This window comes from Sciurus vulgaris (genome assembly GCF_902686455.1).
Source record: "Sciurus vulgaris genome assembly, chromosome: 11".
In the NCBI taxonomy this organism is placed as follows: Eukaryota; Metazoa; Chordata; class Mammalia; order Rodentia; family Sciuridae; genus Sciurus; species Sciurus vulgaris.
This window is the reverse complement of record NC_136472.1, coordinates 85,218,401-85,362,579: the sequence shown is the minus strand read 5'-3', so window position 1 is coordinate 85,362,579 and position 144,179 is coordinate 85,218,401. Positions and strand designations below refer to the sequence as shown.

Sequence of the window (144,179 nt, the reverse complement as noted above, 5' to 3'; positions counted from 1 at the left end):
CCTCTCTCTTCAAAACCCTCAGATCTCATCCTACCACTGCATTAGCTCAAAGCCCAGGATTTTACCATCTTAATTAGGTCCAGATATGACTAAAACTCCAGAGGTGTGGGCCCTCAGCTACAGTTCCTTGAATGATGTTGCTTTTGATTTGAAAACCAGCGATACAAAAAGACATGTCAGACGCCCTTGCACCCAACATCCTGTGGAAGAATAGGCACAGGATAATGTTATAGATATTCTCATTTAAAAAGGGGAAAACAAAAAGAATACAATGGTTACTACTCCACAGTAATTCTAATTCACACATTGCTGGTTTCTTTTAGGGCTTCAGTTATACTACTTGGGAAATGTTTTCAGTGGTTCTTGGTTTGGCTTCTGAGTCTTCTTTCTTTTTCCATAATATATAGCCTGTGTTTGTAACTGAAGAATCTCCTCAATCTACCCTCTGGATATTGACTGGAATTTGAAATTTCACAAGCCTTTTTTCACTTTGTACTCTTTCTTTTTCTGTCTAAAATGACTTATCTTGCCCAGCACCGTGGTGCACGCCTGTAATCCCAGCAATTTAGGAGGAGAACATAAGTAAGTTCAAAGCCAGCCTCAGCAACTTAGTGAGGCACTAAGCAACTCAGCAAGACACCTGCCTCTACATAAAATATTTAAAAGATCTGGGGATGTAGCATATTGGTTAAACGCCTTGGGTTCAATCCCTAGTACTAAAAAAAATTAATCTTGTGGGTTTTTTCTGTATCAATTTATAAGTCACATCATTAGACAAAAGCAACACCTCAAAATCTCTTTGACATAAGAGGTTTTCTACCTTAGCACCCCAAGAAATTCCTGTAGGAAGATGCCTTTAAAATTCTTAGAAATGGCCGAGTGCAGTAACGCTCTTTAGCCAGTACTCCTAGTGACTCAGGAGGCTGGGACAGTAGGATCACAAGTTGAAGGTCAGCCTCAGTAACTTAGCAAGATCCTGTTACAAAAAAAAAAAAAAAAAAAAAAAAATTACAGAAAGAAAGGGGGCTGGGGTTAAGCATCCCTATGTTAAATCCCCAGTTCCAAAAAAAGAAAATAAAAAATTAGAATTGTTGTTGTGGTGGAAGATCTTCCATCAGAGGTTCTTTTATCTATCTGGAAATTTCTATAGGACATCACTTTATGCATTTTGGGGATTTTTTTTTGCGGTGCTGGGGATAGAACTCAGGGACTTGTGCTTGCAATGCAAGCACTCTACCGACTGAGCTATCTCCTCAGCCCCATTTTGGGGATCTTAATAAAGGATCCCATAGTCCTACCCTAATTTTGAGCTATGATTGGAGTTCATGTCTTTAAATTGGAAATGTTTGACATCTGCAGAAGATGGGAATGAGGCTTGTGGGGATTTCAATTGTTTGCAGTACTGGGATTGAACCCAGAGGTGCTCTACTCCAGACCTTTTTATGTTTTATTTTGAGACAGGGTCTCACTAAATTTCTGATGCTGGCCTTGAACTTGTAATCTGCCTGCCTTAGCTTCCTGAGTATCCGGAATTGCAGGTGTCTGCCACTGTTCCTGGCAAGATTCAGTTTTATTTTCGAACCTATACAGTTCTGTCTCTTTAAGATCTAACATTTTCTTTCTTTAGCTCATCTCTCGTCTCTCGAGTTATCATGAGAGAGAAAGCAAGATGTTAGTTTCAATAGTCTTCATAGAAATCTCCTGTTATAGATAATGATAAAGTTTATTAGGTATGGCTGTTATGTTCCACATTGCCACAGGTGTCAATGTTGCTAACTTTCTGCTACTAGTAGCAAGGATTCCCCATTCTCCCAGCTGCCAATAAAATATTTCTTTATTCCATGCCCACGCTGTTGCTTCCTCAAAACTCTCTTGTCTTCACTAACACTATTTTTGAAGTCCTTTTGGCCTTTACACACTGCTCTCTCCCAAAATCAGTAATGATTTTAGTTTTTTGTTATGTTGCACCCAACTTCTGTTGCCCAAATTCTTCCACTTATTCCTTTGCTACATAACGAATGACTCTAAATTTAGTAACTCAAAACAACGACCATTTTATTATCCTCATGGATTCTGTAGGTTCACGATTCAGAAAAGTCACCATTAGGATAGGCTATCTCTACTCTAGGATGCCTGAAGCTTCAGATCATAAGACTAGGGATGACTCAATTGCTGACAAGTTTGGAAACTGTGTATTCACTCATGCACTTGTCTGGTGCTCTTACTGGCAAGCAGCTGGGATCTCAAATCTATAAATGAATTGACCCCCTGGGTATGGATGATTCAGGTTTTCTCCTACACGGTGACTGAGGTCTAAGAGTGAGAGACCCGGAAGAATGAGGATGAAGATATACCAAGATTTAGAAGTCAAATGGCATCACACAGTTGTCATAAGCCCAACCAGTTTCAGGAAATGTCATGTTTTAAGAAGAGCATGAATGATGGGAAGTATTTTTCTGACTATCTTTAGAAAATATACTTATGAACAATAATGTTTTCAAATTAAAGATACCATAATTCCAAGGGTTAAATTTGTAGGAATCTCCAGAAAGAGGTGCCACATACAAATTACAAAATTTGAGATGAGCTTACTAGAGATTGTTGACAAATATTTGATAAGTGTTTAGGGAAATTATGAAAAATAGGGCATGACTGACTCTTACTGCTCTTAACTTGGAAAGAGTACACCTGGTTTTGAATCATACTACAGACATTGTTTTATGCCTTGCTCCTTTGTTTGATAGGATATTTGTGAGATTCATCTGTGTTACATGTAGCTCAAGTTCATTTATTTTCAATATTGTATAGAATTCTTTTTTATGTATACAATTAATTTCTCTATTTCCCTGTTGATAGACAATTGGTCTAGGTTTGTCCATGGTTTGCATATGTACATGAATTTTCTGGGTCATATATCAGGAGCAGAATGACTGAACACAGATCATGTGTGTCTTCAGTTTTACTGGATGATAGCAAGACATTTTCCAGCATAATTGAAACAATTTATAGTCCCACCAAATAAAATAAGAGTGTATTTTGGTTGGTCCACATCCTTGACAACAGTATTGTTTGTCTTTTCTATTTTTGCTTATCACTCTGGTAAAGTGATTTGGTTTAATTTTTTTTCCTGGTAACTCATGAGATCGTATATTTTTAAATGTGCATTGGTCATTTGATCTTCCTGTTTAGACAGTTCAAGTCTTCTGTTTAATATTCTATTTTTCCATCTTACTCTTCTTACTTTGTCAGATGTCATTATGTATTCTGGGTACAAGTCCTCTTCCAGTTTTATGCATTGCAAATATATTTTTCTGTCTTTTTTATTTCCTTAAGATATTAGTCCTTAACTTTATGGTTAGTTTTGTTCTCCCTTTTTTTTTTTTTTTTTTCCTTTTTCAATTTGCTCTAATTAGTTATACATGACAGTATAGTGCATTTTGACACATCATACACATTATAACTTCTTATTCGGGTTGTACATGGTATAGAGTTACACAGGTCGTGCAGTCATATATGCACATAAGGTAATAATGTTGGATTCATTCTACTATTATTCTTTTTTTATTGTAAACAAATGGGATACATGTTGTTTCTCTGTTTGTACATGGAGTAAAGGCATACCATTTGTGTAATCATGTATTTACATAGGGTAATGTTGTTTGATTCATTCTGGTTTTTTTTTTTTTTCACTTCCCCCCCCACCCCTCTCATCCCTCTTTTCCCTCTATACAGTCCTTCCTTCTTCCATTCTTGCCCCCCCTCCCTAACCCTAAACCTATCCTAACCCTAACACTAACCCCTCCCACCCCCCATTATGTGTCATCATCCGCTTATCAGCGAGATCATTCTTCCTTTGGTTTTTTGAGATTGGCTTATCTCAGTTAGCATGATATTCTCCAATTCCATCCATTTGCCTGCAAATGGCAAAATTTTATCATTTTTTTATTGTAAACAAATGGGATACATGTTGTTTCTCTGTACATGGAGTAAAGGCATACCATTTGGGTAATCATAAAGTTACATAGGGTAATGTTGTTTGATTCATTCTGTTATTTTTTCCCTTCCCCCACACCTCCCACCCCTCTTTTCCCTCTATACAGTCCTTCCTCCAATCTTGCCCCCCTCCCTAACCCTAACTCTAACCCTAACACTAACCCTTCCCAGCCCCCATTATGTATCATCATCCACTTATGAGCGAGATCATTCTTCCTTTAGTTTTTTGAGATTGGCTTATCTCACTTAGCATGATATTCTCCAATTTCATCCATTTACCTGCAAATGCCATAATTTTATCATTCTTTATGGCTGAGTAATATTCCATTGTATATATATAACACAGTTTCTTTATCCATTCATCAATTGAAGGGCATCTAGGTCAGTTCCGCAATCTGGCTATTGTGAATAGAGCAGCTTTGAACATTGATGTGGCTGTATCTCTGTAGTATGCTGATTTTAAGTCCTTTAGGTATAGGCCAAGGAGTGGGATGGCTGGGTCAAATGGTGGTTCCATTCCAAGTTTTCTGAGGAATCTCCATACTGCTTTCCAGAATGGCTACACTAATTTGCAACCCCACCAGCAATGTATGAGTGTACCTTTTTCCCCACATCCTTGCCAACAACTATTGTTGCTTGTGTTCTTGATAATCACCATTCTAATTGGGGTGAGATGGAATCTTAGGGTAGTTTTGATTTGCATTTCTCTTATTATTAGAGATGGTGAACAGTTTTTCATATATCTGTTGATTGCTTGTACATCTTCTGTGAAGTGTCTGTTCGTTTCCTTAGCCCATTTGTTGATTGGATTATTTGTATTCTTGGTGTAGAGTTTTTTGAGTTCTTTATATATTCTGGGAAATCAGTGCTCTATCTGAAGTATGAGTGGCAAAGATTTTCTCCCGCTCTGTAGGCTCTCTATTCACATTGAAAGATTTTAGTTTGAATCTATCCCAGTTGTTTATTCTTGCATTTATTTCTTGTGCTATGGGAGTCCTGTTAAGGAAGTCTGGTCCTAAGCCGACATGTTGAAGAATCAGACCTACTTTTTCTTCTATAAGATGCAGGGTCTCTGGTATGATTTCAAGGTCCCTGATCCATTTTGAGTTGACTTTTGTGCAGGGTGAGATGTAGGGGATTAGTTTCATTCTGTTACATATGGATTTCCAGTTTTCCCAGCACCATTTGTTGAACAGGCTGTTGTTTCTCCATTGCATGTTTTTGGCACCTTTGTCTAGTATGAGAAAATTGTATTTATTTGGGTTTGTGTCCGTGTCCTCTATTCTGTACCATTGATCTACCTGTCTATTTTGGTGCCAATACCATGCTGTTTTTGTTACTATTGCTTTGTAGTATAGTTGATGCTCTGGTATTGCTGTACCCCCTGTTTCACTCTTCCTGCTAAGAATTACTTTAGCTATTCTGGACTTCTTGTTCTTCCAGATGAATTTCATGATTGCTTGCTCTATTTCTGTAAGGTACGTCATTGGGATTTTAATTGGAATTGCCTTGAATCTGAATAGCACTTTTGGTAGTATGGTCATTTTGACAATATTAATTCTGCCTCTCGAAGAACATGGAAGATCTTTCCATCTTCTAAGATTTTCTTTAATTTCTTTCTTTAGTGTTCTGTAGTTCTCATTATAGAGGTCTTTCACCTCTTTTGTTAGATTGATTCCTAAGTATTTAATTTTCTTCAAGATTATTGTGAATGGGGTAGTTTTCCTAACTTCCCTTTCTGAGGATTCATCACTTATGTATAAAAATGCATTAGATATATAAGCATTGATCTTGTAACCTGCTACTTTACTGAATTCACTTATGAGTTCTAAAAGTTTTTTTGGTGGAATTTCCTGGTTCCTCTAAGTATATAATCATGTCATCAGCAAATAGGGATAGTTTGAGTTCTTCTTTTCCTATTCATATCCCTTTAATTTTCTTAAAATAGGTCTGTCTGATTGCTCTGGCTAGAGTTTCAAGGACAATGTTGAATACAAGTGGTGAAAGAGGCCATCCCTGCCTTATTCCAGTTTTTAGGGGGAATGCTTTCAGTTTTTCATCATTTAGAATGATATTGGCTATGGACTTAGCATAGATAGCCTTTACAATGTTTAGGAATGATCCTACTGTCCCTGTTTTTCCTAGTGTTTTGAGCATGAAGGGATGCTGTATTTTATCAAATGCTTTCTCTGCATCTATCGCAATAATCATGTGATTCTCGACTTTAAGTCTGTTGATATGGTGAATGACATTTATTGATTTCTGAATGTTGAACCAAACTTGCATCCCTGGGATAAAACCCACTTGATCGTGGTGCACTATCTTTTTAATATATTTTTGTATGCAATTTGCTAAGATTTTTTTGAGAATTTTTGGGTCAATATTCATTAAGGATATTGGTCTGAAACTTTCTTTCCTCGATGTGTACCTGTCTGGTTTAGGTATCAGGGTATTAATGGCTTCATAGAATGAGTTTGGGAGGGTTCCCTCCTCTTCTATTTCATGGAATACTTTGAAAAGTATTGAAATGAGCTCTTCTTTAAAGGTTTTGTAGAACTCTGCTGAGAACCCATCTGTTCCTGGACTTCTCTTTGTTGATAGGCTTTTGATGACTTCTTCTATTTCATTACTTGAAATTGGTTTATTTAAATTGTGTATGTCCTCCTCATTCAGTTTAGGCAATTCATATGTCTCTAGAAAGCTGTTGATGTCTTCTCGATTTTCTATTTTATTGGAGTAGAGATTTTCAAAATAGCTTCTAATTATGTTTTGTATTTCACTCGTGTCTGTTGTGATATTTCCTTGTTCATTCGAATTTTAGTGATTTGAGTTTTCTCTCTCCTTCTCTGTGTTAGTGTGGCTAAGGGTTTATCAATTTTGTTTATTTTTTCAAAGAACCAACTTTTTATTTTGTCAATTTTTTCGATTGTTTCTTTTGTTTCAATTTCATTGATTTCAGCTTTGATTTTAACTATTTTCTATCTTCTATTACTTTGGGTATTGATCTATTCTTCTTTTTCTAGGGCTTTGAGCTGTAGTGTTAGGTCATTTATTTGTTGATTTTTTTCTTCTTTTATTGAATGCGCGCCATTAAATATATTTTCCTCTAAGTTTTGCTTTCATAGTGTCTCAGTGTTTTTGATATGATGTATCTTTGTTCTTGTTTACCTCTACAAATTTTTTTATTTCCCCTTGATGTCTTCTGCTATTCATTTATCAATCAATAGTGTATTATTTAATCTCCAGTTGTTGGAGTAGTTTCTGTTTTTTATTTTTATTAATTTGGTTTATTTCTAATTTCAATCCATTATGATCTGATAGAATACAAGGTAGTATCTTTATCTTCTTGTATTTGCTATCATTTGCTTTGTGGCATAATACATGATCTGTTTTACAGAAGAATCCATGTGCTGCTGAGAAGAAAGTGTATTCACTCTTTGTTGGATGGTATATTCTATGTATGTCCATTAAGTCTAAGTTATTGTTTGTTTTGAGATCTATGGTTTCCCCTTTCAATTTTTGTCTGGAAGATTTTGTCCAGTGGTGAGAAAAGTATGTTATAGTCACCTAGTATTATTGTGTTGTTGTCTATTTGATTCCTGGAATTGAGAAGGATTTGTTTGACGTTCATGGATGAGCTACTGTTTGGGGGCATAGATATTTGTGATTGTTATGTCTTGCTGATTTATGCTTCCCTTAAGCAGTATGAAATGTCCTTCTTTTTCCCTTCTGACTAACTTTGGCTTTAAGTCCACATTGTATAATATGAAGATGGATACTCTGGCTTTTTGCTGAGTCCATGTGCATGGTATGTTTTTTCCCATCCCTTCACCTTTAGTCTGTGGGTATCTCTTTCTATGAGATGAGTCTCTTGCAGGCAACGTATTGTTGGATCTTTCTTTTTAATCCAATCTGCCAATCTATGTCTTTTGATTGATGAATTCAGGTCATTAACACTCAGGGTTAGTATTGAGATAGGATATGTATTCCCGGTCATTTGTCTCATTTTTGTTTTTTAACATGACTTGGTTTCTCCTTTATTTGTCTATTCCTTTAAGCTAGTTCCTCCCATTGCTGATATGCATTGTTGTTTTTCATCTCTTCCTCATGGAATATTTTGCTGAGAATGTTCTACACTGCTAGCTTTCTTTTTGTAAATTCTTTTAGCTTTTGTTTATCATGGAAGGATTTTATTTTGTCATCAAACGTGAAGGTAAGTTTTGCTGGGTGTAAGATTCTTGGTTGGCATCCATTTTCTTTCAGAGCTTTAAAAAATGTTGTTCCAGGCCCTTCTAGCTTTTACTGTCTGGGATGAAAAATCTCTGATATTCTTATTGGTTTCCCCCTTAGTGTAATTTGATTTTTTTCCGTCGCAGCCTTTAAAATTCTGTCTTTATCTTGTATGTTAGGTATTTTCATTATAATGTGTCTTGGTGTGAGTCTGTTGTAATTTTGTATATTTGGAGTCCTATAAGCCTCTTGTACTTGGTTTTCCATTTCATTTTGCAGTTGTGGAAAATTTTCTGATATTATTTCATTGAATATATTGTTCATTCCTTTGGTTTGTTTCTCTGTGCCTTCCTCAATCCCAATAATTCTTAAATTTGGCCTTTTCATGATATCCCATAATTCTTGTAGATTCTGTTCATGATTTCTTACCATCTTCTCTGTTTGGTCAATTTTGTTTTCAAGATTAAATATTTTGTCTTCAATGTCTGAGGTTCTGTCTTTAGGTGTTCTATCCTATTTGTTGTGCTTTCTATAGAGTTTTTAATTTGGTTTATTGTTTCCTTCATTTCAAGGATTTCTGTTTGTTTGTTTTCAGTATCTCTAACTCTTTATTGAAATGATCTTTACTTCCTGTATTTGCTCTTTTAACTGTTGATTGGTGTGATCATTCAAAGCCTGCATTTGCTCTTTCATCTCATCGTTTCCTTCTCTGATCATTTTAATTTTGTACATTCTAAACTCTCTTTCTGACATTTCTTCTGCCATCCTGTCATTGGATTTTATTGATGTAGCTTTTAGGTTTGTTTGGGACATTTTCTTCCCTTGTTTTCTCATATTGCTTAGGTATCTTACCCTTGGTAGTGAACCTCTGAGATATTGCAGATTTCCCTTATTGACTTATAGTGTCCCTGTAGATTTTCAATAACTTACCTCCTAGCCTTCAGTAGCCTGAAGTCTTGGCAAACTTGATAAGGCAGTGATCCACAGGGAAGCTGCCCCTCTAGGGGTGGTGGCCTTCAGGTGGATACATTCCCTGCTAGTGGGTAGAGGTGCCTCCACTTGTTGACCGATGGTCAGCCAAAGGGGAACTAGACTGTGGACTGGGGCACTGCTGGTCCGGGCCTGGGTCAGTGGTACTACTGCCCCAGTGGGAAAGCCTCGCCTGGCCAGGAAGACTCACCAGGTGGGGAAGTCTCACTAGGCAGCTCTCCTCTGAGAAGTTCCCTTTGGTCCAGAACTACTGCATGGGCCAGGGAGCCTTACCCTGTAAGGAAGTCTCTCACTGGGCAGTCCTCCTCTGTGATGTTCCCTGGGGTCTGGACCTGCCACCCATGCCAGGGAGCTTTGCCCAGTGGGAGAGACTCACCTGGTATCTCTGAGTTGGTCCCAAGTCTCTCAATACCTCCTGTTCTTGAATCTTGAGTCCTGGAGCGAAATGAAATGCAGTCACACTCTAGTCTGCCATCTTGAAAACCCCTCCCTATTTTGTATTTTATTTAGAGACAGGATCTCACTGAGTTGCTTAGTACCTCACTTTTGCTGAGTCTGGCTTTGAACTCACGATCTTGCTGCCTCAGCCTTCCAAGTTGCTGGGATTACAGGTGTGCACCACTGTACCCAGCTTGAGTTGACTTTTGTGTATGGTATAAGAATCTAATTTCATTCTGCATGTGGATAATCATTTTCCCCAGGGTCATTTGTTTAATAAGTCATCATTTTTGTGTATTCTTGGCACCTTTGTCAAAAATAAATTGGCCATAAATTTGTGGGTTTATTCCTAGGATTTCTATTCTACTCAATGAGTCAATGAGTTTTTTTTTTTTTTTATGCCAGTACCATGTTGATTTGATTACAACATTTTTATATATTTTGAAATCAGTGAGTGTGATGCCTGCCTCCAGCTTTGTTCTTTTCATGCAAGATTGTTTTGGCTATTTGTGATCTTTTGTGGCTCCATATGAATATAAGAATTGTTTTTTCCTAATTCTGTGAAAAATAACATTGGAATTTTAATAGTGATGGCATTAAAATTTTAGGGTAGTAAATCCGGGTGACATGACATGTCCATATTTATATTAAGTCTATTAAAGGCAGTCTAGTCTCTTCATATCATTCCCTTCAAAATTCTTTAATTTTCTGCCTACCGCTCAATTCTAAAACCACTTTCATGTTTGAAGTATTCACATAATCTGACATTGCTTCCAGGTATGAGAATCTGCATTCATTTCTTTTTACTGCTCGAACAAATTATAAACTTTGTGACAGCACAAACTTACTATCTTACAGCCCCAAAGTTCAGAAATCTGAAATGATTATCTTTGCTAAAATCAGTGTCAGAAATTTCTTCTGGAAACTCTAGGAGAGAGTGTTTCCTTGTGTTCTGCAATTTCTAGAGGCCATCTGCTTCCTTAGCTTGTGGCCCCACCTCAATCTTCAAAACCAAGTGGGATAGTGTCTTCAAAGCTCTCTTTTGGTCCTGAATTTCTTGCTTCAGGCCTATGCACTCTCAGGTATTCTGTTACTCTCAGGTTGCAACAGAGAGTGAACTAGAGAGCAAGGAAATAATGAGATGACCACTGTACTTGAGAAAAACACTCTGGTACCTGTGTTTATGCCTCACTCTCATGAAGAACCACTATGGCTAAGCAAAAAATGAACAGTAACTGAACCAGCTCGGTAGATATGAGACTAAAGGAAAGGAGTTCAAAACATACATAATGTGATTTTATGATTGATTAAAGACAATAAATCAGTAAAAACATGTCTACCAATCATTTGAATGATTAAGTTCATATCTAAGACAAAAATATGATTACAAGGACAATTGAGTACATTATTAGAATACAATGTGAGCATCTGGCAATGTTTTGAGTAATGATAGTTGATTATATTGCAAGAAAATGTCATGGTTGATTAGTAAGAAATGATGGAAGTTTTTCATTACTAAAGCATCTCAAGGGAATTTCAAAGATTCTGAGTTAAGATTGCTTTTTTTTTGTGGCAATATAAGGCCTGAGTAGAAAGAAGGGTTTAATGAAGATCCTAAGAATGAAGTGGAGGTAACAGAAGAGATGAAATGAGAGGAAACTCAGTTATTTAGTGCCTACTCTTTGCTTGACACTGAATTTTGCAAAAATTACATACAATTTTTAAAATCTCAATAATGGTTATTCAACTTTTATTGAGCATGGTGTTTGTCTTCAAAAAATTGTGTATGCATTTATTATTTAATCTTCATACATACCTGGTATGGTCTGTATTCACTGTTAAAATCGCCATATTGAGCAGGAAGTAATTAAAACTTTGAAAATTGACATCTTACCCAAAGTCACACAATTGAGAAAGAAAACTGGAAATTCAAATTCTCAGATTCTAACAAAGATTCTCTTATGGAAATAAAAGCAAGTTCCAACTCTCATTACTGATAAACTGTTAACTTCTTGTGAGCAGTGGGATAATTAGCAGCTAAGGTGTAATACACAAAGAACCAAAGCAGGAGACACAGAGTTGCATTCCCAAATAGCCACTTTCCAACTATATGACACTGAGCTACCACTCTCACTGTGTCCTATTTTCCTCACCTGAAATTAGATCCATAATTCCCATTCAGTGGCCCATGAAGAAGTCAAATTACTCTTGCTTCTGTGATTATTTCTTATACCATTTCCCTCTGTGAGAGTCTTGCATTGCAATTACTCTTCTTTCTGTGCCATATCCCCCATAATAGATGGTGACCGCCAAGGCTGAAGTATGATTTGGTTCGCAAAAACTCAGATTGTAGGTTCTGAAGCAACTTCTAGATCTTAAAGTCCATTAATGTACTGCAGCTGATGGTGTACACTATTTTTTGCCCAAACTATAAGTGTATTCAGCTATGAAAGAGAAATTCTATTTGCTGAGCCACTGTTGAAGGTGCATTTTACTTTGTACAAAGGAGAAATTACACTGAAAAAAAGGCAATAGAATTTTTTCTCTGTGAGTGAGATTTAAAAAATGCTAACGTGTGTGAAAGACAATGAAAAGTAGATCATTCCAGGATTTTGGGACAGCTTCATATTCTGCAATTAGTTATAGAAATTAGAAGAAGAAAAAAAAAAAAAAAAGACAGGAAGTTTTCCTGGAGTGAACCCAAAGTAATTCAACATTCAAAAACTTTTTTCTTCCTGAATTTCCCCAAAATGAATTGTTTATCTTACTTAGAAACTTAATTTAATTTAACAACAGCTGCTAGAGACATGGAAGTAGCAGGTGGAGTTTTAAAGGTAAACACTAAGGCACAGAAAGCTTTTCTGTGGGAGAATCACACTCTGTGACAAGCTTTGAAAAGCAATATCTTTCTTCAGTTGAAGTGTATGACAGAGTTTGTGGCTGTTAAAACGACTGAAGTTCCCCATAATTGGGAAATTGCCTCTCACACAGTCCATCAGACACTCACTTGGCTGTACTTAATGGAAGACGCTGATGGAATGCCACAGAGGTGTCACTGGGGTGACATTCCATTTAAAGTCACTCCCAAGCAGGCATTGTGAGCTTTCCACGGGGAGGCATAACTATCAGGCTGGAAGCAGGCAGGATTGGAGAGCAGAACCTAACAACACAGGAGAGAGTTGTACATCCTCATGACTCAGGGATGGGCCTCAGCAGGTAAGCAGTGTCCTCAATGCTCACAGATGGGGTTTGTGTCCCTTTCCCAACACCTCTCTAAGCCTTGCCTGCTCCCTGGAGAAAGAGTGCACAATGTGGAAAGAATGTTCACTTCTATTTGAGAATTTATGCAAGTGAAAATAAGGAGTACAGAGAAAATTAAAAGTGTTTGTGTAATGAAGTGAAAATTGAATTAAAAAGCTGAACAACTTTGTGTGTGGCCTCTCACAATTCTGATTTCTAGCTTGTCATCAATTAGGGAATTGACCTAGATGATTCAAAATCAACCCTTCAAGTTTATTTATATTACTTAATAATGCCTGCTTATTTAAGTTGGGAAGATTAAGAAAACCAGAGTAGATATATACAAATTGCCAGGTGGTTTTAAGAAATTAAAAAAGGAAACTAGCCTGATTGATTATGGTGACTATTGATGATAACATGGCACTCTATCTACTTGACCCACTTGAATCCACTTTCCTATTTCCACTATCAGCTTCCCATCATTATTTGTTGTTTCAATCATTACAAAATTTCCTCATGGATTCCCCTAACTCTATTCTCACCATCTTCCCATTCTTTACACACCTCAACATAGAGATATTTTCCAAAATACAAATTTGTACATCTAGCACTCCCCTGCTTACAAATCATATGTTGTTCCTTGGTTTAAAGCAAAATCCAGACTCCTTAGCAGTTGCACAGAACTTTTCTTCAATAAAGTGCCCCTAACAGTGGCAGCACTGGGGAAGAAGAACCCTAGGATAGGGAGCTATGTATCTCTGAGATGCTCTCAGGAAATGCTTAGGTCAGAGAACCCAAGTCATGTTTGAAAAGAGGACAGAGTAGCTATCGGATATCTTTAACATCACATTTGATGGGTTGTAGACAAAAGTCTGAGGCCCAGGAACAGGTTAGGGAAATCTGAAGAAGAGCAAGTGGAACCCAAGAAAGGGTGGGTAGTGGGGCACTTCAGGAGGAAGGCACAGGTATGGTGCTTCATAAGCAGGCTGCCCTGGTGTCAGCTATGGGGCAGGAGTGATGAGGCAAAGGGGCCAGGAGGACTGAGCACTGTACCCCTTCCCAGCCCATCTGCAGCTGTCTGTCCTTATCTGCAGTGTCCTCTGCCATGCTGACCTATGCTGTGCTCTCTGACAGATATTCCAAGCTTCTCCCCATGCCTTTGTCCCTCTTTTCCAACTCTGGAATAGACTGGTTTTTCTTTTCTTTCTTTGTGTGTGTGTGTGTGTGTGTGTGTGTGTGTGTGTGTGTGTGCACGTGTGCCTGAAAAACTCTTACTCAATGTTCAAGACTTGGCATAGGTTTCTGTATTTGAATGAGCTCTTACAGGCCCAGAAACAGGTTCCTTCTCTATGTCTCCTTAAGACCTTGGACATACCTGAGGGATGTTGCATATTGCATAGCATTATTAATTGTTGATGTGGCTGTCGTACGCCAGAAAGTGAGTTTCTAGAGGACAGAGATATTCCTTATTCCATAGGAGAAAGACTGATTGAGAGAAAGGCCAAGACTCAGTAAAGTTTCCTTTCTCTTAAATTGAACTCAAAGGACTAAAATAGAGCTCTTCATTAGGTAGTAGTATTTTTCTAACTTCCAGTGACTGCAGGGAATGTTTCTTTTGATTTAAATAGCTATACCAAAAATGTTCTTTTTATCTGCCATAAGAAGAACTGGATGAGGAAGCTACAGAAGAGAAGATCAAAATAAGAGAGATGTAGCATAGATGGTAACTTGATTCTCACATCATATCGTTTTAAAAAATGGTTTGGGACTGTCTTCCAGAGCAAGATGACTTAACCTGTCTGGTCTATGTCCCTATGGATTGCCTATCTGAGGGCAGCAGGGCAGGGCGGGTGGTAGAGTGAACACAGCAGGGAGAGCTGAAATTGAATTGGGTCCTCTCAGAGTCACAAAAATACTTTCCTTTGGATAACAGGTTACATATCTAGAATGCTGGATTTGTGGAGGGAAAATATCAGAAAAGATAAAGACATCCAAAATCTCAAAGTTGATAGATGTTTCATTGTTCCATTATCTTTCTGGATAAGAAGTATAGTTTACTCTGAAGAAAGATTCAATTTAAGTAAATTCGTCTCTGCAACCACAGGTTAGGTTCCTACTGGGGTAAAAGTTACTATGCTAAGTTGGAATTGTAAAGCGGGGTGGAACCATATGTGAATGACCAGGACACAATATAACAGGATAATTAAATACCTTAGTGTTGGAGCCAGATAGATCTGGGTTTATAACCTGAGTCTTTATTAGTCTATATAACCTATTATTTATTATTATAAATATTCAAAGACTAAAATATACATTAATTAGGATGATTCCACCCCTAAGTAACAGAATATTATAAAAACTAGTTTTACCATATGGTAACAGAATACTTCACATAACAGAGAAATCACAAGAAAATTCTGTGCTAGAATTACTGCGATGATCCAGTGATTTCAGCAAGGACTGTAGCTCTCCACTTGGTTGTAGGTCTGTGTCCCCTCCAAAAAAGGTATACTGAAGTACTATTCCCCAGGAACTAAAAAGGCAACGGCACATGGCAATAGAATCTTAACAGAGGTAATTAACTTAGAGTGAAGTAATTATTGTGACCCTAGTGCAATATGGCTGGTGTCTTTATAAAAAAGAAAAGAAAAATTTTACACGTACAGACTGACAGAGGGGAGATGATGTGAGCTTACACAGGAAGAATACCTGCCGAGACAGAGGATGCTGGCTGAAGAATGCCAAGGAATGCTGATAAGTCATGAAATCTAGGAAGAAGCAAGGAAGGATTAACTTATTGATTTTACCTTGATTTCAAATCTCTGGCCTCTAGAACTATAAGACAATAAATCTGTTTTTCAAACCACATAAATAGTGGTACATTTTTACTGCAGCCCATAACTAGGAAACAAATACACACTCTCTCTGCTCTGCCACCTCCAGCTGTCATTCTTCTGCCAATCTCTTCACATGATCACAAGATGATGCCTACTGCTGTAGGCACTATATCCTGCCACATCCAAAGAGAAAGAAGCAACTTCTTCCTGTATACTACTTTTTAGTGGAAAAATGTATTTCCTTTCCCAGTAGGAAAACATCTTTAGGTGTCAATAAATTCATTTTCAGATCACTTTGGTTAGGAATAGATCACGTGCCCAGGTTCCATCTACAGGGAGACTGGCAATTGAAAGACTGGTATACCTTTACCTTCAAAGGAAAAGGAAGAGGAAGATAGGCAATGCCATCTGCAAGAGCACATGAATGCATTAGATGGGGGATGACAGCTCAAAGTTTTAGTTTTATTCCATTATTGTATTTTGATAGACTCTAGGTAGAATGAAATTTTATATTAAAATAACAGCCAGCTAATGTCTACTTGGCCATATACTGTGTGATAGGCACTGTAAAAGCATTTGTATGCATTTTCTAATTTTATTTTAATAAGCACCCTATATGTTAATGTGAATGTCAACATTTAACAGATGAAAAACTTCAGACACAGAGCCTAAGTAGATTGCCTAACATCACACAACTAGCGAATGGTGGAACCAAGAATTGATCTTGAGTAGTGTAATTGGAAAGACCAATGGATATAATTCCTAATGTAAGAAATAGAAAAACGTGTTCCTTAATAACAAGTTTTCTCCTTGGAAGCAAAGTTGAAATTTTCATAAAATTAACAAATATCCTAAGAAATTTATACAATTACCTTTTTAGCACAAAGTCCCATGAATATACCTCTTATACATAAAAGTCCATATTCCTCAGAAGAAAACATTTCCAGACTAATTCAAGCAAGAATATTTAGAAAGTAAATGTAAATTGTTTTCTAATCTGAGAAGTAGCCTAGGATAGAGGCTCAGTCATTTTAGAGTAATTGAATCTATGATTTGAATCTCATATCAGTCACATAGAACATATAGAAGCCTGTGCCTGTTATTCTAATTTCTAAAAATGTCATTTTATTCATCTGTAAAATAGGCAAATTAATAATTTTAAATGGATAATATAAAATGAATTGCTATTCATTATACCATAATGAATAAACTATGGTTGTTTAAGGATAAATGGAGAAAATGTATGTAAGATACATAGTAGGCCATATATTTCAGAGTAGCCATGCAATAATTATAAGCTTTTATAATTATTCTACATGGAATTTACTGTCTTAGGTCTCTTTCTTAAGCACTATCATTGACATTAGCATAATCCTAAGAATATTTTAAAGGTATCTACATTGGCTAATTTATTTGAGCATCATGAATCATGTTCACATGCAAACTGGAAAAAAATCCAAAAATGGAATTGGCTTATGCACTGGAATAGCCCCAAGGAAATGTCATCTTTGCTAAGTGACCATATTTTCAAAGTAACCAAAGTTATTGCTTTTTAAAATCAGCAATGCTAATTAACATTGCCATGTAGCAATAGCCTGTGAAAGGTAATGAAAACTAATTGATTAATCTTCTACTTAGCAACATAGAAACATTGACCATGTATTAAATAATACTGATATTCCTATTTAAAGTCCATCTGTGGATTTGGTTATTTGGTCATTTGAATTTCTTGGTGTGTTTTAGACATATAGTTCTTTTTTCATTTCAAATTTATTCCTTCCAAATGCTTTTAGTATTTACCTCTACATAAGATTATGATTTGGTCTGTAATTGATGATGTGCCCATTTGAGGGGTTAGTAATACCTCAGAATATGTTTTATAAAGAATAGATGTGTTTGCATGTACAAGGGGCTTAAAATGGTATCTAGCACACAGTGGGCATCCCACAAGAATCAGTTAGCATCATTGTTATTATTGACTATTGCTATCATTTTTAATATACTCTTGAGACATGAAAGTAATTTATGATGTAACTTTTTACAAAGACAGGAAATAAGAAGCACAGAAATTTAGAGAGGTCTATGTGACTTCCTTCATGGGAGATGGTAAGAAATTATAACTTTTAGATTCAGTCACTTAAGAGATCTCTTGATTGTTAGACTGACCACATTTACTAATTGTTCTACTTTCTTATCCGTTATTGTTGGTGGTCTCTTACTAGGCTTAATTTATAAATTCAACTCCATTGTTAGCATATGTGTGTAAGAAAAAAAAATAAGAAATATGTAGGATTTGGTACTGTCCATTGTTTCAATGGGTTTTCTTAGAACATATCCCCTACAGATAAAAAAAACTATTGTAATTAAAAAAAAAATTGATCAACTGAGCAAGTTCTCTAACATAACACCTCTGAGTTTTACAACTATGTCCCTTGGAGTGTTTTTGATGTTGTTGAAGCTGCTTGCAGCTATACAATATGAACTGCTTTTTTTTTTTTTTTTTTTTTTTTTTTTCTGAGAGCTTTGCAATCATTCTAGTAGACTTCCCTTCCAGATGTTTCATGTTGCTGTGTCATGACTATTTTCTCTCTGAACTTCCTCAAATCTCCTTCCTAAAGCAAACTTCAGACTATGCTTTGTCTTTCCTTCCCTAGTTATTCTAAACTAACAATTGTGGAAGCTTTCTGCCCAAAGGCCAATCATTTCCATTTCACTGTGTTTAGGCCCCAAGTATCGTTCCCCTGGACACTTTCCTTATCTCAAGAATGAAAGTCAGAATACAGGTAAGAATTTCTTTCTGCTGAAGGAGTATTTCTGCAGATGTTGTGGAGTTGACTTTATGTCCTCTCTTGATAGAGACATACTGTTTATTTCTGTCATTGGTCATTTCTGTTGTCATGTACATTCACTGTGATGTCACCTCTGTCCTGCTACCTTCATGAAAAGGAGTCTAAAATATAATTTGCAGATTTCCACAGTACTTACACTCTTGATATGCAGTAGAACTCTCGTTCCAAACAGACATTCTCTTTCTAAATGTAGTTCACCCTTAAGTCACCATTTTCCAATCATGCATTTCAACCTAGAAAGTCTTAGTAAATCTTACAGGATTAGTTTAAGTATTTGATGTGGTAATTTTAATTTCACATGTTAGCATATAGGTATGTATATATTTTCCTCCTCTATTACTATTTCATTTTTAAGAATTACAAATACTTGGCATGTTTTTCTTTCTTCACTTTACAACTTTAGTTTCTCTCACCTCCTTAGTTCTATACCATTTAATTGACACATTAACTATCTCATAGTCCATAAATTCTCTCAAAGTTCACAGTATATAAGGAGCATCTATAAAATTAATTTAGAGATGGGATGCAAATGCAATTACTTCCAACTCCCTTTTTCCCATTGGGTCAGTAAGTTAGTGGTAGGTCCCAAGAGTTGGTATTATGGACAGTAATTCTGATGCAAAGTGCCTTTGAAAAGTACTCTACCAGACAAGCAAATGTTCTGTCTTTAGTGAGATAGGTCACATCATCCAAGATACATCATTTCCATTTCTTGGGCCATTGTCCAGAAATCTAAATGATTGCCAATACCATCTGGATAGCCAAATGTTCAACTCTGAAACCATTTTTCTTTTCTAAATTCTTGTGCATTGGTAGAAATACTGAAAACACCACCTGGGATCTGTAGCCCCTTTACTTTCTACCCAAAGCTCAAGAAAGAATTCTATTTTCAAAAGTCATTAATTCTGATATGTCACTTAGAGTGAGAAGTAGTTAGCTATCTTCCTAAAGCTTCTCTTAAGATACATGCTTTGGAGAAACAGACGTCTCCTGAATGATAGGGATACTTATGTTAATCTGCATCTAAATGAATTAGTCAAAAGTTACCAACTACTATGACAGTTCTTCCCTGACTTCCAGAATCAATAGCAAGTTTTACCCAAAAGAACTTGAAATTTATGCTTACTGGATTATTTTCTGTTCTAGAAGGTCTCAAGTCTCTATTTAAGTGATTCTAAATCCAGGTGCAATTTTGACCCAGGGGGACATAAATGAGTGCCTGAGTAGACAGTAGGATAGCTACTGGAATGTAGTAGGTAGAAGTCAAGGATGTTGCTAAACAACTCACAATGCAAAGTACACCTTCCCCATCAAAAAAGCATAAATGTAAACAGTACCAAAACTGACAAATTTTGCTCTATGTAAGACTAGTCTCATATCTGTCATGAATTCACAAGAGCTTCCATCTGCTCTCTAAATATTTTTGTTGTTTATTAAATAACATCACTCGGAATTAGTGTCATAACTTTAAAACTTCATTTTCATGACTCCCCTTTTGGCTTCCTTATATAACCTTCTCTTCTGCATATTTCTATTTTCCCTTCTTTTCTCTATTAGAAGCATTATGATGGATACCTGTGTTTTTGCATGTCTAGCAATTCTTCCTTTGGGGAACTGCATCTCACCTGCTCCATGTGATTTTTTATGATCCTGCGGATCATGAACTGTGGGCAATTCTGAACACATGGTGATAATGGGCTCAATGCTAGATCAATCTGTCTTTTTCTACTGCGAATGACATGCTTGAGTAAAGACACACCAGAATGCCAGCTGGTTGTAACTGCCTCATTCAAGGGTGGTACTCCAAAGGGAAGGGTCAAGCTTTTTGCTGCCAGCTGTGTTGCTTCCTCTGTTTGTCAACTACTTAGAATCCTTCCACTAAATATCTTTTCCTTATGTAAAATCATCAGAGATGGATACTACTGCAAATAGCACCATAGGATCAACTTTTCTTTCCCACTGCTCTGCTGATACAGAGAAGAAATAGTCCCTTGGCTGCTTTGTCTCTTACTTCTGGGGAAAAAATAAAAACAAAACAAAACAAAACAAAAAAAAACCTTGATAGTTCACAATTAGCTGGGTCTTACTTCTATGAGCATCCCTTCAAGTTCTGAAGCCTTTGCTTTAGAATCCACTCAATAAACAGATTTGTAGCAGTGCACCTCAAAAGATGGCCTGCCTTCCAGTTGCATAAGCAATGCCTATGGCTTATTAGAAATGCAAATGATAGGACTCACAAGATAGCAATGGTTTTAACTTTTTATCATGCATAAAAATCACCTGGAAATCTTGTCTAAATGAAGGTCCTGGGTTACATCCCAGAGATTCAGGTCTAGAATGGTACACAAGAATTCCTATTCTATCAAATTCCAAGGTGATGCCGCTGTTGCTGCTGTTCTGGGCACAGTTAGAGCCACACTGTGACAACATGCTACTTTTTCTGCCTTTTAAACTGTATTTGGCACAAAGCTCAGCTTCTTTAGTTGTAAATAAAGAAACCTGCCTCAAACTGGCTTGAGTAACATGAAATTCATTTCCCCATATAAATGAGTAGCTTAGAGGTTTGAGGACTTTAGCTCTTCATTTGTTGCTCAATTATATTGCCAAATACCTGGTTCTTTCCCAGTAAATGACTATTTATTGTTGGTGCCTTTCTTTTTGGTAGTGCTGGGGATCAAACCAAGGTCCTCACAATATTAGGCAAGCACTCTACCACTGACCTATATCCCTAACCCTAAATGACCTCTTTTGTGTTACTGAAAACTATGAAGCCATCACATTTGGTGAGGATGTACTTACTAACAGATCCCTATTTCGCAAATTTATCTTTAACCATATCCTACAGCATTTTAGCACATTTTAGAACCTCAATAAATAATAAAGATTAATCTCTTTCCCTCTTCCTTGAAGACGTGTTTCCACCTAAAAAGAAATTATTTTTTCTACCTACACATCCCTTCCCTAGGCCCAAAACTCCTATTTAGTTGGTGGAGAATGGAGAATGAAACGGACATTGTCCCTGCTTTAGAAAGCTGTAAATCCTACTCCTATGAATTTCTAAGAAGCATTCCTAAGCTCCTTCCTCTACCCTCATGCCCTAAACCAATTTAGGAAGGCTGTTACTCCTGTCCTTCTAACACATCATAGCACACTATGTATACATAATAAATAGAAAAATGTTAGTAAGTATAAACTAGTTTCAGTCAAATTGAAAGAAATGACTGGAAGAACATGTCAATGTAAATAGAACTTGGATTGGGATCCATTTAAGAGATCTTATTAGGGACTGGTGTTGTGGCTCAGTGGTAGAGCACTTACTTAGCATATGTGAGGCACTGGGTTCAATCCCCAGCACCACACACAAAAAAACCTAAATAAACAAAATAAAGGCATTGTGTCCATCTACAGCTAAAAATTTTTTAAAAAGATCTTATTAGGATACTCTCATTTTGGAATGTGATACACACAAGATAATAAAGATTTAGAAAACATAAAATCCCACAGAAAAATTGTATTATATTTTATTAAATTCAAATCTTAAAAAAATCTGATGGTATCTTGAGAAATTGATAACATTGTAAAGTACTCTTTTTTAATAATCCTTTTCTGCCTTGGGATAGTTAACTATATTAACTGTTATTCGATTAGATAAGGAAATAAATAAATAAAGTCACAAGGGCTCAAATTGGAGATATCTTCAGTTGAATAAATCCTCTGAAAAGTGCAGAGTTGATTTATAACTCCATTTGAGCTATTTGCTTTACCAATGGTCTTTTCTTCCTCAATCCAGAATGGTTAAGCACTGTCAAAGAAAACAAATGACTCAGACTCTGTGTGTTCTGTCAGTGTAGTTTATCGGGAGTCTTTTCATGTTCTTCCCTTGTATATATCTAGCAATGTCCTCTCAAGGGCAGTAAAGAGGTGAGTACACACTGCTGAGAAAATTGGGAATAAACCAGGAAAGTTTTGTTGTTGTTGTTGTTGTTTGTTTGATTTTGCATTGTTTGCTTTCCTTCTGCAGTGCTAAGGATCAAACCCAAGGCCTCACACATTCTAGGTAAGTGCTCTACCTGTGAACCACCTCATCCACCTAAAAGTTTTGAAGGAAGGACAAGAAAGAAAGACCCTCCTCTGCCCAACTTTATACTGTCTTTAGGTTTATTCTTTTGTCCTTTTCTTCTTTCAACTCATTAACTCAGGCACCACCATTGCCAAGATCACTTTGTGTGGTTGAATTTTAATCGATTGCTATAAATAATAATGATGGTGATTATGATCTAGTGACTTTGTCAAAGGCAATTGCTAATGCTGGATAGAAATAAAGAATTAGAAATGAAGCCTGGTCTTCTCTATTGTTTGGATCCTTTGCAGCTGTCTTGGGAACAAACTGTATGCAAAGATAATTGTAAGTCCCCTGCATGGGTATCCTACACAAGAGAGGATCAATATTGTGTAAGAATAAAAGTTTTTACAATTTTGGGCACCTCTCTAATAAAAGCAATGCAAAATAACAAGTAAAATTGTGTAAAAATATTTAGAAAATGATACAAATGACAGAAATATATTACAAGTGTAAAAGTGCTGGTAGATGCCGCAAACGTCACAGCATCCAAGAATGTAATCATAACTCTTATTAACAACCAATCTCACTTACCTCTATGAGGCTTTCTTTTTCTATATATACTTCCAATTCCAGATGCCACTGAGCACTTTTGAATAGCAAAATAATCCTGAACCTTCAAGTTTATATCATGACACCTCAGTGAATTGTCACAGTTCATAGGCATAGAACTGAAAACTACTGGTGCCCTTGATTTTAACTAAGCTCTTTACAGAAGGGACTGCAAACTACCTCTCAAAAACAACCAGTAAAAATTCATTCCCATTTCATTTTCTCTTTGGCCCTACCTTAAAGTTACCCAGGCCATTCTAATGCCACCTCACAGACAATGAAACCTGGCAAGGGCAGTTGGAGTGGGAAGATCCAACAGACTTACCTGGTAGTGTTGAAATGTATTGTGATGGGACATTTTACAAAAGCATATGAACAAATTGATGGTGATTTTGGAAGAGGAGCTGGAAGGAACCCAAGCAAGTGAGAAGATCTGAGACTTCAGGTTAGTTAGCTTCACAAGAAATCTAATCCTCATGCTGTGTACTCAGCTAGTAACTTGACTACTAAAATTTAGTGAATCTTTTGAGAACCTATAGTAGGCAGATTGGTGGAATTTATGAGTCATGTTATAAAGTGGAAGGAAGTCTATTCATTTATGTATTTTCAGCTTGAATTTGTGATCTATGTAAATATATTGCTTATTCAAAATACGTTATTTTTAAATAGTTATTTAAAAGGAAACTGTGAGACATGGTTCCTCCTCTGCTTTTATAAACTTCAAATTATGCCATGATGGAAGAAGAAAAAAAAAAAATGAGAGGTTCAAGAACACCCAGGAGACTAACTGAGGTCTTTTGGAGAATATCAACTCAGACTCACTTAGGAGCTGAAGAGAAGAAGGAGGAGACCAAACAGGATATAAGGATAAGCAGAAGGGGCCATTGTGGTCAGAAAGTCAGTGCATCCACAAAAGCCCATTTATAAACTCTTGAGTAGAATGAGGGCAAAGGGTTCAGCCAAACCATCTCTTGTGCTGAAAAGGAGTCCAGTAACTGCAAGGCCATGCAAATCTCAGTGAGAGGGTTGAACCAAGGCAAACAGAGGGGAAAGCACTCTTACATGTGCCCAGTTCACACCTTACTCACCACACAGTCTAGGTGGACCACCATGAAACAGATTTGCATCCTATAGGAGGGAGTCTTGGGCTACAGATGTGTTGCAGGCTTTTTCCTTCAGCTCTTAATGAGCCCCTGATCTACTCAATCTGTCAACATAATAACATGTTTTGTCATTTTTAGCCACAGCATTTGGTAGTTTGTTACACAGAATAGTAACAAGAACACTATTGTCCATCCATTTAATTCTGAAGTAAGATACTATTCTTTTTGAGCCTATAGTATTTTTTAAGCCTACTGGAACTTTTTCATTCAAATGCATGAAGGAACTCCCTCATTGTGCAAGGACATGTAGATGAATGACTGAATGGAGAACCAGTTGCTGCTCTAACCTCCAAGAGGCAGAGCATGCTACAGACCCCTGCACAGCTGCATGCCAGGCAGAATAAGCCCCAAGCCTCTCCAGCCTGGCTGGGATCTTTCATGTATAGCCTATATGTTTGCTGCTCCTTTTTCTAGAATCACTTTCCCTATGTCTCATTCTTTCAATTACTTCCTACTCTGCACTACTACCACCTCCTTTGTCAAAATTACTCGGCACCACTTTCTCCAGTCAACCTTCCCCACCAGCTCCATACAGGGTGAATGGTCTTACCTTCCCTGATTGCACAGCCTCCTGCTTTCTTCTTTGTAGGCAACCCCACAATGCAGGATGGCTGACTGTCATGTAGATCTTTCACAAGATTATACAATCCCTGAGGGTATGGATAAATTTTTGTTCATCACTGTACCCACCAAAGCTCTAATAACATGCATGTAGAAGTTGGCTTTTCCTGTGTGCTCAACATTTACTGACTAAAAGGATGAATGAACTATAATGTGTCCTTCAAGTACTAGGGGAATCTAGTTGAGGGACTCCTTACCACATTTCAATGTGTATGTTATAAATTGAGTATCTATCTCCCCCAAAATCCACACACTGAAATATTTACCCTCAATGTGATGATATGAGAAGGTGGGACTTTGGGAGATGATCACATGGTGAAGGTGGGGGCTTTATGATGGGGTTAGTGCCCTTACAAAAGAGACCACTAAAAGCGTTTGTTCTCACCCCCTCTTGCTCCTTCTCTTTCTCTTTGCACTATGGAAAGATTCAGTCTGCTGCCAAAAAGACCACCCTTTCAATAGTCTAACCATACTGAAACTCTGATCTTGGACTTCCAGACCTGTGACAAATTTCAATTGTTTAAACTTTTTGTTATAGCATCCTGAGCTCACTAAGATGATGTATATTGCCCAAATGGTACTCGACCTTTATTCTATTCTCAATGAAAAGGAGGAACCATTCTATGAAATAATACCAAGGTGGGTCAGTGAATACCAATAAATAATCTTCCTAGTGACTTGGCTCCTTTATTCTGTGATCTACTATAATGACCAATACAAAGTGATAACAAACAATATTTTTGGATGTAATTCAACCTTAGGAAGATCTACATAACCTCTTTAATGCAGTTTTTAGGTTAATCCTGGGGTGATAAAGGCCATGTTCCTGCCCCATCTTCACCACAAGGACCTTCAGGTAGCCATGATGGAGAGGAAGGTCTACCCCTGAATCAGGTTAGGTAAGGTAGCTCAGTAGCACAGGAAGATGAAATCCATATCAAATCACCAGGACTAAGTTTGGCTCTACAATGTAATTTATATGAGGTACAGGAAGTCACACTCATTGATTGCTTTGGTCTGAATGTTTGCATCCCCTCAAAATTTATATAATATATTGAAACAATCCCTGAAGTGTCAGTGTAAGGAAGTGAAGGACTGATTCAGGAGCTGATTAGGTTATGAGGGCAAAGCCCTCATGAATGGGATAGTGACTTCACAAAGATATGAAAGTGAGCTCTTGCTGCTTCCCCTTTTTCAAGCTGGAAGGCATTATCTGTGAACCAGGAAACTGGCCTCGCCAGATATTGGGTCTGCTAGCACCTTAATCATGAACTTTCTGACCTCTAGAACTGTGAGAATAACTTCTTGTTGTGTATAGGCTACACAGCTTATGAAATTTTGCTATGGCAGTCCAAATTAACTACAACTTTGATTAAATGAGGAAATCAGCAATGACCACATCATAGTGTGTGCTTGACAGTAATGAGCTAACAAGTAAGTAGAACCCTCTACACATGCTAATTAATTTTGGCAAAAATATCAGTAAAAGATGAAGAATACAACTGTACCCATGCAGTAAATAAGTGGCTCTACCATTTACCAGTGGCCTTCAGAAAGTCACCCAATCATTTCTGCATCTTGTTCTTCACAAACAAAATGGTGATAAAAGTGATATGTACCAACATATGTTAATGCACATAAAATGCTTAAACCAGAACCATTTCACACTAAATTTTTATGGAATAAGGAAACACTGCTCTTTATTCTTAAATGCCCTTGGAAGTTTAGGAGAGGAAGAACTGTTTATAAGAATTAATGGGGGGGCTTCATGATAAAGGATACATGTAGTCTGTGATTTAAAAGATAGTAGCATTTAGCAGGACTCGGGGTGCATACCTGTAACCCCAGAAGTTCAGGAGACAGAGACAAGAGGATCACAAAGTCAAAGCCAGCCTCACTAACTTAGTGAGGATCTAAGCAACGTAGAGAAAATCTGTCTCAAACTAAAATAAAAAAGGAAGGGCTGTGGCTTAGTGGTTAAGCACCTCTGGATTCAGTCACTATCCAAAAAAATAAATAAATACACAAAAGATAGTAGCACTAAGACATAGATAAGAAGAAAGATCTAAGAATTTTCTTCTTAACTGTAAAGAGATACATTGCCAGCTGACAACATGGAATGTGATTGGTAAGAGGCAATGGGAGAGGAGGGCCTGGGGAGGCAATCCAGGACTCCCCATCAGTCTAGAATTCCACTGGGACCCACAAGGCTATATAAAAACTGAACCCTTTGTTCAAGGGAAATTTCAAAGAGAATCAAAATTCAATTTTAAAATTGTTCTTTGAGCGATCTGCTCTGCTTTAACAACTAGAAAGATAACTACCTTTCCCAAATCAAGGTCATACATACATATGTACACACACACATACATGCACAGTTCTAGTTGGTAATTTGTGCAGAAATCCTACCTTATCTCTCTTTCTTACTCCCCCACATCCCTTTCCCAGAACAATTTAGTCACTCCCAGGGAAAAGAACTAGCTGATACAGGTATAAAACAAATTCTCAACAAAACAAGAAAATATTTGTTTTGTTGTGTATTCCCTTATTCAATATCATTGTCAGCAATTCTGTTTTAAAAAATAAAATCTCTTAAAGGTAAAGGACTAGAAAAAATATCAATAAACAGAAAGGAGTCGGGGAAAGAAAGCAAGCAAGAAAAGAAAGTCCCTTGAAGTGTCTTACAGTATTTACCACATGGAAAGAACTGTCCTCTGAAGAGCAGAAGTAACTGGGTGCCTACTCTGAGTCTCACTAAAGGGTGGTGGGAAGGGATCCAGACAAGCCTCTTGTCTTGCACACAGTGAACTCCAGGCAGACTAACTGCTGAGAGGAAGCTGTGGGTGGTAGAACTCTTCTCACAAAGTGGTTCTTCAAGTCTTCAGTTTCCTGGAGGTCATATGATCACTTTTTTTTTCTAGTGCACTCTGAAGACTTTGAAGCCAAGTACAGCAATCTACCCCACTGCCCACACCCTCCTCATGTTGTTGTGGGGTGCAATTTAAGACTGATCACCCTGAGAAGTACAAATTTGAGAGTCTTTATTAAGCTAGCCAGCTGACTATCTCACACAATGCCCCCAAAATGGCTTTTGGGAGAACAGCCCTCACCATAGGGTTGCAGGGGTTCTTATACCAAAAATCACATTAATCATAAGTGTCTGCTATGATTTGAAAACTAACATCATGAAATCATTAGCAGAGGGGGAAGTGGGTCAAAATGACCCTTACCTAGGTACAAACTAAAGAATAGTTACTAATATTCACACAATCATTGTTGACATCATCGTTCACATGGTGCATTGTTTAAGAGAAATTGGAATCAAAAGAGAACAATTTTTCATCACATAAGAATTGCCATTTTGTATTGTTAAACATGTCATGCTAAGTAACTGATGATGGGTATAGAGGCAAGGTGTTTCAATGGGAGAAGCTAAGCTATTGTTGGTGAGTACCAGGTGAGGCAATCCCATAGGAGAAGCTCATTTCCTACATAACATGGAGTCTTAAAGCAAAATGGAGTCATTGCCCATATAGCCTGGCCTGTAACATTTCCACGGAGCCATATCTGTCAAGCCCATCACAATATTTACTATGTTTGACTGTTTTGTTTTTTTTTTTCAAAAGAAAGAATTTCCACTTGAGTAAGAACACACAAAGGTACCACACTCCCAAATGCCAATATACTTTAGTGAAGAACTAGTATGGGGAATAACCATCTCTTTGAAACTTAGAACAGGCCTCACTGAAAAGTAGTACATTCTTATGATTTTAGCCTCTAGTCATCTATGCCAGTGCAGTTTCAACCCCCTGTAATCTCAGTTTTGTAGGTTCATCTAAGTTTATGAGAGTCAAATAAACTCAGTCTCCCTAGCCCATGGAATCTAAATGTGAAAATTGTCTTCAGGATTATCTAAGTTGTCTGAATTCTCAGATCCAATCAGAGATTTGATATCCCCAAGCAGTAGAGCTCAGAGAGTTTTTCAAAGAAGTCATGCTGTGACCTTCTGTAAATACCAGCCCAGGAGGTGAATGTCACAGGTGCTTTGAATCTCCAAACCCAGGCTGTCTACTACAAAACCTTATTGTCCCCCAGTCCCCTTTCCTCCTGGTGGGAGAGTTTCTCTTGTCTCTGCTTGCACCCCACCTCCTTCATATGTCCATCAAGACTTGTGAGGAGGAAGGCTGAGATAACTCACCTAAGACATGGTTTGAACTTGAATATTCTCTCTCTATGTCAGATGAAGATTTGTTTTTGTATTAGAAACATTTAGACACATCTTACTTATTTGATCAGGAATAAATATGTACTCTCTATGTCAGATAAAGATTTGCTTTTATATTAGAAAAATTTAGACACATCTTATTTATTTGATCAGGAAGAGAAGTTTAAGGGGAATACTCAAAATCATACCAAGAAAGCATTTTCTTACTTGGCCTAAACTAAAGCATATTTCAAACTAGGTAAAACACAAGCCAAAGAAAGCGTGAGAATTTCTTCCTCCCTAGGCCCCATGTCCCTCCTTGGCACGCATAGTCAAGTAGCCAAGTTGTTTCCAGTTGCCAGTAAACTTGTCTTGACGTCATGTTCTCCTGACACTCTCATGCTTTGCTTTCTCTGTTAATTTCTGACTCTTTTCATGCCAGTTGGAAATCCAGCTGCCACAAAAACTGAGAATTACTCAGAAAGAACTTTGTCTTTCCCTTCCCAAATCTCATCTCTGCACAGCCTGCCTGTGACTGTCTGCATCACTCCATATTTGCTGGTCTCTTCTTATCTGCCATCAGGGCCTGCAGAGTCTTCTGTGGAATCTTTCTCAGACTTGTTGCTCTTTCTCATCTCTCCAGGGCCTAGTTTGGAGCTAGAGAACAGCAATTTCTAAACTCAAAAATACTTCCTTAGAGCTTTAAGAAGTTAGTACTAAGTCAAGTTATAAAATCTTCAAGGTCATTTGGATCCTGACTTTTCCATTAACTTTGAGATACTTCTTCCAGCTGGAAAATCATGCAAGTACATTAATGTAGGCACCCTAATGGTTACTCTTTTATGAGTTTTAGTTACCAATTTAGTAAGACAGTGTGATATAGACAGAACAGAAATAAGTTTGAAATATTTCTAAATGATCTCTAAAACCTTTTTGCCATATTCCTTATATATTGTCCTGCTCTAGGCCTTTGTCATTTCTTTTTCTGGACCCTGGCTTCCTGAGCTGACACCATATTTCCTGTCTGCTCTTTCTTCTGCATGTTTCACACTGCCACCACTGTAACCTACCAAAAACACAAGCCTAACTGTAAGTGAAGTCTCTGATGAAATGCCTTAGTTCCTATAGCATAAAATCTAAGATCCATAGTATCACATAAAGTTCCCTTGTAACTCATCTCCTGTTCTACCCTAAGTCACACTTCAGGTGACAGAAACCACACACATCATATTGTTTTATTTTTGAGTGACACATAATGCATATTTATATGGGTATAATGTAATACTCTGATGCATTTGTGCATGTGTAAAGATCACATCAGTGTAATTAGCATATCCATCATTTAAACATTTGTCATTCCAATATGTTTCTTGACTATGCTATTCTGAACCTCAACTCTGTCTGGGTCCTTCTCCTAGAATGGCATTCCCTAGGTTTTTTCTTTGAAAATCTATTCATTCCTGAAGGCTAAGCATAGATATTTCATTCGGGCAACACTTAATTCAGAATTTTTTTACATACCCATAACATCCTATATATAAAACTTCTTCATAGCACTTGTTACTTTATATATTTATTTAAATGGGTTGGCTTGGGTTTGTTTTTTTTTTTTTCTTATTGTTGTTGTCTTATTATAAAGTGCATTTCTGGCAGAAAATTCGAAAAGCAGAAAAATATGAAAAAAATTATCTGGATAAATCTACTATTATTTTGAGGTTGTTTTCTAAGTTTTGATTCTATGCACATATTCACACTTTTCTCTTTTGCTACTTTTAACATACCACCTCAGTATAAACACAAACACATGCATACCAAATATAATGTTTGTTGTAACTATTGCTTTTTTTTACTTAAAATATACTGTGAATATTGTCATTTATCTTTACTATTCAGAGAGTAATCTTCTTTAGGGACAGGAAAGAGAGAGAGAGAGAGAGTACGACAAAGACAATCTGAGTGAATAGTAGATGATAGGCTGTGAATAATTATTTCTTAAACTAATTTATTAAGGGAAATTAAAGAAGAATAATAAAGAATATAAATAAGGATAAAAAGGATATAATAAGGAAAAATAAGGATATAAAGAAAAGACAGTACATGAAAAGTGCATTATTTTTTAACTTTTAAAATTTGTAGATACTCTATATTTGAATCTCACAAGAGCCTTCTGAAGTGGCTATTGGAGTTATTTAAAAATTGGGAAAGTGAATGTCAGAAAGGTGTAATGGTTTGGCCCTTTAATGTCCCCACAAAGTTCATGTGTTAAAAACATGGTCTTAAACTCAGCAAAGTTCAGAGGTGGGGTATTTAGGTAATGATTAAATCATAAGGTTTCTAATCTCATCAATAGAATAATTCACTTGAGGGATTAATAATTTGCAATGGTATCTTTCCAGGAAGGGAAAAGTTTTTAAAAAAAATGAAAACAGGCAGGTCTGACACAGGTATATATTTACTAAAATTGTTTTCTTAAGAAATAGTTATGCTTCATTGTTTTATTCTTATGCTGTCATTGATATTCTAATCAATACTAATTTATCAATATAGATGTCTCTAGGAGTTGCAGGTTATGTAAGTTACAGTAAGTATTAACATATTATAGAAAGCTTTCTTAATAATATTTTTGTAAAAATTAGATTTAATTGTGATTAACTGAAAATTGTCAGAATATTTAAACAATAACCTCTTGGGATTTCAGTCCTCATATAGACCCTATCAGTTGTCTAAGTTTGAAGCTAAGTAAATACAATGTGTTTTATATTCAATGCTTGATCTTCTATAAGAATGAAGATGATTTGGTAGGAGTAATTGTTAATTTCTAGATGTTTACATCATAATGATTTTTAAACAATTAAATAACTTTCATGTATAACTGTAAAAATAATAATCTGAATGGACTACTGGGGGGTAACTGTAGGCATGTCTATAGCATGACCCTCTGCTTCCCTGCTGCCATGAGCTGATAGCTTTCATTTATCACTTTACGCCCTCCTGCCATGATGTTCTTCCTCACCTCAGGCCCAAAGCAATGCAGTTGCTCAACCATGGACTGAATCTTCTAAGCCAAAAATAAATCTTTCCTCTTCTAAGTTGTTCTCATCAAGTATTTTGGCCACAGTAATGAAAAGCTAACACAAAAGTTAAGAGCTTTTCTTGAGGTTTTACACTTCATGTGGCAGAACTATAATGGAACTATAACTATATGAATCCATGAATTATGGATTTTTATATTCCACATAACTTCTGGGGAAAAAAAAAAAAAGCAGCAATGAAATCCCTGCTGAAGTCTGGGAGCCTGGGGTAATGTCCACATGTCCTGGCATCTTGCCTGGAACAGAGTTGGTACTAAATAAGTAATCTTTGAACTGAACTGAGGGGAAGTTAGTAAAACAGAATAAATAAGTAGGCAATAGTCAGTGTTCAGGATTAAGTACCTCAATCCACTTTTCTCCATCCTCACCATGCTTGTCTGAATCCCTGAAAAAGTCTCCTGATTGATCTGCCTTCTTCCAGTCTATTCCCATTATCACCCATTCTCCATAAATGCAAACTGATCATGTCAAATAACTTATTTGTTCCCTTTGCTCTTGGAAAAAAATTTAAAATATCCTCCTAGCTTAAATGCCTCTTCATGATGTGATACATTTCTTCTCCATCTTCATTCTCATTTCTCTTCCTCCTGTATATGCCACTCTGCATATTTCACATCCCTAAATCCTCTAAAGTGCTAGAATATTCTTCCCCCTACTCTTCTTGGATAACTATTATTTTGATTCTTTTTACTAATTGTATCAGTTTCTATTGTTATCTAACAAATTACCACCAATGTAACAGCTTTAAACATCACAAACTTGTTACCTCAGTGTTCTATAAATGAGAAGTCTGGCACAGTTTGGCTGGATTTTCTTTTGGCGGTCATGTTAGACTAAATCAATGTACTAACTGCTGTGCTTATCAGGGACATATGGTTCTCTTTTAGACTCACTGATTATTGGCAGGATTCAGCTCCTTTTTGGTCATAGGACTGTATTGTGTTCCTTTTTACATGATACCCTTTTCCTTCAAGTTAACAAAGATTCATTGAATCTTTGTGTTTTGAACCTCTCTGGTTTCCACTTCTGTCTTCCTCTCCTTCAAGAGCTCATGCATTGCTTTAATTCCACTTGGATAAACCAGGATACTCTCTATTGTAAGATCAACTGCTTTGTAACCTTAGTTTTATCTACAAAGTTTGTCATGTAATATAACATTATCACCAGAAGATGAAGGTCACAAGGAGCCAAAATTCTGCCCACCCTGCTGATCACCTCAAGTTTGGCTACATGTTCCTCTTATAATACCCAAGCTCACTGATGTCTCTGCCTCCAGTTCGAGACGACGTGCTTCATGAGGGCAGTGGCTCCCTCTGGTTCATAAGTGGTATTGTGCCAGACCAGTTTGTATCTGCAAATGAATGCATGTCATTAATTTCCAGGAATTCTGCAATCTGGTTGTTAAACATGGTTATGTTAAAATTCAAAACTTTTTTTTTTTTTTAGTTGTTGATGGACATTTATTTTATTCATTTATTTACATGTGGTGCTGAGAATTGAATCCAGTGCCTCACACATGCTAGGCAAGTGCTCTAACACTGAGCCATAACCCCAGCCCCAAAACTTTTTAATTATATTTTCAGTGAGTAATAAATATGCTGAACTCATCACTTCTTTTTTGGTACTACTATTTACCTACTCTATTAAATTAATTTTTCTTTTTTTATGTATCTTTTAATTTTTTATGGACTGCATTTTGATTCATTGTACACAAATGGGGTGCATCATTTTGTTTCTATGGTTGTACATGATGTAGACTCACACCACTTGTGCAATCATACACACACAGGGCAACGATGTCTGTCTCATTCCAACATTTTTCATACCCCCCTCCCTCCCACTTTCCTCCACACAATCCAAAGTTCCCCCATATTTTTCTTGATTGTATCTTTATGGTAGAAATACTTTTATTGATGCACTATGTCTTCTCAATTCCCTGTTTGGTGCTATTATATTACATTGGTAACTTGCAATCAATAATATTGGATGTCTTTGTACTATAAAAATCAGTAAATGCTAGTTGCTGACTTAATTTATTGTTTAGTTGATTATCTAGACTTAAAAAAATCATAGTGAAAATGGTAATAATACAGATTAAATTTAAAGTGTCTCATGTGTGTGGCCATTACATAAAAACTTGAAGAAATGTTATTCTTCCAGTATGTAAAATCCATGACTCAGCAAAGAAACAGTCTCTATTATTGAAAAGTGAATGAAGTTACAACTAAATATCTCATTTTAATTTTATCTTATTCATTTATTTAAAAAATTTAAACAACAATCATGTGAGAACTGTATTCACTCATTAGTTAACAACTACAAGTTGGCTAAAGATAAAGATTTAACAAAAACAAAAGAAAGGGGCTGGGGATATAGCTCAGTTGGTAGAGTGCTTGCCTTGCAAGCACAAGGCCCTGGGTTCAATCCCCAGTACAACAAAAAACAAAAGAAAATCTGTGGGAACAAATTGTGTATTTTGAATTTACAATAAAGAATAAATTTTATATTATATATTTTTCACATCAATATTTTTTCATAAAACATGTATACATGTATTTATATACATATACATATGTTTTAATACCAGTCGTTAAACATTTACCAGCCCATCACTGAATATATTGAATATACTTCCAGAACATATTGTAATATCTAACATATGGCAAATGCTCAGTGAATATTTAGTGAATGAATAGGTAAAAGACATGGTCTACATGACAGGCCCGAGAACACAGACTGGGCAGAAGAGAAGCATTGATTTGGGGAAGTTGAGAGGATTCAAGGGCCAAGAGGTCAGCTGAGAATTTCTGTAAGATTAAGTAGAAGTGAGGGAGTAGGGGAAAATTAAGGGAGTTCTAATGAGAGGGAGAGTCTTAGGAGTTAGAGATAATTAGGCACAATGTGCAAGGCTCTAAACTATTCGTTCACTTTAATATTTTATAATTCCACAGCACTCATTTATCCTCATTTTATAGGCAAGGAAACTAGGTCAGTGAGGTTAATGAACTTTCCCAGATTCAATCAGTTAGCAGAAGGGAGAGGAGGCCTGTGTGTTCTGAACCCAAAGCCTGAACACAATGACTTCACCATAATTGAAATGAGAGTGAGAATGAGGTCATGAGTAGTCACCACATCAGGCCTTGCTGCTCCATATGTTCAGAGGGCCACAAGGGGCCACTCCAGAGAACTTGTGAGAATATTGACTCTCAGACTGTAACTCAGTTCTACATACCAAAATGTCTGTTTTCTTGTCTTCTAAGATACCCTGAAATTTCCTATGCACCTTGAAGTTTGAAAATCACTGGCTTAAGGGGCAGATGTACCAGCAGATGACTATACTGCAGATGGTCATTACAGTTAGAGAAGTTGAGAAACACTGTTGAGGGCATTGTCGGACTGAAGCAGTCCAAGGTAAAGCAAGGGTGATTCTTCCAGTATGTGGCATGCTAAGATCATCTTAAAAATTTTATAAAATACCATAACATTGTAACTTAAAAACAATCCCAATACATGATCAAGGTTGAGAAGTTATCAGAAGTATCACTTTAGTCATGCCACTCTTTTTAGATGTGCACAGTAGCCCCAGTGATCAAAACAATGAAGCAAAATAACTAGATCTGATCTGGTATTTCACAGACTCCAGGAATCTTCCACCCAGGTTATGATGACTCCTCCCCCACCATGCTGCTTGCAGGCCGTGTTCTTTATTCACACAGCCTTGCCTTCTCAGGCCAAACAACAGGCCCTCCAGCTCTTAGGACTGCATATGTCACATGCCCTTCACCTAACACATCCTCTTTCCTCCTTACCACCAAGCCACATCCTTTCCTTCCTCCAGCCCACATTTATTTCCAGCTTTCAAAATGATTTTTAATGTAAGCCTTGTTTTCTGTTCACATGACATTACATTGCTCACCAGGATCAAATTATACCAAAGATCCTTGGAAACAAATTGTACAAAATAAACAGAAGGGAAGGTACACAGTTCTGCTTGTTCAAGTCAAATATTCTCCTTTTAAAAAAAAGCAACTGAAGCTGGCTTCCTTTATCTGCATTCTCTGCTGTGCAGTAATGATCCCAGGCCCACAAAAGAGTGCCAGATTCTCTCCCACATGAACTGCTTTTTCTCCAGTAATGGATTGTATTCTATTTGACTGCTGAGCAACAATAGTCGACTCATGCTGGCCAGCTCTCAAAACAGGTCTCGGAAGAAGACCAGAACAGAGCAAATTGATGCTTCTAGTTTTCCCTCAATAATCCCTCCCCAGGGTCCAGGTTTATACACGGGCTCCTGTTACCAACCTTACTTGATCTCTTTAAAGGGAACCTTGTCTCCATTTGGGTGATATGGTGGCTGTATGAGAAGAACAGTAGAACTATGTGTGTCACCCCTCATGTGATCCACAGACTGATGAGATCTTCTGGTTTAGTGACTTCCTCTCTACTCTCACCAGCTGCTGAGCATGTTGCCGTAACTCTGATTGGCGATGTAATTGGCTCTTTGAATCTTGCTCTATTCTTAACAATATTCCAACTTGTAATTAGATGGTGGGCTACGTAGACTGCAAAGTAGTTCTGCTGAGTATAAAGGGAAATGTCTCCAGGATATTCTTTCATTGTAAAAATTCATTAAGGCATGCAAAGCAATTTTACTTATTTCCTCTTTTGTTTCTCAGAGAAAGGCATTTTGGGGGAAAGAGGGAGAGGTGGCAATCATGGTGGTTTACAGAGATTCTAGATGATAATGATGGAGATGAAATATGACTAAAATAAGCAAAGAAAAATAGTCTCTAAGAGAGGAGGCAAGCAAAATTTCTTTTGACATTTGAAAGGGTTTAGTTGAATTTAGGCCCTCACTTGCACTGTTAAAGTTTCCAGTGTTTAGGTTATACATTCTAGGAACATAGATACTCATTCTCATATATTATGTATGCACACATTCAATCACTAATTAATTCGTGTATTCAATAAATTGGATATCTGAAAAAGAATAACAGGTTCAGGCAAACAAATAAATAAGACTTGTTCCCTCACTTCAAGAGGCTCAGAGTCTAAAGGAGCAGAAAGGTGTATATCTGAACACATACATTCTCTAAAATTTTTTTTTCAGATGCTAAAATTGAAATCTCTAGAAAAAACAATGGGAGCTAAGCACACATTATGAGCAATCTATAGGGGTGGCAGCAGCTGGGTGGGAAATTTTTCTTCAAGCAAAGGATGAAAGAAAAGGAGGAAATTCTGGTGGTGGAGGGGGAAGCTTCAGGACCACTTTTGTATAATCAAAACTGAAAGTTCAGACTTTATTTCTTTCTCTGTCTTGTACATGAAGCCAATATGTCAACTGGGGTGACTTTTTAGCTTAACCTAATACTACTAAGAACTCCTGTCCTGTAGTCCTCCTCCTTTCCAATGGACCTCCTGGATGGCTCCTAGGAACCCTGAATTCTTTGCCCACCATGAACAGTAATGCAGTGCTTTCCTGCCACAATCCTTAAATTCACTTCTAGGATATTTTTGTTTATTCATGATCCCCCAGTGTATGAGTAACCCTAGGATGGTGCTTTTGTTCTCAGAAGAAATTATGCCTCTAATACAATCTGCTTTTCTTAGAAAGTAGTTATGGTTTTATATAGTTATCTCCTCCTACAGTACACCCAGCACACTTCAGATTTGAGGATGGCATCACTATTCATTAAACCCCACTTACTTTTCTTCCGGCTTTTGTTCTGGTTTTCATCAGAACTTGTTTGCAAGCAATGCAGTTTCATTACTATACAGCCATGCCTCAAGTTGAACTCCAAACATTGCTAATTTGGATCATGATTTTGTTAAATTTGGGTGTCTTAAACCTCTAAAAATCCAAACATCCAAGAAACATGCATTTTTCACCAATATGATGTTAACAGTACACCAATATATTAAAAATTAAATTGGTGAAAAATAAATACATATGTCTCATAATGTGTGCTTGGCTCCCATTGTATTTTCTATAGATTTCTGTTTCAGCATCTGGGTTCATTTACTTATTCTATAAATATCAGTCACACACTATACATGAAATGAATCTTCTTTCTGCTCTGAAAGAGTTCACAGTATAACCAAATATAAATTCGAAAATGCTTCAAGAAAAGGCAGCATTTTTGGAAATGTTGAGTATCCTCCCAAGGGAATGACTTTAATGAGACAATCTTCTTTTGGAGCCTATTTCCCAGTCCATTAGTTAGAACATTATTCCTATGCTTTGCAGTTGTTCCTCAGACTGTATGCTCCATCTCCTAGGATAAAATGACAATAATACAGGAATATCTTGTGAACTAAGAAAAAAAAAAAACAGTTGTAGAATTGTAAGGTATAACTCTCCCCTCCCTTACTATGACTGAGAAATTCCTCCTCCATGGAGGAGGCCTAGAGTATTACATGTGTTACATTATATTACAATGGTGCGATTACTTGTCTGTTTCTTCTCCTAGATGTTAGTCCCTGGAAGGTAGGTTATAATTTATTCAAATTCATTTGCTAGTATAGTACCTGGAACTGTCAGGGAACTACAGGAGTCTTAGAAAAGAAAAGGAAGAGGAAGGAAAGGAAAAAGGGATAGAAAAGAGAAAGTATTATGATTACTATTAGTGTAAGTGAGTTGCTTTCATTTGGTATTTAGGAGAATAACCCTTCAGAAGTCTGGTCAGTCTTACAGAGTTTGCAGAAGGCTCAGCACAAGGATTTCAGCCATCAGTTCAACCCAGGTGAAGATAGTATAAGCCTGTAAAATGAGGTGTTGGAGCTGGCCTTAATGCAATCTGATTAGAGTCCTAAGAAGCAGCAGAAATGTGGACAGAGAGAAAGCAGGGATACATGCACACAGAAGAAAGACACAGGAGGACACAATGAGAAGGCTGCAATGTGCATGCCAGGGCAGAGATCTCAATTGATGCCAGGCTTTTGATATCTTGATCTTGGACTTTTGATCTTTTAAACTATAAGAAAATAAATTCCTGTTGTTTAAGGTACCACATCTGTGATATTTGGTTATAGAAGGCCTAACAAAGTAACCCACTTGGAAATAGTTCTGATCTCAAATAAAAGTCACTGAGACTAATCCTGTCTCTTCTGATAGCCAGCAAATATTAATTTTTAAAAATTTAATTTAAAATGCAGAGAATGAATTATAAAGCACAAAGATCTAAAACAATGTATTACAGGTAAAAATTAAAAAGAAATCTTCTTGTGTGCTCCTGGTTAAATCTATCTTTGGGGGATCTAAGTTTTCTCATTTCTGAAATAAGACTTGAAAAGATGATTTATTTTATCCTTTAAACTTTAGGAACTTATAATGAGCTGTGAAGTATGTTATCAATAATTCTGCTGTTGATGATAATGGAAGGTGAAGAGATTCTTACCAAGATTTCACCAGCCATGTATAAAGTATCAGAAAATCTAACAGTCAGCAGATGGCATGTGTTTGCATTGACTTGAAGATGTGATTAGAAATGAACATTTTCAGTTTGAAGTGATAAAGACTTTGAATCTGTTATGCAATTGCATTTAATTACAATAAGCTAGGTTGTGCTACCTTAAAACAACATCCAAATTCAATATCCAAAACACAAATGCTTTACTCTTTTACACATTGTCTATGTGAGGTCAGCAGAGTTTTACTATTCACTCCAGGACCCAGCCTGATGGAGGTTTAATCTTTAATAATTACTTTGGCAGGGAACAAGATGACTCTTAAAATTCCTATTCAGGAGGCAAGATAGCATAGTAGATGAAGGAGGCATTTCCCTACATAATAACTGCTTCATAATGAGGTGGGTGGAGTGTCTGAAGAAAACCATTTCAAATCATCATTTGTTTAGTCAGAGATTCAGAGAAGCCCAGAGAATCTGGGGTAATGAACAAAAGATATGAGGAAATACAACAGTACCTGGCAGCAGCAGCAGCAATGCTGTGTCTTCACAGAGACAGGCAACACAAAGGGAAGGAGAAACATGGCAGAAAAATTCCACACAAACACCTGCGGAAAGGCAGTCTGTTACCTAGCTGATTCAAAGATAGCACAGCAAGCAGGGATTTAAAATGGGCTTCATGTTTTCAACTTTTAAGTGAAGAATAGAGGTAAAAATGCAGCTCAAGGAGTTCATGCCAAATCTTGTTCCTACAGGAACCCATGAGTCTTTGGCAAATCTTTCCACTCCTCTCAGCCAGGGTTTACTCCATGCCCTAAACAGTTAAAGATAATAGTGGATCCAGGAGGATATGACAGAAGTCGAGAGGAGAATGCAATCTGTTCTCCCTTTGATCACTGTGAGTGAAAGTCCTGCAGAAAAGGATTAGAGGAAATTGATCAACTGGGTGGGATTACATTTGGGGATGGATATCTGGAAATTCATAATTGGTGAAAACTACCTTGAACCATCCACGCAGAGAGGTCTGTTCCCTGGCCCTGCAAGTAGAACTCTGGTGAGATGTTGGAAACTCAGATGCCTAACCAAGATTGACATCTACTCAGCCCTTGGAGTACATGGATTTAATTGCTCTGGAGTTGATACTCCAAAAGAAAGGGCTAAAATTCCATGTAAACTTGGCCCCAGCATCTGGGACTTCCCAAATAGAACTCATCACCACTTCTAACCAGGAAGAGCAGCAATTTATGACAAAAATCCCAGAAGATGCTTGCAGTACCACCTCCCCTAAACTGGTGAGCAGAGAAGCTGAGAACTATTCCAGCCACCTACACTTCCAATCCACTCCAACAGGCAGAGTGGTGAAAATCACAAACGGATGTTGGGTTACTGTCACCCACCCTTGACTTTCTCTGAGATGTGCAAAGCCCCAGAAAGTAATGAACAGAAGAACAGTCTGGAATAGGATATAAATACTCAACTTCAGCTACCTCAGTGTGAAAATTTAGCATTTTAAAATAAGATTTTTTTCTTTTTATTATTGATATATTTTAATTGTTGTTATGTCCATATTTGCTGATTGGCTCACGTATATACATATACACATGTTTCTGGGTTTCCCATCTTATCATTTCTTTTAATTAACCTTTTATTATCTCATTCTGTTTTTCTAAGAGTTAGTATTTTTGTTTGATTTTTGCTTTTATTGTTAATTTTTTTTTTTTTTTTTTAATAGCAGGGGTGTTGGTGGTGGTGTTCTCTTCTTGTCTGCTTCTTTTATTACTCTCCTCACCTCTATCTTTTTCTAATAGCAAAATACCTTGCTCTCTCTCTCATACTTGTTCACTTCCTTCATACAAAGCCTTGCTTCCACCTTCTCTCCTCTAACTTTTTGAATATCCCAACCTCCCTTTTACTTCATACCCCAACTTTTCTACTCTTAATGAACAATATTTTTAGCATCCATTTAACATATGTAGTTTATCCCTTTGGGGAATGGAATAAGGTGGTTCAGAAGAAGCCAAACTATTACATCAACTCACCAATAGTGAATCAAAGTAACAGTTGAGCACCAGCAAGTTGAATCTACACATCTGAGAATAGTGAAGAACTCTTTGATTTGAAATAGGCAGTCTGAGCTCTGTGATTAGGAACCTGACGGACACTGGGGAGTGGGAAACTGAGACCAAATTAAATTAAATTCAGACCAAATCTTGTGAGCCTGAGTCATCTCTTCCAAGCCTAGAAAGGGCTGAAGGATAGGGTGACATGTTCCACTCTCCTCTCCCAGCAGATAGTCTGAGACTCCAGAAAGAGGAGGAAGCATCGGAGCTGCCCAGCCAAGAAGGGAGTGAAATCCTTAGTGAAACTGTACAAAGACTCCCCTAACAAGTTTGACCACTTTGGGTCAGAACTGAAAGTGAACAAACTGTACAATAACTGAAACTCCAGATAGGAGACTCTATTTCAAAAACATGGACAAGAAAATCAATCAATTGATCAATCAACTCACTCCCAAAAAATGGTGGAAGGAAAAAAACAAGTCTCAACTTCATGGCCAAGACTCAAAGCTCTGTAAGAAAAACTCATGTTTAGCTTAAAAGCAATTTTTACTTTCTTTATTATCTAACTTAACCAATTCAAGAAGGTAACTCCAATTTAGCACTTATATTAGTGGATTGTTGGAAAACATTGTTAATGGGTTTTAAAAAAAGATTTATTAGGATAAGGCATTGTTCTGAAGTTGTTGTAATTACTGGAGATTAGTACATCCTTTCAATGTTCTGTTAGATACTGGACATCATAGTGAGTTCAGACTGAGTGAAAATATTAATACCAAGACATTTGCCCAACTCAAGGCACATAGTAAATAAAAAACAGGTGATTAAAGAGTTCCTTGTACAAAATTAGAAGAGATAATTATGCTAGAAGATAGGTAGAAATACTGGCAACATGCAAAAGCAAGGGAACAAACCACTGCAAATAATTAATACCTGACCCCAACACACTGGAAAAATGCCAGAAAAAGAATTTAGAAAGTTGATAATTAAAAGGGTCAAGTGAACTAAAAGAAGATCTAAGGAATAAACTGAGAGAAAATACATAAGAAGTGAAATAACATTTCAATAAAGATAGAGATATTCTGAAAAATAACCAAACAGAAATCTAGGAAATGAAAGACTCAATAAACCAAAATAAAAATTCAATCAAAAGCATAATCAATAGATTAGATTACATTGAAGACAAATTCTCAGGTCCCAGAGACAAAGTATATAATTTTGAAAATAAAAAATAAAGAAAAGATGTCAGGAGACCATGACTAGAGGAAGAAATCTGGAATAACATTAAGAGGCCATATCTAAAAATGATTAGAATAGCCAAAGGTAACAAAACACAGAGGAATGCACAACCATTTTAATAAAATAGTATCAGAAGATTTCCAAACCTTAATCATGAAATAAAAATCCAAATACAATTGAAATTTAAAACTCCAAGTAGACAACATCAAAAAAGATCCTTGCAGACCAGGTGGGTGGTGCACTCCTGTAATTCAATGACTTGGTAGGCTGAGGCAGGTGAATTGTAAGTTCTGTGCGTATCTGGACAATTTAGTGAGTCCCCATTTTAAAATAAAAATTGCTGGTGTGTATCGCAGTGCTAGAGCACCCCTGGTTTAAATCCCAAATTCCCTCCCATCCCCTGCCAAAAAAAATCTCACCAAGACACATAAGTAAAATGCCTAATATACAGCAAAACTGATAGAATTCTAAAAGCCATGGAAGAAAAATGGCAGGTCACACTTAGAGGTAAACCAATTAGAATTTCTGCTGATTTCTTAGCCCCGTCCCTAAAAGCTAGGAAGGCTTGGAATAATATATTCTAAGCCCTGAAAGATAGCAGGTGCCAATCAAGACTGCTATATCCAGCAAAACTATCCAGAATTCTTCAATTAAATGTTCAAAATAAGCAGAAACTTAAAAAATCCATAAGAATGGAGTCAGCACTATAAAACATACTCAATGAAATATTTCACACAGATGTAGTAAAAAATAAGTATCAGAGTCAGCATATCAATGAATATCACTAGAGGAATAGTCAATTAAAACAGACATGTAGACCAATGGTACAGAATAGAAGACACAGAGAAAAACCATATAAATACAGCTTTCTCATACTAGACAAAAGTGCCAGAAACATTCATTGGAGAAAAGGTAGCCTAGTCAACAAATGGTGCCAGGAAAATTAGAAATCCACACATAACAAAATAAAATTAAACCCCTATCTCTCATCCTGCACAAAAATCAACTCAAAGTAGATCAAAGACTTAGGCACTAGAACAGAGACTCTGCACCTAATAGAAGAAAAAGTAGGCCCAAATCTTCACTATGTTGGCCTGGGATCTGACTTCCTTAACAAGACTCCTAAAGAACAAGATTTAAAATCAAGAATCAATAAATGGGATGAATTAAAACTAAAAAAGTTTCTTGTCAGCAAAGGAAATAATTAATAATGTAAAGAGTGAGACTACATAATGGAAGAAAATCTTTACCACACACACCTCAAATAGAGTATTAATCTTCAGGATATATAAAGAACTCAAGAAACTTAGTACCAAAAAAAATAAAATAAAATAACCCAATCAATAAATGGGCTAAGGATCTGAACAGAGACTTCACAGAAGACAAAATACAATTGATCAACAAATATACGAAAAAATGTTCAACATCTCTAGTAATTAGAGAAATGCAAATTGAAACTACTCTAAGATTTCATCTTACTCCAATCAGAATGGCAATTTTCAAGAAAACAAGCAACAGTAAGTTGTTGGAGAGGATGTAGGGAAAAGGTACAATCATACATTGCTTTTGGAACTACAAATTGGTGCAATCATTCAGGAAATTCCAGTATGGAGATTCCTCAGAAAACTTGGAATGGAACCACCATTTGATTCAGTTATCCCACTCCTCAGTCATTTGACCCAGCTATCCCACTCCTCAGTTTATACCCACAGGACTTAAAATCAGCATTCTACAACGAGGCAGCCACATCAATGTTTATAGCAGTTCAACTCATGATAGCTAAACTATGTAACCAACCTCGGTGTCTTTCAACAGATGAATGGATAAAGAAACTGTGGAATATATACACAATGGAATATTACTCAAAATGAAAGAAGAATGAAATTATGGCATTTACTGATAAATGGATGGAGCTGATGAATATCATGCTAAGCAAAGTAAGCCAATTCCCAAGAAGCAAAGGCAAAAATGTTTTCTCTGATATGAGGATGCTAATTCACAATAAGAGAGGGGGGCTAGGGAAGAATAGATTTACTTTGCATTAGGTAGAGGGGAGTGAAGGGAGGGAAGATGCGTGGTGGTAGGAAGGAGAGTAGAATGAATCTGACATTATTACCCTATGTACATATATGACTGCACAACTGGTGTGATTCTGCATCATGTACAACCAGAAATATGAGAAATTATACTCCATATGCATATGATGTGTCAAAGTGCATCCCACTGTCATGTATAATTAATTAGACCAAACAAACAAAAAAAGAGCCAATGTCAGAATTCAGTAGAGACAACACTTCTGGATGCCCATAGACACAATATAATGTGTCTTGAAATCTGAATTCAAGAAGACATTCAATTTTGCAGAATAAAATATATATTAGTTCTAGAAATATCTAGGCAAGCAGCCCTCAGAATTGTTTAATAGAAGCACTGCTATGAATGCCTACTGAATGCAGTCCCCTGCCTGACATTTTCCAGGCAGTATCATGTTTGGGCTTCTTCTCAACATTGAGCTGTGATGTTCAGTAATGATGAGCTATTCCTCTAGGTTTTCAGGGCCAAGACTGGTGGACATTTGACATGAAATCATTCTCCCTCTACTGGAAAATTTGAGTTGGATCAATTGATATTTGTGGCTATGATCTAGACTACAATGTCAACCTCCCAAAAAATTACTTAGGTAAGTATTAGCATGGAAAGATTATAAAAGTATGAGATCATCTGGTCCTTTTGAATTATTAAATCTACAAATAATCTACAAATTATCAACTTTTCCAGACCTTTGAATTCCCCAGTTTCCATACTTACAAGGAATGACTATTCTTTTAGTAAGAATTTGGTAAGAAAAAGAAAGAAGAAATCTCAACCAGAGAAGGGCCTAGAAATGTATGTAGGGGATATTTTAATATACTATTTGATTACAGATACACAAACACACACGTTGAAAGTCCAAATTTTCACAATCTGTTTTGTAAAAAGAACAAGTGAATTTGTTGACTGATTATTCTAGCAAGGAAAAGAGAATCTTCTCTGCTCATTAATAATCCCCTGCAATAAGTGTTTATTGGTTTCATTTTATAGATGAAGACACTAGGGCTCAAAACAATCAAATTATCAGCTCAAAACCCAAAACTGATCTTTCCTACTCCTTCTCACTTTCTACATCCTCATCTCTCTTTTTATTTCTTTCTATGCACATCATTTTCTCTTTGCTGCAAGAATTTCAAAACCCAGAGTCAGGGAAGTCCCTGATGGGCTGCATTCCCAAGATGCAATGACACACACATCTTCAGGCTTTCCCAGGCTCTTTGTTTGCTTACTAAGTGATTCAGGCTGGATTTTTCTTGTTAATTTTTGCATCAGGACTTACACTTTAAAACAAATCGTGGGACAGTGATTGGTTTTGGTCACATAAGGAATCCTTCAGGGTGATAGTGAGGCATTTTAGCAAATGAGAGCATCAGCAAAGACTCTTGGGGTCCTTGAACTCAGACCATCACAGCAACAGCCTTCTTGGAGGGGTGGCCTTGCTCTGCCTCTTTCCATTCAGGCACCAACAGTTGGCCATGGGAAGGTGGTCATCTTTGAGAAGTCCTCATAAATCAGGAAATTCAAACCATAGGAATGTTTTTAAAAATACAGGGTATTAAGAGAATGCCTTCTGACATTTAATCCAACTAGTGTTTTAAGAAGAGAGAAAAATCTAAGAGCTCCTATTCATATAGACTCACAGATGAGTCATTTACTTTCTTGTTTTTTTCTGTCATTCATTTAGCCTGAGGTTATCCTCTAAATTAAAACTCTCACAGATGTTTCTAGACTACTGCACTCTTTCACTACAGCTTGCTGAATTTCCATCTTGTGTAGAATATGATCTGCTTCAGTTGGTATTCGGCAGCATTTGAACACAAGACTAGCCAAAGGATAATTAGAACTGCTTAGAGGCAAATAAGCAGTTAAAGACATGGTCTGCAAAAGAAATAAATGCCTACCAGAAACTGCTCTATAATTCAGTTAATGAAATTCAGGAAAACAAATAGAAACTACTTTCCAGCAGGTTCTGATCCTGCTGGGAAGGATCCTTACTTTCCCATGGCTATTTGGCACACTGGCAAGCACTAGAGTTGAATTTCCCTGTTGGTACTTGTCCTGTCTCCTTTTCTCTCTCAGTGTTGCAATTGGCTTACCTAAGCCTCATCACCTTCTTAAGCAAGCATAGTGGGAATTTCCATCAAACATATTTGTAGTGCGGATATTATGTTGGTCATTGAATTGGAAGCAGCTCTAAATTGTCTAATGAATGGAAAACATATTTTAGCCCCTTTCATGACCATTTCCTTTTTACTCCAATAGTTTAATATTTAACCATAGAGACTTGTATTTAGAATACCCCATTTTTCTGAGAGTCCATAGTTAGCTCTCTGGGTCTGTGGTTTCCACATCCATAGATTCTCTATTCACGAATTCACCCGGAAGTCAAAAATATTTTTAAAAAACATAGTGCCTGTATGGAATGTGTACAGATTTTTTCTTCTCTTCATTCCCTAAAGAATACATTATAGTATCTATTTATGTAGTATTTACATGTATTAGGTATTATAACTAATCTAGAGGTAATTAAAGCATATGAGAAGGTACATAGGTTTTATACAAATGCAATTCAATTTTACATAAGAAAATTGAGCAGCCACACATATTAGTGTCGGCAAAGGACCTGGAATCAATCCTCTATAGATAAGGACAGCAAATGGTACACATAAGGAGCTAAATCTGATAGAAGAGATTAACAAATAGATAAAGAACTGGAAATGGATAAGAACAGAAAATGTAACTCTTCCAGTGGTTCCTCAGTAAATGTCTGGATGCTGAGCACTGAAAGTTTTAACATAGCTCAAAAAATTTCTGTAGAATTTTCCATGATCCATTGTAATAGCAAAAAGATACAAAAAAGAAAAAGACCCAGTCCCCAGCCTTGTGTTCTTCATAGTCTGGTGGAGGAAAGAAGTAAAATAATTTGCATCTGTCCTGGTGACTCCAGGAGGCCTTAGAAAGGAGTATGAAATGGTCTGGTGCTTCCCGGTGCTGGCAATATTATGCTTCTAATGCAAGCATGCTCAGTTTGTTCATATATGTGCACCTCTCTTTATGTATTTCTGAATGTACCTTGTATGTACCTCATACATATTTTCTATATTTCATTTATTATTTTAATAAAAACATGCTTGAATATCCCTTAGACTAATTGCATAGATTGGGTTTTTTTTTTTTTTTTTTTTTTTTTTTTTTTTTTTTATTGTAAACAAATGGGATACATGTTGTTTCTCTGTTTGTACATGGCGTAAAGGCATACCATTTGTGTAATCATAAATTTACATAGAGCAATGTTGTTTGATTCATTCTGTTATTTTTTCCCCCTTCCCCCCACCCCTCCCACCCCTCTTTACCCTCTATACAGTAGTTCCTTCCTCCATACTTGCCCCCCTCCCTAACCCTAACTCTAACCCTTCCCTCCCCCCCATTATGTGTCAACCTCCACTTATTAGCGATATCATTCGTCCTTTGGCTTTTTGAGATTGGCTTATCTCACTTAGCATGATATTCTCCAATTTCATCCATTTGCCTGCAAATGTCATAATTTTATCATTCTTTATGGCTGAGTAATATTCCATAGTATATATATACCACAGTTTCTTTATCCACTCATCAATTGAAGGGCATCTAGGTTGGTTCCACAGTCTGGCTATTGTGAATTGAGCAGCTATGAACATTGATGTGGCTTAGATTGGGTTTTAAACCTCCGATGTTGATTGCAAAAGTCATCCAAGTGATATTTACTATGGGACCATCTTAAATACCTTTCCAGACAAAGGTGATAAAAACAAGTGATCAGCAACCCAAACAAAGTTTCCTTAGTCAAGTGCTACTGTGTGCCAGGCACTGGAACAGCATTGATCAAATTTACAGTAAAGGAGAAAAGTTTCTTGGTCCCCACAGCTCTGAAACTTGGATTCAGGAATACTTGTGTTGTACTTCCAGGCACGAGATTCAAGGCTGGTAGGAGCTGATGAAGAAAGAAAGATGAATTTGAACATATTTAGATAAATATGAACTTTCTAGCTGATTACTCAACCGCACTTCTTGCTCTTGAATTGTGTCCACCTTCTTCACACATGTATTCACCCCTGAAAGTCTCCAGAGGGTGGTCACGTTTCCCCACCAGTTCTAAGTTCTTCTATTTCCTTCTGCATTTCAAAATTTCAGGTCAGCATCAAGCTCTATGAGGAATCACTGGGAAACCTCCCAGATCTCCAAGCAGCTATTCTGCGGTCAAGAAAATCTCTAGACTAGGCTAGGTAGTGACCACATCAATAAAACTAAACATCAAAACTATCTTCTATTATAGGAAGTGTGGAAAGGTAGAGAATCCTCATCAACCTTTTAAGTTAAAATTTAGAACTACAATCCTCAGAACAAAGGAGTAATTACAAGATATAACCAGTTTTTACTGTTTTTTTTGGTGCTAGAGATCAAGCCCAGGGCCTCACACATGCTAAGTGCATGCTCCACCATGAACTACACCTCCATGTAGGTGTAGTTATTTAAAGTGGTGGCTCTACTTCTACCTTAGGAAATTATGACATCGATCATATCTTTGTTCCTGTCTACTGCACTCTGTATCCATCCTGCCTCCCTCCTCCAGCCATCTCCTCTGTTATCATGTCATGTTGCTGTTCATAATGCTGTGGTCACCCAGACTAAGCAGTAGTGGTGGCAGTGACTTCATCTACTCATCTTATATACTCAAATGTCAGTCACTCAATAATATGGGCTAAATGATGAAGAAAATATAAAGATAAAATTATACTACGCTAAATATATGACCTAAACCATACGAGTTAATTTGCTTTGCTAGAAAATTAGAGCCTTCTATAACATGTTAAAGTTAGAAAGGATTTTGTATACTTTTTTAGCCCAGCACCCTCATTAAACAAGATTGTACAGATACCCAGAAAAGTCACAGACAGCCAAGTGAGCGCCAGGTCTAGGCCTCCCTCCAGGAGCCTTTCACCACCCCATGAGTGGTCTTTTCAGATTAACTTCCCATGCTCATCACTTGCAGCTACAAGTATTGCCTCAACCAGTCATCCGAAATGTTCTCCTGGCTTTATTTCCAATTTTTTTCCAGTTACATAATTTAATGATTTCTTTTCTATCTCATGAATCACACTATTCTCATGAATATTCATCTGTAGTGACCTTTTCTCAACCTTCTAGCTATTTCTCTTTTGTTTTAAATTGTTTCTAGGTTGCCTGAATTCCCACCATTCTTTTCATGTTTAAGAGGGCGGGGGGGGGGGGGGGGGGGGGGGCTGTGCATGTAAAAGAGGGGTTAGAAACTGTCCTTAAATGTGATGTGAATTAAGGCAGAAAAAGGAAGAGAATTAGCCCAGACTAGTGAGGAAATTAACCAGAGCCTAGAATATGCTAAACCAGACAGGACACACTTGAGAAATTCAAAGAGGTCCCAAAAGAAAAATTTGAAAAAGGAATAAAAATAAATGGACAAGTCTTATCTGGATATTATTCTAAAAGACAAGCAATGTAAAAGTTAAATAAAGTCTACGGTTGGTAAACTCATTCAAACATTCATTTATTCAGTTTACATTAGGAAGTTATTTTTACCAAACTTCATGCTAGATAACTGAGCTATAGTGGAAAGAAACAACCTCTCCTTTAGGGAGTTCATGTTACAAGGACAAAGTATTAAAGAAAACTTCTCAAATTTTTTGATGTTGAACAAGGTCAAGGTTTAGGGTAGCTCAAAGGTAGAGCACTTGCCTAGCATGCATGAGGCCCTGGGTTCAGCATCCAGCACTGCAAAAATTATAGAGAAGGGGACTCTAGATTGATTTCAAATTTGTCATAAGGGCACTCACTTCAAAGAAAACTAGTTCAAACCTTGCTTCTCCTAAGAGAACAAAAAGCAAACAACTAATTTGAGAAGAAAATAACTATAAAATGTACATGTTGTTGCATCACCACAAAGACACATGATCAGCGTCCCTGTGGGGAAAACTTGTATTATCCTCGGTTGTCCACCACAGCCTACATGAAATGTTTCTCTTAACATACAAATCTCTTCACTCTGACTTTGATCATCAGGTACTTATCACTACCCTGCTAGTTGTAAAATAACTCTCTGACCAGAGAGACCTGGGTTCAATAGCTGCCCCACCATGTAGCCAGCTTTGGATGTTGAAAAAGTTATTAAAACTTTCTGAACATCTTTCCCATTTCTATTCTATAATGGAAATAATTTCCCACCTAATGGAGTTATTATGGAAATTATAGAAGATGATTTATACAGCATATTACTGGCACAAAGTGAGTATCCAACAACTTGTAATTACCTTTATTATATCATCATTGTCATCATCACCAACATCATCATGTTTTTCCAGTCACTATGCATATACTCTGTACATTGAATGGAATAAAAATCAAAGGATATTAGGTTTGCTCCTTAGCTCCAAAACTTAGTGGCTATGAAATCAGGGAAGATTATTTAATGTTTTGACTTGAATTCCTCATCTATACAATCATATTAAAGGAAGAACTGCATCACAATGTTGTAGTGACAACTAATACAAATAACATGAATAAATTCTCTGCTGCCACATGGTAGAAGTCCTCTCTCCTATAGTGACATTGGGACATCATCTTTACCAAATAAAATATACAATATTCTGGCCAGTGAAGGAACATTCCTGCATTATAAGTGAACAAACTGGCATAAAATTCATCAGTTTGTAGGTGTTGTTAGTGTGAGTTAACTCACATTAGGGTCTGCTCATCCTAGAGAAGATCAGAATCTCTTATCAATATTTCTCGATTTAAAAATCTCTGGACCCTTTTCTGTTTTAAACTGAGTAAAACTATCTTAGAAAGAAATGAAAGAGTGTTTGTTTTCAGTGACAGAATTCCATGTTTTATATCTGAGAGGGGAGAAATGACAAGGGGTAGAAAGTTCCTGTAGATAGAGCTCAGTGGGGAGACCCACTTGGAGTCCAGTTATGTGCTAAGCTAAGCATGAGAGTTTCTAGCTGTTCCCTGTTCTCATCCTCTGCCAGATGTGGTGCCATGATTACTCCAGGACAATTCTGCCCAAACTACCTGTTATTCTCTAGTGATTTTGTGATTCCTCATCTCTGTGCCTTTGTGATATCAGATCCTTCTACTAGAAGTTCATTTATATAATCTTCCCCTTAGTTTCATCTATATCCACATATATTTTAAAACTCTACTCAAGTTCCTCTTCCTCTGGAAAGTCTCCTCTCACTCATCAGAGTTTCTTTGACCTCTGTCTGCACTTTCACTATAGATATTCCAGGAAATATATTTTATTCTGTATCTCTGTAAGTATTAAAACTCTGAATAGAGGCCCTTTGTTTTATTTCCCAATTTAAATTTTTGTTTGTTATTCAAGCTGCAGCTCAGTTCAAATGATAAAACTCAGCTCACCTGATACAATCAAAAAAGTTTTTCTGGCCATCACTGGTTGGTCGCAGTCACGGAGGTAGCCGGTAGGCACCCAACCCGCTTGCCTTGTGGAGATAGGCAGCTGGCAGCCAACCCGCCCAACCACCAGGCCAAAGACAGACACCATCACTGAGCGACTACCCCTGACCACCACACAGAGGTCTGTCCCCATCGCGGAGCAAGCCGGCTGAGAAGCCAGCCCGCCTGCATCGCGGAGCTATTTTGAAATATTCCTGAGGGTGTGGCTATCATCATTGGAAGGGCAGCTCCCTTTCTGAGACACCTACAGGTGGCTAGAGGACCTCTGACAAGACCCAGGAGTCAAGAAGAGGAGGTATTGAGAAACTCGGGACCAACTCAGAGCCATCGGGTGAATCTCTCCCACTGGTTGGACTCCCCGGATGGGACAGTAGTCACGAAATGCAGGGAACTTTGTGGAGAAGAGTGGCCCAGTGAGACTCCCTTGCTGGAGACGAGAACCCAGTCAACTGGGAGCATTCCAGAGGAGGGCCACACAACAAGAGGCTTCAACAGCAGAGTGAGGGTCCGAGACCTGGGCGGTGGCTCCAGTCCCCAGGGAATGTATCAGAGGAGGGCCACTCAGCAAGGGAGTCCCTCCCAGGGCCAGGCTCCCAGGCCAGGAAGTAGGTCAAGACCCCTGGGAACATCGCAGAGGAGGGCTTCCCAGTCCAGGTGGTAGTTCTGGACTGAAGGGAATGTCTCGGAGGAGAGCTGCCCAGCAAAACTTCCCCACTGGGTGAGTCTTCCCCACTGGGCAAGGCTTTCCCACCAGGGCAGTAGAACCAGAGAAACAGGCCCAGATCAGACATGCTCCAGTCTGTAGTCTAGTTCCCCTTTGGCTGACCATCAGCCAATAAATGGAGGCACCTGTGCCCACTGACAGGGAATACACCCCACCTGAAGGCCACCACCCAGAGAGGGGCAGCTTCCTAGTGGAGCACTACATTATCAAGTTTGCCAAGACTTCAGGCTACTGAAGGCTAAGAGGTGAGTTATTGAAAATCTATAGAGACAATATTAGTCAATAGAGGAAATATGCAATATCCCAGAGTTTCACTAGTAGACGGGTAGATAGATAACTGAGCAAAATGAGAAAACAAGGAAAGAAAATGTCCCAAACAAACCTAGATGGTATAGCAATACAATACAATGACAGCATGGATGAAGAAATGTCAAAAAGGGAGTTCAGAAAGTACATAATTAAAACGATCAGAGAAGCAAACTAGGAGATGAGAGAGCAAATGCAGGCATTGAATGATGAGATGAAACAGCAAATGCAGGCATTGAATGATCACACCAATTGACAGTTAAAAGAGCAAATACAGGAAGCAAAAGATCATTTCAATAAAGAATTAGAGATATTGAAAAAAAAAAAACAAACAAATCCTTGAAATGAAGGAAACAATAAACCAAATTAAAAACTCCATAGAAAGCACAACCAATAGGATAGAACACCTGGAAGACAGAACCTCAGACATTGAGGACAAAATATTTAATCTTGAAAACAAAGTTAATCAAACAGAGAAGATGGTAAGAAATCATGAACAGAATCTACAAGAATTATGGGATATCATGAAAAGGCCAAATTTACTGGGATTGAGGAAGGCACAGAGAAACAAACCAAAGGAATGAACAATCTATTCAATGAAATAATATCAGAAAATATTCCAAATCAGAAAAATGAAATGGAAAATCAAGTACAAGAGGCTTATAGGATGCCAAGTATACAAAATTACAACAGACTCACACCAAGGAACATTATAATGAAAATACCTAACATACGAAATAAAGACAGAATTTTAAAGGCTGTGAGAGAAAAAAAATCAAATTACACTCAAGGGGAAACCAATATGGATATCAGCAGAATTTTCAACACAGACGCTAAAAGCTAGAAGGGCCTGGAACAACATTTTTCAAGCTCTGAAAGAAAATGGATGCCAACCAAGAATCTTATACCCAGCAAAACTTACCTTCACATTTGACAATGAAATAAAATCCTTAAATGGTAAACAAAAGCTAAAAGAAATCACAAAATGAAAGCCAGCAGTGTAGAACATTCTCAGCAATATATTCCATAAGGAAGAGATGGAAAACAATGATGTAAACCATCAAAGGGAGGAACTACCCTGAAGGAAGATCCAAATAAAGGAGAAACCAAGTCGTGTCAAAAAACAAAAATGAGCCAAATGACCAGGAATACAAATCATATATCAATAATAACCCTGAATGTTAATGGCCTGAACTCATCAATCAAAAGACATAGACTGGCAGATTGGATTAAAAAGAAAGATCCAACAATATGTTGCCTGCAAGAGACTCACCTCATAGAAAGAGATACCCACAGACTAAAGGTGAAAGGATGGGGAAAAACATACCATGCACATGGACTCAGCAAGAAAGCCAGAGTATCCATCCTCATATCAGATAATGTGCACTTCAAGCCAAAGTTAGTCAGAAGGGATAAAGAAGGACATTACATACTGCTTTAGGGAAGCATAAATCAGCAAGATATAACAATCATAAACATCTATGCCCCAAACAGTGGCTCATCCATGTATGTCAAACAAATCCTTCTCAATTTCAGAAACCAAATAGACCATAACACAATAATACTAGGTGATTTTAACACACCTCTCTCACCACTGGACAGAACCTCCAAACAAAAATTGAACAAAGAAACCATAGATCTCAATAACACAAACAATAATTTAGACTTAATGGACATTTATAGAATATACCATCCAACCAAGAGTGAATACACTTTCTTCTCAGCAGCACATGGATCCTTCTCTGAAATAGACCATATATTATGCTGCAAAGCTAATGTTAGCAAGTAAAAGAAGATATACTACCTTGTATTCTATTAGATCATAATGGATTGAAATTAGAAATAAGTGACAGAGTAAAACGATGCCAACACCTGGGGATTAAATAATACACTATTGTATGATGAATGAATAACAGAAGACATCAGGAAGGAAATTTAAAAATTCTTAGAGGTAAATGAGAACAAAGAAACATCATAGTAAAATCTCTGAGACACTATAAAAGCAGTACTTAGAGGAAGATTTATTTCAGGGAGCCCATCCAATAAAAGAAGAAAAAAATCAACAAATAAATGACCTAAAACTACAGCTCAAAGCCCTAGAAAAAGAAGAGCAGACCAACACCAAAAGTAGTAGAATACAGGAAATAGTTAAAATCACAGCTGAAATCAACAAAATTGAAACAAAAGAAACAATCAAAAAATTGGCAAAATAAATAGCTTGTTCTTTGAAAAAATAAACAAAATTGATAAACCCTTAGCCACACTAACAAAGAGAAGGACAGAGAAAACTCAAATTACTAAAATTCAGAATGAACAAGGAAATATCAAAACAGACATGAGTGAAATACAAAACATAATTAGAAGCTATTTTGAAAATCTCTACTCCAATAAAATAGAAAATCTAGAAGACATCAACAGCTTTCTAGAGACATATGAATTACCTAAACTGAACCAGGAGGACATACACAATTTAAATAAACCAATTTCAAGTAATGAAATAGAAGAAGTCATCAAAAGCCTATCAACAAAGAAAAGTCCAGGACCAGATGGGTTCTCAGCAGAGTTCTACAAAACCTTTAAAGAAGAGCTCATTTCAATACTTTTCAAAGTATTCCATGAAATAGAAGAGGAGGGAACCCTCCCAAACTCATTCTATGAAGCCAATAATACCCTGATACCTAAACCAGACAGAGACACATGCAGGAAAGAAAATTTCAGACCAATATCCTTAATGAACATTGATGTAAAAATTCTCAATGAAATCTTAGCAAATGGCATACAAAAATACATTACAAAGACAGTGAACCATGATCAAGTGGGTTTTATCCCAGGGATGCAAGTTTGGTTCAACATTCAGAAATCAATAAATGTCATTCACCATATCAACAGACTTAAAGTCAAGAATCACATGATTATTGCGATAGATGCAGAGAAAGCATTTGATAAAATACAGCATCCCTTCATGCTCAAAACACTAGAAAAAATAGGAATACTGGGAACATTCCTCAACATTGTAAAGGCCATCTATGCTAAGCCCATGGACAATATCATTCTACATGGTGAAAAACTGAAAGCATTCCCCCTAAAAACTGAAGCAAGGCAGGGATGCCCTCTTTCTCCGCATCTATTCAACATTGTCCTTGAAACTCTTACCAGAGCAATTAGACAGACCAAAGAAATTAAAGGGATATGAATAGGAAAAGAAGAACTCAAACTATCCCTTTTTGCTGATGACATGATTATATATTTAGAGGAACCAGGAAATTCCACCAGAAAACTTTTAGAACTCATAAGTGAATTCAGTAATGTAGCAGGTTACAAGATCAATGCTCATAAATCAAATGCATTTTTATACATAAGTGATGAATCTTCAGAAAGAGAAGTTAGGAAAACTGCCCCATTCACAATAGCTTTGAAAAAAAATAAAATACTTGGGAATCAATCTAACAAAAGAGGTGAAAGACCTCTACAATGAGAAGTACAGAACACTAAAGAAAAAAATTAAAGAAAACCTTAGAAGATGGAAAGATCTCCCATGTTCTTGGATAGGCAGAAGTAATATTGTCAAAATTGCCATACTACCAAAAGTGCTATACAGATTCAATGCAATTCCAATTAAAATCCCAGTGATGTACCTTACAGAAATAGAGCAAGCAATCAGGAAATTCATCTGGAAGAACAAGAAGCCCAGAATAGCTAAAGCAATCCTTAGCAGGAAGAGTGAAGCAGGGGGTATCGCAATACCAGATCTTCAACTATACTACAAAGCAATAGTAACAAAAACGGCATGATATTGGTACCAAAATAGATAGGTAGATCAATGGTACAGAATAGAGGACATGGACACAAACCCAAATAAATACAATTTTCTCATACTAGACAAAGATGCCAAAAACATGCAATGGAGAAACAACAGCCTGTTCAACAAAAGGTGCTGGGAAAACTGGAAATCCATATGCAACAGAATGAAACTAAACCCCTATCTCTCACCCTGCACAAAAATCAACTCGAAATGGATCAAGGACCTCGGAATCAGACCAGAGACCCTGCATCTTATAGAAGAAAAAGTAGGTCCAAATCTTCAACATGTCGGCTTAGGACCAGACTTCCTTAATGGGACTCCCTTAGCACAAGAAAGAAAAGCAAGAATCAATAACTGGGATAGATTCAAACTAAAAAGCTTTCTCTCAGCAAAGGAAACTATCAGCAATGTGAGGAGAGAGCATACAGAATGGGAGAATATCTTTGCCACTCATACTTCAGATAGAGCACTAATTTCCAGAATATATAAAGAACTCAAAAAATTTTACACCAAGAATACAAATAACCCAATCAACAAATGGGTTAAGTAAATGAACAGACACTTCACAGAAGATCTACAAACAATCAACAGATATCTGAAAAAATGTTCAATATCTCTAGTAATAAGAGAAATGCAAATCAAAACTACCCTAAGATTCCATCTCACCCCAATTAAATGGCAATTATCAAGAATACAAGCAATAATACATGTTGGCAAGGATATGGGGTAAAAGGTACACTCATACATTACTGGTGGGTTGCAAATTAGTGCAGCCACTCTGGAAAGCAGTGTGGAGATTCCTTAGAAAACCTGGAATGGAACTACCATTTGACCCAGCTATCCCACTCCTTGGCCTATACCCAAAGGACTTAAAATCAGCATACTACAGAGATAAAGCCACATCAATGTTCATAGCTGCTCAATTCACAATAGCCAGATTGTGGAACCAACCTAGATGTCCTTTAATTGATGAATGGATAAGGAAACTGTGATACACACACACACACACACACACACACACACACACACAATGGAATATTACTCAGCCATAAAAAATAATAAAATTATGGCATTTGCAGGTAAACGGATGAAGTTTGAGAATATCGTGCTAAGTGGGATAAGCCAATCTCAAAAAACCAAAGGATGAAAGATCTCCCTGATAAGCGGATGATGTCACATAATGGGGGGTTGGAGGGGGGCAAGAATGGAGGAAGGAGGGTCTGTATAGAGGGAAAAGAGGAGTGGGGGGGGGGAAGAAAAAATAAGAGAATGAATCAAAAACTATTACCCTACGTAAATATATGATTACACAAATGGTATGTCTGTACTTTATGAACAGAGAAACAAGATGTATCCCATTTGTTTACAATAAAAATAAATTTTAAAAAAAGAAAAAAAAATTTCTACACTAAACAGATAGGTAGGCCTAGTAATTTATAATTCCAGATCTTCCATTTACAAATTTCTATCTTGAACTGATCAGTCATGAACCTTGGGAATCTTAAAAAAAAAAATTCATCTATAAAATCGAGGTAATATTTGTTTTAGAGAAAAACTGTAAATGTTCAACATAACATATGAAGAACAAAGTTTTAGTGTGATAAATGCTCAAGGAGCTAAAAAATCTAGTCAGGGTGGCACGTTCCTGTAATCCCAGTGGTTTGGGAGGCTGAGACAGGAGGATCATGAGTTCAAGTCAGCCTCAGCAACTTAGCAAGGACCTAAGGAACTTAGAGAGAGATGTCTCAAAATAAAATAAGATAAGATAAGATAAAATAAAATAAAATAAAATAAAAAAATAAAATGAAACAAAATAAAATATAAAGGACTGGGGATGCATGTTGCTCAGTGGTTAAGTGCCCCTAGGTTCAGCTCCTAGTACCAAAACAAAACAAAAACAAACCGGAATCTAATCATCATTTCTACTCTTCTCAGAACTTTTTTGGCATGTTCATTTCTTTTCCTTTCAGATACTATTTCATTTTGCCTGGCATGATTGGTATGTGTGTTTGATCTTTCCCTGTCATTGGATTTGGAATTTTGAGTAATTATTCTGCCTTAAATGTCTCTGTCTCCTTGTGTGTCTGCGGGCTAATGTGATTCACTCATAGCATAAACCCAATAGCAAATGTATGCTGAGGTTCTCATCAGGAAACAGAGCAGCAGAAAGAATTAAGATAATGTAGGAAGTACAAGACACACAAACCTACAAGATATTATATAATCAAGCACAAAATACATCTTAGCAAACATTAAAGTACTACATAAACTGTACCATGTTAGATAAATGATAAGATTTATTTAAAAAATAGAATAAAATTGGAGTTAAAATTTTGCATGTTCTGTAATTACCAATAAGAGTCTGTTTCATAATATCTTTTTCCATTGATTTCCTACTCCAAGAAGTGAGGCAAAATGATATGCTGTCAAGGGAAATTAAGCTCATTGGTCATTTTCTACTAAGAAATTACATGATAGAGTCAAACACAATTCTGTAACTATTTCTATTTCCTAAATGTTGTAGGAAAGTTCCGTGCATTTCTGGTGTAAGCAAATATAGAGGTGTCAGCATTCATACATACTGGAGAGAAATTTGACAAAAGGGTCAGAAACAAGGATTCTATATCAAATGATCCTCACTTAACACATTTTGTGTATTTCAAATGTACAGATTTTTCTCCATTTCATAGGAAACAAAAAAATAAATAGACCAAATTCTTTCACTATATGTAATGATCATCTTTGTGTTAGTATTTATATCTGGCTTCTGAATTTCTAGAAAGTTGTTTTGTAGCTTTCAAGGTCTTGACCCCTCTGCATAGTTACTATGTAGAATTAAGAATCAGGCTAAAATAAAGAATAAAGACAACTAAAAATATTTCATGTTCTCATTCCTTTCTGAGGCCTTGAAGTCAAAAGTTAGCTTTAAAAAAAGAGTTCATGTTATGACCCTAGTGGAAAATACTTCTATATTTGCCATTTTACTCTATAAAGCATTAAACTAACATGGAATCTAGGTTACTTCTAATTACATAAAGATTGGGAAACACAGAGTCTTTTCAGGTTAACAGCTGTCCCACCTACTTTAGGGACCACTGTAAAGCAAGATATAAGAGTATCCAAAAATGCTTATTTCTTAAATTGAATTAAAAGAAATTCTGACAATCAGCAATATACATGCAGGGCAAAGTGTGTCTGCAGAGTGTTCCATCTTATACATGTATGAACTATCATTTCTTCAATCACAAAAATGACATTAAATATGCACTATATGCAAGGCACAGCACTAGTTCCTTACTGATTACACCTCAATAGGTACATTGTCTGAGTACAATCGCTTGCCCACCCCCCAACTCAGGGCACAAACACACATGTCCCTAAAACAAATTCCTGAAATCAATTCTCTTTAAAAGATTTGACCAGCTAAATCTACGTACCATGTTTATTGATAACATCCCAAAATATATAGCTGTATACTCACATGTCCTTTGAGTACTTGTTCGCTCTTATCTATCTCCCTGTCCACGTCTTCATCTATCCATATTAAGATATTTAAAAGCACACAGTGAGCACTTATTGTATGCTTGGCACTTCCCTGTGAGACACAAAGCAGGTATAGTTCCTGATCCCACAGAAGTGCAGTTAAGCAGAGGACACAAATACAAACCAACTAGTTACCTAAAAACCTATGTGATCATATAGGAAAATAGAGCTCTTATTGAAAGTAACCATAGCGATAGGAAAGAATACAATAAAGTCCAATTTCATTTGGAAGTTTGGAAAGGAGCTCTTTAAGAAAATGACATTTAGGAGTATTACCAAGAATGACTAGGAGTTAGTGAAATAAGTAGGGAAAGAGAAGACAGGAAGAGGCTCCAAGTTGAGGCAAAATGAATAAAGTTGAATTGAGCATTGGAGGAACTGAGGGAGTGCTAGTGAGAGAAAGGTAGAAGGAAGCAGGAGCCAGATGGGGCGTAACAAAACCATCCTTTAGTAGCTTTAGACCATTTGGAGATCGAAACGCCCTTTATTAATTTTAGACACACCTGTCTGAGCCGCCCTCCAACTCCCCATATGGACACCTTCTCACTCCATTCAGGCTGCAGTCCCCTGCACATGGATGCCCTCTTCATCCAGGTCCCCTTCCTGCATCCTGATCCGGATCACTTCCCACATACTTGGGCTCTGACACCATCAGGGTAACACTTCCCATAAAAATGCTTTCTCTCCACCTTGGGCTCGGTCTCTCTCCCTGCCACTAGGCTTCCCTATCATAGGCCTATCACAGGCCCCACATAATGTTTTTAGACTGAAATTTTCAGAAATGAAAAGGAAAAAATGTAAATGAAAAACAAGAGAAAGGAAGTAAAGCCGAGAAGAGAAGAATACAAATAAAGGTGAAGAGGAAAACACAGATTTGGGAAATAAATAAAGACCTTAGAGTGTACCCAGTCTAGTGGTCTCTAAATCTGGCTAGGGTTTGGAGTCACTTGGTGGACTTTCAAAAACTAATGATCACAAATGACTTGGCAGAGTGGCATGTTTTCAATCAATTCCATTCAGGCACCTGCAGTTGCCTCAAATTTCAAGGGATTGTGTGTGTGTGTGTGTGTGTGTGTGTGTGTGTCTGTGTTTAAGTGGGAAGAGGGCAGAAGAGAGTACCTCTAAAGAAACTTTCCACTTCCATTTCAACTAGGGCAAAATCAAGCTTTGAATATATTTTTTATATTTGGCTTTCATGCAGAATCTCATTAAAAAGTTTATATTGTTTTAAAGTTGTGTAAAAGCATTGCATTACAAAATCACTACTAGTGATTTTGCTATCCTTAATCACACATAAAAGAAAAAACAAACTCAAGAGTCTTACTTCATTTGGTCTTTACCATAATCAAGAAAAATTCTGAAAATTCTCAAGCAGTCTTTCTTAAAACACAAGCATTCTTTGGCACAACAGAAATTACTCCAACTGACCTATTTCATTTAATACTGTGCCTGATAAAATATATATATTTTAATGGTATTTTATACATAGTGATAGCTCTTGTTCTTCCATACAAATGAGTGATTCAAAAAAACTGTTTATGCTACCTGATATTTTTGAAATCCTGATTTGTTAAAAAAAAAAAAAAGATTTGCTATCTAGAACATGACATTGTGGCTGTAGTTATTCTTTCATCATAGGTAGGCTTAGTAGATATATGTAAAATCTTTTATATATTATGTATATATATAGGTTTTCACATCACAAGGACATTCACTTGTTAAATACTTAATAGGCCTTCAGTGTGTTCATTATCATGCAAAATAATTAAGAAATGGTCCAGTCTCTAAGGAAGAAGTTCATTCTACCTGGAAACACACACATACACACACACACACACACACACACACAGACAAGCAAAAACAATGGACTGGCATCAGCACAGCTGTCATAATAAAGAGAAGATTCTATGGGCCCAGAGAAAGGATATATAGGCTTGTGTGGGTGTTTTAGAAAAGGCTTCACATGGGAGGTGAGATTTGAACTGCAAAGTTTACTCCCACTCACTGTTTCCAGGGTGACTTTGTATGTGCTCTAGAACTTCTGCATATGGTATTGTATGTGAGACCCACTGGTTGAACCAACTGTAATTCAAGATTGGCTAGCAAATGCTAAGCCTCCTTTAGGAGGAGTGGTCAGGGTCTAAAACTTGTCATCAAGCTGGTTCCACACCTCATTTAATGCACCCTAATAGTTTCGTTTTTGTTTTCACATTTGTTTCAGGTCTGTTTATTATAAATATTTGGGTTGTAGCCTAGTATGGGGAAGGGTAGAAAAAATTTTACAGCCTAGATTTTGGAAATGGATTCATCACTTGTTAGTCATGTGACCTTGGACAATTCATGCAAGTGTTTATAGTTGCTTAATTTGTAAAATTAAATACATCTTTCCAGCTACTTATGTCTTAGAACTAAGCAATGTAAGATAAGATCTTTGTTATATTTTGTATTTCATAGATACTAAAACTTTTTGATGATAAAATGTATACTTTCATCATTTTCAAATAATGAATTATTTTATCCAAAAAGATAAAAAGCTAGTTGTAAGTAATAACATCATAATGTAGTATATAATTCTTGGCAAATGGCAAGTGATCAATCAATGTGAATGTAGTTTAGAAAGGCAACACAAATCTGCTAGTCGTCTTACTATGAGTATGAGAGATGAACCAGTATAAAGTTGTCATTCAATGAATTTAAGAGAATATAAATCGTTTCAAGCAACAGGAAATTAAAGAGAGCTTCATAAATGAATGGCATTTATTTGGTAGATAACTTTTCAACAAATGGTACTGTATAAAAGAGAAAAAAAGACAGAGAAATACATTTCTGGGTGTTGGCAAATTCTCATGAGATCATGGTTAATAGCTGTGTAGATGTTTATATGTGAGCAGGAACCATAACACTTACTGTCAATCCAAGTATTACACAGGATATAGCTTGGTAGGATATTTAAATAGCTGAGTGACAGGTCTGCATGTGAAATTTAGAATTAAAATTATTCTATCAACAGTTGTAAGATGATTTGAAGAGAGAAAAAGTAGAGTTGGTGAAAAGTTGTCAAATACAAACTAGCTACTTTTTAAATAGTTCTCATTCATTCAATAAACTTTCTGAGGACTTCTCAATAAAACTTACATCAACAGACATAAATTAAGTCTATCAATTTGTTTTTATGGCATGGCTAATTATGGGTAGTATTTTAAAATTAAAAATGACTGCCCATATCTTATTTTCTGAATGTCGTGCTCCATAGAATGTAAGAAGTACTCATTGGAGAAATGATTGGTTATAGGGTTAAAACAGGGAAACCACTAGATGAACCTAGAATATCTCAGGAAATTGTGCAAACAATGTTGGGACATGTCAAAAGACACAATAGCTGGACTTTAAGTGAATGAGCCTTTGGAGAATATTCCAGATCCAGATAACAATAGACTATATTGTTTCATTTCCATATACTTGTGAATTTTCCATATTTCTTTTTATTTATTTATTTTTCCTTTGTTATTATTATAATTTTATTTGTTCTAATTAGTGATATATGACAGCAGAATTCACTTTGACACATTGTACACAAGTGGAGGACAGCCTCTCGTTCCTCTGCAAACGATGCAGTCACACTGGTTGTGCAATCATATATGTATACAGGGTAATAATGTCCATCTCATTCCACCATCCTCCCCACCCAAACACCCACTCCCCTCCCCCCATTCCCCTCTGCCCTATCACAAGTTCCTCCTTCCTTCCCTAGCATCTCCCCATTATGGATCAGCATCTGCTTATCAGAGAAAACATTCTGCCTTTGATTTTTGAGAATTGGCTTATTCCGCTTAGCATGATATTCTCCCAATTCCATCCATTTACCTGCACATGCCATAATTTCATTCTTCTCTAAGGCTGAGTAATATCCATTATATATCTATACCACATTTTCTTTACCACTCATCTGTTGAAGGGCATCTTGGTTAGTTCCATAGTTTAGCTATTATGTATTAAGCTGCTATAAAAATTGATGTGGCTGCATCACTGTAGTATGCTGATTTTAAGTCCTTTGAGTATAAACCTAGGAATGGGATAACTGGATCAAATGGTATTTTTAATTATATTTTCCATTGTGATTTTAAAAATTTCTTGACATGATTTACATCTTTTAATTTTTGAGACTTGTTTTGTGACCTAACATGTGACCTATCCTGAATTATTTTTTGTTTTATTTTTGTGTTCCTACGAACCAAACTGAGTCCTTTTAAAATTCTTATGTTGGAGTCCTAAACTCCCATGTGATGGTACATAGCGATGAAACCGTTGGGAGATAATTAGCGTTATATTAAGTTTTCAGGGTGAGGCCTTGATGATAAGATTAGTGCCCTAATTAGAAAAATAAAATAGATCTTTCCCTCTCTTTCTGTATTTCTCTCTCTCTCTCTCTCTCTCTCTCTCTCTGTCTCTCTCTCTCTCTCTCTCTCTCTCTCTCTCCTTCTCTTTCTTCCCCACCCTTCCACCTGCACACAAAGATGTCATGAAGTGACAGTTAAGTGACAGGTGCCTACAAGCTATGAGCAGTGGCCATAGAATGAAATCTACTTTGCCTGCACCTTGATCTTGAACTTTCTGGCCTCCCGGAATGTCAGAAATGAAATTCTTTTGTTTAAATCACCCAGTCTATGACATTTTAATATCATAGACTAGTTTAACAGAAATTTCCTTAAGTGGTTAAAACTTGACTCTAGAGGAAAACTCTCTATATTGCACAAGAATGAATATAGATTGTATTTAAGAACCTTCTTCCATCATTTGGCAAACACTATAGAGAACACTGTAAAGAAGAGAATACTAATAAATATGAAATAAAATAAATATGAAATCAATAGAATTCATAAAATTTCAAAGTTTTAAAATATTTAAAATATGGAAGGAAGCTATTTAATACAAATATAAATCAGTGGACTTCATGTTTTGGGATCCATATATAAAAGTGACTGTGAGAATTACATGTATAATGTTGCTCTTACAGTCTTGTGTGTCAATATACAAAGATAAAGTCTACCATTAGAATTTCATTTTGCTGCTGAAGATTTGGAAGATTAGGGTCTCATATTCTTATTTATGTTCACTATAGTATTTAGGAAAGCATTCTGCATATTTTAAAAGATCGTTAATATTGTTTGTTCAATTTAGTGTTATCTCTTTTGATTATACATTGCATTCTTTGTTCAGCCCTTTTTAAAAGACAGAACTCCATTTTACCTGGAGAATAACAACCTAAGAGCCATGGGACAATACAATTAACCCTAACTTAAGACCAGACATCTTGATTGTATTCCATTGTGGAGACTATGAGCAAGCTATTTCATCTCTTTTTGAAGCTCTGCTTCATCCTCAGGAAACAACTGGGTTTTCAAGATGGTCCTATGCTCTAGTACATTCATTCTATAAAATTACAACATTTTTGAGCTTGTGGCTTGTTAACAGATACTGAACTAGGAAACAATAATCTGGTTTCATGAAACTAAAATCTAACTCTATTTAGAATTTTTTTAATTATTCACTTTTGCATTATAAGGGACCTCATCATCCTGCAATGTAGTGTATGTTGAGAGAAAATGGTGATGGTGTGTGAATACTGTGGAGCAGAGAGTGGAAAGCTGAAAAACCACATTTTCCAGATTCCCTTGAAGCCAGTCTTCTGGATATGTTTATGTTCACCAGTCAGAAGCACAAGCATGAATCTTGCATTTAAATTGAATGAAGTGGGGAGAAAGGCCAGGTGTGAGGCCAATGTTTTGCTGCTGTGGATCACAGCAGAGCAGAGAGGTTATGGAACTGGCTGGAGTGGTGGCTTCTAATGCAGGAGGCTGCTTGACCCTGGAAGCAGCCATACCCTTAAAGACAGCTCTATGGAGTGGCTTTCAGAGTTCTTGTTGGGAGTTATGACTAAAAATCTGTTATTTAATTTCTTCTCCAAATTCTCTTAGTCATTTAATACACATTTTGTAAATTTCTTTCAGCTGGAGTTAGATTCAATATACTGCAAACACTGATAGAATTAATCAACTAAAGAAGAAATGTCTAAAATAGGTGTAAAGTAATCTTAGTCAAAATTTCCCAGACTGACCTGAAAATATTAGTCATCTGAGAGATGTTTAGATAGTTACAAAAAGTACAAGGGATTTATTTTCAGTAGGACTCTTCAAAATTTTCAAAGGGTTAATATGCTGTGAATCACACTATGCAGAATTTCTCTAGTGCATTTAACTAGGAAATTAACTGTTCATTTCAGGGGAAGCCAATTATGAGCTGAAGAAACACAGACTAAGTTTGTGAAATACTGATCTAAATAAAATGCCCAGCAATTTGAGCCAATGGTCTGCATTTGTTCCAAGTCTATTTGTTCCAAGGAATCTGTTTAGCTTTTAATTTCCTTACATCTTGCTGTCATGCAATAGGAGGTAGTTTTTTTTTTAATAGGGATACTAATATCAAACCTGTAGAAAATGTGTACATCATAGGTTGATGACATTTAATTTATTTGGACAAACTAATTCCTTTTCAGTTTGGCTATGAAATGAAAATCAGACATTAAGGCAGATCCAGTTTACTTTATGAATCAAAAAAAAATCTGAGGGAAAGCAAAGAGAAGATAGATTTTGTCTTTATTTTTTAGTTTTTGTGTAGATTTAAATGTTCCATGGAAGTAAGGTTTTTAGGTGAATCAAGGAATTCTAAATGCACTTAAGGTAAGACAGTATTTGAATATTAAATTCTAGGCACTGGAATAAGTCTAGCTGTATAAAATTAATGACACTATAGTGCAATGTGCAAAGCACTGTAATTTTCTAGAGTAAAAAGGGAGACATTAATTCAACCTAGAGTGGTATGAAAAGGCATTGCAGAAGATACAGTATTTAAGATCTAGAAGGCTTGTTAGAGTTGGCATGAGTGAGGGTAGAGTGGAATTTAAATAAGATGATTAAGGGTGGGTCAGTATGATTATGGACCTAGATATAATTTCTACTGCTCTAGTGAATTCCAAAAAGCATAATCAAGGCTCACCACTTGGCTGTATGCCATAATATGAATTAAACAGACTTAGAAAAGAGAGATCATATTAGTGTGTTCTTATTATAATTAATTATCATGAAGAAATATAGACATCTTTAAAATCAGAAAATTTGAAAATCTTAAAATTGAAAGGATCTTTAATACAGTCTCACTCAAATTTCTCTATCAATCTAACCACCTACAGTTTAGTTCAGTTTATGAACATTATAAATTCAAACTGTTGATATTTTATCCATACTTTCTCCACTACCCAGTACCACCACCTCTCTGGTTATTGTGAGTGTTGGTTTTGTCTGTCACCCACAGTCTCCCCTATCTCTAAAGAATTTTTAATGTCCAATGATGCAGAGACTTGCCCAGAAGGCTAGCTAATCCCACTGTTCCTCTTTACTCTTTGGACCTTAGCCAATGAATGACTTATACAGGAATACAAAAGGCCAGCCCTGTTTCTTCAAGAGGTATTCAAATTGTAGTATACTTCTACATTTCTCCAGAGAGCCTATGGAATTAGATTGAAACTAATTTTTAGTTGAGATTATATTTTTGTTGACTTTTGGCCCCTGCCCATCTTGCTTCCCTTCTCATCTTAGGAACAAGCTTCAGAAGAATGGAGAATACCTAGAATTACTAGGGCTGTACTGTGGAACAGTAGAATGCTAATATAGATAGTCAGCTAAGCCCCTCTGAGAAGGGAATGCTAAGGTTTAGATATGAATAAAAAGGAAGCAAGTAGCAAGAGGAAGACAAAAGGCTGGGGGACATTGTGTTGTGTTTAAGAAAAAGAAGGATTCTGGTGGTGTTGGAGTATAGTGAGCAAGGAGAAATGAGAAAAGTTGTGATCAGAGAGGAGCTGTGTTGGTCAATTTTTCCTTGCTGTCATCAAAAACCTGAGGAAAAAAACACTTAAGGAAAGAAAGAGTTATTTTGGTTCATAGTTTCAGTCAATTGCCACTTGACTTTGTTATTTTTGGGCCTGTGGTGAGGCAGAAGATTATGGCGGAGAGTTAAGCATAGAGCAAAGCTGCTCACCTCATGGCAGGGATAGGGTAAGATATACCCCTAAAGACCTGCTTTTTCCATCTAGGCCTCACTCCCTTCAGTTTCTACCACCTCCCAATAATGTCATCTAATTATGAACTAAACTTCTTATTCTGCAAAATTTATTGATTTTGAATTATTCACTGTTGTGCCAGGCTCTAAGAAAGCATTGGAGGTAGAATAGCAAGTGTTACTAAAGTCTTTGCTCTGGAGGAGTGTGAAGACTACAGAGAAGACAGGCAAGTGAAAAGATATTTTTTTCAGAACCTTCTTCTTCCAAGTTTCTAACTCTAGACAAATACTAGTAAAATATGTGCAAGCCTCACATTTCAGTCACATTTGACAATGTGCATAAAATCCTTGGAAAATAAGAACAGAACAGCATTACAGTGAAATTACAACTATCTTATTTGACACCAAATGGATTCCTATTTTGGGGTTCAGGAAAAAGCTGCAGACTCTGGAAAGCAGATGTGTTTAATCCTATAGAGAAACAGAAATAATCTGGAGGCAGAACTGATTTGTTCAGGATCAGTGGAGATGAGAATTCAAATAATTTGTTGCAATGTGAACCCAAGGCTAACACATTTCCGGTTCTCAAGATCAAGTAACTGTTCTAGCTGAAATAATGGTTCCTTTTTTTTTTTTTTGAAGGGAAAGGGTGTTTGTTTTAGACCTTCCTACAAGTCAATTGACTGAATTCCCAAGGAATCATCATCATTGATCAGTTGAGTTCCTTAACCAGTGGCTGACAAAGTAATTTGAATATGTCCAGTGAGATTAGTTCAGTCATCTTTGTTCCATCTACATATACCTTTTCATTCTCAAATTGTTGACTTCACTATACTTGAAGAGAAATGGATTGACTTTAGCATATAATTTTCTATCATTGGATAAAAGGCCAGGAAGAAACTCTTGCCTGCTTTAAACATTCTATATCCTTCCTGTACAAACACAAGACTGCTGATGCGCTATATACCAATGGTTCTCCTGTTTCACACTTTTATGACCAAAGGTCCATATTTATAAAATGGTCAACCAACATTAGTTTATTCTGTGACTACTGATTAGTATTTCTGTATATGTATAGTAAAGAAACCTATATCCTTACTTGCCAAGATCAATATTTACCAGCCCACAATCCAGGATGACACAGTTATCTCAACTTCTCAGGCTGGCAATCAGGAAAGAGGTGAGTCTCTCAAGTTGTCTGGAAAAAATAAAAATTTTGTTTCAGAGGGAACCTGCTGATACTTTAATGGGAAATAACAATAGAACCATTTTTTTCAGCATTTCTTTACAAGCAGACTCAGGGGGAAGAGGTGGGTTCTATAACCTAGAGGAAAACATGCCTCTCTTGGTCTCAGAGTCAACAGAGACGATCCTTGTTCATCAGAGTAATGTTAACCAGACACTGTTGAGACACATGAAAAATGCATGTCCTGACTAAAGTTCAACTGAGTAGGTGGTATTACAGCCTGTGGTCTTTTGATACTCTATCCTGGTTATTTCCTCAATGTCATATATAGCTTATTAAAAATCACTTCATTCAATGAAAGTATATGAAATATGTTACCTTGTACAAGGCATTATATTAGAATTCTTTTGAGGAGGGAGATAAAATAAATCAAATATAAAATGCATTCGTGGAAAGTGAGGCATATATAGGTAGATACTACAGAAATGATAGAGGGAGGGAATCACTACTGCACTTGAGTAGAGAACCTGGGGATTTGAATTCGTTCATCAAGGATGGGTAGAATTAACAGGAAGAGATGGGACATCTATCCAGAGAGAAGTGTATTTGTAAGAGCAGGGTCCATGTGCTGAAGCAGACATCTTGGCCAGGAAATATTGAAAGACAGGTTTGGAAAGGAAGATTGGATCTAGGAATAGTGAGAAAGTCATGGAATTAAGTACACCTGGGACTGGAGTTATGCTCATTATTCAACAACTTGGCTCTATAAAACTTGCTGGCTTCTTCCTCAACCAGGGTCTACTTTTCTGGGATTATTTCCCTTTGTCTGAACTTGTCTGCTATCTTCCCAACCTTCCACCCAACTCTCTATCCCTACCCATGTTTTACTATCTAACTCTTGCCTATGCTTTAGATATCAGTCTAAATATCACTTCCTCAAGGAGGTATCCTTTACCACATTTGATCAAATTACATCCCTTTTTATTAGAATCATTCATAACACCCTGTGGTTTTCCTACCTCGCAAAAATAAAATTTGAATTATATAAATTCTTTGTTGAATGATTATGTTCTCTGCTAGATGTGAAACTTCATGGGGGCAGTGATCATTTTCATTTAATTTGCTTCTGTAATCCCAGTGCCTTGTAAATTCTCTAATTCAAAATGAGCGTACAATAAGTATTTCTGGAACAAATGAAAAAATTAAATAAATATTTAAAGGCAACTCACAATATGATTACCTAAAATCAGAGAAAATAAAAATTTTCAGCATTCCCAAAAGCTTCAATATGACAGCAATGTTGTTAGCCAGGGTTTTGCTGATAGGCAAATCTTTAAAGTATATCCTATACGGAAATCACAAAGTCATGCAAAATCAAAGAAATACCTAATATATAATATGCATTTAAGAAGACATTAAGGATTTAAATAACAAAATAATAGCTATGCATCAAACCATTCCTTGTGCTGGTTTACACACCCATTATCTCATACAGAGAGGAATAAACCATGATATCAGTCAGGGAACTCATCACTGAAAGGAAAATGGTAATGAGTAATGCAAATAATTAACTCTAATTTAATGTTTAAACATTATCTCTAATTTAGGGTAGAAGTAATTATAGAGAGTTTCAGAAAACAGAGGGCATGGGAGAAATTAGCTCTTCCTGGGGGCATCAAGGAAGGATTTAAAGAGGTGACATGAGGCTGAGGCCATGAGTTTAGCAGGTAGATAAGGGTGGGGGTATAATTGAGGGTTTCATTGAGAAGACTATGAAAAAGGCATGAAGGTTTGAGAGCACTTGGCATAATTTAGAAAAGGATGAGCAGCCTGTTGCTAGAGGGAAGGAAATTGGCAAGTTTTGTAAGATAAAGTTGGAATAAGGAATTACATTGGGACTGTATTGTGTCGATCTTGGCATCTAATATCAAGGATTTTGGACAGGACAATATTCTGTAAATAGTGTGAATACTCCTAAAGCTTTTTTTTTTTTTCCAAGTGAAAGACAGAGTGAAATGAAATTTATATTTTAGAAATAGAAGATCTTGAGATAAGCAAAAGCTTGAAAAAGGAGATTCCAAGCAAAAGATTGTGCCTAGTTAGCAAGTCCCCTGAGCTTAGGTGCAGGATGAGTACCAAATGACTGTGGCATTGAAACATGGCTGAATCCATACTGACCACCTGCATTTTTGTACAAGTACTGCAATTAACCTTGGCATCACTACCTGCAAAAACCAAGAGTAAATACATAGTAATGTAACCTCTGCCCTTTTCTTAGTTAGTATTTATTACTGTAGTCAGTATACCAATATTCACAACTCCTTATGAATGTATTCTTATGTATATCTTCCCTAAAAAACTGTAAAATCGTAAAAGGTAAAAAACAAATTTTGCATAATTGAATCTTAGGTATATTTCAGGGAATCCATAATAAAATAATACTTTTTCTCATATAGATTTTTAACTAAGAAATGTATGTAGAATATTCAAGTAGCACAATAGTATGTAAGCCCACCATACAACAGGCACATGTGGCACTTCACTTTATGTATTACATATTTATGCATAGACAAAGACCTACCCTTATACACTCCCCTTTTCGAGAAATGGATTTGCTTGTATATTTTTTTGCTGTGTAATCATATTTTCTTTTTTGTTGTTGTTGTTTGTTGTTTTGTTTTTTAGTACTGGAGATTGAACCCAGAGACACTTAATCACTGAACCACACCCCTGACATTTTCTATCTTTTATTTTGAGATTGGGTCTCACTAAGTTGTTTAGGGCCTTGCTAAGTTGCTGAGGCTGACTTTGAGCTTGTGATCCTGCTGCCTCAGGCTCTGAGTTGCTGTGATTACAGGCATGTGTCACTGTGCCTGGCTATGATTATATTTTCACTAAGATAATAATTAATAGCTTTTCAAGTTGATCCAATATTTAAAGACCTAACATTCATTTTTAAAACAGTCAAATAGAATTGCACAGCATTATGAACATGACAATTTATTTGTCTTTTTTATTAATGGATATTTAAGTTTTTTGTGGTTTCTAACTATTGACTCTTACAAATTATGCTGAATAAATGTTATTTGACTTTTTCATACACTTTTAATTATAATGATACTACAGATTACCAATATTAGTACTATTAAGGGAAAATATATGTGCCTTTTAAATTCTAAGTTTTCTCAAACTTCTTTCCAAAAAGGACATATGAATTTATACTACCACAAGAGTTCAAGAAATCCCTATATTTCCAAAGGTGTGCCAACTTAAGAACTACTACCAGTTTGTAGCTAAAGTTAGGCTAAAAAGAATTAAAAATTCAATTATCAGTCAGGCTGGCAATATTTTAACTAACCAGTAGCTGCCTGTAGTGAGTGGTTAGCACAGTGGACCCCACAGATACCACCTGTTTCCATCACAGTAGAAAGGGCTATGGCACAACACCTCAAATATTCATACTGGATATTGCAGGTCTTTTATATTTTTGGCAGTAATAAATTTAACAAGTTCTCATTTTAGCAAGTTTTTATTTTTAATGTTTTGATGTTTTTATTCAAACCATAAGCATTTTTAGGTGTTACTTGATCATTTTTTTTCCTCATGTTAACTGACTGTTCATAGTTTTTCTCCAGTTTTGATGGAATTTTTTGACTTTTATTATAAATATGCAAGACAAATATTCATTGACTAACAATATAGCTATAAGATAGCAGAGCAAAATATAATTTAAATAATATTATGACAACATTACTTGACCAATAAAAAGGGATTTCAACTACAAATAAACAAAATAAGTTTCCTGCAAAGAAATATTTCATAATACATTATAAATTATGTATCTCATCATCAAAATAGATTTCCAAGTATCCTATATTGTCAACACTGATTAATAAACTTGTGATTATGAATGAGTCTACTTTTTATGATAAAGAATTAAATACAACATGTTCATCTAAAATAAGTCCCATGTTATGCTAATTTTTCTTTAGGAAAGCATTATTGAATTGAAAGACTATGTAAGTCCTCAAATGTTGTATAAGCACTTTACAATAAAGATGAGATTGTAAAACCCTGTCCTTTAAATTATAAAAGTGTAACTGTTCGCTAAAGTTATGAAAAGAGTAAATTAATTCAAAATGTAGTTAAGGTTTTTTAATGGTTTTGGTTTCATGATTATAATTTAGTGCTGAGAATTTACTAATAGCTGACCAGAAGACAAACAATAACGATTTCAAGATGTCTAAAGCACTTCATAGTTTCAAAAGAATTTTTGCATAAAATACTCTTGGAGCAAAAATAGACCAAAGACAATTAAAATTTGGAAGGAAAAAAAAAAAAAAAACAGTAGGGATTTGTAAGGTTAAACGTTCAGGCTACAGAAAGTAGAAAAGCTTTTTGTGGAGTGTGACCTTAGCCAGTGTGCCCTGAATGAGAAGTTTGCTTGGATCACTTGTGGAGGTGCTCAAGAGAGGCCTTGTCACCCAGGATGTCAAGGGGCAGCATAGAAACTGATGTGGTCTGGCAGCTATAAACCGATGCAGAGAATTGGGCCACACCCAGGGAAATCAGGGGGGATGAGAAATCACTTGAGAGTGAAGTCCAAATCTGAGTATCAGAAAGAACGGACACCCAACTAACGCAGAAGTTAACAAAGTTTTTAGACCTTTAATAATGACCTGTAATATGGTGATGGTGGTGATGATGGTGGTAATAAGGGTGTTGGTAGCAGTAATCTACACTAGGTAGCCACACTTAATTATCACACATTTTTCTTTTGTAATATCTAATAGCTTTATCACAAAATGTAGGGAAATGCAGTAAATTTCCAAAATCAAATCATAAAATGGCCAATGAATCTAATCTGACTCTTCTAACTTACTCTGCCCTCTTCTATGTCCCTTACTACTCCTCTTCTATATCTGGGGAAGAGAGCCCTGAAGATTTGTATCATTAGGCACAACTGAAATGGTTGTAAAGATCATCCTTTAATAAATGGATGTGTATAGGTCTAACTCCATGGTCCCAGACTTTGTGGGGAAACAGTTTTGAACTCATTTGAGTGAACTGGGCTTGTGTAAGAAAAAAAAGCTTTGATTTTGAAGTGGTCTTATCACCACATATTTTTGTTTGGATTTAGAATATCCACCAAAGAATTATGTGTTGAAAGTTAAGAATTGTGTGCCTAAGCAGCAGGATTCAGAACTGGGGCTTTGGAAAGTGATGGATCATGAGGGTTCTGACCTTATCACTGGATTAATCCACTAATTGCTACGTGGACTACTGGGAGGTTGTGGAAAGGGGCATGTTGGAGGAAGTAGGTCACTGGAGCATGCCCTTGGCCACTATAACTTGTCACAGGCTCTCTTGTGCTTCTTTCTCTCTTTCCCTTCCCTCCCTTCTCATTCTCTTCTTCCCTCCCTCTGTCTTTGCTTCCTGGCTGCACTGAGTGGGGCAGCCTTCCTCTGCCATGCCCTTCCACTTTAATGTTCTGCCTTGGCTCAGAATCAAAGCAATGGAGTTGGCTAACCATGAACTGAAATTTCCAAAACAGTGAGCCAAACTAAACTGTTCCTAGTCTAAGTTGTTTATGTCAGGTGTTGTGGTCACCTGAGTGAAAAGTAAGTCAATTCTTCTCCTTTAAACTCAGACTTTTCACTTCTCACACCAAATACTTCAGCAGTTCCTGGTCTTGTGTTCATTTAATCCTCTGGTTTCAACCAGTATGGTTGGTACATGTGAATGAAGAAATAGCCTGATTTTATCTGAAGAGGACTGAGGAACTCCAGTGTTTTGGTGACAAAAATCATGAAAGACTTCCCACAGTGGGCCCCTCTGTACACGTGGCAGGAACTGTAGTCTGCCGTACAGCAAGATGGCAGCACTGAAATCAAGCACTGGGGATGCTCTTTCGTTGTTGGAATTGGTAGCTAACTGAAGAAAGGCGTTGTACATTGATTGCCAAGAGCTGGTAGTGTCTAACTGATAGAGGAAGAATTTTCTCTTTTATAGGGAGTTTGACAATCAATTGGCAGGTAACCAAAAAACCCTCTGGGCAGCTATCATCCCTCCCTCGGCCTGTCCATTGTATAATATATATTCAACAGGTGTCAGAAGAAGTAACAATCTTTGTTTTTGAGATTTGTAGAAACTGAAAACTACCACATTGGCTTATATGTTCATCATCCAGCCCTCCCTCTGCAGGAAAAAAGACTACCACCTGGGAATACCCATCACTCACCTATATAGGCCACCCTAGATCAGCTTCCAGGAAAAAATGGCTTTGGACACAGAATTTTTCCTTTTTTCTCACTGAGGCAGCTTTATAACGTCACCTTCCTTGCCCCTCAATTTGGCTGATTGTGGGGAGCTGTTGGACCTCAATTCTGGTAACATTATCACATCACGTTGTTTGACACACAAAGAGTCTGTTAATTCAATCTGATGTGAACCTAATATTGCATTTTCTTTGAATTTCCTCAGATGTAAATTTGAGATAAGGCTTTGCCATCTGGCTGGAGTTTTGGATGATTAAATGTGATGGCTATGTAATTTTTAATCAAGTTCCTGAATCAAAAGTGGCAATAATAAAGGGAGACTTTTTGAAGTGATGAATCATATCCACTGTACAAAAATCTCTCTGAACTTCATTTTCTCCAGGGTAAAATAAGGATACTAATACTGTAGTGTTACTGCAAGAATTAAAATAAATGTAAGTGCTTCACTCAGAGGAGTTATACAATAAATGGAAAGTATTAAAGTAGCTATTTCCATCCAGGGTCTGCCTGAGGGTCTCTGGGGAACATTCTTTGCAAGTCATCTGAAGTTTGCTTTTTAGCTTCCTCAACAATTTATACATAGATACTAACAACTCAAAGGATCATAGATCCTTCTGAGACAGGGTTTATATATCCCATTTACCCAACTATAGGCAAATAGTTATGTATCGGGGGCTTCTTTTTGATGGCTTATTCAATACTATTAATACTAAATTTTGGTGATAAAATATGTTAAGCAAAAGAATTGTGGGCATTAGTTCTTTGAAACCATGATGCAAAAAGATGTATGCACATAAAGTCTGTGAGCTTTGTGAGAACAGGGACATGAGCATGTGTGTGCATGTAACAATGTACTTGCTTGTGTGTCATAGTGTACTTGTCCAGAGAAGAACATGGCATGGATAAAGCACTCAAGTACTATCTGCAAGGGGGGAAAAGGATATATAAAAATAAAAACAATTGTCTTAAATGAATTAGAGTTGAAATTTTGCCTTAAAGTTTTTCTTTCCTGAGTTTAGACTATGGAAAAAAAATCAGATGATACTAATCATAGACTCCTAGAATATTAGCAATAGTTCTCCTTTGGTGCATTGAAATACATACACTGATGCTTCCCCCTTACTCCTATCTCAAAACAAGGAATGTTAAGGGTTTTCTGCTATGTGAATCTGCTTCTTTTTATTTACGCACATGTATACATTCTCTTACAGAGTCACCTTTTTGATATCATGACTTTTGGCTATCTTCTGTCTGTACTTAAAGCTCAATCTTTTTATTTGATAGCTCCATAATCCATTGCCTTGATTTCCCTTAATTATTTCAACCACATTCATATTACTTGGCATTTATTATTAAAAGCAATGCTATAATAAACCTTTTATTCATGGAATTGCAGAGTCAGAGCAGTGCATGAACTTAAAATCATGATCAATATTGCCAAATTGCTCTTTAAGAAAGATTATTTCCATTGTTATACCCATTAATAATGCTGCAAAGTGCATAATTCCCCACATCTTCACCTAAATTGAATATGATGTTACATTTTTATCAGTCTTAGAGTTTAACTTTATATATATATATTATACATATACATATATTTTGAATTATTGGTCAGAATAACGATATTTTTAATTCACTTAAATTGCCAATTCATATCCTGGATACTTTCCCTATTGGGTTTTCTTCCATTATTAGTGAAGAATATGTATTGGTTCAAAAGGAAAGTTGAAATGCAATTGCTAGTAAGCCTTGTTAAATTTAATTCTTTTCCCTGAGAGAAATAAATCATTTATAGCTGGGCAGCAAAGAAAGCCCTGAGGGGAGCAGAAAGGGTGAGAATTCAAACTTGACAATTATAGCTAGAGCTAACCCTGCCCTTACTCTTTGCCCAAAAGAAAGAAAGCTCTCCATTCATGAAAACAGGCATGTCAGTCAAAACAGTTGAAGATTAATCAGGGCTCTCAATTCTCCACTGAGGAAGAAAGTTTCTGCAGGTTCTTCAAATAGCGTAAAGAAAATTCATCCATTCAACAGGTAATTGCAAGATGGGAATACAGCAGAAATAAACTGATGTGGTCACTGCTACATAATGATGTCTGGAAAAGCAATTCTCCTCCTCTTACTTTTCTTTAGTAGAGGTTAAGGGATAAGGGCAGTGGATGAATGGGAGCAAAGGTGGACAGGGATGTATACACAGGCTGATTTGGGCAAGCTTGTGGGAATTCGTAAGGACATATGATTCAGGGATAGTGAACATGTGTTTGGGTTATTAATTAACAAACAATGCTAAAATAGTTACTAATTTGTTCTTTTACCTGGATGATTTTTTATTACGAATTATTTCCCAAAGTTAAGAACTGAAAATATTTTCTACATTATTTTTCTCTAATCTGGTCAAGTTTTCTTTCAGTTAAACCTCTTTGTTCTCCATACTCCATGTGAGAGAGGCTGAAGTTTGCTTTCAGTGAGCAGATGCTTCTGATAGCAATATTAATCTATGTAGCTGCATTTACTCATTACAAAACCAATAGATACTTTGTGCTTTCCATGTTTGAAAAAATAACTTATTTCTGTCTTTTCATAAAGTTGCAAAATGTTTTAAAAATGTTTTATGGATCCCCATCTAAGATAAATTTCTAAATTTAAAACTGTAATTTCAATATATCAAAATTAAAATTAAACATTGTCTAATTCTTCATTTTTAGAGACAAGAAAACTTGACTCAAATATTTAAAAATACTTTCCCATATAAGGACAGTTTGTTTCTTTCTATTAAACCCTTCATTACTACCAAAAAAAAAAAAAAAAAAAAGATGAAAAGCAAGGAGGAAAGATGAAAAGGAAATAGCTTCTGGATTGGGTGGCAGCTGTATTCTGACAGGGCATGTGAGCATTTTTTTTTTTTTTTTTTTTTTTTTTTTGCGGTGCTGGGGATTGAACCCAGGGCCTTGTGCTTGCGAGAAAGGCACTCTACCAACTGAGCTATATCCCCAGCCCTTGGCATGTGAGCATTTGATCAGCCAGCACTTAAACCATTTCCTCTTTCAATAGGGCCACCCCAGGGTCTGTTTCCTACTTCCCCTTGAACCATTGCTGTACCTTCCACCTTCTGGAACCACTCAGCTCCTTTCACCTACCACAGCACTCCCCTGTGAATTTTTATTTTGCAATAAAAAATTGGGGTGCATAAGGCATGTGACATTAAAATAAAATGGAAAGTAGACATCAAAGCTCAGATGTTTATGAGGACTGTATTTTTTATAATGCATTGCAGTATATCTAAAATAGCAGGTATTTGATAAACTTTTCTTTCCTCTTTGTTCTGAAATTCAAATATCCAAATATCAGATAGCTAGAGTTTTGGTTATGCAAAGAAATTATAATTCCTAAATGCAAAAAGCGACTTCTCAAAGATAGTCAGTCATTGTTCGTGGCACCTTTTCTAATATTAACATATTAAATGATTTTTGAAAATGGTTTTATTAACAACCTCCACTTTGCCCTTATCTTAGTAGCATTACCTTTAGTGTTAATTGCTAAAGAACATACATTTTAACTAAAAACTTCTATACATTCTTACATCAGTGTGCATCTCATTGATTACAACATGACCTTGTCGGCCTAAGTAACAAAATAATTGAGAGTAATTTGTCAAAGAATATTGATATTTGGAAATAGCAGAACACTACAATGAGAATACACATGCCAAAGTAAAACATGGCCATATTCAAAGGCTTATTTTGTATAAGGTGTTGATGGCCTTTGTATGAGGCTGTCATTTTGGTACTGTTTTGTGAAACTTACTATCTAGGGATCAGGTTTAAGAATCCTTCCTTCATTACCTCCCAGCTTTATTTACCTTTATTTTTGGTTAGAACTGATGTAAGTGACTTCAAATTGATTCCAACAACTTTCACAATATTTACATATGAATATATACACATGAAAAATTCATGTATGTAAATATGAGACACATTACCTATTTGCATGTGTCTTGGAAAATTTTGCTCCTTCTACTGCATGAAACAACTTCATACATTCTAGATTTGGAACCTCTGGATGTATAGTTCTTTCTTGCTTTCTCTTGCTTGTTATTCTTCTCAAAAGAATGGAGTTTCTTGAAGGTAGGGAGGGCAGATACTTAGAAAAAATATGAAGAAGGTCAAGGTGGTTTGTATTGCTGCCTTTCCCCTTCTTTCCTTTCTCCATTGAAAGATATGCCTCATTCTTGGGGACCCAGGGTGTTCCTGCTGTGATGTTTTCTGTTCTACATCTTCTGGCATCACTAAGGCGTCATGGGAGAAAAATAATCTTAGCCAACTTTGAAGAGAGTAATTTGCCAAAGAATACTGATATCTGGAAATAGAACACTGCAATGAGAATACACATGCCAAAGTAAAACATGGTCAGATTCAAAAGCTTATTTTGTATAAGGTGCTGATGGCCTTTGTATGAGGCTGTCATTTTGATAGTTTTGTAATACTTTTTTTTTTTTGGTGGAAAGATCATATTTTGTCACAGTTTCCAGAAGTGTTTGCATTTTTTAAAATTATTTGCTCTTTTTAGATATACATGACAGTAGAAGTGTTTTCATTTTAACCAGGGTCAACTCAATTCAATAAACATTTACACCTATCTAAGCCTGAGTAGTACTAGTTACAGTATCTCTTTACCATGTGCTCTACCTAGAAATAGGCTCAGGGAGACAGACAAAAAATAACTTAAATAAACCATGCAATCAGTATGGTGGTAAAAGCAGGTATGTTGTAAAGTAATCATATAGGAGAAGATATAAAATTCAGCATTTTTACAATAATAGATAGGCTTTGTTTATGACCCAAATGAATCGATCATAAAAGTAAAATTTCCAGATGTCAGTGATAAATTAGTCAGAATATTGCTATAATCATCCTACACTTCATCTTTTTTTTTTTTTTTTTTTTTGTCACATTGAAACATTTGGGAAACAAAATAGTAATGTTTATGCCTCTTTGCCAAATTGTTCCCCTGGTATAAGGAATTTTACCTCAGACTTATATTCTCTCTCTCTCTCTCTTTCTCTCTCATTCTTTCTCTTTCTCTGATAAAACCTGTAACCATCAAAACCATCAAAACCTCACCTCCTCAGATTTAAGTATTTTTTAATCTTTAAAAAAAGAAGTAATGGTTCCCTACACTTTCTTCATAGCATTTATCATATTGTTCTGTGTATTAGTCATTACTACCCAGTTTTAATTGAACTTTACATTTCTATTATAGATCTTAAAGTTACACACACATATATATAAGCACTTTGAAAAACTAAGAATACATATATATTTGTCTATATTATATAATTACTAAATGTATTTTTTCATTATAACTTTTTTCCTATATATAGGAAAAAAGTGTATATACACACACACACACACACACACACACACACACACACACACTTGGTAAGCAGCTGCTGAAGTTAAGTCTTCCACAATGTAATTCTGAAACCTTATTTTTAATATACATCTTACAACTGAGAACATTATAATGGGTCTGAATGGAGAAAATAATTAGATATGTACTTTTTTAAACTCTAGTTTCCTTGCCTGCTCTTATGTTTAAGCCTTTAGTAATCTTTATTTACCATGTCTTATTAACATTTTTCTCCAAAACAACAACTCTTGTTTTGTCTTAGAAATATTCTGTGAATTAACATGGACATAGAAACTATTTGTGTTTTATTTTAAAATATATTTATAAAGGTCTTTCTGCTCATAGCAAACTGGATCACTTGACTCGATACATCTGACAATATACTATTAATATTATGACTGGACAAGTTCCTTCAAATAAAATAATTTGTATGGTTTTATTCACTCAGTTGTGGTATTTCTTTCTTCCTTCTTTTTCATCCTACAATAATTAAATCATAAAAAGGAGATTAGAGCTGAAACAGTATATGTTTGAAGTAGCATTTAATAGAAACTAGGGCTCAGAGAAATTGTTACATCTAATTAGTGGCAGCAACTTCCCCAGATTGGCTAAAATTTATGAGTTGTGGGCAAGGAGAATCTGAATCACTGTGTAGCCAACTTTTCATTTTTACACAATTATGGATGTCATGTCTGTGTTGTAGTCATCCTTGCTAAAGCAACATTAAAAATTATTAGCAGTAAAAAAAAAAAATAATAATTTAAAAGTTACAAAAATCGGACTTTGGATAGATAATTCTCCATAGCATGTCTACAGATCATGTTCCCATAGCAAAGAGTCCCTTGAGAGCTAGAAATAGAGCCTCCATAGACAAAGGACAGATTTGTTTATTGAATAGGATAATAAAGATGAGATGTTTCCTTTTTCTTCCTGGAGACATTACAAGGTAATAAGGCTTTTTCCAAAGGGGAGGTGGACAGGTTTGTCAGAAACCTCCATAAAAAATCAGGATATCTCCATCTGCCAGTTCCTCCAGTGTGTTAGTTTTCTGTTACTGTGACAAATACTCAAGACAATCAACTCATACTGAGAAATTTCATTTTGGCTCATGGTTTTAGAGGTTCCAGTCTGATCCACTGACCTGATGCTCTGGGCCTCAGGTGAGGTAATGTATCATGGTGGCAGGACATGGTGAAACAGAGTTGCTCACTCAGAACTGCAGAGTGAAAAAGAGTAAGAGGAGGGGACTCGGGTCCCATAATCCCCTTTAAAGGCATGCCCCTGATAACCAGAAGACATTTCACTAGGCCCTACCTTTTAAAGCTTCCACCATCTTCCAACAGCACTACATTGGGTCCAAACCTCCAACACACAGGCTTTGGGATTCCAGATGGATACTATAGCATGAGTTGTGACCTGGATCCATGGGATCACTACTTACCTGGACCTATTGCTCCATTATCTGCTTCCTTCTTTTCAATAAAATAAATCATGCTGTAATATAAATATTTTCTTATATTATGAATTCCACAGACTTTTATTAACCATTTATATTCCTCATTTGCACACACCATATATTCCCAGTAATTCCTATATATTAGATTTTATTTTTCTGATTTTTGTTACAATTACATATTAGTAAATATCTTTTTTCCCAATTTTTTTCTGTATTTCATTTAATTTTCAATTAGATAAGCAGAAGTGCAGTTACTAAGTAAAAGGACAGAAAAATTTTTTGAAATATTTATTGCAGCTTGATCTTTTCAACTGATTAAGCAATGGTCATTTAAAATATTTCATTTGCTTAATCAGGGGAAGTGATCTAATTCTGGAAAAGAAATGAACTTTCTCAGCTTGGAGAAAATGAGTCTTGACCTTTACACCTGCCACCTTAGCAGCTGGTTAGTTTTGCTCTCTTTACACCAAGACTCTGTAGTTTTCTGGCTTAGAAGTCACCTTGTTTGACTTTGTTTTCTCTCCTGGTAGTAACCTATAAAGAGAAGGGAAGTCAACTTAAACTGCAAAGCTTTGAAAATAAAATGCTGACATGTAGTTTAGACTTCCTATTGCCCAATCTGTGTTTACAACTTGACTTAAGTAGGCCAAATATTTATTACATAGACCAGGGTCAACTTTCACAACTTCCAAACTAACTCACATCAGTGTGTTAGCAAAGAATCCTTAATATTACTGGGGCTCACTACTCTGTCCCTTATGCCGGATGAATATCTCAACGTGAACAGTTTGCATTAACTAATATAAAATTAATCATCTATTCATGCTAACACTTGTCCAATGAAAATTTCTTTCAGACAAACCTGATTCTTCAAGCCGGAGAGCAAGTACAGGTAGTTTTAATCAACATTTAATAAATATTTATTTAGCATCTTTTATGTAATAGGGATACAGTGGTGTGCTAAATAGGCAAGGCTCAAGCCGCTTGGAGCTTATGTTTCGATGGGGGCAGACTCTTAATATACAAGAAGATGTAACAATTAGAAGCAATATGTGTGGAAATAGGGTGATAAAAATGAGTACCTGCAGAAGGCCTCTTTAGATAGCAAGACTAGGGGAAGATTTTCTGATATTTCTCACTCATCAGCAAGAATATCAAAGAGAAAGAGCAGTTTCTGAAAAACTCAGGACATTATCTCAGGCAAAGAAAGTAGCAAAGTGCAAAGGTAACAGAAGAAATCCAGAGGTTTTGAGAATCAAAAGGAAAATAACAGTTTCTGGAACAGTCAGCAATTGGGGGAACAGTAGAATAAATAGGGTCTCTAAGATTTCATTCAAACATGATGAAAAGGTAGCCTAGTGAGACATTTTAAGTAAGGGAGTAACTTAATATGATCCACATTTAAACAAACAAAAAAAATCACAGTGGTAGGAGTAGACTCAGTAAGACTCCTTGGCTAATCAGATAAGGCAAGAGGTGAGGAGGGGCAAGAGAATGAAAAGTCAAGGATGATGCTTAGGTTCACGGCCTGTGCATTAAATTAAACAAAAAGCAGATGAAATTAGAAGGTCATTGCTGTAGGTAATGACAGGAAGAAATGGTGACTTGAATGAAGTGCTATTGGTTTAACAAAGCAGGTGCAGATGTTGAGTTTGTCAGTTATTCTTGAGAGTTGCTCTTACCCTATAACATAAGGGCAAATCCTAGTCTATCAGTAAAGAAAAAAAAAGACTTCCTAAAATATTCATTTCAAAAACTTGGTTTATTTAACAGAAGTGAAAATAGGATCAAAGTAGAAACATACTCAATAATTCAGTTTTCACAGTTTCTTCAACATTATGATCTGCATGGTTCACTTGTAGAAAATGACCATTTCTCTTCTTTTTATTTGACTGAAACAATAATTAAATGAAACCTCATTTTCTTAATTCCATTCTAACAATGTCACTTAAAAAATGAAGTCTTCTGTTGGTCATCAGATTTATACTCACCAGAATTGCACCCAGGGAAAAGTCACGTATCTTTTCTGAGCCCCAATTTCCTTATCTGTAAAAATGGGAATGATAGTAGCTGGAACATTGCTCTTAGGATATGACTGTACAGTGCACAAGATAAAAAGCTATTCAAAGAGAAATAACAATTACTATTTTTCTAACTCTGTAAGTTTGTTTCATTAAATTGACGGATATTCTCCTATTTCTTATATATAAACTGAATAAATCTAGAATATCCCCACATGGGATATACAAAAACGATACCAGTGACCCACAATTAATAAGGAATGGTTTCTCCATTCTTGGAATTGTGATCATTTAAGCACACTCTGCTCATTCCTGTTTGCCTCTTGACCAAGCACATAAATTCTTGAGAGAATCTCAAAATGTCAGCGGGAGAATCCCTGAGTGGAAAATTATTATAGCAAAAAGGTTCTTAAAGTAGTACAATGCATTATTCACGTTTGTGGTGATGCTGGTGAAAATAAAACTAAAATGCTGCCAAGTTGTATAAAAGTACAGTGCCTACATTAGGTATGGTAGACAATACTTGGTAGTGATAAGTGACTATGTTACTGGTTTATGTATTTACTATATTTTGATTTTTATCAAAAGTGCAGAATTGGGCCTGACCAGCCATCAGTTCCCTTCCTCATCCTGGGCAAGCTACTTTCTTTTCTGGACCTCCAGCTTTTCATCTATAAAGTAATAGAACTTTCGCAATATAATATCTGAGAAATCTCCCCACCCCCACCTCCGTGTGTAACTAAATCCAGTTAAGTTCCAGCGAGGTGGGTGGTGGTGGGGCTGAACTCCCAACTTTGCACTACAATTGAATTCTCCCCTAGGCAAATAGGCAAACATCATCCACAGAAGAACAAACAAAATCAAGAAAATAAAAAGGTAGTGAGGACTGGAAAAGGGAAGATAAAGAAGTTCTGAAAGTGGTTGAGTTTTTCGGAGGGGAAAAAAATAGAGTCGGTAAACAGATTAAGAGAGGAAAAAGTAAAAGCGACTCCTCACAGCTCTTCCTCTCTTGGCCTCTTTCTCACCTTTTGGCTCCCCGCCCAGACGAGGTCCCATTTAAGTCACCGGTTGTGCCAAAATTTGAAACATCTGTTAGCGTTTGCTCTCCTGGCTTGGGGTCCGCTCGCAGTCAGAAGGAGCCGCGCCTCCGCGAACCCCACCTGAGGAAGGCGGCCCCGCCCGCCGGGTGCCCCGCGCCCATCCCCCCACCCCGCCGCGCGGTAACCCCGCCCCCGCCGGCCCGCGTTTCCGGGCTCTTGGCTATTTCAAGGCGCGAGCCACCCGGGTCGCTGCACTCCAAGTCCGCCACGCTCCGGCTCATTTCGCTCTTCCGTCTCCCGCCCAGGCGCCTCCAGCATGGGTCCCTGGTCCCACTCGTTGCTCGCTGGCCTCCTGCTGCTCCTCTGCGGAGTCTGCACGGTGCGCTGCGACACACCTGCCAACTGCACCTACCCTGACCTGCTGGGCACCTGGGTCTTCCAGGTGGGCCCAGTCGGTTCCCATCGGGACATCAACTGCTCGGTCATGGGTAAGCCGCCGGCGCCCTCAGACGCTCGCTTTCCCGCACCGGCCCGGGACTCCTCGCGGTTGCCACTTTCTGCACCCGAATGCCCCAGGGCGGCTGGCGCTCTCCAGCGACTGGAACGTCCCCGGAGGACTCCGGGTCCTTTAGGGTAGCTCTCTTGGCCACCGCCACGAAGTTAAATTTGAGCTGCTGAGAACTTCTGAGAACTAACTGCTCACTCGATAATCTCGGGTCCTCAACTTTTTTTCCTCCCCAAGAACTTCTTTTTCTTCCGCCATATATATATTTGCCTATATCTATATTTTGTGTGTGTGTGTGTGTGTGAGAGAGAGAGAGAGACTATGGTTGAAAATGGAGTTAAGAACTGCACTCTTTTGATTTCCCCGATTTAATCTGCCAGGTTTTTCAAAATCCTATTGGTGAAAAAAAAAAAAAAAAGAGGCCTGGACTCTTGAGGATATGAAAAAATTTTTCTTCTGTGAGGTTATGGGAAAGGACCCTTATGCCCAGTGATTTCGATTTGGCATGTGTTGATGCTACTTATCCTAGAACAGTTCTAGTACCACTCTTCTTTTTTCATGTACTGCAAGGAGGTACAGAAAAGCTGGTTTCTTTAATGCTTCCCCTGGTAATTACATTTGGAAATGCTCTGAGCCAAGTACAGTGCCTGGCACATGGAACACTCACAATAAATGTCTGGTGTGTGCACCAGACATATGCTATCAGTTATTGGCTAACCCTAAAAAGGGATCTAGTAGAAAAGGGGGGATCAAAACAAAACCCCAGGACAAAAGAGCTACACTGCTAGTCTGCTCAAAGTCCTGCTGCCTGTGACTTGCTGAGTGAGTGAAGCTCTCAGCTGTAATTTCCCATCAGCAGGAGGAAGGCTGTCAAATAATCTGTTTTTTAAAAAGAAATATTTAACTCCAAATGACTGTATGGCTTTTCCTAATTTCAGACACTGTACCATTGTTTCTTTTGTAAATTAAGCATGGAGGTCATAGCAGAAGAGAGATTAGGATTTACACTGTCCTGTCACATGCAGTCTCCCACTCAGAGTATTATTCTGAAGGAAAGACTCCCTGAAGTATGGGGATGTGCAGATAAACATAACTGAACTCTTCTCAGGCAGCCTCAGCCAGTAGACCTGCCTTTGATCTTACTCCACTAATTGAAGACACTCCTACTCTAGAGGGATTCAGGTACTGAGGTTCTCATTTCTAGAACCATTGAGAAGAAAGATATCCTGTTTCTTCTCTGAATAGATCATTTCCTGTCTTTTCCTGAGCTTAATACATTGTCCTTTTCATGACTGGATAGTTGGTATTTTTATTTCCTCATACCTTTTATTTCTTATTATATTTTTATTTTTCTTTGCTTTTTTTTTGTTGGGGGGAACTGGGAATTGGATTTAGGAATGCTTTGTCATAAAAGGAAAGCAGCTTAATTAAATAGTAGAGATGCCCCCCCGCCCCTGAAGCTCAAATGATTTTCCTTTTTTGTACATTTTCTTTTCTCTAGAAACACCAGAAAAAAAAGTAGTGGTGCACCTTAAGAAGTTGGATACAGCATATGATGACTTTGGCAATTCTGGACATTTCACCATCATTTACAACCAAGGCTTTGAGATTGTGCTGAATGACTACAAGTGGTTTGCCTTCTTTAAGGTTAGTTTCTATTGCTTTGAGATCTGAAACCTCTTCTGAATAGGAGAACCTGGAATTTTAGTTTTAGATTAACAGGATAAACAATTGATAACACATTTTCCAAGAGAAGTTAGCATTATTTTACCCCTTTAAAATTTTGACTTCAGTAGATTTAAACAATACTTGATCTATATTGAATATGTGTAATGTATTTACATTTGCATTTGGGTCAGTATGACATGATTCTCAAATTACTTTCTTTATTGCTAAACCTTTATTTGTAATTGTTGCCTTAGTCACTTGGCTTTGTACTGAATTGGTGGGAAACATAAGGATATTATAAATTTCATCTTCTTGGGGGTTAGGCTGTCTTCTTAACATTGCTCATTGACTCTGAGAAATTGACCTAAATGACACATTAAATTAATGTAATGTAATATATGTGCTAATATGAATTTTTTTTTTTTTTTAAACTGAGACAAAGAGACAGTGTAGGAATTACTCTACTCACTAGGTTGATGAAAGTAAAAGGTAGACCAGCCAGTCCAGCTTGTTTTTTTCTTCTCTCACTGGGGGAGAACCAGAGTTGTCCATTCAAACACAGTTTCCAGTTGCAGGCACACTCTGGGTTAAAATAGTTTAGTACAGATTTGTGATCCATCCCATCCATATGTTGTTTTGAAAAAGTTGGAACTTTTCCTGTAAGCTATTAAATGGTTCAAGTAAATCGAATCTAGCTGAAACTAGCTGTTTCTGGAAACTAGCTGTTTCTCATTATACATGGAGTATAACTACAGATTTTTCTTGGGATAATTATACAGCCTTTGGAGCATTTGGCAAAAGTTGGCCATTTATAGGAACCTGTGGGAAAGTGGGGAATGAGTTTGTTACAAATGACAAAAGTTGAAACAGTAGCAGAGGCCTAACCTCTAAAATTGTGATTTCTCATGTGAGTTGTGATTTATTACCAGACTATAGTGTTCTATCTAAACCATACTTCTTGGAATAATAACTTCCAAAAATTGTGAAATAAGGATCCCTCTTTGGTATGAAAATACAATGAAAAAGAGATAGAGAAGAAAAAGTTGTTTCTTCCCAACTGGATTGACTGGTTTGATACTTGGCTGTCAAAATTGGGCTGTGCCTATCAGCTGTTGTTGGCCAGTGGTCTGCTTGATTAATTGAAGCCCATGCTTGACCAGTTGCTGTTTTTAATATCACCCCCAGGTACTATGTATTTTTTATTTAAAAAAACCCATAACTATGTGAATTTTTAAAATGATGCCATTTTATGGTGGATAAAATCTGAATTTTATTCTTGGTCTGAATATTGAGTCTAGGACTTTGCGGATCTCTTATTCTGTCACATTCCTTCAAAGTTTCTTTGCCTTCAGATCAAGTTCCCTACAGAACTGGTGCATAAAAATAAATACATAAATAAAAAAATAAAGTGGGACCCAATTCAAAAATAATGTCGAATAAATTATTCAGTGTGAAGTGAGGAGTAGGGTATAGATGAGTAAACAGTTTACCCATTTGGCTTAGAAAACTTCTGATCCTTTAGTACTGAAGAACTGGAAAAGCTGGTGGGGAAATTTAATTACCAAAATCACCATTTAATTACCACAAACATAATCAGAAATAGATAAGGGCAGTTTCCCCTAATATTTTTTCATCAGGACAGAGAGACTACTTGATGACTGAATGAGGAATTGAAGAACTTTGTGAATCAGTGTAAGCAGATGTATTTTGCCAGAGCCTCATTAGATCAAAAGAGAACCAATTTTTAAAGCTAAATACCGTTAAAGTATTCTCAACTGTAAGTGAGAAAGAATCAATGTATATGCAGATAATTAGCCCATGATGAGACAGGTACAGTGACACCTTCCTTGCCTGAAGGAATGCTTTAGGATGGTGTTGAACAAATGCCTCTTCTCTCCTTAGGAGTGACATCAGGAAGGGAACTCCTACGCAGCTGATTTTTCCGTATACATTTTAAAGTGCCCATTTGACAGAATCATTATCAGGGCTATGATTTCTTTTCCAACAGAAAAAAATCAGCCATTCTGACTGGTCAGTTGTTAGGCCTTGTGACAACAATCATAATTTCAATTAACAGAGTAGACTCTACGTAAGATACTTGTTTTTAAAATGTATCTTACCATAAGTAGTTCCAGGTAAATAGATTTTTTCAAAGTAATAGAACACCATGTTATTTTAGTAAATACAACTGCAAGAGTGATAGTAAGCAGTTAAGAAATTACAGGAGCAAGTTATTTGAGATAATAGAAAAATCAAGCACTTTTGGTGATATTTGTTAACATAAAGCTCTCTGGACTTTATCAAGCCTCAGGGTATTTCCTACAGTGAGCTGGCAAACAAGAGTGGGAGGGATGTGTAACTCAAGAAAAATAAGCCCATTTAATAAGTAAATTGAATCTTTCCTACAGACTTAGAAAATATTTTTTAAAATTAATTTATTTTTTGTGATACTAGGGCTTGAACCCAGGGCTGTGTGCATGCCAGGCAAATATACTACCACTGAGCTGTACTACCAGCTAAAATTAATTTTTTTAATGAGGAATCATCAAAAGTTAAATTACATTTGCTATTCAATTTTAAATGTCTTAAATAACCTACAACATCTACTCAACCCAAGACATTATAGATATCTGACAAATTTTTACCAGGTACACCTGCTGTGTTACTCTATACATTATTCTGCAAATCAAGTGGATTTTCAGATCTCTCTGCTCATATCAGACCGTATCACGTGCCTCCCTTTGCCTTCTTTAGATGTGCTTTCCTCCCACTGCTTCTAAGTGTCATTCCTGGCAGTTTGTGGAGTAGGTGACTCGTGCCCAGCATTCTGTTAGGCTCCTGCTGCATAATCTGCTTCCTTAGGTATCCTGAAATACAGCAGCAAACACACAGTCCTCCCCATTCTCTGCATTCCAGCATGGAAGTGGTTAGATGCAACCCTCATTTCTAGGAACTTGCTTCATTCAATTTTCTTTATTCAAGTCTCATCTGAAAGATGAGCATTTTTCATGGTATTAGATTCCTCAATCTTTTTTACTTGGTTTTAACTGCTTGAAAATTTGATGGAGTTGGGATGATCTATCTTTTCTCTGAACATGACTTCAAGCTAGATAGAAACTTAGGAGGAAATAAATCTTGACATTGAACATTTTTGCACAGTTCGAGTTGGGCAAGAAGTACTAGGTATATATTTTAAATGATCTTTTTATTTCCAGGCATTCCATTATCTGAACACTTTATGGAGGTTACAAACCGGTGAATTTAGGGTTCATCTAGGAATTTTCCTAAGCATTTAAATAACCTATGTAAAACAATAGGTATTAATTAGTTCTGTGACAAAATGGAAAATTTTTAGAGGCATTCTTTTAAAACACTGCTTGCACAAACAGATGACAATACTGTCTGCAGGTCAGTGTTTAAGACTATCATATTTTAATAGCATTAACCATTTGTTTTTATTTTGTTGTTCTCTGGCAAATTTTCTCCTATTTAAAATATCCGCATATTAAATATAGCTAACCTCCCAATGTAAAACTGTAATGCAACAAAACCAAGCAGAATATAAAAATGCATAATTCTGCCTGACTTTATGTGACAGGTGGATAAATGACTTTTTTTTCTTTGTTTTAAGCTTTTATGTACTTTGTATTTTTTTTTTTTGGCCAGCGTGTATAAAGTTGCTCTGTGTAGCATCCAAACTCTACTGAATTGCCAGAGGAAGAAAGTCATGTAAAACTACTGAGCATCAAAGAATGCCCTCAAGTTGAATAGGTTTTCTAACCTTTTACTATTTCTCATTTCATTTTCTCTGAAGCAGTAAAATAAACTGGAAAACAGAGCTGTAGAGAAGGAACTCAGATTTTATTTTGAAGATTAAGCTACTCAAAGTTTGAAGAAAATTCATAAAGGGGAAATGAGGCTCATAATGACGAAAATTTTTATTTGGTGATAGTCAAACTAATTTTACTGATTTCTAATTGAGCTTTTGTTGGGGACCTTCCAATCTAAGTAGAATCATAAACTAAAACAAAAACAAAAAACATTACCATAGTTGTTTCCAGAGCAGGTTGCTTTCAAAACAAGAATGTTGAGAGACTTTTATCAGAAGATTTAACTGCCCACTTTGTAAGCTAGAGACTTGTAAAATTTCAAACTTGTCTTAACAAACAGAATTGTCAATCATGTTTCCACAATAAAGGATTGGGGAATTGTGAATCATTTTCCAGTGGGTTCACGTTTAAGATACAGTGGTCTTAGAAGAGCTATTTTTGAGGTAGGTGTACTTTTAAAACTATAGATTCAGTGTATCAAGCTCAGGATTTTATTTTAATTTTTTTTTAACAATCTGGGTTTACCTTAAAGAATGTTTCAGTTGAGGGAAAGTATCAGAAATGCAGTACTTAATGCATGCCTAAATATGTTACCTTTCTTGATGATGGTTTAATTTAAACATGACTGTAAACTCTTTGTAGGATGTCACTGATTTTTTCAGTCAGTTGTTCATGCATCTGGGAACGGTGGGGATATATGATTTGCCACATCTGAGGAACAAACTGGGTGAGCTCCACTGAAATATTTTTCATTATTAAAAGCCAGCTTCCCCTCTTCCCTGGTGGCTTATGCAAATCAATGTCTATTCATCAGAGAGAATCAGACTGGAGAGATTATGGTTTTCTTATGAATTTCTTGCTTGAGCCTGCTTATCTGCTAATTCAAACTTGCCTGCACTGTGTTACATGTTATTTTTTCATTCTCATGTGTTCTGTTTGCACACATCAAATTCCAAGAATGATACTTGTAACCTAAGTAGATAGGAATTCAGAAAATAAAGATCCTGTGAAAAGAAGGTTGGCTAAAGTTTAATTCACATTTTTAAAGTAGCTAAGTGCTGCTTTAGGTGCTTATTCTTTTCTTGAAAGACTCCCTCAAGGGAGAACCAAGTGAGGCCATGTCAGTGTACAAGGTGACTCAGAGAAATTGACATTCCTGTGAAATATCACTCATCTTTTAAAAGTTGTTTCTACTAAGAACTTAACAATATTGACTAGGAAAAGGAGGAGAGGAAGAACTTTTTCACTCTTTCAATTCTCTTCCCATATGCAGAGTAGAGATTTAAATCACTGCCCATGCTAGTGCCATAAATTTATGTCTAAAATTTTTATTGGAATTTGATTGATGGTTAAAGTTGATAGGGACTTACCCTTTCTTCTGTTTAAAGTAATATTCTTTCCCCTTTTTCTTGGCTCTTAAGGGAGGTAGAAAAAAGGGAACTGGGGACAAGTATTGAAAGCTTCATAGCCTCAGCCCGTATCAGTGTTTTCACTTTATAATGGGACAGTGGTGGCCCACACATCTACTAGGTAGGGATTGCTTGTCAGTTATGTCATTTCATCTTGTTAGGTTTTAGACTTGTTTCAGACAGCAGCTAATGACAGATCAAAGTGAGCAGAGAGCTGAAACTAATAAGTTGTTATTTTTTTTTTCTGATAATTAAGTATAAAATGTGTTACTTTTCTTTATTTCAGAACTTCTCAGAATTTTTAATGTATTTCTAAGTGATAGTTGAGGAGGAAGATTCAGTGGGAAACTTTCCCAAAATAGGTTTACTGGTCTACCCCTGCAAAAAACACAAGGTCCTCTCAGAACATAGTTTATAAAATTATGTCTTAAACCTCTTCACTTTTCTTCTTAGTTAGGGAGACACATCTGCCAGTAGAAAAGATGGATCCTCACATTTTGTTCTGAATATGGGATAAAGATCCTAGGACCTAGACATCTGGATCTAAGTAGCACTAATCCTACATTTAGAATTTGTCAAGAGATACATGTCCTATATGTAAGTTACAGAATTCAACCTGTTTTTTAACTTCAAAATTATATAGGTTTTGAAGTGGCAGTTACTTTCAGATACATATGCTTCGTAAGCATGTTGGCTGCATGTGTAATAGATGTTGCTTAAGCCTGAGCTTGAGAATGGCAGCTTTAAATATCTTAAAGAGCATTTAAAAAAATAACCAGGATCTCTTATTAGTACTGTTTTATTTAACTTATCAGAAATTAATATAGTTATTATTAAGAGACAGTGTGATCCTTGTTGGCTTGTAACCCTAGTTTTTATTGTTTTATAGTTATTAAATAGAGCACTGTTGTGGGGCTCTTTTAAAACCGCAGCCAAGAACAGACTTGGTCTAAGAGGCAGAGCAGCATGCAGCAGTGGACCTACCTCTAGCAGCTAGCAGAGGCCTGTGGCAGCTACAGCCCCTTCTGGAGTCTTTATTGCATGTAAAATGCAGAGGAGTCCTGGTGACCTACCTCCAAGGCAGCTGCCCTCCTGAACATTTCCTGGGAAAGCAGTAATCATCATAATGGAATGTGAACAGCCAGAAACTGCACAGGAAAATAAAGATCTGGAAGAGGTGGAAGTCTCAGGTGGCTTCATCGTTCAGCTTTTTAATAAAACAATATGGTACATGCTATTTTTTTTTTTCTGTTTGAATACTCTTCTACTGAAATGATTTTTTCCAACTGGTCAGAATTTAATTTTGTGTTTGTTTCATTCTCAGTTCAGTTACCTCTACTGAGTGCCTTCTCTTTCTCTAATTAACCTGAGGAACCCAGAACCTATTGTAGGGAGAAAATAAGTTTTAAGGATCTCTTAAGATGCACAGATAATAGTTATCGAAGGGAAGATGGTCCTTTGGAGGACATGTTTAAAGGAGGAGACAAAGAGATTGTCTCATGCAAGCCAGGCTACTGGAGAGTGTCCTGTATATAGATAGACCTGCAGTACCTCTGGCCAGAACCAAGATGATGTGTTTCGTTAATAGCCTCTTTTTTTCTCTCCATGCTCACCACCCCACCCCATCCTTTTTTTTTTGTTTAGATGCCAGCTTTGTGCTAATAACTTAAAAAAACCTATATATGCTACTAATTTTGTTTTACAGATAGGGAAAAGTAGTCATATTGTACTTAGGCTCACACAGCTTCTAACTGTAAAATGCTAGAGTTAGACTTTCAAGCCTAAGGACATCCCTAGGATTAAAAAGTAATAGAAAAGCCATTTCACAAAAGAGAAAATAATACTCAGAGTCACATTTGGGTAGATTTTCTGGTGGATTCCAGCATGTAAACATCATGAATGTTACTTAAATGGAGTAGAATAACCTCATTGGCTTTTGTTGAAGTATTAAGAGCAATTGCCTTTGAAGTTAAGGATTCCTTCCCATGAACTGCTTGCTTTCTTGCCCAAGATAGACTTAGGGACAAAAACTTAACCTTATTTTTCTTTTGTAGCCTCCTGAAAAGGGAGCTTTTAAACTTCAAATTAAATACATATAAAATCCCTTGCCAAATAGACTTATTAATTACACTATTGTTCCTACTGATTTTTAACTTTTAGCTCTTTCCTGCTAAACAGTATACTTATTTCCTTCTCACTTGGTTTAGAGCCAATTTGATCTACCTAAAATGTGGGGCTACACCTAATCCATAGTGTTTAGAAGGACTTTTTTTCCCTACATCTAGCTTTGGATAGATAAAAATCTCTTTAGATAGTAGTTTTTCAGTAATGACAATTTTATACTGTTTGAGAGGAACAGCTGCTATAACAGTATAGCCAGCTGTTTCTATCAGATACTCTTTTCTATCCTGTCTTTGGACCTGATCAATTCTTTATCCCTCAGGACCTTGATGCCACCTCCCCAGCTCTCTCCATTAATGAGAGAAACTCTATTACCTTGGTCCCATTTATACTTTGTAGATATTTCTCATTTCAAATGTATTATAGCAGAATATTTTGATAGCATGTCTTCATCAACTTCTGGGCTGAAAATCTTTATTTATCCTTCAATATTTCCAGCACCTACTGCACATAGAACTTTATAGATTCTTGGAAATAAACCACACTTCCCTTTTCTTTTTGCAGACTTTTTACAAGTAATACCAGCTTACAAAGAGCCAATTCTCTTGTAACCTAGAACACATTCGGGAATGGTGCTATAGTTAGCTTTTTTAGTTCTCTGTTCCAAAAAGTATTATCAAGTTGACTACCTCTAGAGATCTAAGAGTTGTATATTTTCAAATTGATATAAATACTGTCAAAGTAACATATATATTAGAAGGTATTCAATGTGAAGTTTTTAAAAATTACTAAAGGTTTCTGTTTATTTCTCTGAGTAACCTGGCATATAAATGGAAGATTGTGGAAGAGAAGAATTAGTGACCACAAAATTGTAGATATATGTTGCCATGTAATAATGCTTAGCTTTCTTGGTCATAATCGCCTGCTTTGACTTCTGGTCTTTTAAAGTCTGTATTAATAACCATTTTATTCTCCATGTATAGTGCAATATGTGAAAATAATATGAAAATAATAGGCCTTCAATAAATTTTTTGTAAAAGAAAAAAATTGAATAATACATCCTGGTGTTGTCTTTATTGATGTTTCTGAAAGTTTTGTAACCTTTGTGTCATTAGAGACTCACGTGGACTCTCAGGACGTATTTGTTGAATGACTTAGTGGAAAAGAGGTTAGACTTTTAAATTTTATTCTGTTTATTTATGCTTTAATCTTCCTGAGGCTTTAGAGGGCACTGTACATCTCTAAGTTAAAAAACAGTAAAGTTCTAACTTTCAGAACTAGCGAAAATTCATTTGTCAAGAGAAAGTTAGTTTTATGACTGTAGTGGTACCCTAAAGCCTATAAAAATGACTATTTGATCCAGAACCTGTAATACCAGTGACTCTGAAGGCTGAGACAGGAGGATCACCAGTTTAAAGACAGCCTCAGCAACTGATCAAGGCCCTAAGCAACTCTGCGAGGACCCTGTCTCTAAATAAAATACAAAAGCGGGCTGGGGCTGGGGCTCAGTGGTTGAGTGCCCCTGAATTCAATCCCTGGTACACAAAAAAACAAAAAAAAATAGAAATGACTTGAATTAGCCTGGAAGGCTACAGGTTATCCCCTCCTCTGTTAACTATAGTGAGGAGCAAGAGCTAATAAATAGATTAGATGAACTCAAGATTTCTTCCAACCTCACAGTTAGGACATTGTGAGCAAGTAAATGAGGAATGAGCCCAGGGATTTTGGCTACTTTGCTGAGTAGTAAGTGACTGTTTTCTTAACTGATTCTGAAATACATATTTTTATTTAAAATGGAGCATCTTTGGCACTAGGAATAATCAAACTTAAGATCCTTCATTCTCACGTATAAATCCAACCACCAATTTTTTTTTTTTTTTTTTTTTTTTTTGTAAATGCTGAATATTATTTGGTTGCAGCTACTGTAACAATTGCCTGGCAGTTTTGCAATTCATTAAAATTCAGCTTTTTAAATAAATGGTTCACTCCTGTTAAGTAGGCAGAAAACTAGAACTAATTCTTGGAACTGACATAGGGAAGTTGGCTTCTTTCTGAGAAAAGATGGTACTCTTGGGAGGAATTTGGCAAAAAACCAACTTGATAAAGTTTGCTTTTTTCCTTGTTGCTGTCTAGCAGCTTTTGCTTGTGCTAAAGACCTGGTAGCCTGTGGGTTTGGTTAATTTGTACTTAGGTAGATATCTGCAGTAAATGAAGGGCAAAAGATTGAGTAGACATTCTTTGTTTTCCAATATTACTCAGATTTAGTATGTCCATATCTGTTCATTAAATCATAGTACTTCATTCACGGTGTTCTTTTTTGAAGTAGTAAATCATAATAATCCAAACTTTTATGAGTTCCATAGTATGTATAGACATATTTAAAAATTGCACGCATGAAATACCAATATTTTTTAAATAAAACACAGGAACTATTAACTATTTAATGGTTAGTATTAAATATTTTATTAATGTCACAAAATTATCCTACTAAAAAATTTCATCATGATATCATTTGAAAGCAACACAAAATATGCTTCATCGTGATTTTAATTTCCAAATCAATGTTAGAATCTATTTCCAATAAGTAGTTTCCATGATTGAATTTTCAATGCTTGGACACAATTTTCTAATGTGTTTTAAAATCTTTTAAATAAGGGATTTTAGTAGTTTTTTTTTTTTTTTAATCTTTAAACCTTATTAAATCACTCCAAGTGAGTTCCCAAAATAATGTCATTTTACATTCCCACCAATAGTGTAAACAATTGTAGTATATTTGAGACAGGGTCTCGCTCATTTTGCCCAGTCTGGCCTCAAACAGCCTCAAAGCATCCTGCTACCTCAGCCTCCTGGGTAGCTGGAACTTAAGGCAAACTCCATTTAGTAGGTTTTGATACCACCTTTTAAAAAATATGACAGTGTCATAGCTTTAGAAGAATTTAGGAGATCATGACTAACAGAACACATAATTAGGGAGAGTGTATACTTTGCCATTTTATGTTTACATCAATTAGGATTTTCAGATCCTGGTTTCTTTGCAAATACATTTTAAGCTACTTGTTCATTTTGTGAAGGTTAGCTTTATGAAATCAGATAAGATGTTTATGTCAGTTAAAGCAGGAACAAAAGAGAATATGCCATATACTTAACTAGCACAATACATAATACTGAAAGTGAACCTTGGATAGTAGAACTGAGTGTGAACATCAACCTTGATTTGCATATAATATAATAGTGGAAGTTGTTACTCAACTTTATATCAATAATATAAATAAAAATTGTCAGACTTTTTTCCAGTGTTCCAGTGGCCATCTTTTCACCTCATTTTGGAAACCCCTGCCTGATAGGATAGGACCCACTGTCTACAGCTCAGCTTGTTGACAGTTGGGGATATTTGAGTGCATAGAAATTATTTGACTGCATGGATGAAGTCTTAAATAGCTTTGTACCCCACATAGCAATAGATGGTAGTGTTTATATTGTTACTTGTTTGTGTTCTATAACTTTTTAAACCCTTCAAATTTTAATATCTTTATCCTTCATAGCAATCCAGTGAAGTAGTATCAGTCGCTGTTATCATCCCCATTTCAAATGAAGAAATCGAGGCTGACTAGTTGCTTATTCAAGGATATGTAAATAAGTGACACAACTAGAATTTAAAGGGCAAAGTCTGTTTTCACTAAATTGCCCCTGTCTCCTAGCAAGTGTGTTTTATAAAGCAAATGTTTGAATATTTGCTAAGTATCACTTTCATCAGGAAAACGATGGAATGAGGTTTAAGTAATTTGATTTTTACCCTCCTGAGTGTCAAAAACAGTGGAGTAAGAGATTCAGAATAAATAAGTTGTATTTGTGTGTGGGGGGGGTGTGTGGGTGGGTGTGTGTCCCCCAATACCACAAAGGTCTAATTAGATAGTTCATAAAAATTATCAAGAAAGTTATGAAATGGGATTTCAAGAATGTTTGACAACTTGACAACTTACTGGTAATTTTGAAGAAGCAAATGAATAGTTACTGAATCATAGTTGTTTTCTAATCTTAAGTGCTAGGGTTTGGAGTTTCATCGCATTTTAGGAAATTATCTATTTGTTGTAGTAGAAATTGGCATAAATGAATGGAAACTTGAATTGCCTCATCTGTCCAAAGTATTCTTTGAAGACTAATGTTTACATAAATGAAAACTCTTTGGAAGAAAAAAATTGGCTACATTTACAGCTGGATAGTGTGACCAAAACTTCAACTTATAAATTCATGATAATGTTAAAAACCACATCAGATTTCACAGTAGAAGGAAAATGGCAGGCACCTTGAAAACACTGAGATGAAGGAAGTTACAGGTACAATGAATAGTCCCTCAAGTTCAAGTATTGAGTACTTGGCTTCTGAACTGGAAAATGTCTCTTGTAGTAAGTTGTATTGCCTTGCACAGGCCTGTCACGGCCTGTTACTGCAACCCTGTCCTGCCTTTTATAGGGTAGTGTCAATTTTAAAACAACCAAATTACTTCAGATTCTGAAAACTATAAAATAATATAAAATTAAAATTTAAAAGGTAAAATAATTCCATCAATTTAATGTGGCAGAAGTGACATACTCATGGATAACATTTTTGGTACAATTATAGGATTTCAGTTATAACAACAAAAACAAAGTTCTAGCATTTTAAAGGAATACTCCTTATAAATAAGGCATGTGTCTAGATTAAGAATTATTTGCCTGGTTTTATTAATTTTGAGTAAAACCACAGATATAAAGATGTGCAATTAGGAAGCTCAAAGGGAAATTTTGGAACAGGTCAGGAGAGGAAAACTGGCAGTTTTGAAGTCAGCTATGAGTTATAATTTGGGTCTCTATGATATGTTGGCATCAGAACACTTATCTTAATTATAACTTCTTATCTGCTTTCAGTTTCTTGTGTTAGTGTTGAAATGGGAAGGGCATTTGTTCTTTCTCTTCTCTTACTCTGCTTATTCACTCATTCAATAATTAATTTCTTCAAAGTTCCAGACAGTTTGCTAGGTATTGAATAAATGAAAAATCCTGTTCTCACTGTACCTATTTCTATGTGGAAAGTACACCCTCATAGGATGTTGTGAAAATTAAATGAGTTAAAAATACCACCTATGAGATGGAGTCTATTATTATCAGCCCTAATTTTATAGATGAGGAAACTGAAAGTTCACACAGGACAAGTCTCTTGTTCAGAATCACTTGCTCTGTAAGTGGCAGAGCTAGATTCTATGGAGGTGATCCAAGCCTGGGCTGCTCAAAAGTTCAGGCAGACTTTACAGGGCATTAGGCAAACATTTGAACCTGATTGGCGTCATTTAATCTTTCTAAAACTTTTTTTAGAACAGGATATAATGAATCAAGCAATGACCTTCATGACCTGGGAAACTATATTTGAATCTTTTCATTTTATAACTTTGCATGACCACCTTTTCTTCATTAAAGGAATAATGCCTAATTATCCTAAGAGATTACTGTGAGCCTCAAAGAATATAGGCAGAAGTACCCTTGGGGTTTAAGTTTTTGCTGCATAGTTCCTGGGTTTCTCCCCTCAGTGTCTTTAGTAATTAAAATAATTTAGCTTTTTGTGAGAAGACACAAGTGCACAAAGAAGTAAAGCATGGTACTGGGAGTAATGTCTGGGTGGAGTAATCTTTGGTTATAAATTCTAGTGTAACCACCTTTTATAGGTCTCATTTTTTCTCCTGAGAGCATATTATTTGTATGTTCTCTTGGGCCTCTAGGATTTCTGAGTAATCTATACAATGATAAGATTTATGAGTAATCTGCATAAATATAAAGAATGATGTTTCTGTCATCATAACCCAAAAGCAGTCATAGGCAATATATGAGCATGTTGCTTTTCTAGTATACAGCAATGGGCAGCTCTCTCCAGCCTGTTTGTTCACTTCTTTCTTAAAGCACTCATGAATTATGTAAAATGATATGTAATATTCCTTTGAGATGATATGGCATACTAATTTTATATTTTCAAATACTTTTTTCATGACTTTTTAAAGTCTTGTTTCTGTTTTTAACATTTCTGTTGTACTGCCCTGAGTATCTTCCTGTGTATAGTATTGTATGTGTGTGTGAGAGAAAGAAAGGGAGGAGGAAAATCTCAAGAATTCTTTAAACATTGTCAGATTACTTTCTCAAAGAACAGAGGTGAGAGAGAGCAGTGGCCTTGCCTTGCCTTGCCTGTATTTCCAGCATCCAGTAGAAGAGACAAGAATATGATCAGGAATCAGTGCTAAAGAGAAATACACCATCAAACCCTAGAGAGCAAAGGCTGCATTGCATAAACCTGACAATATTAGATTATTTTTGAGCTACAGAAATAGTTTAGGACTGTGGGGTATGGTTCAGTGTTAGAGTAGTTGCCTAGCATGTTTGAGGCCCTAGGTTCAATATGGATGTTCCTCCACTTGAGTAACATCCTGATAAATATGTAAGCTGAAACTAGTCATAGTAAAAATACATTTAATACTCCTAACCCACCATCCCAGCGAGTAATGTGTGGCTACTGCAAACTGCAGCTCACTGTTGCCTACATTCCTTTAAACCAGAGGAAGGCAATCCATAGACCTGTTACAGTAAAAAATGTTATTAGCACTTGGCCTCACTTGTTCACTCATGTACTTATTCCCTATGTACCTTTTCTGTTGTGGCCTAGTGCTTTAGTCTGCAAGCCTGAAATATGTATACTTTTTACCCTTAAACTAAGAAGTTTGCCAACCTCTGCAAACAGGTAAAGTAGCCTCCATTAGATTACATCAGTAGTCCACAAACTACAGCCTACCAACCTACCATCTATTTTTGTAAATAAATGTTTTATTGAAACATAACTGACTCTATAGAATCTGTGCGAGTTTTTTTTTATGTTTAGTCTTTGCTGTCGTGCTATAATGGTAGGGTTGTATAGGTATGACACTCTACAGAGCCTGAAGTATTTAATGCTGTCTGGCCTTTCTCGAAAATGTTTATAAACCTGACCTTGATCATGGAATCACCGTATTTAGCCTTTGAGAGTATTTTTTTCTACTTTCCTTGTTGTACAGATGAGAGAACTAGGCCTAGTTAAGTCTTGCCCAAAGTTCAACAAATAGTTCCAGTAAATTAAGCCAGAGCCGAAATTGCTTATGTCCCAGTTGCTCTTTGTAGAAATATGATGTGACATTTTTCCTCCATGCCTTCCATATGCTCTGCTCTCATCCCAGATTATTTGCTACTTCCCAATAGGGAGATGTTATTACAGGAAGGTAATGAGACTCCAGGGCCAAACATCTGGGTTCAAATCCTGAATCTATCACTGTATAGTTATTTATCAGTGTTAACACTAGGAAATATGACAAAGGGTCTTATTGGTGAGATAAAGTAGGGAGAATAGTTAATAATCATGTTACCCTAAACCAAGCTGTTTGATAATCAACATATCCTCATAGTTTTATAGAAAATTTTTGTCATTTGTTTTGTTTTTTGCAGTGCTAGATTCACACTCAAGTCTTCGTACATGCTAGAACACTCTGCTGTACCACTGAGCTACAGCCCCACCCTTTCATTTGTTCTTACAGTTATCCTATGAGTGTCTTTTTTGAGTGGAAATGAAGAGTCAGACCATTGCCTTAGGTTGGAGTTACTCTCTTTTAGCCAACTGAACAGCCACTCTGTCCTTAATAAAGCTGATGTTGTTTACAAACTGGGTGTTGTTTACTTCCTCATAGGCCTATTCCAAGGATTAAAAAAGTAACTTGTGTAAAAATGTTTTGAATATGGCAGATACTCTAAAACTGCTTCTCTCCCTGCCTTTCATTTCTAGAAGTATTTTGTTACATGCATTTTGTTTGGTGGTCAACATTACTACACATGCAAATTTTCTATTTGTTTTCTAAAGTAATTCTTAGAATGTAACCTCAGGGTGAAGTTGTTTTAGTTGGCAAGGGAAATGTGGAGGCATCTCAAATGTGACTGAGAGCTAGGGGAATCGACTTGAGCTTTGAACAGATTTCATTTGGCCTTTCCCTTATTTAACTACAGTATGAAACCAAGGGCAGCAGAGCAATCAGTTACTGCCATGAGACGATGCCCGGGTGGGTTCATGATGTGCTGGGCCGGAACTGGGCTTGTTTCATTGGAAAGAAGGTGGGAAGTGCTTCTGTGAATGTGAACTCAGCACCCCTTGAAAGTCCCCAGGAAAAGTGAGTTGCTACAAATGAAATTTGTGTTTCACTTTTAAACATATTTAATTTTATGTAAAATGTGTGATATGTTTAATTTTGTTCATGGTATATTTGTGTATATTCATTCTTAGAAACTTTTATTTTGGTTATATAGAGCACATTTGGCTTAGAAATAAGGCATGTCTCATAAAACTTTAAAAATATGTTTACTAGTATAATTGACAGAAGAAAAATTTTTTTAAAAAGTCCCAAAAGTAACAGACCAATAGTAACTTTCTAAAAGTTCATGTAAAGGACTAGAGAAATGCAGATTACTAGCAAATGAAGACCATTTCATTGGTTGCCATGGGATAGCATGTTCATAAGCATGGACACATGTTTGTGTTGCAACAAGTGTAGATGATACAAGCTGAACAAAGTTTAGATAAGACAGTAACTGAAGTCAGAGTCCTTGGTACTTACGAGTGGATTAGTTTGCTGAAGCTTGTATAATGAAGTACCACAGATTGGAGAGCATAAATTAAGAGAAAGTTCTTTTCTAATAGTTTTGAAGGTTTGAAGCTAAAGGTCAAGGTGTTGCAGATTTGATTTTTTTCAGAGACCTCGTTCCATGTCTTCCTGATGACTGACCCCTCCCTGTGTCCTCACCTGGTCCTCCTTGAATTTATCCTAAACTCTTCATTCAAGGACACGTTCTACTGGAGTAGGGTCCATCATAATGACCCCATTTTATCCTAACTAAAGGCCCTGTTTTCAAATAGCCACAAACTGAGATACTGGAGGTTAGATTTCAACGTACAGATTTTGAAGGGACAAAATTCACTCTGTAACATGCAGCTAAGGTATTTCCTATATTAAATCTACTGCAAGTGTCCATGATCACACAGGAAATTTCAGACTTCATTTGTTTTAAAAGTGGAATATCAACAAATGTTATTACCTTTTCTGTTTCATTGAGTTAGGAAATCACTAAAAGTGTAATGAACAACTCATTCAGAGCCAGATAACACTGACAACCCACCATCACAGCAGAGGGGTAAAGGAAGATGAGTAAATTGGATACTTCACTTATTTCTAAAAATGAAAAATTGGGTAAATTGCTCATTTCTGAAATTGTGACCAAAATGTAAACCTATTGAGATTTTTTGTTTGTTTGTTTGTTCGTTTTTAATTTTGAGACAGAGTCTGGCTAAGTTGCTGAGGCTGTCTTTGAACTTGCCATCCTGCCTCAGCCTCCCAAGCCACTGAGATTACAGGCATGTGCCATTGTGCCTGGAGAGTTGATATTTTTTTAAAATAGTTTTGTTTACTTGATCCTTTAAAAGCACATTTCCTACTAAGCTATCCACTTTTTGCTCTACCATCAGTGATCTACTGTGTACAGTTGTATGTTATTAGATATTTCAAACATTATTTCATTTAGTGAAGCTTCTAAGCAGAACCTATATTGCCTCACCCATGAAATGAGCATTTGGGACTAAATTATCTTCTAGGTCTCTTTCAGCTTTTAATGATCTGTTTGCATATAGTAAGATACATTATTTTTAATATCCTTAGATCTTAAACATCAAAAATAATAATGCTTAGAACCTCTGATGGTATCTTGTCATTACTGTAATTTGCATATCGGCAGAAGAGGTTTTACTAGATGTTGATTTAGCAAGGGATATAGGGCTGACTGTGCTTCTCGGATACTGATTGTCAGTGAAAAGTGACTTCTCAATGGAAAATATTTCAAAAATATTTTATTTGCAAAGGGGAAAAAACCTCTCCACACCAAATTTAAAATATGTTGTAGACACTATGGGTAGTATATAATAGATGTAGTCTATGGACAATAAAGATTTAGATATAACAAAAATTAGACTAAAGTATTTCTTTTACCAGTTCATGAAATTTATAGAATTTTAAATATCTTAAAATAATGTGGTTATATGCTTGGATTCTCTATTTCCAAAGTGGTTCAATAGTTTAAAATGTCTCTTTTTTAAAAATACCTTTACTAAGTTGTAATTGATATACAACAAACTGCATGTATTTAAAGTGTATAAATTATAAGTTTTGACCTTTTTATACACTTGGAAAATAATTATAAAATCAAAATACTGAACATTGTTTATCACCTTCCCCAAATGTTTAGAAATCTTTTTCCTGCCTCTTCCAAGGTAACCATCAATCTGCTTTCTATAAATTTGTTTTGCATTTTCTAGAATTTCATATAAAATGAAAAGTATGCAAATATTTATGTATGTGTTTCACAATTTAAAATTGACTCTTGTCCTTAAACAATTGTAACTTGATTTTGTTTTTGTGTTAGTTTTCCAAAATGTGACACAAGCAGTTTTATAATCTCTTTATAAAGATACCCCTCTAATTTCACATATTGCAACAAGTGGAAAATAACTTAGATAAAAATTTTAAAACATCAATGTAGTCACACATTTTTCTTATTATTTGCCGTGCTCTTCATTTTCTTGATGAGATGAAAATACTTTCCCTACAAACATGAATTAAAAAAGATGGAAAACTTCCAGTATGCTAAAATGTTACTCAGTTTAGGTATACCTTGCTTTGCATAATTGAGTGTTCATGGAAGTCTTGGATAGTCACACTTAAACCACAGAATGTTTTTAAATAGGGATGATAATGGTGAGTTCTATAATCCCTAGGTCCTGGCACATAGGTTTGATGAATGTTTGGATTAAACAAGTAATCACCACTCTTTTTATGCTTTATGAACATGCTCTTTATATGTTATAATTTTTTACATCTCATCCAAGCATTTGTCATAAGGTAAACCAGTGCTTCTCAAATTTTAATGCTGTTGTGAAACACCTGGGGAGCTTGTTCAGTGATGATTCTGATTTAGGTGACCTGGGTTGAATAGAGTCTGCTTTTCTTAAAAACTCCCAGGTATAACTGCTGATATTGATTCAAGAACCATATTTTAAAAAACAAGGATATAAAACACCCATACAGAATTCTTTTGAATTGTGTAGTTATAATATATGCATACTGTATTGATAGTGCATAGAGTTTCTACTATCTTCCTCTTTTTTTATTATAAAGGTTATAAAGTTATAGAAACTGTAGAGAATGAGGGAAAGGTAAGACTCTCATGCCACCTCTCAGAGATAAACAGTTAGCATTCAAAATTATATATGTAATATAAATGTACTATAGATTTATAAAATTAATTCTATATAAACTGATTATCTTTTTAAAATCAATATAATATAAACTCTATTCATATCACTAAATAATCTTCTAAGCATTTTTACTGAATAAACCATATAGTAAATAAAGTAGTTATTTCCTTATTTTAGAACATTCACTTAGGTTGTTTGCAATCTATCATGAGTATAAAAGTGTGTAATTGAATATTACTATACATACATTTTAGCTAATTTTAAGCTACAGAGGAGATATCATAGTTCTAGGCTATTGATACATATTGCCAATTGTCATTCTGAAGGACTACACCACTCTCAACTTAGAGTACCAACACCTATTTTAGTAAAGTTTATTTATATCAGCAAAGACTGTATCTGACTATCTGACTTTTGTTGGCAGGTATTCTAATAGGCTTTATAAATATGACCACAACTTTGTGAAAACTATCAATGCTATTCAGAAGTTTTGGACTGCAAAGACATACATGGAATATGAGACTCTTAGCCTGAGAGAGATAATAAGGAGAAGTGGTGGCCACAGTCAAAGATTCCCAAGGTAAAAACATACATCCCTTTGTCATAAGTTAAGAATTCTTGTTGAATGCCATTTTCCAGCCAGCCCCACCTGGTTGCTCACCATTTTATTGGTCATCCCAATGTAATCTTTTTAGACCATCTTCCTCTCTTTTTCACAGATATTCTGTTGCTTTCCAAGTCCTGTTTTGGGATTTTAGTATCTCTTACTTCCATTACTCTCTTTCCTTTTTCTACACTGGCTTAGGGCTTTGTCATGTCTCTTTTGTGCTGTGGATTACCGTCCTCCCCCCCACCCCCCGCCCCTTTCTCTCTCTTTCTCTCTCCCTCTTTCTTTCTCCCTCTCCTTTTTTTCTTTTTGATACCGGGGATTAAACTCAGGAGCATTTAACCTCTCAGCTACATTCCCAGCCCTTTTTAGAGTCATGGTCTCAGTTGCTTAGGGCCTTGCTGAATTGCTGAGGCTGTTCTGAAGCATGTGATACTCTTGCCTCAGCCTCCCAAGTCTCTGGGATTACAGGCTTATACCACCATGCCTGGCCCTGCCTCCTCTTTGTTCCTGTGTCTTTGTTCTCTTCATGTCCCCAATTTTACCATTCTATGAAATGCTGCAAATTTCATCTTCCTATACTCTGCTATGACTGTGTTCTGCCCACTGTCAACTGAATAAATTTACCCTGGTTTCCAAAATCATTCGAATATGACCGTAAGTATATTTACTACCTTGACCTGCTTTCAAACAATACACAAGTGATGATACTCAGTTCTTGAAAACTTCCTTTTCATTTTACCTCCATTTATACCACTCTCCTTCTTTCTGATAATCCTCAAATTGTTTATATTAATGGTCAAATATGCCAATTGTAAAAATCTGAAAATCTTAGGGATTTAAGGTCCAGCAAATGAAATTCCTTATTTTCAAGATACCTCCACTCCCTTCAGCTGAAGGTGGCATTTTCTGTCTTGAGTTTACAAGTGTCTTAGTGTATTTCTTTTATATATATTTCTTTTATATATAAATATATATATATTTTTATAAGTAGAGATAATACCTTTATTTTATTTTTATGTGGTACTGAGGATCAAACTTCAGGGCTTCACAAGTGCTAAGAGAGCACTCTACCACTGAGCCACAATCCAGCCCCATCTTGGTGTATATCTTACTTTGGGAAATTATGTCATAATACTTGAAATTTGTCTAATCAGTCTAACAGTTTTTATAAAAACTGTAACTATATCTAGCAAAGGATTTATAGTCCTTCAACATTTATTAAGTGGGCAAGGATATTCCTGTGATACCATACCTTCTTCAGAAGAAACTGATAACATGATTAAAGACAAGGGATTTGGAAACCAATAGGGATGTAATGAGAGTTGATAAATCACGTAGGTTATTTTTCTTAGTATACTGAAATATTCCTCATTTCTCAGAGAATACAATGGTTAATTCCTTAATAGCTAGAGTCTATGGTTCCTATTTATATTATTGAAACAGACAACTGAATAATTACTCATCTAAGATGCATAACTAAGTTTTTCATTTGCAGATTGATAATTCTAATGCTGTAGCATTTCCTATCTGGGAAACTGTATGGAGTTTGGTCTCATTCAGCTAATACATTTTCCCATAGTTGTGACTCTTTCTCAAAAGAATCTTCTGTGGGTTTCTCAGAGTGTGTTCTGGGTCTGGGAATTTCCAGTCCGTAAGATGCTCTGGTCAGTCAAACTTGAGAAAGGGAACATATCATATTCCCCTCTTGATCCACTAAGTAAAGTCCTGTTGGGTCTGTGTGAGACAGGAAGTTAAAATGTATTTAATAATAAAAATCCAAAGGAGACTTCAGAGTGGAGTTTTAACAGTTGAGCCTTGGAGCCTGTCCTCTGAGCCTCAGACACAACAGTTGTGCCATGTGTCTGAAGGACTTTTGTGCTTGGTTAGGCTCTCTGGTTCATTCAGTCAGTTCTGTTTCAGAGAAGGGCTAGCTTTATGGGAGGCTGCTTTTACTACTCAATCTCTATAGAAAGTTTAAGTTAAGGAGATATGATCAAGTGAAAAAGAAAATTCTGAAACAGATGTTTCAGTCTGGCTGCCAGATTTTTAGTAGCATTTTTGTATAAAAATTAGTTCTATTGTAAAAATTCAGTGATGTAATAGAAACTCTCAAAGGCTTTTTTTTTTTTTTTTTTTTTTTAAATTAGGGATTGAACCCAGAGGTGCTTAACCAATGAGCCACATCCCCAGCCCTTTTTATATTTTATTTTGAGACAGGGTCTTGATAAGTTGCTTATGACCTCACTAAGTTGCTAAGGCTGTCTTTGAACTCCCGATCCTCCTGCCTCAGCCTCCCCAGCTGCTGGGGATTATAGGCATGCACCACCATGCCCTGCTCAAAGATTCTTAATCTGAGGTTTAGGATGACTATAGAACAGCTGAAATTCCAAACAAAATTTATGAGTGTCTCTCTCTGAGTCCAGAATTTTTACTAGGTTTCTAAAGACTCTGGACTGGAAACCTTAAGAGCAGTTGTATACAGTAACCTTAAAAAGTTTGTCAGTCTCATTTCAGCATCCCCTTGAACTCTTGTTTCCCTGTCTTCATTTTCACCTAGTAAGCCTCATTTCTCAAGTGGTTTTTTTTTCTATGTGTGCATATATTGATGTGCAAATTCCCTGCCTTATAGAATGGTGGGACATGGAAATTAACATTTAAATACTTGTTCTGTGCCAGATAGTCACCGAAGTGTGTCAGTGTCTTACTTAGCACTCTTAATGACATGAATGATGATGATAGCTTTCATCACAGTAGCTGCTCTTTCTTATGGCCTTGGAGATAGGTACTGTTAGCCCATTATCACACTTCTACCGCTGCTACTACTACTACTGCACTGACTTTACTTAACAACCCTTTGATAGGTATGATTATAACCATTTAGCAGATATAAACTGTAGTTTTTTTGAAGTTAAGTTCTTTGCTAATGTCACAGCTACTAAATGGTAAAGCTGTTTGTACTAGGATGATAGGACCAGGAGAGATGCCTTGAAATTGCATGATGCTGCCAAACTTAAATTTCTCTGTGATCACTCATATTACTTCTTCTATTTTTACATATCCAAGAAAATTAGTTAATATGTATTGATTGATATTGATTTAACTTTTTAATTCCTCAATATACAATCATAAAACAATTTATTCCCTTTCAAAATTTGTTTGCACCTTATTTTTATTCCTAAATCTCAAATCAGATATCTCAGGTGTGTTTTTTTCCCTATTATGTTTGTAAAATTGTCTGTAGTGCAAAGCTTTTTATATATACCTTGGTTATTCCAGAGGCATTTACAATATTACTGTAACTTTATTTATGTTTTTATTATATTCATATAGTAACTTCTGTATGCTTCATGCCTTTTAATAGTATCTTCCATTTCCATATCATATAGACCTTCAATTAATATTTCTGGCTAAGAAAATGTTTTAGTGACTAATTAATTGACATTTCTGTACAGAATATTCTGTCTAGTCCATAAAATTGTCAAGGTTCTGATGGCTACTGGAGTGAATTATTAGTATTTTTCTTCTTTGTTCTATCTCACTTCAATTTGTCCTAGTATTAACCTGTGTCATCTCCAAGTGGAGAGGGAACCTCTGGGGAAGAAGTGCAGAAGCATGAAGTTGTCCAGAAGGGACCTTTGCCATTGACTAAAGTAGAACCTACTAAAAACCAGTTGCTGCAAAGTTATAACAGAGTTGTATGACAATACCATGTTAAATAAGAAATTCAAATGGTTTACAGTAACATAAAAATGAATGTTACTACTGCGTAAAAATGCCCTAACAAAAGAGTTGAGGGAGCATAGAGAGAGGAAGTAAGGTTTATTTTTGAACTTTGGTGGGTAGGGGCTGAGCAGTTTTTAAAGTTAGAAGTTACAGGGAACTCTTAAGTGGTGTTCAACAGAGATTTTAGATAAAAGGAACAACAGCCCAAAGATGTGGAACAGTGATGGCATTTGGCTGACTTGGAAACTCCAAAAAATCTGCGTCTAGAGCCAGAGCTGTGTGTACATATGTACAAACACATGTGATCGTGTATGAATGTGTGGGGATATCTATCTTAAATCTCTAATACAAAGATGCTTCTGGAATAATTCTCTCATTTCTAGAAAAATACCTTTTCATTCGGAGGCCCAGGAACCTCTCCTTTGCATGTCTTACTTTCCAACTATATCATATAATGTATAGTTCTGTATTGATAAAACAGTTTTATCTGTCATTCATAGAGTTAGACTGTCTTTCCTTTGACCTTTTCCTTCTTTGATAACTTCACTTCTTTCATAGCCAGTCCACTACTAATACCACCATCTCCTGAGTCAAAATCAGTGAGTCCAGTATTTTTCTCTGCATCCCTTTGTATGCCACCTTTAATTTCTTCTATCTCCTTTCTTGGTCAAACTGTCAAGTGAGAATGAGAATGTAGCTTTTTCAGCATACTCAAAATAGCATTGCAGTGATATATGAAACCAATAGCATTTCACAAGGGAGAATAACCAGAGCTGGAAAAAGAAATGCTCATTGAAAGCTATTTACACAACTGAGTTGTATAAGTGGCACGTTGTGTAATAGATACACTGAAAGACTCATGTGACAGTTGCTTTTGGATCTGAATCTAGATGCTAGCTAGACTGATAGTTGAAATCATGGAATTAGAGTTTAGAAAATCATCCTCAAAGGATTAAGACCATATGTTGATGTCACATGTATCTTTCCATCCTAGGCCAAAACCTGCCCCACTGACTGCTGAAATACAGCAAAAGATTTTAAATTTGCCAGCATCTTGGGACTGGAGAAATGTTCGTGGGATCAATTTTGTTAGCCCTGTTCGAAACCAAGGTAAAAAACAAACAACAACAAAAAACAACTTGAGTTTTCATTAATTTATTCTGAACTATTTTTTGAACATTTGCTATGTACCAAACTCTTAAGATTTTGGTGATACAGTGAAGGAAAGGGTGTGATCTGTTTTAGTAAAGAAATGAAAAATATGTGGCCTATGAATTCTCCCTCTCTCCTTTTATATCCATGGCAGACTTTAGTCACAGGTAATCTTTGCAGCTGAGCTCAACATTTCTTCAGTATCTTTCTCATATTGTTCCAGGTAACTAGTGACAACTACAGTGATATGTAATCCAACTCGTTTTCCCTGTGAGTAGGAGAGCCTGCTGTAGGCAACAAAGAATCACATATAATTAAAACTGGTCTTTCTTATGCAGGTGGTTGCTGTCGTCCTTTGCCAGCTGTCCTCTCAATCTTCCCATCATTTAGACTTTATTATTGTATAAGCCAAGAAGATGGGTTTTTAGAATTTTATTCTGGTCTATTTTTTGAATTTTTTGGCCTATTTAAGAACCTTTTAATTCATTTTATCTCAGAATATACATTTGATAGTAAATACAAATCCAGCTTCATAAGTCACAGCAGAGCTCAGGATTGCCAAAAGTATCACTATAATTGAACTCTATCAATTATTTTCAGAAATTGGATACAATATGGGTTGATTTAGTAAACTTTCTTTACCTTCACAATAGCAATGTATCTTGTTATCCTAAGTTTCACCCAACAATTATTTGGAGAATCATTTATGTCATTTAATTTGAGTATCCCTAATCTAAACATCTGTGGTGTTCTAAAATGTAAAACTTTTTGAGGGTCATCTCAAAAAGTTTCTGCTCTCTTGGCATCTGTTCTCAGCATGAAGAAGTTCAGGAGCCCTCTGTTTTCATTCTGAGTGTATAGAGCTTTCAGCAGGTCTGCAGCAGCCAGTGGGCACCATTGCTATTCCAGGACTCACTAGCTCTAGGGAAAGTATAGATTCTGAAATCCTTCTCTACCTTCTCAGTTTCCTGGAGAGAGCTTTGGAAAGGTGGGATTGGAAATGAGGAAATTCGAAGGTAATTGACAAATGAATGGAAAGTAAAAATAAAGGGCCAGTGTTGACAGAATTAAAATTTACCCCATGATCAAATAGATCCTCTATATGCCTATTGGAGTGAAGTAAGCAAGTAATATGTTGCATTTTATGTTTTGACATGGTTAGTGCCCCATACTGTGATCTACTAATAGTACATTAGTGCATCTGTTGTTGTTTATAGAACATTTAATGTATGTTAGGAAGTTTTTATAATGGCAGAAGGTATAAAGACTAATATGGCACAGCTCTTGTCCTGGAGACTTAGAGTTTAGCAAGATTTGCAAGCAAAACTCTTTAAGGTACAATATGATAACTGCTTTAATAAAGTATAAAATTTAGTGGGAGACTAGGAGAGGGTTGAAGGAAAAGTTTAATTTCACTTTCATCCTCAAAAGTATGATTGGTAAGTAATAAGAGACAGTAATTCATGGGAAGGAAATTCGACTTTCTAAAGCAAATTCTTGGACATTTGTTTTCTTATAGCTTGGAAAAACTATTATTGTTACTAATTCTCCCTATTCTTTGAGTGTTATGATTTGTACAGACAAACAGCAATTTTAAAACAGAGAACTTTGATTAATTGCTTTTGAATGGATTCCTTTTCTGTACTAGTACATAAGGTACTTCAGGAAAAATGTATTTAGAAGTTCCTCATTAAATTTCCTCTAATTTTAATAATACCTGTGTTTTAAATAACCCAGAATTCTGGGTTAGCTACAGTAAGGGAATTCACAACTATTCTCTACTTGGAGAGTAAATCAAAATGAAAGAAAAAAGAAACATTAGGAAGACAAATAAGGTTTTACCTTTATACTTGAAATCATCTTTTAGAACAAGCCATGTATGCCTGGGCACCATAGCATACATCTGTAATACCAGGGACTCAAGAGTCTGAGGGAGGATGGGAGGTGGATTGCAAGTTTCGGGGCAGCCTCAGCAATTTTAGGGAGACCCTATCTCAAAAAAAAAAGGATGGGATCTGTGGCTAGGGATGTTGCTCAGTGCATGGTAGAAGCCCCCTGGGTTCCAAAGCAAAAACAAAAACAAACAATAACAAAACTTTATGACTAAATTCACTTTAGGCATGAGAGGGAAGGGAAGTTGTGCAAGGAGTTGGGCAAGATGGACTTCCTTTGTTCTTAACAGCTATCCTACATTTACTTATTGTGTCTTTAAGAAAGAAGGGCGCTCATTGGTCACATTAATTAGGAAATGCAGAGTATTTTCCTAATGTTGAAAATCGTGTCCTTTAAGCCTCAGTTTTAAGTACTGATTTTTAGAGTAGGATGGCCTGGACCTTAAACGGCCTTACCTATTAGATCCATCTTATGCAGAAATTAAAAAGAAATTGCTGTGAGGTCTGGTGACTTGCCCTGAGTCATACAGCTAATGAATGACAAAGCAAGAGTGGAGGGAAAAAGAATACTCACTTTTGCTTCTGGTTCAGTATGTTCTCTACTGTTAGGAGATACATACCATAGGAAAATCCTGTTATCTCTTTCAAATTGTGGAAATAAGGTTATTGCAGAGCTCTGGTTGGGTCAGATTCACTTCATATTCTTCACTGCATGGTAGTCTTCTTAAGGTATAATGTTTCTTGTAGAATCTAGACTGGCCTCGCCTTTTGAAGCAAGGCACAAATTATGTTGGCAGCTATTGTTCTTCTGTAAAAAGTATGTGCTTGAGAAAGGTGATCTTTCCCCATTCCTGTGGATTGCTCTGTTAACAGGGCACATTCTGAGCCTTTGATTCCACTCTCATCCCAGAGAGACTTGTAGCTTTTCCCTTCCATGGTACTTGATGTCAGATAATGAGAGAGTATTTCCATGGCTGATATGTGCTGAGTAAGCTAGATGTCCCCTAGTGGACCCTTTCTACACACTCTTGGGATATGTTATTTCTTTTAAGTCTTTGGTGTCTCACTGACTTTGGCTATTATACTCATCTAGTTCTCTGACATTCTGTCTTTTGAAAGAGGGGTTTTAAGGATAGTATTATCTGGCTGGATTGAATAATAAAAGTGTTTAATTTTGTTTTTTATTGACTAAATGACAAGGAAGGAAGTTTGAAAGTGCTTTAAAGTACATACAAGTTTACAAACTGAAAGGGACACTAATCCTGCATTAGAGGACAATAAGGCAATAAGTCCTGGCTTCTTTGGGGGCTTTGGGGCCTCATTCCCACATTATCAAGTGAGTAGTTTGTACAGTAGGGGAACTCCAAGTCTCTTGTACAAGTGTTTCTCTTCTAATGTTCATAATTTAAATGATCATTAGCAGTAAGACAGTATATAATAAGGATAAATCTGAGATTTTTAGGAGAATATTCTGGGAAACATCAGAAATGGTAGTAGTTGATAGGAAATGGAGCTCTATAGACTGGGTCCAGGGACTATTTAAAGGAGACTCACATCTGGATCTTAGGATCCAGAACTCTGCCTCCCTCCCATCTTAAAAATGAGTAAAGTTTGACTGCTTCCCTATGTCACTTTATTTCCTGGATATAAATATATATCTACTTGTTTATCCTGGGCTCATTCTCTACAAATATACATCAAGTTCCTTCATTGGAACCAAGAAAAAGAAAACATTTCCTGTGGCACAATGCAGTTTACTTTAAGGAAAACAGTATAACTATTTCAAAAAAGAGTGTTAGAGGCTGAGCATAGTGTCCTCATTTTCCTTGCCTCTAGGAATCATTGCCTGGAGGAAGGAAAAATGGGGGCCCTGGAAACATTTGAATGTATAATACTCTTGAATACTTTCCTCCCTAAAGCAGCAATTACTAAATTCACATTTATTGAAGAGGCTTATCTTTATGTAGAATTATTTGAATTATATAAATGTTCATAAATCTTATTTTACATTCATAAGGGAATGCTCACCATTTAAATCATTCAAATAATTGGGTAAAACTAATATATTCATAAATCAAATAACATGCCAGTTGTGTAGAACTGGATTTGTCTTGGATTTGGTCTAAGCGTATCACTATGCTGATTTTCTATCAGTGGCAGATGTGAAAGAGGCCACATGATAAAAGAGACACTAAAATTGTGTGCTCATCTCTTTCAAAAATTATAATAAGTTCCAATTTCTGTGCAGACGTGCCATATTTTCTTATAGGTATTTATTTCTTTTACCCACATAGTATGAAGAAATATAGGAAATATTGTTCATATAAGTTACCATATGATGCAACATTTTCCCTTTTCTTGAAATACCAAGTATACTTTCCCTTCTCATTGCTTATCTTACGCAGCAGCATAGGCTGCTGTAATTGTCTTGGGCTTTTGTAATTGTCTCCTTTTAGGTTAAATCCAGCTCTCCATAACACACACACACACTGGTGCCATTCTTAGGATCTAACGCACTTTGGAAAATGCTGCCTGTCATAGTCTATTCAGGTTGCTGTTACAAAGTATCATGGAGTTTATAAACAAGAGAAAATTATTTCTCACTGTTTCTCCCAGGGTAGGAAGTCCAGGATCTAGGTGCCACAGGTTCAGTGTCTGGGGAAGGTCCACCTGCTGCCTCTGGATTGCCTTCCTTTTCTGTAACCTCATGTAGTGGAAGGGATGAGCTGTCCCTCTGGGTCTCTTTTGTAAAGGGCACTGTTGCCATTCCTGAGGACTTTGGTTCCATGACCTATTACTTCTCAAAGGCCACATCTCCTAATACCATCACTGTAGGGGCTGGTATTTCAGCATGAGTTTGGGGTTGCATAAGTATTCCTCTGTGTTTGAGATATTCAGAAGCTTACCTCTCATGTATCCCTCCACAGTTCTCTCAGCCCAATGGTTTAGAATGTGTGGACATAAATTCTCTCTTCATTATCAGGAATACTGTCAAATGCATTTCAGATGTGATGTTTGTTCATTGAATCTTCTATATTGTACTGGTTCTTAGGAGCAGTAACAGCATTCAGTATAAATACTGTATTAGTGAATCTTATCCACTCAAATTTTTGTATGATTCGTTTTGATGCTTCAGATGTCTCTTGGATTGTACACATATTTCTTCTCCATTTCCAGAATCTTGTGGAAGCTGCTACTCATTTGCTTCTATGGGTATGTTAGAAGCAAGAATCCGTATATTAACCAACAATTCTCAGACCCCTATCTTGAGTCCTCAGGAGGTTGTATCTTGTAGCCAGTATGCCCAAGGTAAGTGTTGTATTTCAGGCACTATTTTATGAGCTCCTTACCTATATGTAGTTGGCCATCATTGACAAAGGCAAAAGGACGGTGTGTCACAAAACCCCAGAGCAAATTTCTCCTTGCACAATTGGTTGGTTTTTCGTGGAGTTCACTGCATAATCCAGCAAAATGTCAATGGTTATTATATATTGAGTGCACATTGCCTCTTAAACACAGTATCTAACAGTGCTCAAAACCATTAGAACAAGCAGGAATAGTTCCTAATTATAGGCAGGGAAAAGGCACAAAGTTGTTTTATAATATTGTAAGGGTCACACAGCTTTAAAACATTAAAGTTTTGGTTCCAAACATGGTCTCATTCCAAAACTTAATTCCTATTAAAACCTATGAATACTGGTTTCATTCTAGGAGAATTTTAAAATTCAATACTTAGGCTTCCAGAACAGGCCATATATAATGTTGAAGAAGCACAGTTTCTGCTGATTCTGAGAAAACTCTTATCATTTCATAGTTTTCCTCTGTCAACCTGATATCTGGCCACTGGAAAGTTTCCCCGTTCTCCAGCAGAACTGCTGGTGAATGATTTGTCAGGGAGCCTTTCATTCTAATTGAAATAATTATTAAACACCAACATGTGACCACCATGCCCTGTGGGCTGTGATATATAAAGACAGTCTTTACCCCCATGAAGCTTACAATTAAGTGAGAGAAATAGAAATTAAATCATTATAATGATGAGAAGAATGCTGATGAAAAGGTACAGGGTTGTGGGTGTGTTTCATAGCAGTAATCAGAGGAGGGTGGGAGAAGGCCTTGGCAGGAGGTTTCCAGGGAATACTTATCTGAGGAGGAGCCAAGGTCTAGGTCTGGCTCTCTAGCAGGAATGGTAATCATTATTTTTTGTAGTATTTGCATTAACTTAAATCCCTGGTATTATTACTATCCATATTTTGCAGAGGTTCAGAGAAGTTAAATCCTTCACAAAGCTTTGTATTTATACCTACATAGTCTTCAGAGCCTCCCCCCTTAACCACTGTGCCTTAGCTATCTTCCACATTAGGTGCTAAATTAGCATCTATTATGAAAGTGGGTGAAAGGATAATCAGGCAGAAGGCAAACAGGAGGACAGATGAAGTGCCATGTAAGCAAGAACAATTTCCAGGAGTAACATGAAGAATAATGGAGCAGAGGAGAAACAGACGAAGTGTCACAATTTCTGCTGTGCCTTTTTCCATCTAATAAGCAATCCATGTTATTCATCCACAGGCTGTGAAGGTGGTTTCCCATACCTCATCGCAGGAAAGTATGCCCAAGACTTCGGGCTGGTGGAAGAAGCCTGCTTTCCCTACACGGGCACCGATTCCCCGTGCACTGTGAGGGAAGACTGCTTTCGCTACTACTCCTCCCAATACTACTACGTGGGAGGTTTCTACGGGGGCTGCAATGAAGCCCTGATGAAGCTTGAGCTGGTCCATCATGGGCCCATGGCTGTCGCTTTTGAAGTGCATGATGATTTCCTACACTACCACAGTGGGATCTATCACCACACTGGGCTGAGAGACCCTTTTAACCCCTTTGAGCTGACAAATCATGCTGTTCTGCTCGTGGGGTATGGCACCGACTCGGCCACTGGGATAGATTACTGGATTGTTAAAAATAGCTGGGGCGCCAACTGGGGTGAGAATGGCTACTTCAGGATCCGCAGAGGAACTGACGAATGTGCGATTGAAAGCATAGCAATGGCAGCCACACCGATTCCTAAATTGTAGGGTGTACCTCCCAGTATTTCATACAGGTCACACCAGTCATAAAAGGAGTTGAGTGATTCACATACTTGAGACTTTTACAACAGCGATTTCAGAAACTTAACAACTTCCAAAAAATTTCTGTGAAGATTTTTTTCCTTTAAAATCAAAACCACCCTTGATTTTTATATTATGTCTTCCTGCCAATCCCTGGCCTGTTTTTTTCTAACTACTCAGTTAAATAATGTTTTTTTGTTAGTGATGGTTAAGCTGTCAAGTAATGGGTTTTGTTCATGATTTGTGATTCAAGGAAATGTTATATTTTAAATATTGATGCAAAAGTACAAGCTTATTTTTAAATTGTACAAATCACAAGACAATATGGCAATGATTATTAAAATTATTTACAGTTTTTTGTAAGTGTTCACATGATATGTATTATAGAACATCTGTGTGTGCTTAAGAGAATTTTTGCCACTGATTCCTTCAGTTAGATTCACTTGTGTCATCTATAGAAGGAAGCAATTTGAGAGTACTTCAATTAGGAGAAGAATCTTTTAACCGTTATGACAAGGGATATACTCAGTTAATGCTAATGAACCCAAAGATCATCCCTGAATATTTGATAAGCCAGAGACCATTAGTAAAAGAAAGGAGTTTTGATACAATCTGTATGTTGATTAAACTACTTCTTAATGATATGTATCTTGCATTTGGAAGTATTGGTTAAGTTCCACTGGTGAATACTAATAGCTGAATGAATGTAATATTAAAAGTTTAGATGTGGATGACTCTTCGGAGTCTCTAAGGGATATTTCACAATGACACAAAACCACTATGCTAAGTAAATAATGTGACAGCTATTAGAAATAATGTGACAGCTCACCTGATCCGCCTGATCAAATGTTTACTTAACATAGAAAGGGAAAAGGGTATACTCGTATATTGCTGTTGGGACTGCATATTGGTACAACCACTCTGGAAATTCTTCAGAAAAACTTTAAATGGAATCACCATTTGACCCAGTTATCCCACTCCTTGGTATATACCCAAAGGACTTAAAAACAGCATACTATAGTGACACAGCCACATCTTTGTTTAACTAGCAGCATAATTCACAATGGATAAGCTGTAGAAAAGTGCCCTTCAGCAGATGAATGGATAAAGAAATTGTATATATATATATATACACAAATGGAAAAACAGAATGACTTTATGACATTTGCGGGAAATTGGATGGATCTGGAGATTATCATGCTAAGGAAAATAAGTCAATCCCAAAAAACCAAAGATAGTGTTCTCTGTGATATGTGTATGGTAACATACAAGGTGGGGGAGAGGATTCAATCCTCTGAACTAGAAGTTCAGTAGATTGTATAAAGGGGAATGAAAAGAAGGGAGCGGGGACAGAAATAGGAAAGATAGTGGAATGAATCTGACTTAATTGTCCTATGTACATAAATAAATATACCTCAGTGAATCTCCAACTCATGTACGACTACAAGACTGGGATTCTAATTAGAATAAGATGTATTCCATGTTTGTATAAACATGTCATGATATACTCTACCAGTCTAAAAAGAAGAAAAAAATTAAAAAGAGAAATAATGGGACAGGCAAATTAGGTAGTTAAAGATCAAAAACATAATCAAGAACCAGAGCCTTTAGGATTTCTGTGGAGATCATACAAACTGACCTCCACTTTGTACAGATACACTGCAGCTTAAAGGACAAATAACTCATCTCAAGTCACACATCTGGTAAGTGATGGAGTTATGATTAAACCTAGATCTTCTAAATGCAGTTGTCCTGGAGAACCTTAGAGCTCTTGTTACCAAAATGTGTAAAATTACCAAGGATATGAAATTACCAAGGATATGGAATTACCAAGGATATGCATGCTTGGAAATGTCTTCTTGACATTCTTGACATTGTAATTCTCAGAGTTTTGTCTTAAACCTGATTTTGTTTGTGTGTCTGTGTGTTGAAATTTTCTAAAGTGAAATTTTTACTACCTTTGAGGTAGGCTCTAGGAGTATGTACCATGTTTAAGGTGTGCTTTTTTTTTTTTGGAGTGGGGGAGCTTTCTAGCACCTACCACATACTTTAACCTTTCACTGCATTGTAACAAGGAAATGCAGACATTGATTGACAGGAATAGCACATGACCTATCAACCAGAAGACCTCCAGCAAGATAGTTTTCTTTGTTACTATTATTATTGATTGAATGTAATTTTGGTCATATGTTATGCCCTGCCTTGCTGCTATGTGAAAGTTTAAACAGATTTTGAAATCAAGTATGAGTTTATTTTTCGCTGAAATTTATAAAGATACTACCCGTCATCTTAACAGACAAGATTTAGTTTAGCATGACCTTTTGTGTGGTTGACTGGAACAGCAGTCAACCAACACTTGTCAGAACAACTCATCAAAATGCAGAGTACCTGTGCTGTTGCATGATTCTGTGAGGCTCTGATCTTAAGGAAAATCATTGCTAGCATCAAGCTCTAAATACCATAGAAAATATTGGAAGGTCAAATACAGGTGTGAACCTAATCAACTGTGGGAACCAGTTCTTACAAGCCTGATTAATTAAGAACAAGCAATGGCTTGAAGAGTTCCTAAGTTTTCAGAAATTGCAAAAGAATCAGAAGAGGAACAAGATCTCAAGTTACACTACATTCAGCCTGGATTATTCTGAAGTAGGAGGCAGCTTTTCCTATAAAGCAAGTCACTTATTTCTGCCCCCTGGTGGAATTCATTAATGACAATTCCTAAATGGAATAGTATGGTTCCATAAGTCATGTCATTAGACTGTTAATTGGTATAAAAAAGCAAGTTTTATTATCTAAAATGTGTTTATATTGGTGCTAGTTGATTATATAATCAGTTTGTTGACAAATTTAGCTCTGGAAAAAATAGGATAAGTCCTCTGGCTAACCTTCCTAAAGACCTTCTCAAAAACTCCACAGGAGTAGATGCACCGTTGACACAGCACAGCATAGTATTGACTCTGGAGTCATAGTGCTTGCATAAGATTTCTGGTTCTGACAAGAGTCCTGAAATCGTAGGCAGCTTCCTTAACCTACCTGTGCTATTTCTTCCTCTGTAAAATGAAGCTAATGGTATAGCTGACTTAATGTGAATTCTCCCTCTTTCAGCTCTCATTATTTGAAACAGCGGAATCAAATGGATTTACATTTGCATTTTAAAATGACATTGCTTGTCATTTAACCTCAGGTCTTTCACCATCCCAAGTAGGGGAACTAAAGCAGATTAAGATATTGAAGTTTTCCTGGCAATCCAACTTTGCTCTCTGAATTCTGTCTGACCTCCAACCACTGAACTCATGAACTGAATTGAGTTGGAGTGTAAGGAACACAAGTACTCACTTCACAGAATTCTCTGAGGATCAAATGCCTTCATATATGCAAAGTAGGTAGAACACTGCTTGGCACATAGTAGGGAGTGAATAAATATTAGTTACTACTCAGTTCATTTTTCTGAATTCAAATTGTCAAATAATCTTTTGCTGCAGCAAAGCAGTTATGAAGTATTCTATAAAAATTCTACCTTACTCTGAGCTATGAGAGGGCTTATGGCTTTTTTTTTTTTTTTTTTTTTTTTTTTTTTTTTCAAAGTGAAAGACCTACAGAGGAACACTGACCTAAGGAAACCCATGCAGAGAAAACTTCAAAAATTTTGAATTAGGGAAATGCTTTTGACTTGGATTTTTCCCCCTCTTTCGTACAGAATTTTTCACACCCCAACCCCCATTGCTTCTGTTGCTGCATGTGGGGAGGGAACAATGAGTTTAAGTGAAGGAGCTTTATAGTAAGGAGTCCCCACCAGAGAAGAATCACTGCAACATTGAAGTGAACAAAGCTGGGGTTGATCTAAGATTTTAACAATTTAAGTTTCCTGTTCATACTCTAAACAGCATTAAGATGAGAATAAAAGATGTAACATTGGTGTGGAAGGTTTTCTAGTCCAACTCTGCCATTAAAACAGGGCCTGTTTATGACTTTTGAAGTAACACGCCTACGGTTATAGCCAGTAAAGATAAATCTAGAACCTCAGTCTGTCCAGAAAGCTCTACTGTATCTACTGCCTCCCAATTAAAAAAAAAAATGGAGAAAGAAATCTAAATGTGAGACAAACAATCTCTCCTTATTTCTATAAAATCATTTCGAAGATCCTTTGCAGCTCTCAGAAATCCTTTTCTGCTCTTGGGGCAAAAAGGCTCTCTGTGCACTTAATCCATGTGTGGCAGTTTAGAAGCTTCTATTTTATGGTTTTCCTCTAAATATGTTCATATTTGTAACTCTTAAATAAAGGCTTAACTCCATTTTACAGTCAGAATTTCCTTGCTGAAATTGAGCTTTAGAGATACCATAAACTAGCTGGAAATTGTGACACATGCCTATAATCCCAGTGGCTCTAGAGGCTGAGGCAGGAAGATCACCAGTTCAAAGACAGCCTCAGCAACTGATCGAGGCCCTAAGCAACTCTGTGAGACCCTGTCTCTAAATAAAATACAAAATAAGACTGGGGATGTGGCTCAGTGGTTGAGCGCCCCTGAATGCAATCCCTGGTACCCCACAAAAACGAGATACCAGAATGTTCTACTCTGATGGGAAGAATAGGAACTTGACATCATGTGTTAGTCAGCCACAGTGGGGTAGTTAGCCACTGAGTCTAATGAAATATTAGCTGTAATATGTTGACTTCACTGAGTTGTAATTCTGATTGAAAGTGCACATATGTCTAAAATTATCTGAGCTATAAAATAATTGAAACCTCAGTAGACTGGTCATGTCATACTATGCCTACATGTTGGCAGCAAACAAAAATTGCAGAGGGTGAACTCACTCTGGACAGGAAATGCAACATAGACCCCCTTTTTTTTTTTGTAGTGCTGGGGATTGAGCCCAGGACCTTGTGCTTGTGAGGCAAGCACTCTACCAACTGAGCTACATCCCCAGTCCGCAACATAGACTTTTGACAATGTATTTTTCTTTTCAGAAATTGTCAGTGAATTTTTATTTTATTTATTTATATGCAGTGCAGCGACTTGAACCTAGTTCCTCAAACATGCAAGAGGCAAGCACTCTACCACTGAGCCACAACCTCAGACCCCTTATTTTCAGAATTTTATCAAGACCCATTCTTTTGCAATGCCTTTTAATAGTAAGTAGAAATAACAAATTCAACCTCTCCTCTTCTAACTTTGAGGCTGTGATGCTGATGCAATACTTTGCTTTTGAACTTTATGCCCTAAAAGATGATTTGTTTTTTGAAATTCCATTCTGTATGTAGGTGAATGGGGAAAGAGTGTGATAAACTTCAGACTCTCCAAATTGAGAAAATATAGCAGACCTGTTCCTTTCTCTAATGCAAAAGGTCTAAAGAGATTGAAATCCCAACAATCAATTGAAAAGAAATAAGTTGGAGAAATAATCTTCCCTGAGGAGATGAGGGAAATGCCAGGAAGCTAAGGCTGTGCATTAAAGTAATCATTGAGATTATTTATTTTCTGTAATGTATTTTCTGAACCTTCAAAAGCATTGAATAGTTTCAATGTAGTTTAAGATAAGGGATAGAAAATGAATGCTTTCAGTATAAGATTTTTATACCCCCGTTCCCTCTTGCAGGGTTTCTGGAAAGCTAAAATAAAAGCCCTGTTTTTCTTTTAGGTTGACTATTCTTATGCCATCATAAGCAGGGGACACTATTCCCAATAGAATCAGACACAATCCTGGCTCTGCAGGCTAAAATTCAGTTGAGTATAAAGGATGAATCTATGGAAAGAATGTAAACAAGGTAGTATTGTGCCATGAAAAAAATGTACAATGTGGGCTTTGTAATCAGTCCTTATTGTGAGTCTTTGCTTCTCCAATGTTTGTTATTTGAGCTTTGTTCAGTTACTGAAGAGAGAGTTCTGACTGTGAGTGTCCTTGCCTATTAAAAGACATTGCTAATAGCTGGCTTTGGCAAAGTTAAAAAAAAAATAAAGCAATTAGTGTTTATATGTAACATACCTCCTTTTAAAAACAGGTTTAAAGTATTTTACAAAAGTAGAGATGCAATGTAAAATAAGCTAAAAAGTGAGTAAACTGAATTAAAGGAAAGATAAAGGTAGAAAAGTAGACTGTGATCATGAAGTAAATTCTGTACAGATTCTCACATGTTACTCGATACACGGAGCTCGCTCCTCAACTAGGGGCAGTTTTGCTCCTCAGGAGCCATTTGGTAATGATTATAGACATTTGGGGTTGTCACACTTGGGGAGAGGGGAACATGATACCACATCTAGTTAGTAGAGGGCAGGTGGACAGCTAAACATTCTACAATGTGCAGGACAGTCCTCCACATGAAGAATTATCTAACCCAAATAGCAAAAATACTGAGGTAGAAAAAAATTGGGTCTGTAGCACGTTAACTTCCCTGCACTCTTTCCCAGAACGAATAAATGTTATGGGCTTTGGGAAACAGAGAGAAACTTAAGGCTTAAAGTTATCCTACAGGTTTCCAAAGAAGATTATGGAACTTGGGCTGAACTTTGAAAACTCAAAGGTAGTAAAGGCATGTGAGTCCAAGGGGATGGGAAAGGTAAGAGAAACGAAAGAAGACACAGAGGCATCCCTGCATCCCTTGGTTTCAGGATGGCAGCCAGAGCCCATTCTGCAATAACCTTCACCCAATAGGAACCCATTGCATGGCTTTAAAAGACACAACATTTCTTAAATGCAAAGCTATGCTTTATAATAATGGGACTCATTAATGATCCAGAAATTGCAAAGAAACCTAAAAAAAATGAAAAAATAGTGGAGGGAGACAGTGGGAAGGATAGGGATAATTAGAGGACTGTGTGTGAGAGAAGATTCTTTTATAGAAAATGTGCACACCATTCAGTTGAACAAAACTTTATTCAAGGTAAGGACAAGAAGGAAGATTGTAATATTTTTACTTAAAAAGAACATTTGTTTAAGTTGTTGATCCTTTACTCCTGCTAGGTCATGGGCCCTTTTGATACTGATAAAAACTATAGATTCTTCCCTGAAAAAAATGCACCTGCTCCTCCTACATTTTGCATAAAATGTCAGCAGACTCATGGAAACTTATGAGCCTGTGTGTAGTAAACTTATGTATACACAGGTCATTTTTCTCTCAAGAAGTAGCCATTCTAAAACACAGATTTTTCAGTTTTCTTTCACTTATAGGCAAAGAGGAGTCACCAAGAAGGCTTAGCAGGTGGGATTCAGGGAGCTGTGCCAGTGAGGTGACTCGACTTCCAGTCTAATCCCATTTGAGCTCAGACCCTGCTTGGAGGCTGAGCTCCCTATTTGCTCCTGGAGTCTTAGTGGTGTTCTCAGTTCCAGTCCTTCTCTGTTTCTCTGAGATTTGGATGTCATTCTGCCATCATCATCTCTGGAGAAAAGACTGATGGGTAAACCCCGCCATTCCTCCTACAAGTGGGGAAAAACTTTCTGATGCCTACTGCCTGCCTTAGGACTTCTTCCTTTGTGCAGTGTCTGGATTCCCTCCCCCCACGCTCTTCTCGGTCACAGGAGCCATATCTTGCCTTTCCATGGCCCCGCCCCTTGAGGCTTGCAGCTGCCTCCTCACCTTCACTGTCCACTGTGGCAGCTGCACCCAGGAAGACTCCAGCTGACAAATTTTACTGTATGTTTGCACCAGTTAGATCTGTCTTTGCAGGTAATAATGATAACTGCCATTTTCCAAGTTCTCTCTGTTCCAGGGGATGTGGTAAGCTCTTTATAGCATGTTTCATTTAATTTCTTATAAACATCCTGTTTTACAGATAACAAGAACACCACTTAAGGATCACTTGTCCTAAATCACAGAGCCCATACTTTACTTGATATTGGAGCCTAGGGCCAAAGCTTTTAAACACCTAATATTGCCTTCAAGTGTGTTGTCCCTATATTTTTTGGTGGGGGGCAGTACTAGGGATTGAACCCAGGGGTACTCTACCAGTGAGCTACATACCCAGTCTGTTTTATTTTTTTATTTTAAGAGAGGGTCTTGCTCATTTTCTGGGGCTGGCCTTGAAATTGAAATTCTCCTGCCTTAGCCTCCAAATCACTGGGATTATAGATGTGTGTGCCACCATGCCTGGCTGCTTCCCCGCCTCCCTTTGCAATAATAGGGATTGAAATCAGGATTTTGAGCAGGTTAGGCAAGTTATCTATCACTGAGCTACATCTCCAGCCCTTTCCTTGTGTTTTTGTAGTCAACTGTCACATTCATACAAACCCTGAGAGATAAGAGGACATCTTCAGCATTTTAAACAGAGATAACAAAGGATGGTGTCTTGGTTCATTTTCTGTTGCTGTAACAGAATACCCAAGACTGGATAATTTATAAAGAAAAGAGGTTTATTTTGATTCACAGTTCTGTAGTTTGACATGTCCAAAACCATGTCATTGGCATCTTCTCAGCTTCTGGTGAGGGTTCTATCTCGCTTCAACTCATGATGCAAAGCAGAAGGAAGCATGTGGAAGTGACAAAAGAGGACTTGCTTTATAACCACCCACTAATCCAGTCTCAAGGGAATGAGAACTCACTCATGTGAGAAAAACATTAATCTATTCACAAGATTCAAACACCTCCCACTAGAACCCACCTCCCAAAACTGCTGAGCTGAGGACCAAGCTTGAACGTGAAATTTGGTGGGGACAAACCATTTTCAAGCAGCAGGTCGTCTCATAGAAGGGAGAGATGGGTTGTGTGTGGTGGAGCACACCTGTTATCCCAGCAACTTGGGAGGTTAAAGCTGGAGGGTCCAAGTTCCAGACCAGTTCAGCAACTTAGTGAAATCCTGTCTCAAATTAGAAATCTAAAAAAGCACTGGGTGTGTGGCTTAGTTGTAGGGGTGCAACCCATGGTAACACACACACACACATACACACACACACACACACAAAAGAGGAGTTAACTCACAAGGGAGGTAGTGAGGAAAGGATGATAAGCTATCTTTTAAGCTGGACTTTAGCTGACCACGGCAAAAGCTGTGTGAACTTTGACTTTTAACAATTGTCTTACGAGAAATGTGATAGCAGTTCTCAGGAAAGATTTGGCAAACCTAATGTTTAGCATATTTGCAACAACTTCTATAAACTCAAGGGAAAAATATTTTCAGTCTGTGTACTTGGCCCTCCAAGGGAGAGTGGATCATTTTACTTGGAGTGCAATATCAGGGGAAGTATTGAGGACAGCAATATCCCTTCTGGAAGGAAGGAAGGGAGGGAGGGAGGGAGGGATGGAGGGAGGGAGGGAGGTAGGAAAGATGAGGGGAGATTAGAAAGAAGGAAGGAAGGAAGATATCTCTGCTATATTTCATGTCCCCCAGGATATTGGTAGAAAGACATCAACTCTGGGTTCACAGAAAACTTAACATCAACCTAAGCACTCAATGATGGCTTTCTGTTTATGTGAACTATTTACCTGCCAGGCTTTTGAAGTTTGGGATAATAAAAGAATATAAACAAGAGACATACCAAAAATTTTTGCATGAATTTTTTCCTTGAAGTCAGTTCAGAGCTCTTTAGCATGAAGACTGCTAGCTTTGAAAAACTTCCAGAAAACATCTCTTATGGGAAGCCTCTTTGTTTTTGTTTTGGAGCAAGTTTGTGCAATTAATCACAGTATTATTTATAGTTATAAAAATTTGGAAACAACCTAGAGGTCCAAAAATAAAAAAATTATATCATTTAGAGTGCACAGTTTAAAATTTATTGTATAATGTTAAAAATAAGCATGGCACCAATATAACAACATTAAAAAATATGTTAGGTGGGAAAATGAAGCTGTGTCTTGTTATGTAAATCTAAGTGGATATGTATGCACTTTCAAAAGAGCAGGTGGACTATAAATGGCTAAACAAGTTATATTCCTTATTATTTTTGTTATAAAATGACTATATTATAAATAACAGGAATGGTAATCAAAATTTGTATGGCCAAAGCCCTCAGCATATAAATATGCTTGAGTCTTTCTTCCTTCACAAGTCACCAACTCTTCACTTTCTGCAAGTATCACTTTATTCTTTCCTCTTCTCAATAGCTAAGACTCTTCAAAGATTTTTTTTACCTTCTCATTTTGTGCTTTCTGCTCCGTCTATTTAAATCCTCTAGGTTATTTCTTTGATTATTCACATCAAAGTAAGCACCATGTACCCTGTTACTGAAAATGGTTTTCAGTCTTGTGTTTTCTTAGGGGGGGATACTGGGGCTTGAACTCAGCGTTACTCGACCACTAAGCCACATCCCCAGCCCTATTTTGTATTTTATTTAGAGACAGAGTCTCACTGAGTTGCTAAGTGCCTCGCTTTTGCTGATGCTGGCTTTGAACTCATGATTCTCCTGCCTCGGACTCCTGAGCAGCAGGGATTACAGGTGTGTGCCACCATGCCTGGTGGTTTTCAGTCTTTATCTTAGCATCTAGTCATTTTTTTCTTCAAGTTGTAATTCCTAGCTTTCAGATCTCAATTTCTTTGCAATTTTCTTTGCAGGTTCCTCCATCTATTCCTTAAATTTTATTATTATTCCAGCTTCTACACCAATTTCCTTTTCTCCATCACTACTCACTTCATTCAGTGAGCTTACCTCAATACACATTATGTATATGCTGGCAAGTCCCAAATCTAGCTTCCATCTCCAGGACTCCTGCATTACTTATCTGTTGTGACATGACAAATTTCCTAAAACTTTAGTGGCTTAAGCCAATATATATTCATTATCTTACAGTTTCTGTGGATTAAGAATTTGGGCTCAGGCTTTCCTGAATTATTTGCTTCCCCTCTCTCACAAGACTGCCATCAAGGTGTATGAGCCCCTGGGCTGAAGTCTCATCCAAAGGCTCAGTTTGGAAAGGCTCACTCCACTGGTCAGAGAATCAGTTCAGTTCCTTGCAGGTTCGTGGAGTAAGCCAATTCAATCCTTGCTGGCTGTTGACAGAAGGCCTCAGTGCCTTGCCATGTGGGCCTCTCCAACATGACAGTTTGCTTCATCAAAATGGGTGAACTGTAAAAGCAATAGAGTAATTAGAGAGACAGGATTCACACTCCTTGTAACCTAATCACAGAAGAGACAACTCAATTTTCCATATTCTATCATTTAGAAGTCAATTATTCAAGGAAAGGATATTATATACTCACTGGCGTATTGAGGCAAAATTTCCATTAACAAATGAAGCATGCAGGAAATCGGATCACAACTTTTTTTTTCTTCCTACCAAAAGGAAAGCTTATTCCCTTCTTTCTGGTTAATGGTACTACCATTCACTAATTTCCAAAAATAGAAATCTTGACATATTTATTCCTGCTTGACATTCAGTTACATCTGTCTGTCCACACATGTCAATCTTAAGCTATCATGATCTGTAGCCCACCTTTCTGCTGTGGTCTCCTGCTATACCTTTCTACCACTAGTCCTCCCAACAGCAATGGTGATAATATCTCCAGTTCCTGTTTAAAATCCTTAATTGGTTTCCCACAGCTAGGAATATTTCAAGGAGGATAAAGCTAGTAATTCTGGAAATACGAATTCAATAAGCCTGTGATTTTCATAATGCAAGTGCCAGAAATATAAACTTGGCAAGATCTCCTTGGCTGATAGAGATATATAGATGTTGAATGATAAATATTGTGATGGCTATAGTTTTCTCTGTAAATAAGATCTGAACTCAATAAGGTGTAAGAGGTGCTGGTTTGATGTGGAATCTCAAACATGGGGAATGTAAACTTGAAACAGTTGTATTTGTTTGCAGTAACTGCTATCAATTATTTTTAAAACGTTATCTTTTTGGAAGACTGAATCCCTTGAAGATATTTCTGTCCTATTTTACAAATTTCTAGGCATTTTCATTTATTAAAAACAGGCCTGAGAAACTCAGACCTGCTTGCTGTAACATTTCAGTACCTCAAGGGCTCTGCAGGGAGCCAAGGCAAGAAGAGGAAAGTGATAGAGCTTCCTCCAGGCAGAGACAGGAGTCTGTGCATACCAGTTCAGAGTCCTACTACCTCCCCAGATCATGTGAGAGTCCTGCTACTTGAAGATGCGGTGGTGTGCTTTTAACAAACCTCCTCTTCCTTTTTCTGATCTTGTCACAGGATGAGGATGACGAAGAGTGAAAATGGCATTTCCTACCAGTTGTAATGTGACAGGTTATCAGATATTTCAAACATTGCCCCAACTGTTGTCGCAGAAGGTGATGTTGCTAGTTCTGAATTGTTTGGAGTGCCAGTACAAATGGATGTAAGTGGTGTAAATTGGAGGTTGATCACCTACACTTATTTCAATCCATGCGGTCCATGATTTCAAGGAGAAGCCATCAGATTCCCTGAAAATACTTCCTATCTTCAAATTCATTTTAGCGGGATTAATTTCCCAGGTTTGGAAAATAGTTGATGCTTGCTATTCTGACAGCCCCATTTAAAAATGGGATATAAATGATGACCTTTCTTGAGGACATATGGGAAAGAACTCTAAAAACTCTTAAGACTTGGTTTGGCAGAGGCAATTTCCCATTCAATAACGAGTAGTGTTTTTCGCACTTGGCTGCAGTACTTTTGTAGCTGGCAGCTGAGTTATCTTGGCCTCTGCCCAGAACTCTGGCCTCGAATGCTGATCTTCAAATCTCCTGGTTAGCTGAAGAAGGATTTAAAGCACTTAATGATCATTTACATGTCAAAAAAAGACATTATATTAACCTCATTTTGAGACACTGCCTATCTAAATGAAATGGTCACAATACTAGATAAAATAATTACCTTTGGAATGGTATTATTTGTATTGTTCTTCAGAACAACATTTAAAAGGATTACTGTAGGTTTTTAAAAGTTCATTTTATAGATAAAAAAAAAAAAAAAATCAAACTGAGGTTCAGTGAGACCAAAAACATGGATCACAGTGTTTAGAAGCACCAGAACTTGAGTTTATTTATAGGTCTGGATATAAGCCTAATCTCTTTCCATTACACCACATTATTTTCAATGTATACTTTCTCAAATACAATGTAGTAGGTCTTCAGTTAGTAATTCTTCCTGTAACTATACCTGGCAGAAAATAATATAGATTTCAGCCAAGGATGACTTGGAGAATTATTTATGTCTTCTTTAGAAATCATATTTTTATGTTCTTCCTGAAATTAATTATCTTACCCACAATCAATCCATTATTACAAATAGGTATGGTCTTGGTTTTCTACAAATATGTCCATAATCAAGTGTTTCCTGGTGCCATAAACAAGGCATACTTATGTTTTTACTTTTCTAGAAAATTTATATTAACTAGGATCCACTGCTTCTCTAAAATGACCCATAACCTTATCTGGCTGAGTGCTGTGGCACATCCAATGAGGTTTTTGCTATTAGAAAAGGCAGCAGCATAGTGTCTCCTTTATAGTAAAAGCTAATAATAGTAACTCACTGTCTTTCATTTGATAATAATTATCACTTAATGCAATCTTGTTCATAATATTTCCTATCATATTTTATTTAATTTTTTCTTGGAGAAGAGAGATTAGAAAAATGGGCCAGGACTCTGTGGGAAACTGTAACACAGACAAAGAGATACTCAAAGTTCTGGAGAGGAAGAAAGGTTGCAGTTTTGGATCTGGGTTTCACTCCACACACACTGGATTCTAACAAAAATAAATAGAGCACCTGCTGTTGAGGATGGAGTCAGAAAGGAGAAGGACTTTGTGTAGGGAAATAACATAATCAGATCTTTTCTTTGGTAACAATGCCTGTTGCTAAGAAAAGTCTAAGAGGAAGAGCAGGATTAGAATAGTAACATCTTCAAAGCACAGTCTGAATCTTGTCTCTATTGTCCGACTTCTTTTTCCAAATTTCTAATCACTTACCACTTATCCATTTTCATATCATGCTTTCCTAATAAGATGAGAAAATCTGATGAACTTGATGACCTTAATATTGTTTGTTTCATAGCATTAAGTTCATAATAAACAATTAGAAAAATACACAGCTTCTTTTAAGCAAAACATGTAAAGTAGAGGCAAAGCATGATGTGAGCAGAGAAAGGAAGGCATGGAATGTTACATCCAGGGATTTAGACGTGTGAAACGTGGGAGGACTCACTGGGTCCCCCACCAAGGTGCCACTGGGTGCTCATCTTTTCAGGCATAGGCCACATCTATTTTTTTATGCTCATCAGGAGGAACTTATTTACTTACTTATTTTTGTTTCTAGGAATTGAACCCAGGACCTAACCCATGGTAGGTAAAGATAATAGTCTACTGAACTACAGTCCCCAGCTCTAGTTGGGTCTTTCCATTTTGTCTTACAGGGCTAGAGATTGAACCCAAAGGCTTGAACATGCTAGAGAAGTGTGCTGTAACAGTCCCCTAGTTGGCTCATTTTAAAATCAGCCTATCTCTGAACCAAGACCTGAGTGCTAGAGGTTTCTTGCAGTTCTTCTATGGACTTAGGTAGACCCTGTGCATCTGTTTCTTAAAAGCAGTGACCCTAGTCCTTCTCCCACTGATTGGAATGCCTTCCTCCAGGACTCAGGACCTGGGAGGCAAAGGCTTTGTCAGTTACCCTTCTTCATCATCAGATTTAGGTAGCCAAGCACATTTGCAACAAAGAGTCTCTTTTATTTTCTCTTCTGTTTCCAGTTTTTCCTGTGAGCTCCCAGTGAAGGTCCAGGGAAGAGTTAGTGAGTGGATGTGGAAATCTCTGTGCTTCAACATTTAAAAATTAGTCTGTTACATATTCTTCCTTCTCCCATTATTCTGCAAAAGCTGACTTCTTGTCAGAGAGGTTTGACACATTTTAGTTTTGAGTTTGTTAGGTTACCTTATACCCTCAGTCCTCTAGTAAGATAAAAAAAATCTTATGACTTTGTATATTATCCAACTTATTATATTTAAAAAGGAAGCTGAAGTCTCTTTTGACTTTCTGCATAGAAGAAAAAGTAGAACTCAGATCATTTGTTTCCACATATAGCACAATTGTTTTAGCACATGATCAGTACTCAAAAAATATTTGTTAGTGGAATAATATGAATGGACATACCTATTAATTATATATCTTTAAACTATAGTTTAATTTCATCTCTGCCTAAATTCAGACATTTTCTCAGAGAGAAGCAGTGCAATGTATTCTTAAAATGTTATGCCATCGTCATGTCATGTACTTGGACACACAGATGAAAAGGAAAAAAATAACTATCATGCTTAATAATAATAAATAAGGCAAAGAAGAATTAGGCTTTTGTCAAGACAGGCCTATCGGATAATTACCATACTTTGGGGTGACCTGTTCTAAATACAACTACAAAAATCTGATAAAGAAAAAAAATACTAATGTCTCATTAGTTTCCTTCGGAAGGGGTAATAAGCCTCACAGTCTTTTCCATGTAAAATTAGTGTTTCAGGTATAGGCATGAAGAACCTTACTTAATCATGCCTCTTTCTGTGTCTTGGTAGTGAATCTGTGGGAATCATTGCTATGTAAACTTCATATTGATCTCTGAAATTCTGTAGTAGTAAGGGTGAAATACATTTAGAGGCCATTGAGAGGTTATGTAATGAAGTAATATTCCACACAGCAATGTCTGGAAGTATAGTCAAGAAAGTGAGCAGACCACTGAGTCTACCTAGGTCAGCAATCTGTTTGCCTCTGAAAAATAGGTTGGTTGCTAAGGAGAGAAAGGGTGGACTCCTTTTATTTTTGTGATCAGACCAGCAAATCCCTTTGTGTCTTAATAGAAACAAAGACAGATTAAAATATCATAAAACAGACCTGGTTCACTAAAAATAAGGACTATTTCTTGTTGATCTGAATGTATTACTTACAGAGGCAGGCCTGAACAGACCCTGCAGAAATCTAGAATATAAAATTAAAAACTGAAGCTTAGAGGAAGCCAACAAGAATGCTGAGTTATATAATAGAGTACATAAGACTATCCATGTTGTAAGGAACTTGATTTGTTTAAACACAGTATATCAAAGGTAAAAATTTCAATCACTAAAGTACATATACACGTACATGTGTTAGTCTGTGTATATTTGTGTTTATGTGTGTGCATGCACGTGTATGTGAAAGAGAGAGACTGAAACAGAGACAAGAGAGAAGTGACAGGCAATTGCTATAAAAACTTCCAAGTTTTATGTGGAATGAAATTGACCAAATTATGCTATATACATATATGAGTACATCATAGTGAATTCCTTCTTTATGTTTATATATAAAGCACCAATTTATAAAACAGTAAGTAAATTAAAGGAAGAACAGTGGTGCAGAGGAAGAGGAATGAGGGAAGGGAGGAAGAGAGGAAAAGAAGAAGTATTGGGGATTAAAGTAGAGCAAATTATATTCCATGAATTTATTATGTCAAAATGAATCACAATATTATACTATTAACAAACGTATTCAAAAATTTGAAGATTTTGTCATCAACTTGCAAATGGAAACTGGGACTATGCCTGGTGTAAAGATGAAGGCTTTGAAGCTGATGAGGCTTTCTTCCAATTGCAATTGTTAGGGTGTAGAATTTGCAGCCCATGGTTACTTTCTTTGAGTACCTGTGCTTTGGAGATATTTAAACTCACGTACCACTCGCAGTTTGATCCTGGAAATGCTGAATACCTGACTGATCTCTTCATGAGCCTGAAGCTGTTTTATCCCAAGGCTGGGCATGCTGTCAGTAACTCAAAAGTCCTTAGTCCTGCCATGAAGCTAGACTTTGCCTCACAAGAGAAGAGAGAGAACTACACTTTCAGATAAGGGGGGAAGCCCGTAGGTTAACTTGGTCTGAACTCTTTAAAATCATCAAATGGTTTCAGGGATGTTGTGTGTTTATCTGGATTATTTCTAGCCACATCTATTTCCAATTGTTTGGCACATGATTAGTCTTATATTTTATTCATTTATTTATATGCAGGGCTGAGAATCAAACCCAGTGCCTCAAACATGCTAGGCAAGTGCTCCACCACTGAACCACAACCCCAGTCCGATTATTCCTATTTTTAATTTCACTAGCAATACTGACAGCTAACCTTTAGGTCATGAAATAGTCTCCATTTCATCATCCAAGTGATCTTTATAAAATCTAATCTGATTAAAATTATTTCCAAGGGTGCATTGATTTAAATGTTTAAGAGCACAAGTCAGCACTTAAGTTGGATTGGCGAGCTTCCTTCTGCTCCAGGTTTTGCCACACATGAAGCCACCTGTGTTTTGTTTCTTCATCTGGGAAGTGAGGGTAATAAGAATACCTCCCTCATATAGCTGCTATGATTACATGAATGGTATGAATCTACATTGTGCACAACCATAGAAATGAAAAGTTGTACCCCATTTGTGTACAATGAATCAAAATGCAGTCTGTAAAGATAAAAAAAAATTTAATAAAAATAAATTTAAAAAAAGATTAGAGAAGATAAGTTACATGAAGCCATTCAAAAAGTTCTTAGCACACAGTGTTTAATGAATGCTAACTAAGACCATTGTTGGGGCAGAATTCAAGGTCATTTATAGTTAGAACCTTACTTAAGTTAATGTGTGTGAGGAATTCTACTGGGTTTCTCCAAACATGATTTTGTCTACTTCATACAGTAGTCCTATTGGATAGGTAGTATTATCCCTGTTTGTAGACATAGAATATAGGTACTTCATCATCATAAGCACCACTGTCATCATAATTGTATTCTTCATCATCTATTATCATTCCAACTTTATAGAGAAGGTAGTCCCTTCATGTATACTAGAGTAATTTGAATATAGGTTATCAATCTGGAAAGAGAGAGAGAGAAGAGGAGGAGAAAAATAAGCGGGAGGGGGAAAGGAAGGGTAGAGGAGAGCAACCTTCAAGATTTGTGCATGGGAGCAAAGATGAGAGGTTGTTCATTCCATTTTCTTGCACCTGGATTCAATATTTTCTTAAGATGCAGCATCAGCACTGAGATTTTCTATGAATTTTCCCTGTATACTTACAATGAAATCTTTATTTGAGCTAAAGATACTTTTTCCTTTAAAGTTCTAACTGCTACTGTACTGCTGGTAACAATATGGCTATACAGAGGATTAAAGTCTATGATTCCCCTTCAGAGACATTGTGATGGATGGCCATTGAGCAAAAGGAATTAGGGGTGCTATAGGAAGAACAAGAGACAGAGATACCAGGTCTGTGGCAAAGAGTATAAGGACAGCTTATTTTGAACCTCATAAAATCCTATTTATTCTTTCAATTCAATAACTGTTCATTTTATATTTATAAATCTAGAAGTTGCTACTGAAAGGAATCTTCCCATAATACTGAACATTTGTGGGAAGCAAATCTTTAGCCTCCACTTCTAAGTATGAATTTTCATTTCTATCTACCTGGAAATTTTGCTACATGACCAATTTGTGGTAGTGGGCAGCATGCTCCCAACAAGATAAATACTGAGGTGAATACACAGAATTGCTAAGGTCTCAGACAGAGTCATAATAATACTAGAGCATTCCTGGGGTACCCAAGACAGGCTGTTCTTGAGGATGGTGGGGGTATTGAGCACCAAAGCTCTGAGTTCTGCTAGTATTATCAAACTCACTTTCCTTATCTCTGAATTCCCATCACAAATCTTTGGTTCTGCTTGGTTCAGGCAAAAAAGTTCTCAAATTTTGTGTCAAGAAAGAGTTAAGGTTTCAACCTTATTATGTAAAGTTATATTCTAAACTAGGCATTGGTTTCTTAAGTGGTTATTGATGACTCAAAACTAAGCCTTTCTGTTAGTCTCACCTCATGCTTTTTTATTTTCTCTCTACTACTCTAGCCTGCTTTATGTGTGTGTGTATAATATACACAATTGTGATAAAATGAGAAACATATTAAATGTTTTCTTCACTGACACTGTTAGTCTATTTGTATCTGTATAATTGAATACCCCCACTTTTTAATTATCAGAGATTTTAAATCTGAGATGTTTCACCTTTAAAATTGAAAAGTCATATCAAATTAATTTTGTTCATTTGAAATTTCATGATCACTATTATCATGGTGATATTTTGGTCTTTTATACTTTAAAAAAGTGAGTCAAACTGGTGTTCAATCAGTCACATACATATGAAACACAAAATTTAGCAAATTTTGACATAGGTCTGTACTCATGAAACCATGACCACAGTCATAATAATGAACATGTGCATTGCCTGAAAAATTTCACATGACCATTTATAAATCTCTTATGTTCCTCTCTATCTGCACCCCACTACTATTGCCAATCAGTCCCATATTCCCTTCTCCAATCCTTCCTGGCTTATCTCTAAATCTAGTCTCCCCTATAAAACATATTGGCTAGACATGTGTGCGTGTGTGTGTGTGTGTGTGTGTGTGTGTGTGTGTAAAATGTATATATGATTTAGAAACAGAATAAACTATCTGGTTTAATTAAAACAATTACAGCCACAACATTGTATATATTATCAAGAAAAAAAATATTTTTCCCTAGAAGTTTCCTTCTGGGGGCCCAGGAGGGACTATTATGGAATGTTCTGCATTGTAATTACTGTTTGTTTTCAGTACATTTTAAGTGGAATATTTTTCACCCTTCTGAATAGGGGAGACAAAGGCTTTAATTAAACAAATGTCACTTGGGAACTCTTGCCCCCAAAGCCTTTATTGGCCCTAATTAGCAGATGCAGCTGTAGACTCTATCAATATTAGATGGTCTGTTTATTATGTCCATTTATATTACACTCATCAGGGAGCATGTGGAAGGCACTCCAGAATTATCATCTTTAATTAAAACTTGCTCAAATGGTGGAGAAAATATCCCATGTAAAATGGACCAGGTAAAAGATGGAGATTAAAAACAATAGCATACTGGGAATATTACCAAGCTTCTATGGGAAAACTAAAGGAGCATATTTGATGTTCTTTACTGTCAGCAACTGCCTGAGAGAGGTGCAGACATTTGAGGGTCAGGCTAAATTACAAAGCTAAGAAGCCAACTAATTTGGAGTGTTTCCCTCCCCTGTCCAGTGTTGCTGAGTGACTGCCAGCCCTACACTAAGTACTAACTAGACTGAAGGTGGCACATTCATTTAGGCATATTCATTAAATTTTTCATTCAAATAATTAAAAAAATACTAGATCTGGGATCTCAAATACAACATATATCCAGTCCTGTCCATGCTCCAGATGTGCCTTCATCCTGTGACTCCTCCCTCTTGGAACATCCCTCAGGAGTCCTGAGAGGTACAATATTCTAACCTAAGAAATAAAAGTTTAGAAAGCATTTCAACCTAGGTAGAAATCAGTAAAATAATGATTTTTTGCCTTTTAGAAATTATTTCTGAGGTGAAAATAAATTTTCCTTTCTGGCATTAGATCTAACATTTTGATAGTTAGGTCAATCCCTAGGAGGTCAATTATTTCTAGACGAAGATGACAGAGAGGTTACAAAAAATAACTTGGATTCTATACCAATTATTCATTTTTCTATAAATGTCACTGTTTATATATTAGAACATTAAACATTAAATACCACAGTTAAATTACTGTTCAAATGAAAGCAAGACTTAATGAAAAATAATGAGAAGTCATAGTCCAGGGTCTTCCAGTTTTATAGCACAGTTAACTTCTAGATTTATTTTTAAAGTGAATGTCATGGTGCATTGTTGTTCAAATTCCTCTATTCAGGCCTGAGGCACTCATTCCCCTGCAGTCCTCAGCTGAAACAAGGTTTTTTTTGACTGCTTATGGCTCTCAGCTAGGTAATTGTCTGGGCATTGCCCTAAACACCACCGGGCCTGAATTTAGACCTACCTTCCATGCCACAATCCAAAACATCCCTGAAGAGCTGTCCCTGCTCCAGAGCTCCCATACAGATCGGTTCTGTTGTTTCTGCACTGCAAGTCAACTTTTCTTAGTACGGCTTCCCTTACCCCTTTGTATGTGCTGTTTCTGCAAACAAATATACACCTTAGACTCTGTTTAGTGGGGAACCAGTCTATGACAGCTTCTCACACTGGCAAAGTAAACAAATGTCACATGGAAATTCTTTCTCCCAAAGCCTTTATTGGCCCTAACTAGCAGGTACAACTGTGGACTCTTATCAAAGTCACATGGTCTGTTTATCGTGTCAATATGAGACGATCCGTTACTATGCTTTTTATTCTTCCTATAGAGTGATTTCATTAGACATCATTTTTGAAATAAAATGTGAACATAAACTAAGTGAATCTGAAATATCATGGTGTGTGATAAGTAACTAGAGTCAGCAAAATGATTTCCAATTCAAATAATGTAGTATTAGCATGCTTCAGGCACTTAAGTGTTTGGTCAGTACACTGCAATGTCAAAATCTGAACCCAGGTCCTCCTCCTCCAAGTCTATTAGTTCTAGTCTACCTGTGAACCTTTGTGCTATAGGGTACATGGCAGAATGGTGCTTTTCTACATTCCTAATGTTAAGTATGACCATGTGACATGCCTTGACTAATGACATGTGAGCAAAGCTAGTGCCTTTTGCTTTATTTTTCTTCCCTGTGGCAAGGAGCAGAGAAGTTCCAGAAGGTAACAGCTCTGTCAATTGGATCACTGCAAGAAAACAACATGATGTAGAACATCCAGAACAATTGAAGAAAATCCTGCAGCAAAAGAGCAGCAAAAGTGAAAAGTAATCTGAGTTGCTTTAAGTTTCTCCTACCCAGGGGATTTTTGTTATCATAGCATAGCTTACTTAAACTGATCCATACATAAATTTCAACTAAAGAATTAGTTACTTTTTAACCTAAGACATATTAGTAGAAATTATCATTTTTGCTAGTATTGAACTATCTTTAACACTAGAATTAATTCAATAGTGTAATACAATTGAAAGAATTTGGGTTTTATAAACTGTAGACACAATTTAATTTGAATATCTGATTTAAAATGTATTTTTAATATCTTGACTTTTGATTTCTCCTTCTGAGCCTCCTCTTACTATAAAATGAAAATAATATTTCCACTATAGCATTGACATGTTACTTTGATTGATTTTAAAAAGGCCTATGAAGATTTTGACAAATTGCCTGATACACATAGTACCTAGTGTTTTACAGAATGTGTTCAAGGAACTGTGCATCTGAAAAATCCTTGTTTAAAACAGAGTTTCCTGAAGCTCATGCCAGACCTACTAAAATATCTCAAGTTATGGTTTACATTTTTAATGAACTCCTTTGGCAGTTCTTCCATGAGATGGGAAAAGTATTGTAACTAAATGTTAAATACTTCTTGCCTACATACAAATACACAAGTGTTTTAGACAGTCAAAAAGTCTTCAATGAGGTTCTTGAAATAATCTCAGGACCATCAAGGGGAGATCACGCACTGCACCGCAGAGACATAAAAGTAGACTGAAGGGAAGATTCTGGGGAATTGCACACTTCAAAGCAATAACATCTAAAAGAAAAACCTTTGTGAATTATTTGTGTCTCTGCATATCATGTGAACAGTAGTCTGGGTAAGGTAATCTTAGCTGATGAGGATCAAGCGGGGGTCTGGGGTTTGATGTCTGACTGAAATCAGATGCCTTGAACTTCTGGCAAGGATGCTTCTAACAGCCACTCACACAAGTGAGTAATTATATCTGAAAATTTCTCATGGAATTCTAGGCCAGATATTTCATCATCCCATCAAATTGTATCATTGAACATAGATGACTTTCTGTCCTGCAGTCATTTTGTTTTTGTTCTAATGGGGCCTCTTTATGTTGCCTAGGTTGGGCCTGGGCTCTATGGATCCTCCCACCTCAGCTTCCCCAGGGTGCCAGGCTTCCTGCTGGTGTTTTCAGTAGTGGTTACTTTGGAGCTGTGTATCGCCCTCCCAACACTCTTCCCAGTAGCTTTTCTCTGATTCTGTCTTTCTGAGTTTGTGTTTATATACATTGTAACTTATAGGCCAAATTAGAAAAAAAAAAGGAAGTTGAAAATAGCCAAGACTGATGAGGCTGACTCTGACTCCAAGCAAGTAATTAAGCTTTCTTGTTCAAGAACAGGAGAGTGAAGAGCACTTTTGGCTTTTAGCTTTGTGGCTTAGAGGGCAAAAATACATACCCAGTGGGATTCTGGAGAAAAGGGCAGGAGGATTGCTTGTCACTGTGGCCCAAGAAAATGGTGTGAAGAAAAATGAGGGCTGCAGTTTACCTCTGAGGGCCTAGAATTCTGGAAGAGCTTCTCTCCTTGGCAGAGGGCTGAACAAGGAGACTCTGCCACAGCTCAGTGCTGCAGAAGCAAGGTGACCACTACTCTCAAGGTATCATCACACAGCAACAAGGAGAGGGTTCAGCAAAAATGATCTTGCTTCTTCCTTGCTCAAGATTTTTTTTTTTTTTTTTTAATTTTGGGGAGTAATGGGGATTGAATTCAGGGGCACTTGACCATTGAGTCACATCCCCAGGCTTATTTTATATTTTATTTAGAGACAGGGTCTCACTGAGTCCCCTAGTGCCTCACTTTTTCTGAGGCTGGCTTTGAACTCTCAATCCTCCTGCCTCGGCCTCCTGAGCTGCTGGGATTAAAGGCATCCGCCACTGCGCCTGGCTATTGCTCAAGATTTTGATGTCTGATAAACATCATCTCAAGACTGTGTAAGTTCCATCTTCCTCTTGCACTTTCAGTGTTCTAGTATCATAAAAGGGAAGAGTACTATACCAACTGTTGGTTACTATACCAACAGTTTTCCAGATAACTCCATGTTGGATTCCTCACAAATCTGAGTGAATAGGGGAGTCTTCACTAAGTCTTAAGTTGAGACATTTTTCAAAATGTGGTATTACTGGCACCTTGGGTATTGAAAAATTTGGATTATATTCTAACTGATCACCCTTGGCAGAGTTACATAGGGATAAGCTGGCAGACTCCCATGTTTGATGTCTGCCAGGTTCTGAATCAATGTAAATATAAAGTGTTATGGTTTAGGTTTGAAATATCCCTCCAAGGTTCAGAAGTTGAAGGCTTGGTCCCTAATACAACAGAATTTAGAGGTGGGGCTTTCAGAAGTAATTGGATGCTAAGGGCTCTGACCTCTTCCATGGATTAATCCACTGATGGGTTCATAATTGAATGGACAATTGGACATTGGTGGAAACTATAGGAAGTGGGGCCTAGTTGCAGGAAGTAGGTTACTGAGCATGTGCCCTGGAAGAGTGTATCTTGTCCCAGCTCTTTCCTTGTGTTCCTTTCTCTCTCTCCTTCCTGGCTGCTATTAGGTGAACAACTTTACTATTCCCTTCCTCCATGATGCTTTGGCTTCATCACAGATCCACAGCAATGGGGACAGAAACCTCTAAAACCATGAGTCAACATAAATCTTTCCTTCTCTAAGTTGACATTCTCAGGTATTTTGTGATAGCAACAAAAAGCAGACTAATATATAAGGCA

At 36.6% G+C, this 144,179-nt stretch overlaps 1 protein-coding gene and 3 long non-coding RNA genes across 9 annotated transcripts; 1 reads left to right on the top strand and 3 right to left on the bottom strand.

The window, feature by feature from the left end:
* Positions 1-34,784: 34,784 nt before the first annotated feature.
* LOC306640909 lies at positions 34,785-70,728 on the bottom strand. Of its 3 annotated transcripts, none has more exons than XR_013757951.1 (3): positions 70,197-70,728; positions 40,254-40,343; positions 34,785-38,604 (listed from the first exon to the last, which is right to left on the bottom strand). It is a non-coding gene; the product is annotated as an uncharacterized lncRNA (long non-coding RNA). The 3 variants fall into 3 exon arrangements; XR_013757952.1 differs by having other exon boundaries at positions 70,217-70,726; XR_013757953.1 differs by lacking the exon at positions 70,197-70,728 and having other exon boundaries at positions 40,254-41,214.
* Positions 70,729-81,974: 11,246 nt separating this feature from the next.
* On the bottom strand, positions 81,975-86,653 carry LOC306640904. Of its 2 annotated transcripts, none has more exons than XR_013757941.1 (3): positions 86,473-86,653; positions 83,058-85,472; positions 81,975-82,450 (listed from the first exon to the last, which is right to left on the bottom strand). It is a non-coding gene; the product is annotated as an uncharacterized lncRNA (long non-coding RNA). The 2 variants fall into 2 exon arrangements; XR_013757942.1 differs by having other exon boundaries at positions 81,975-83,186; positions 83,285-85,472.
* A 51-nt stretch (positions 86,654-86,704) lies between these two features.
* Positions 86,705-120,191, top strand: CTSC (cathepsin C). Of its 3 annotated transcripts, XM_079105613.1 has the most exons (7): positions 86,714-86,975; positions 88,494-88,639; positions 104,063-104,223; positions 107,779-107,934; positions 112,682-112,797; positions 117,909-118,040; positions 119,301-120,191. In XM_079105613.1, exons 1-7 carry the CDS (start codon positions 86,804-86,806, stop codon positions 119,801-119,803), a joined length of 1,386 nt encoding a protein of 461 aa, XP_078961739.1. In that variant the 5' UTR covers positions 86,714-86,803; the 3' UTR covers positions 119,804-120,191. The 3 variants fall into 3 exon arrangements, with proteins under 3 accessions (XP_078961741.1, XP_078961740.1, XP_078961739.1); XM_079105615.1 differs by lacking the exons at positions 104,063-104,223; positions 107,779-107,934; positions 112,682-112,797; positions 117,909-118,040; positions 119,301-120,191 and adding exons at positions 93,133-93,217; positions 94,789-97,485 and having other exon boundaries at positions 86,705-86,975; XM_079105614.1 differs by lacking the exons at positions 104,063-104,223; positions 107,779-107,934; positions 112,682-112,797; positions 117,909-118,040; positions 119,301-120,191 and adding an exon at positions 93,133-93,383 and having other exon boundaries at positions 86,705-86,975.
* Positions 97,926-104,056, bottom strand: LOC306640917. The gene is made up of 2 exons (XR_013757962.1): positions 98,546-104,056; positions 97,926-98,507 (listed from the first exon to the last, which is right to left on the bottom strand). It is a non-coding gene; the product is annotated as an uncharacterized lncRNA (long non-coding RNA).
* Positions 120,192-144,179: the final 23,988 nt, after the last annotated feature.

What these genes read in the sequence shown, in the direction of transcription:
- CTSC (XM_079105613.1), top strand. Translation starts at nt 86,804, where the DNA reads ATGGGTCCCTGGTCCCACTCGTTGCTCGCTGGCCTCCTGCTGCTCCTC. An exon ending in CATCAACTGCTCGGTCATGG is followed by an intron (nt 86,976 to 88,493) that starts GTAAGCCGCCGG and finishes TCTTTTCTCTAG; the next exon opens with AAACACCAGAAAAAAAAGTA. An exon ending in AGTGGTTTGCCTTCTTTAAG is followed by an intron (nt 88,640 to 104,062) that starts GTTAGTTTCTAT and finishes ATTTAACTACAG; the next exon opens with TATGAAACCAAGGGCAGCAG.